The sequence below is a fragment of the Hyperoodon ampullatus genome, assembly GCF_949752795.1.
Source record: "Hyperoodon ampullatus genome assembly, chromosome: 1".
NCBI classification, from domain to species: domain Eukaryota; kingdom Metazoa; phylum Chordata; class Mammalia; order Artiodactyla; family Ziphiidae; genus Hyperoodon; species Hyperoodon ampullatus.
This window is the reverse complement of record NC_136914.1, coordinates 9,580,165-9,702,060: the sequence shown is the minus strand read 5'-3', so window position 1 is coordinate 9,702,060 and position 121,896 is coordinate 9,580,165. Positions and strand designations below refer to the sequence as shown.

At 38.9% G+C, this 121,896-nt stretch overlaps 2 protein-coding genes across 3 annotated transcripts; one reads left to right on the top strand and one right to left on the bottom strand.

The window, feature by feature from the left end:
- The first annotated feature begins 919 nt into the window (after positions 1-919).
- On the top strand, positions 920-24,243 carry ABCE1 (ATP binding cassette subfamily E member 1). Its single transcript, XM_079706544.1, has 17 exons — positions 920-1,040; positions 2,046-2,131; positions 5,606-5,703; positions 6,703-6,820; positions 7,183-7,320; positions 7,481-7,550; positions 7,769-7,865; positions 8,789-8,878; positions 13,791-13,912; positions 16,517-16,738; positions 17,752-17,811; positions 17,911-17,969; positions 19,224-19,334; positions 19,426-19,568; positions 19,684-19,806; positions 22,052-22,163; positions 23,749-24,243. The coding sequence occupies exons 1-17, from the start codon at positions 938-940 to the stop codon at positions 23,794-23,796; spliced, it is 1,800 nt and encodes a 599-aa protein (XP_079562670.1). The 5' UTR covers positions 920-937; the 3' UTR covers positions 23,797-24,243.
- Positions 24,244-32,024: 7,781 nt separating this feature from the next.
- On the bottom strand, positions 32,025-69,724 carry OTUD4 (OTU deubiquitinase 4; the record flags this gene model as incomplete). Of its 2 annotated transcripts, none has more annotated exons than XM_079709219.1 (21): positions 32,025-33,242; positions 34,683-34,723; positions 36,133-36,393; positions 36,905-37,043; positions 37,997-38,071; positions 38,577-38,632; positions 38,931-39,054; positions 41,521-41,683; positions 45,765-45,951; positions 46,050-46,150; positions 47,220-47,314; positions 49,804-49,868; positions 49,963-50,080; positions 50,331-50,388; positions 52,897-53,029; positions 54,896-54,977; positions 56,121-56,193; positions 56,892-56,938; positions 62,324-62,374; positions 65,205-65,315; positions 69,566-69,724. In XM_079709219.1, 21 exons carry the CDS (start codon positions 69,722-69,724, stop codon positions 32,025-32,027), a joined length of 3,357 nt encoding a protein of 1,118 aa, XP_079565345.1. The 2 variants fall into 2 exon arrangements, with proteins under 2 accessions (XP_079565345.1, XP_079565346.1); XM_079709220.1 differs by having other exon boundaries at positions 65,232-65,315.
- Positions 69,725-121,896: the final 52,172 nt, after the last annotated feature.

Genomic DNA, 121,896 nt, shown 5'->3' with positions numbered 1-121,896 from the left:
GTGAGTATATACATATAGTTACTTGGTCTCCTTTTCATTTCAGTGCTGTTAACATAAAATTCGTCATGGCCATATTGTAAATTCCCAGGTAAAGCAGTTTTTACTTCTTCCAGTTGACCAACATGATGGTTACACCCTTAATAATTGTTTGCCATTTCCATCAGTAGTGCATTGTAGTCAGATGGCTAAGCCATGAAGTGATGCTTAGTTTGAGGGAGGAAGTAAACACCTTTATCATATGTATGTTTTGATGTCAAGTTTTCCTATTCTGTGTCATTGGTCTGTGTTCATACACTGGTATCAGCATCAATTTCTGAGGCCTTATATCATTTTTTTCATATGTCAAGTGTAGGTTCCCTCTTCCCCCTTGCTCTTTTCCATTTTCCTGGCTATTACTACTTTTCTTTTTGTATAGGAGCTTTAGATTTGATTTGTCTGATTCAGTTTTTTTTTTTTTCTCCTTGAGATTGGATTAAATATATAAATTCAGGGAAGGTTGAAATCTCTGATATTGACTATTCTTTATTGTGAAAACTGAGACGGCATGTCATTCTACTTGTTCAGGTCTTTTGTGTCTTTCAGTGGTATTTTGAAAGTTTCCACACATGTGTATATATATCTTGTTAAGTTGATCCCTAGATCTTTTTTTTTTTCTGACTGTTGAAAGTGGTATTTTTTCCTTCTTTATATAAATCTGATGAATGGAATATATATAAAATTTTGTTTTTCCAACCTTACCAAATTATTTTATTGCTTTTACTAGTTTTTCTTTAACTAGTTCCAGGTATTAATATCTGAATATAGTGATAACTTATTTCCTCCTGTCTAACTTTTTATGCCTGTGACTTATTTCTCTTAACTAATTGCATTGACTATGACATAATTTTGTTAATTTTTCTTTAATAGAGGAACTGGATATTCTTACTTCCTTAGAATTATGGCGGATAAATTAACAAGAATTGCTATTGTCAACCATGACAAATGTAAACCTAAGAAGTGTCGGCAGGAGTGCAAAAAGAGTTGCCCTGTGGTTCGAATGGGTAAGCTGTTCTGTGGATCATTTAAGGATAAGAGAAGGTTTTAAAAGGAATACACTGTCTTCATGGTTCTCCAGGCTTTAGTATATACTTTTCTCCCCCGTTGGTTTCTTTAAAATGTAAAAATAAGACCAGATTTTGTTCTAAATTTCTTTTAATGCTTTGTGACTAAATGATCCTGTTTAAGTTCATTGAATGCAAAATCAAACCAGAGTTCAAATTACTGAGAGTCTTACTGTCCTACAAAATCCTATGGTTACTTTAAGTCATGAAGAAAGGACTGCCAAGATGTTTGTATTGGTATTTGATAGTATTCTCCTTAAAAAAAAAAAAAAAAGCTTAATATGAATGACTATTCATGAGGTTTTGCTATATTTTCAAGATTAAATAAATTTACGACCATTCAGAATTGATGAATTGTTGGTAGTCTTTAAGGGCTAAACTAAATAATGTTTACTTTAAATATACTAGTGATGTATAAGCTTACTAAATCTTAAAAGGAAATTTAGATGTCATGTGTTACAATCTACCGTGCTATTCAGAAATTCCATTATTAATATCCCTAATGCCAGGTTTAATTTTGTTTGTGTATTAGATGTCCACATACCTTTGGGGAGCTTCCCTGATTTAGCTAACGTATTTCATTCCCTTATCTGGTGTACATTACCATTTTCAAGGCATATTTTATGGATTATATATTCAGTCAGTCAGCTTAAAAGTAAAGCTGTTTTAGGATCTGCCGTATTTTTATTAGCATATTTTCTTCCCACAGTAGATTAAACAAATAAGCATATTAGAGTCATCTCTGCCTTGCCTGACAAGAGTATTCATATAAGTAATTAAGTTCAGTAATCTACCCAAAGCACTGATTTATATTTCTTTCTGTGGCCTTTGTTTTTGAAAACTTGATTCTATATGGAAATTTGGAACCAGAATTGCCGAAATAACAGTGTTCAGAAAATTAGAACATCAAGAGAAATGACTTAATTCTATCTTTTCCTTTGCCAGGAAAATTATGCATAGAGGTTGTCCCCCAGAGCAAAATAGCATGGATTTCTGAAACTCTTTGTATTGGTTGTGGTATTTGTATTAAAGTAAGTGATATTTTATTTATTGGATCAAATTTGTAACCTAAAAATGAAATCCAAAAATTCTAAATACATTATAACTATTTTTAAAGAGCCAAATATAAAACATTGAATAAAGAATACAAATTCAGAAAAATAGTGTTCTTATATCAATATTATTGTTGCTTTTTCAATTAATTAACCACCCCACTTAACAGTTACCCTTAAAAAATAATAATAAAATAAAAGTTATTTTTGCTGTATGCAACTTCGTAAAGCCATTTCCAACCAAAATTAATTTTTTTTCACCCTTTTATGAGAAGGACATTCTCCAAGTCTTTACCAGAACTTTTTTGAAATATAAATACAAAAAATGTGAGTTATATTACATACATTTTTTTCAAGTCTGTGTTTAATTTTATTTTTTTCATTTATTTATTTGGCTGTGCCGGGTCTTAGTTGCGGCTCGAGGGCTCCTCAGCTGTGGCTCGAGGGCTCCTTAGTTGTGGCATGCAAACTCTTAGTTGCGGCATGCATGTGGGGTCCGGTTCCCTGGCCAGGGAACAAACCTGGGCCTCCTGCCTTGGGAGCGCAGAGTCTTAACCACTGTACCACCAGGGAAGTCCCTGTGTTTAATTTTAAATTCAGACTTTTAAATAAAAATGGACACAGCCAAAAGTTTTTTTAATTTAAACTAATCCTTAAGTACTGCTTTTGCTGTGTTATACATTCTTCTATTGTTGGATTTATCCCAATAGTGTAATTTTTCAAAATACCTCAGTTTTTGTTATATTGAATGGTTTGAATAGGGCATTTTACTAAAGAATGGTGGATTTCCAACTTTAGTTCATAAAAGATACTTAGGAGCCAATGTATAAAGTTCTCAAATTAGTTATTTTTATTTACAGATAATATATTTTAGAAAGGAGATTTCCCAAAATATGGATACCACCTGTTATTTTTTCTAATAAGGTTTGTGTATTTTACATTGGTTTCTTTTTTTTCTTTCTTTTTTTTTTTTAAGAAAGAAATAGTTTTATTTGAGCCAGCCTGAGGGCTATAACCCAGGATACAGTCTTTCAGAAAGCTCTGAGGACTGGTCCACCTGTTAGAGGTCAAAGCACAGTCATATAAGTTTTTGAGTAATAGTGTAATTTTTATCCCAATAGTGTAATTTTTCAAAATACCTTAGTTTTTGTTATATTGAATGGTTTGAATAGGGCATTTTACTAAAGAATGGTGGATTTCCAACTTTAGTTCATAAAAGATACTTAGGAGCCAGTGTATAAAGTTCTTAAATTAGTTATTTTTATTTACAGATAATATATTTTAGAAAGGAGATTTCCCAAAATATGGATACCACCTGTTATTTTTTCTAATAAGGTTCGTGTATTTTACATTGGTTTCTTTCTTTCTTTCTTTTTTTTTTTTTTTAAGAAAGAAATAGTTTTATTTGAGCCAACCTGAGGACTATAACCCAGGATACAGTCTTTCAGAAAGCTCTGAGGACTGTTCCACCTGTTAGAGGTCAAAGCACAGTCATATAAGTTTTTGAGACAAATGATATACATCAAAGGGCTATACGTCAAAGTAATATATTGACAGTTTACATAGTCCAAAAAGGTGAGTAGTGATCATTGTGATCCCTTATAAGATTAAGGAAGGAATGTTATCACCTAAGGAGTTACTGTAACAGGGAAGAACAAAATCTGAGTCCATGTTGGATCTGTTTCTTTTTTTTTTTCTTTTTTTTTTTTTATTAGTCTCTGCTTTACAACAAAGTGAATCAGTCATACATATACATCTGTTCCCACATCCCCTCCCTCCTGCGTCTCCCTCCCTCCCTACATTGGTTTCTGAATCCTCCGTTAAGTATCCAAAAGTACCAAGCTTGGTACCTGAAAGCGTTTTTTCTTGTTTTGAAAATATAAACAGGAGATATTTCTTCCAGCAAATACTTACTAATCTTTTATTATTTGCCTGCCAGTGTTTTGGGTGGTGGAAATCTTATTTTGAACAATATATTCGATTTTATTTTCTTTCCTCACTGCTATAGAAAAATGAGATTCCAGAATTTGGGGTATGCACTTCAGTGGCTGGAAAGAAACTGATGTGATGAATTGTTTGGGGGAGGGGCGGGTTGTGTATACCCCCTGAACACAAGATACTTGTAATACACCACATATATGAGCAATGTGGCTATTTTTTTCTTTGTAGATTATGAGAAGTTTAAATTACTTGCAGCCTGTAAGCATTTTATGTACATTGATGGAGTAATAGAGGATTTTGTAAATGGAGGTAATTCCATTTGCAAAAAAAATCTCGTGTAAAGAATTAATAATTTTTGTTAAAGGTTGGTGATTATTTTGCTAGAAAACAAACGATGGGCCTCCCTGGTGGCGCAGTGGTTGAGAGTCCGCCTGCCGATGCAGGGGATACGGGTTCGTGCCCCGGTCTGGGAGGATCCCATATGCCGCGGAGCGGCTGGGCCCGTGAGCCATGGCTGCTGAGCCTGCGCATCCGGAGCCTGTGCTCCGCAACGGGAGAGGCCACAACAGTGAGAGGCCCGCGTACCACAAAAAATAAATAAATAAATAAATAAATAAATAAAAAAACAAACGAGTTTTGTTTTTTAAACCTCTATGTTCTTGTAACTTAGGAAATGGGAACTCCCTGAAATCTATATATACAGAGACTTGAATTAGTCCCCTGAGCTCATTGAACAGTTCTGCCAAACAGATTTCTAATCTGAGGTTATACTCTTTGGTTGTACCTCTATAGTTGTCTGTACTTCTGAGAAATTTTTCTAGCCATGTTACCACTCTTAAATCACCTTCCAATTCTTGCCATTCTTGTTCCTTGGGCATTTATCTGATTGATAGTCACTTATTATTTGAATAAGTTTTTCAATGAGGTTGTTTTTTTTTTTAATTGAATTTTCTGAATTGGAACATGAAGTATCTTTTTCGTATGGGATGGTTACAAATCACAATGGAAAGACGCTAGTCCTTGCTCTGTGCAAATACTATGCTAGCTGTTGTTGGGACATAAATAGACCAAGAAAGGTACAATCCATGACCTTAAAGGACTTCACAAGGTAGAAAATGAAGCATACGGAGACAGGAAGAAGGAGATAAAGGGAAGGCATTTCTCATTGACTGAATATGGAACTGTATGCTCAATAACTGTGTTTTATCTTGCTCTTAACCTTCTCATACAAAAGCCTCCAGTTCTATAAGGTTTTTCAGTAAGTATTAAACACATTAAATGTCCAGGATTATACCAGTCACTAGGGGGAATACAGAATTATTAGATATGATTCTTGCCTTCAAGGAACTTAACTTTTTTAAGCAAAGGATAGGAAATGAAACAATACTTTACGTCTGTGTGAAACTCCCACTTTTGGAAGATAAAGTATAAAAATTTCTTCATCTGTTCATTTTAGTCATGCCTATATTTCTAAAAATTAACAGAAAACTAATTCTTTACTTTAAATAACAGAAGTGCCCCTTTGGCGCCTTATCAATTGTCAATTTACCAAGCAACTTGGAAAAAGAAACAACACATCGATATTGTGCCAACGCCTTCAAGCTTCACAGGTATATTTCCAAGTCAACATTCTTCTTTACTTCAGTCAAGAGTAAATCCATTTGGAATTTTCAGAGAAATAACAAAACTGGAAAAAAAGTGGTATTAACTTTTACATCCACTAAAGCAAAATATAGTATTATAACATCATGCAGAATCATTGTATATGTCAGTGGTTCATTCTAGCTAACATTAAAATTACCTGAGGGTCTTTTTAAAACTACTAATGCCCAGGTAGTTTCAGCCCAGTTGAATTACATCTTATCTCTGGATGTACAGTCTGGACCTTAGTAAGTTGAAAAGGCTCCCAGTGATTCTAATATACAATTGGGGGTGAGAATCACTGTTGTTAATAATATCCTTATCCCCAAAATACTTTTAAGGGAACTCATCTTGATTTTATTTATCTATTAATCTCATAACCTACAGAGAATATTACTCTGGACTTTGACATATATTGTTAATGACGCGTTCTTTGAGGTTTTTAATCTGCTGAACACTAATATTTTGAATCTAGGAGTCTAGATTTAACTAATAAAAAGGTATTTCTCAACCTGCCAGCTTTAAGGGGCCTACTGCAGCAGGGAGAATGAAGTGGAATATTTCTGGTTGATGTGGCACTTCTCTCCGTGTAAGTAAATGGCAGGCCAAAAAAAAGAGACAGTGTGAGGTTGCACCTGCTGTGCAATTTTCTACCAAAGCATTTTATTATACATTAAAACTGAGCCTTATATGGAAAGAAAAGTTGTTACTTTAGAATAGACTTTGAGTGAAAGTTGAATAAATAAAATTTGGAGTAATATTAGTCATGGATTCATTTCTAACAACAGTTTAAGTTAATCTTGGCTGCTGTTTTTTCCTAATAGCCAATAATATCTGGCATATATCTCTTTTGTCTTATTAATGAATGTGTGTGGAGTGCAAGCGCATTAAAATACATCATTCTGGTATTACGTCGCTTTTTCTACATAAGTCTGAGTTGTCTTATTATTTTTGTACACTTACGACAGGTTGCCTATTCCTCGTCCGGGTGAAGTTTTAGGATTAGTTGGAACTAATGGTATTGGAAAGTCAACTGCTTTAAAAATTTTAGCAGGAAAGCAAAAGCCAAACCTTGGAAAATATGATGTATGTATTACCACCTTATAAAAATGAATATCTTAGTTCAGTTTTATAAGGCTATGAAGGAGAGAGTATGTGTGATTTTATTTTTTAATGTTCTTATTTTCAAGATTATTTGTGGAATTAATGCTGAGAAACTATAAATGAAACTCCTTTTTAGGTAAAATCTGTTAGTGCTGCTTAACTGATAATTCTCAGCTTTCATAAACTGTTATGAGTTGGTGTTTTCTTGATTTGAAATTAAATCCACCTCTAATATTATCTTAGAAGCAGAGGTATTCTGTTTGGATATGTGTTCTATTTTGTATAACATTCATCCTGTTTGCAATTGTATTATTAAATTCAGAAAATTATACATATATTTCTAGGACCCACCTGATTGGCAAGAAATTTTGACTTACTTCCGTGGATCTGAATTGCAAAATTACTTTACCAAGATTCTTGAAGATGACCTAAAAGCCATTATCAAACCTCAGTATGTGGACCAGATTCCCAAGGCTGCAAAGGTCAGTTGCTTTTTAGGAGAAATTTAGTGGGTATTACAAATATTGGTGGACATATAAAAGATAAATCAAAGTAAACTTGTTTTATTTTGTGACTCTTTTTAATAGTGAAGGAATTTTAGTATTGAAGGAAAATAATAGTATTTCTGATATATTATGGCAGGGGACAGTGGGTTGTATTTTGGACCGAAAAGATGAAACAAAGACACAAGCAATTGTATGTCAGCAGCTCGGTAAGTCTTTATTTTATGTATGTGTTTTAATAGGCCCTGAACTTAACTCATAAAGATAGGTATCTTTATATGGATTACTGAAATACATGGAAAAATCTCTAGTAGTTGTCGTATTTTCAACAGAAATATTCAAATGCAGAATGATTTGCAATATACATTTTACCTTGAAGAGGTAAAATAAAATAACATTGAACACAATGCCTCTATGTTCTTTGTAGATTTAACCCATCTAAAAGAACGCAATGTTGAAGATCTTTCAGGAGGAGAGTTGCAGAGATTTGCCTGTGCTGTCGTTTGTATACAGAAAGCTGATATGTAGGTTACTTTATACTTTTTGTAAATCTTATCCTTACTTTAGAGTTTTTATTTATAATGCTGCTAATAGAGCAGTGGTTTGAGAGAAATTAATAGAAAGAGTATCTAATGTTCTAACTTTGAGGTCAGATGTTGAAGCAGTTGTGCATCCATTGCCCATTTCCCTGTTATTCCATCAGGGGTAAAAAATTCGTTTAGGTAAGTACCTTACAACTTACGGGTTCTAGAGCTCTTTAATCTGAAGTCAGCTGTTTATTTTGTAAACTCTCTTTATACATTAAGAAGGACATTTTTTTAAGATGAAGCTCTCCTACCAGGCCAGCAAGGTTTTCCATAGCTCAAGTGGAAAATCAGGTCTTTTAGGTTATCCTAAATCAGGGTGGCTTGCCATGTGAGAGAGAAGAAAGAAGTGAAAAAGGCGGGTTTCCTTTCTACCTTGTAATGCCTCTCTTCTCCCAGATATTTTTTGCTCTCATCTTTTTCCATACTTCTACTCTGGCATCCAATGCAGGCTAGTTTTTCTCCATAAAGTATTCTGTCATTCTGGGCAGAGCCCTCTTTTCCAAAAACTCTGTTTGCTTTAGTGCAACCGACTTTAGCCAATTAAGAGAGCCCTCTGAATTACTTCGGAATATATCAGAATATTTTTCATGAGGAGATAACAGTTTGTAAGTTAGACTAATCTAGGAGTCTCTCCCCAGACTTGATATGCAGTCCTGCCTTTCGTACTTTATTTTCTTCCTTCTACTTAGGAACAGAATACAGAAATGTTTACCATTACGGGGTGGGCTCCTTATTATTATAAGGGGATTTTTGTTGTTGTTAGATCAGAAACCATATCTCAGTGCTTTAAAATAACATTCAAGATAGAATTTTATCTTACTTGCCTTTCAAATTATTATGTTTGCTTTTCTTTTTCATAGTTTCATGTTTGATGAACCTTCTAGTTACCTAGATGTCAAGCAGCGTTTAAAGGCTGCTATTACTATACGATCTCTCATAAATCCAGATAGGTAAGTACAGATTTGGTATATGCCTGTGCTGTTTTGTTTGAGGAGTTTCACAGATGTCTAAAGTTTAAACACTGGGACCATCCATGTCACATACATGTGCGTGTTTTCCATCTTGGTTTTTGGAGCTATCGCTTGAACTTACCTTCCTCTGTCTAGAAAAGAGATTCTTAATGCAAGATCCATTTACTACCATACCTGTTTCCAGGGAGCCTAAGAATACTCTGTAGTGATATGCAAATTTTGGCATATACGTGTGGATTTCTGGGAAGCAGATCCTTAACTTTTACCAGATCCTCAAATGGATATGTCATTCATACACACAGTTTTAGAACAGAGTAATTCGGGTTACCCAGGTCTTACTGAGCACAAGGGAGTTCTTAAAAACTTCTGTTAAGTAATCACAACATTCTGTATTTATAGGGTGCTTTTGTAGTTTGCAGAGTTTTTATATCCATTATCTCATTTGCGCCTCAGTAATCTTGTAAGTAAGAATCTTTAGGTGGTATTCCCATTTTGCAGATGAAGATGTTTTAAGGTCAGAAAAGCTAGTTATTTCTAGGTTTCAAGTTTATGATATGGCAAGAACCCAGGGCTTTTTTCTGTTCCTCTCTTTAGTAGCTGATTTAATTCATAGCTGATCTTACAAGAGAGCAAGAGAAATCCCTAGGGATCAAAAAACCAAAGAGAGAACTGTAAATTATAGGGGAAAAACAAGGATGGCTTTCTTGAGGGGACGTTGCTTGTCTCTGTAGTAAGTCTTGAGCTTTAACAGCCACTTGGGGGCAAGAAGCAAGGCCTTGTATTGAATTATCACACAAAATGCCGGGACTCTCAAACGACTGCTTTCTCAGCAAAAGAGCAAACACAGGAGGATGTCAAGGAAACATATACCTGTCACTCACTGAGATCCTTGGAAATGGAGGGCTGGCTCCCCTTCAGATCTCTTTAGGGACTGGCAGCTCACATGGATATGGAATTGAAATTTATGTGATCAGGGAAGTCTTAAGAACCATCCATGTTAAAGTAACATAACAAGAGGGCCCTAGAATCTTTAGTTCTATGGTACCTAGATGAAACATATAAAACCACTCTGGAAGCATATGCCCTCAACCCTGGTCACACAGGATTTCTACAGGTAAAGACTCAAGAGCTTTAAGCCCAGGGTTATAAATGATAGGAGGAAACTGTCTACAAATGAGTCAGTAGACACAACAAACAGCAGGATTTAGACTTTCAGGAACTTCGAGTGATATTCTCAAAGAGACTGTAAAATAATATTTAAAATAATTTAAAACATGAAGATTTAAAACTCTAAGAATATGCTACTACAAAAAAGCAACAAGTGAATGTTTAAAAAACCCAAACAAATCTAGAAATTAAAAGTATAGTCATGACATTGAAAACTCACTGGACACATTAGACAGGTTAGGTACAACAGAAAAGAGTGTGAGAAACTTGAAAAGTTGGTCTGAGCAAGCTACCAGAATACAGCAGAGAGAGAATGAGATTGAAATACAGAAGGGAGATTCAGAGACATGGAGAATGGGATAAGAGAGAATAGAATGAGAAGATGATTTACATATATCTTAATAGGAGTCTGAAAAATAAAGCTATGAAAAGGTCATGGCTGGGTATTTTCCAGAATTGGAAAACTTGACTCCATAGATTCAAGGAGCAAATGATCCATGTACGTACCTTGAAGTAAAACTTGGAATATCAGTGGTAAAGAGAGAGTCTTAGTTGAGCCAAACCGTAGCCATAATTTTCACTTCATATATAGACCAGGGCATTAATGATAGCCTCTTTGGGGGAAGTAAGAGTATAAAATGTCCCAATATTCGGGGACTTCAGGATAAGGTAAATTAAAGAATACACAAGCAGTCAAGTCAGTAGTTCTCAACCCTAATACCTTTTTTTTTTTTTTTTTTGCGGTACGCGGGCCTCCCACTGTTGTGGCCTCTCCCGTTGCGGAGCACGGGCTCCGGACGCGCAGGCTCAGCGGCCATGGCTCACGGGCCTAGCTGCTCCGCGGCATGTGGGATCCTCCCAGACCGGAGGCACGAACCCGTGTCCCCTGTATGGGCAGGCGGACTCTCAGCCACTGCGCCACCAGGGAAGCCCCTCAACCCTAATACCTTTTTATAAAACATTTTTATATTCCTTTGTTTTACTGAAATGAATATCATAGATATTATCTACATTTACACATATTTTTTTAATACTATATAATGCTTTAACCATAATAAAAAAGCTAAAAGGATAATAATTTACAACCAGGTGACATGTATTTCAATATTCAGCCAAATCACTACATTCTATATTATGAGAGGGCAGTAACCATAGTTGTAAAAGGGATAACATGCCAAAACAGGTTAGATTGACAAAGCGAAGAAAATGATTGTTAGACATTTTCTCAGATGTGCTGGGTCTCATTTTTATAGGTATAGGGTCAAAATAATCTCTTTGTAGTGATAGACTGATAATAAAAAGTTACAGGAAGTATATCTGCATCCTGAAATTCTACAACATATCAACGCATACATTCAGTCTTTAATGCTATAAAAAGATTTTGAAGATCATATCCTCCGATAAACAACAAGAAATAGAGGATGGATTAGAGAGGGGAACAGTAATGCGAGAGGAAGATTAAAAACCAACAGATAACCCAAAATTAAGTGTAGGGTGTAAATTTTCATAGCATAGATTTCTCATGCTGCAGATTATTGTTTCTTCCCAAACCCTCAGAAAATAGAGTGGCTCCCCTCAATCTTTTTTAACATTTTGGACTTCTGCATAAGCTCCATTTGAAAGTAGGGAAGGCAGGAGGTGTGACTTATTTTTTTCTTCTTTTCAAAGCACATTAAAAGCCACTAGATAATAACTATGCTGCCTTATACTGGGCCTTGAAGATTTTAATGGTAAAAAAGCAGAGAATTATTCCAAATAATGGAACGTTGCCAATAAAGATACCAAGGCAGGATAAGTATTGGCCCAGTTGGGTGATTTGCCATTTTTATTGATGCTCACCATGTTCAACAGTGGGCAAAAGTTTATCTGCATATTAAGAAGGGTGTTCCTACTGGAGGTAGAATTGGAGGTGAACCATGAAAGGGTTATGTGGCATTTCAGCAGGTGAGGATTTTAGGCAGGATTTTAGACCATTGAGATGATAGACCACCCTTAGACACACAGGGATAGAAGGGTAGATTATTCAGGAAACAAGGGAAGAGCCATTTTTCAGTGTGTCCTATATATAAATGAAATAAAAGAAATACAGATGCTGTGGTTCAGTTGACCAATTTTTTGACTTTACAATATTGTGAAAGCAATACACATTCAGTAATAACTGTACTTCAAATTTTGATATTTTCCTGGTCTGGCAATAGGCAGTATGATATTGTCTTCTAATGCACGCCATGCTGGGCAATGGCAGCAAGCCACAGCTTCAAGTCAGCCACGTGAGCACGAGGGTAAACAGCTGGTACCCTTACAACCATTCTGTTTTTCACTTTCAGTACAGTATTCAATACATTACATGAGACACTCAACACTTTATTATAAAATAGGCTTTATGTTACATGATTTTGCCCAACTGTAGGCTAATATAAGTGTTCTGAGCACATTTCAGGTAGGCTAGGCTAAGTATGATGTTTGTTAGATTAGGCATATTAAATGCATTTTCAAATTATGAAGGGTTTATCAGGGTGTAACCTTGTAAATTGAGGAAGATCTATAGTAGCTAAAGTTTTGGAAGGTCTTAAAAGAAAGTCTGAAGATGTCATGTGTTTCATTTGGAACTGAGAGCCACATCTGGGGACCTGAAGAAAATGAGGTTTGTTAAAAGCCTATAACAATATTGATAGAAATGACAGCCTGAATTAGAATCTAGATAAAGAAAAGAATGAATTAGACATGCTTGACAATTTAAACAATACATGGTTGCAAATAAAATTGAGTCTGTTTTTTAATGGGAGTAGTGATTCCATCACTAAAAGTATGGCTGGTTAGTTTTTATTTGTACAGGAAGCTGATAAATTAAATTAGAATTTTATATAAAGCAGAAATTAACACATCATTGTAAAGCAATTATACTCCAATAAAGATGTTTTAAAAAAAAAAGAATTTTAGGTGTCTGTAGGACATTGCTTTTTGAACATCTTGAGCTAAGTTGAATAGGAATAAGATGCTGCATAAAAGCTTTATGATTATTATTTGCCTAATAGTTTCTATACTAGCAATACTTTTTTCTTACCACTTGAAAAGTCATGTCATAGCCCATCCCATTTATAAAGTGCTCCAGTACACACACTAACCTATTTTCTTTCTTACCGATTTTTATTTTAGATTTTTATTACCTGTAAAAACATTTTGCTAACGTAGTGTTTTTTGGTATTGTTTCATATCTATTCCTTGTCTCCACAACTAAAGTGAAAATTCTTAGGTTGAGGATTCTGTTGAATTCTCTGTGCATTCCTTACTACAGCTAGCATGAGACAGGACAAGTAGAAGGGTGTAATGCATAAGTTGAAGAGCATAATAAACAGTTTAGAATAGGTATGATTTAAATCTATTATAATTGTTTCTGCTTTGTAAAGTTTATTTTAAAATATGTTTTTTATTAGCAAAACATTTATTTCATATATTCATACACTATTTCATGTTAAGTTTTTTCTTTTAGTTTAGGAAAACAATTTGAAATACGAACGTTGATAATGAGTCTTAAAGAAAATGTTTTATAACTTATGCTTAATATGGTCTTTACGGTTAATTTTTTTAAAATATATCTATCTTCCTGAAATTTACACTGTAGTTTTTTTTTAAAACTATGTAAAAGTTTTCATTATAATTAAATATAATTTTAATTATATATATTATATTACATTTTAAAATAAAAATCTATATTGATTTTCAGATATATCATTGTGGTGGAGCATGATCTAAGTGTATTAGACTATCTCTCTGACTTCATCTGCTGTTTATATGGCGTACCAAGTGCTTATGGTGTTGTCACTATGCCTTTTAGTGTAAGAGAAGGTAACTTGAAAAACTTTTCACAATGCTGTATTCTCTTTCACTCTAATGCTTAGAAAATGTATTGCTGTTGATGCTAAGTAGTTAAGTGTTGCTGTCATATTACTTATCCAAAACTCTGGCCTTAAGGAATTTAATCTCGCAATAGAATATACATATATAAGGTTATATACATCAGTTGTTAAACATAACCTGTGTCTTTTTTGTAGAAGTTTTTGTTGTGGGTAAAAATGCTCTTATCAATTTCACTATTTATTTGCTATATTAAAAGTTTCTTTTATATTTTGGGCTCTGCAGCATCACTGTACTACTTGTCATGTTCAGCTTTATCTTTGACGGGCCAATACCAGTAGGAAAACTCTTAAAATTCTTTTAGTGCTCATCTTGTTTTCATGTTTCAAATTTATCTGTAATCTGTATCCTAAGTTTGTGAAACTAAGACTATACAAAAGTCTAATAAGATAGTTAAGTATATTATAGTCTAGTAAGTGACTAAAATTCTAATAAAATAGCTTAGTAAGTGTATTTTCACTTATTCCTTCTACTTTGAGGAAAGAGGGACTCTGGTCTCTTTTCCATGTCTCTTCCCTAAGCAAGTTAGGCAAAAGTAAAAACTAGCCTACCACTAAGTGGCTCTTGAAACAGAATCAGTGCACTCTCTGCCTCATACACCTTCTTCCTTTTAATTTCCTTCCTGTTCCCCTTCACTGCTTCCTCATTCCTATTTTTACTTTTCTACATTTCTTCTCTCCAGCTATGCCTTAAGCTGGCAATCTAGAACACCTAAAAGGACTACTTAGTCCATATCTTGAAAAAAATACCATATTCTACAAGAATAGTTATTCATGTAGCCTTATAGCTCCCTAGGTTGAACAGGCTCTTTTTTTTTTTTAAAGTTGTCTCTTCAAAGAGATTGCTTTTGAGTTACCTAAGAAACTTTTGGAGAAAGAAATTATATTGCATCATACTCTGCATAGAAAGGTGGTGGTATCTTCTTTAATTTATAAAAAGTGTATAAATAGTTTAAGGTGTGGGGAAGGAATTGCTCTCACGTCCCTATCTATACATTTGAGATAGGTAGGTATTTTAAGGGAAAATTTGTGAGATTGCCCAGTTTTCTTTCCAGTAGTCTTAAGAGATGATATCAGAAGCAATTAATGTTTTATTCTCCTCAGTTAGCAAGTATTTATTGAATACCTACTCTGCCTAAAGTAGTTCTAGAATCGCATTGATGATAATGACATGGGTACCTGGCAATCACTTTTCATAATTCCATTTATAGATGCCATGTCTAAAGCCTAGGCCAAGAAGTAGTTCCTGGTGAGGTTTTTAATGTACCCTATCTGTTAAAACAATTCAAGTAACAAACTGCACTTAATCTTTCTGCTCTCCTTTAATATACTGAAATTAACACATTATATGTAAAAGCTCTTTATGAACTGTAAAGGAATTTTAGCTTGAACTCATTTTTAAATTGGCAAGAGAGATGTTGCAGTATTAATGTATAAAGCTGACTTGTTAGTGTTTTTTCCACAAAGTCACTTCTCTGAGCTTTCATTTTCTTATCTGATGAATTAGGCACTTGGACTAAATGGCCACTAAGGTTCCTTCAAGTTTATATTTTTATTTAATTTTTGGTTTTAATCTTTTTAACCCCACATTGTAATTTTTAAATAGTTTAAGATATAAAAATGCTAATTTGGGCAGAATAAACATCTATTTATTCTGTCAATAAATATTTGTTGAACACCTGTGATCTAGGCTGAAAAGGCCTAGATGTGGTTCTTAATTGCAGATGACATGAATAATATCCTTAGACTTTCTTTCAAGACCTTCTGAAACTTCACCTACTGTCCTTCTCTTATAAATAGTAAACACTTTAAAAACAGATCTTTTCACTGTTTCCCAAATAATCCACTTTTCCATTTCTGTGCACCTGCCATTGTGGTTCTTAACAACTTCAGTATGGAGGAATTTTCATGTACAGTATGTTAGTTTACTTTCAGTTATTAAAATCTGTTTAGATAATGGTGTTTGTACAGTGAAGCCAAAAAAAGGTTAATGAAATTAGTTTGTTATTATAAATTTCTTTCAAACCTGCGAAGTTAATCTGAAAACAAATTCAGTAAATCATAGGTTCAACATATGGTTATGTCTCCCATGAAAGTGAATATTCGTAACTGAAATCGTCTTTAAAAAATTATTGCTTGAACTTTTAATTTATTTTATGTCAATCTGAAAATATTCCATTTTACCTACTTGTCAATTTGTAGAGAAAAATTACAATTTTTTATTTTAAAATACAGAATAAATGGCATCATAGGCTTTCACATAAAATCTGATGGAAAAAATCTTATAAAAATCATGTAATAATGAAAAGTTATGCTTTGTGTATATAGGCATGCATGAATTATTTAAACTTGGCATTAGGTACATGAAACACTGTTGTCACACTGCATGCTGTAAATCCACAGAAATTTAAATCTATGCATAGATTGCTCACAAGAGAGCCTAGGGTTTTAGCTTTTATATGATCATTTATTTTTTGTGGAAAAAGTTTAGTCTTTAAGTGATCTTTACTAATTTATTTCAATGACTTTCCAACAGGCATAAACATTTTTTTGGATGGCTACGTTCCAACAGAAAACTTGAGATTCAGAGATGCATCACTTGTTTTTAAAGTAGCTGAGACAGCAAATGAAGAAGAAGTTAAAAAGATGTGTATGTATAAATATCCCGGAATGAAGAAAAAGATGGGAGAGTTTGAGCTAGCAATTGTAGCTGGAGAGTTTACAGATTCTGAAATCATGGTGATGTTGGGGGAAAATGGTAAGTTTTCCTTATTTTGTGATATTCGGAAGTTTGTTCTGTTTATCCAGTAACTGAGTGTTAATTACTCTGTGAAAAACTTTGACTCAGTTATAGGTCTGGGAGCTGGATTGAATTCCTACATTTCTCAGTGTAGTTCACATTTTGTGACAACGTATGATTTAATCTGTCATTTAATCGAGTTCATATTTCTTATTTTGTTTTCATAACCTTCAGTGAGAATAAGATTTTTTCTAAGTTGGTTTTTCTATGTATAAATTGATATGAATAGCACTTATTCATCTTAGAAACTGACTAGGAAGGAAAGGATAAATTGTTAGTTCTGAAACAGTCTAGTTTAAAATGTTTTCCTTGCATTCCTCCACTTGGAACCTTTCTTAATTTAAATTTAGGCTAATCTAACTTCGTAAATAGTTGTATTACCAACACTTTTTAGTGTAATAGATTATCATCATAAATATAGTTATGAGATGAATTTGAGTGCCAAATATCTGGTATTGCTTTCATGATTTTTAGAAAAAGGTTTGAATTGTGTACTTACAGCTTACAAAACGGTAGAAGAAAAAAATTTTATGAAGATTGTTGCAATGTATCAGTTTTTAGTTAACAGGAATTTTGAGCTTGGTTGCAGTTAAATATTTCATGTAACTGGCCTTTATGATGATGGTATCAATCATAACAATTATTGTCCTGTCTTAACAATAAATTGTGTGCGTTGATATTTTAGCTAAATAAGTCTTTCAAGAACTAACCCAAGACTTTATAGACCCACCGTTTGTTAAAATGGCCGTCATAAGCTTTAAATAGTCTATATTCCTCCTAATTAGTTTAGAATGATACTTGAGAGATGAATCATGACAGTTCAAGTATTTTTCTATATAACCTTCAGAATTCAGTAGTGTCAGTGTATTTGTTCAAAACTAATTTCTCAGTTAAAACCCAGTAGTACATTAGTGATTTACTGTAAATGTGAAGCATCTTTCAAGTCAATTTCTTGTATGTTGTGTTGCCAGGTACTGGTAAAACGACATTTATCAGAATGCTTGCTGGGAGACTTAAACCTGATGAAGGAGGTACTATTGTAATATTGAGTCTTTTTACTCTATTCCACATAGTAAACTTTAAAGATCTGGGCCATTTTCAGTGTCTTATTTATTTGCATTACTTTGCAGGGGAAGTACCAGTTTTAAATGTCAGTTATAAGCCACAGAAAATCAGTCCCAAATCAACCGTGAGTTATTCTGTTATTTTGTTATTGAAGAAGAGTTTATATGTATATATACCTAGAGCATTAATCTTACACTATATCAAAAATTTTCTCCAAATTAGTTTCTGTACAGGTGTAATAAGGTAGCTAAGGAAGATCTTAGGACTACTACAGTCCTTTATTCATTTCCACTACTAGGAAACTCTTTTAAAGTCTGTTTGGCATCTTTTTCCAAAATAAATCTTCAAAAACTTAATGTGTTTTGGTGCTGCAAATGACATCAAGAAAATGAAAGGCTACCCACAGGACTGGAGAAATTATTTGCAAATCATATATCTAATAAGGTACTAGTATCCAAAATATATAAAGAACTCTTACAGCTCAATTTTTAAATGGGCAAAGGATTTGAATAGACATTTTTCCAAAGAAAATATACAGATAGCCAATAAACACATGAAAAGATGCACAGCATCATTCGTCATTAGGGAAATGCAAATCAAAACCACATTGAGATACCACATCACACCCACTAGAATGACTTAAAGCAGAAAGACAATAACAAGTATTGCTGAGGATGCAGAGAAATTAGAACCTCATACATTGCTGGTGGGAATGAAAAATGGTAGAGCCACTGTTATTCTGCCATAAAAAGAAATAAAACACTGATACATGTTACAATATGGATGAGCCTTAAAACATTATGAAATTAACCTCCTTTGATTTCTGCAGGTGTTGTAATGAACTTATTAACTACAGTATCTATGCTCAGTACCTCAGTACTCACTCATGTTGGGAATATTTGAGATGGCGTGGCTTACAATGAAAACTTTATCATTGATGCTTTCTATAAGCTTAGCTTTTAAGTTCTCAAACTCAGCCCTCTTCTGAAATAACAAGTTAAAAGACATCTTAAATTCATCCCTGTCATTATCGTGCATTTTGTGTTAGCTCACAGATTGCCTAAGATTACTTGATACCCATATTAACCTTTAGAAGTATTCCTAGTCTCTAATGATTTCTTCCCTGAAACATTCATCATTTACTACTTTCAAATTTTAAGATTTTGGTTTTGTTTTGTTTTTTAACTTGGACATGGTGGGTTTTTAATTTTTAAAATCTCAAAACATGTCATAGCTGATGGATAAGCATCAAAATACTATCGATATCTGCTAGTGGCAAATTGATATACTTTTGCTGTGTAGCTTAACTTTCTCAAGATTCATAATTAGAGTAGTTCTGTACTGAAATAAAATTTCAATACTTTTCCATTAAAAACAGGGAAGTGTTCGCCAGCTACTACATGAAAAGATCAGAGATGCTTACACTCATCCACAATTTGTGACTGATGTAATGAAGCCTCTGCAAATTGAAAACATCATCGATCAAGAGGTACTCTAAAATAATTTTTGTTGTTTTATCATTTTATTATTTTAAACTTTGGATGTCTCTACATGGTTTACTGAACTTCTTTTGCAAATAGGTGCAGACATTATCTGGTGGTGAACTGCAGCGAGTAGCTTTAGCTCTTTGTTTGGGCAAACCTGCTGATGTCTATTTAATTGATGAACCATCTGCATATTTGGATTCTGAGCAAAGATTGATGGCTGCTCGAGTTGTCAAACGGTAAATGTCCCGCTCCTAAGAGTACTGCCTGTGATCATGTGTAGTGGCAGACAGAAATGCTTAGTATAGTGTTTGAATATGATGATATAAAGCTTTTCAAAATCCTGTGTTTTAGTTTCATACTCCATGCTAAGAAGACAGCCTTTGTTGTGGAACATGACTTCATCATGGCCACCTATCTAGCAGATCGAGTCATTGTTTTTGATGGTGTTCCATCTAAGAACACACTTGCAAACAGGTAAAACTATTTTCTAAACTAAGTTCCAACACTTAGAAACTTACTTTATTTATTTATTTATTTATTTCAAGTTGGCTGGCTCTTTTTTTTTTTTTAATCTCTGTTGGGGTATAGTTGCTTTACAATGTTGTGTTAGTTTCTGTTGTACAACAAACTGAATCAGCTATAAGTATACATATATCCACATATCCCCTCCCTCTTGAGCCTCTCTCCCGTTCTCCCTATCGCACCCCTCTAGGTCATTTCAAAGCATCGAACTGATCTCCGTGTGCTATGCAGCAGCTTCCCACTGGCCATCCATTTTACATTTGGTAGTGTATATATGTCAGTGCTACTCTCTCACTTCGTCCCAGCTTCCCTTTCCCCCCACTGTGTCCTCAAGTCCGTTCTCTACGTCTGTGTCTTTATTCCTGCCCTGCCACTAGGTTCATCAGTACCGTTTTTTTTTTAGATTCCATATATGTGCATTAGCATACGGTACGTGCTTTTCTCTTTGTGACTTACTTCACTGTATGATAGACTCTAGGTCCATCCACCTCATTACAAATAACTCAGTTTCATTCCTTTTTATGGCTGAGTAATATTCCGTCATATATATATGTGCCACATCTTCTTTATGCATTCATCTGTCTGTGGACATTTAGATTGCTTCCATATCCTGGCAGTTGTACCACAGTGTTCATTGCAGGAATATTTACATGCATCTTTTTGAATTATGGTTTTTTCAGGGTACATGCCCAGTAGTGGGATTGCTGGGTCATATGGTAGTACTATTTTTAGGTCTTTAAGGAACCTCTATACTGTTCTGTATAGTGGCTGCATCAATTCACAATCCCACCAACAGTGCAAGAGGGTTCCCTTTTCTCCACACCCTCTCCAGCATTTATTGTTTGCAGATTTTTTGATGATGGCCATTCTGACTGGTGTGAGGTGATACCTCATTGTGGTTTTGATTTGCATTTCTCTGATAATTAGTGATGTTGAGCATCTTTTCATGTGTTTCTTGGCCATCTGTATGTCTTCTTTGAAGAAACGTCTCTTTAGGTCTTCTGCCCATTTTTGGATTGGGTTGTTTTTTTGATACTGAGCTACATGAGCTGCTTGTATATTTTGGAGATTAATCCTTGTCAGTTGCTTCATTTGCAAATATTTTCTCCCATTCTGAGCGTTGTCTTTTCATCTTGTTTATGGTTTCCTTTGCTGTGCAAAAGCTTTGAAGTTTCATTAGGTCCCATTTGTTTATTTTTGTTTTTATTTCCATTCCTCTAGGAGGTGGGTCAAATGTACAGCAGAGTTAAAAATGAATGATTTTACCTCGTCCGTCCCCTTTTTTCTCTCATTTTTCCTTATTGGCTTGATTGAGAGTACTTGTAATATAAAGAAGTTTCACATTAGTTTATGAGAATTTTTTTATGAGAAATTTTTTACTTTTAGTGCTGAAACCTTATTAGGTTGAATGGTATGAAATTCCTGATATTCAGCCATTTGACCTGTAAAAAACAGCAAGTTCATGTGATTCCAACATAATGTTTCCTGGTTTAGGGAGGAATGGATTTGCTATTTGAATAATTCATCCAAGGAATAGAAGTACTAAACTTCTTAGAATTCCTTTTTTTTTTCTGTTTAAAATTTATGTATCAATTATTGAAAATAACATAACTTCTTTGAGAGTTAGGGAAATTTCTTAGACTATATAAAGCTATTCAAATAGTGATCCTCCCTTTGTATTTACAAAATGCTTAAAATGTTCCACATGTATGATATGACTTAACATGATTTAAGAACTAGTTTGGGTGAGAAAAGATGAATAAAGTATAGAAATTTTAAGAGGTGTTATTACTAAACACCATTATGTTGTACATAATTGCTTTGTGCCAAATTTCTAACATAAATATTACCTTTCCTGTTAAATTCTCTTCTCCCCTAAATATCTTAGATTTGAAATTCTTCAGTCAAATCATTTTTCTAAAGCAGTACCTTCTCGCTGACTTTCTTTCCAGATCAGAAGCACTTTAAACTGTGTTTGTTTTGCATAAAAATATAGCCAAACAAACTACATAGTCCAAGCAAAGACATTTCTGAATATAGACTTTATAATGTCCTGTGACTATACTATTATCCAGATGACTTATGATTGGGGAATTAAAGGGAACAGGGATTCGTAATACTCTTCATCCTAAAAAAGTAATTAAACTGTGGGGGGGTAAAATTCAATCACAACTGATAGACTTTATTTTTCCCCTAGTCCTCAAACCCTTTTGGCTGGCATGAATAAATTTTTGTCTCAGCTTGAAATTACATTCAGAAGAGATCCAAACAACTATAGGCCAAGAATAAACAAACTCAATTCAATTAAGGTATGTAGAAAAATTACCTTAAATCACGGATAACTTCTCAGTGTAAATAATTGAAAAGCATGTTTTAAATTGAAGGCTGTGTCATTAATATCTTATGTCATTTCATTAATTCTATGATTCATGTTTTTCACATTTTAGTATCTGATGGCATACTTCAGTCTGATAGGCAGCAATTGTGATGTAGCTGCCATTGCTGCATTGTCTGTTTGAGTTGCACCCACTGTTGTACTGCTTGTGTTGAGTTTGCCATTTAATGTCTTCAGAAGGATTACACTTGAAACAGAAGTTTTTACAAATACCTTAATATTTCTTACACATTTTTTTTTGTGCACGCAGAAGAGCAACACATGATTAAAATGCATATTTTAAGAGTCTAAACAGACTTCTTCAATGAGCATTAAATTCTAAACAATGAAAAAACATTTTGTCAGTTAAATTGGCAGGTTTTTTTTTCTTTGTAGTATGTAAAATAATTTTGCACCCTACACTTGATATAGTCTGTGAAATATGTGGTTTTTAGAAGGCAGTCATTTCTTCATCTCTCAAAAAAAGAAAAATGAATGCTAAAACAGCATTTCCGTGTTTCTGGTGTCCCTGCAGTGCCCCTTTAAACGCTGCTTCCATTGCATGGCCCTCTAGCCACCATCCTTAATACTCAGAAGCTTTAGATAAAGTATGTTACACATACCTGTCCTTTCATACTTGTACTCCTCTAGCTTCGCTACTAAAATGTGACCTCTTAGAAATCAGAGACATGGTGCACATCATGTATTCTTAAGCATCTAACATAATATCTGGATGCCTTTAGCCTTCACTGTATATTTTGTTTATAAATGTTTACTCTCTGGCCAGGATAATGAAATGGCAAGTTTTAAATTAAATTTGAAGAGTTTTCTCAGTTCTGAAAAGCATATTAAGCAGAAGAGAGGAACTAAATGTTAGAACACTTATTATGCACAGCTTAATTTTCATAAGAATTTCTTCTGAAGCATTACAAACACTGTGTGTTGTAGTTTTCTTGGGTAGAGACTTAGTTCAGTCCCCAGGTACACTTATCATTTTCTCTATATCCACTCATACTAGACTGTCATACCTCAATCTTAATAAGGGAGCAAGCAGCTAGGCAAGTAGGTAGATGGATCATTACTGGCCAGTCTGTAAACAGTGCTGGGAAAAATTATTTTTATACTTTTTGTGTACTAGTTCTCAAACTGACAGAAACTAACTAACTAAAAACTAACCTTTTTACCAGAAGCTTAAAGTTAAAATGATGAAAATGGAATTTAGTAGTTTTTCTGGAAACAATATTTTATATAACAAGATTTTATATGTTTAAGTATTTTGTGTAATGGAATTGTGTGTGAGGTGTGCAGCAGGAAGGTGTCCAGACAGTAGGGACGGGTAGCAGAGGTAGTAATCTTGCCTTTAAGCAGTGGAACCGGGCATATCCAGAAGCAGCCAGTGAGTGCAGAGGAGGGTGTATAGACACTTACAAACACTGCTAAGTAATCCTGCAGGTGAAAGTCTACCCTACCCTTACATATAGGAGAATGGTATTGATTTTTGTTGCTTCTCTATTTTTTAGGATGTAGAACAAAAGAAGAGTGGAAACTACTTTTTCTTGGATGATTAGAGTGAATCTGAGAATATCGATAAGCCATTTATTAAAAGAAACATTTACTGGGATTTTTGTCATATAAAACTTAGATCAGATTTTATGCCCCACATGCTCTGGAGATTGAAGTATAATTTACTTACTGTAACATAAAGCCAGTTGTGTTTTAAATTGTAGTCTGAGTACGGCAAATGCCACTTTTCTGTTCTTGATGATAAGGCCCTTTTTGTGCATAACATTCTAAAATGAAGACATTTCAGGCTATACAAATTACCTCCAAGTTTTCATGATGTATGGGAAGATATTCAGTAGGTGTATTATATATTCAGGTACCAAATGCTGAGCAGTGTTGCCCCCTTTTAAAAATCTTGGAAAAGGTTTCTATACTTATATGGTTTGCCAGGTATGCCACTATAATGAAACTGCCCTTATTTTAAAAGCTGGTCGATGACGCCACTGATGAAATTTGATAAATAAACATCAGGATTATATATATTTGTTTTCAGTCTTTGCATTAAAAATTGTCACTGTGTTTAGACTTTCAAAGGAAGATTATCTGCTGCACAACACCACTGCTGGGAAAAGACTATTACCAACTTAAGCATTGTTGACAATGTTTTTGGTGCTTTTGAATATCTTTAGCAAAAAAATCATTTCAACACCCCCCCCAAAAAAAAAATCCTAACTTTACTCTGAATTAGATGTAGCATTTCATAAGATTCTATATTCTGTAATTATTCTCAAGGTAATGTCATTCTATAAACATATCTTTATGTAATCACTGATCAAGATTTTGGAAAAAGCATTTTAAAGAATATCCGTTTCCTTTAAAAATACAGTACAGGTTCAAAATCTTTAGAGTTGGTCCCTAAGCATCTGTGTATTTTTAAACTTCCAGAGATTTCTGATGGGCAGCCAAGGACTGTGAGCCACTTACCTAAAGGCAACATTAACGCAAAGTGGTCCCCAGATAGCAATACAGAGTGTCCCTTGGTACCAAATATATTCATTTCCAGGTTTGGATATAAAGGATATTATCTATTTGACTTTTTTTTCTTAGTTTTGGATAGTGTGTAGCTGGAGTTCTAAAGACATCCAAATTTCTTCAACGGTGGGATACCTGTAGTGTAAAACCACTTTCAATTATACTTCTGCCTAATGCGCTGAGCTGGAACTAACTTATACTACAAGTGAGGTAAAGAGTTTAGGAAAATTAGAAATTATTGAACAAACTTTTAGAGCTTCTTGCAACAATAGAAGCTTTAATTAATATGCAAACAGTGGATAGAACGTATGGTTTAACTAAGCCCCATTAGGCCTTTTAAAAATATTGCTTTTATCTGAGTAATCCATAAATACATGTCTATTGTGAAATTTTCAAATATTATAGAAATATATGGAATAGAGTTATGATTTCCCTTTATTTTACCCTCCCAAATGTTACCAGTGTTTATGTTTAATAATATATATCCTTTCATGCTTTTTTCTGTGCACTTAACTGTGAATATGTAAAGGGTTTGTTTTGTACATAAATGGGATTATACTAAAATAAGTATTGCCTATTTTTAAAGATAGGTTAAATTTGTGAATCATTATTTCAAATGAATTGAATAAAATAAGACAAAAGCTGTTTTTATTTACTGATTCTGTATTATGCCCTTAAAATATTTGTATTATAAGAGCACAGTTCTTTCTACTTATTGCTGATGATAAAATATGTATCAATTGTATTATTTTTCATGTAAATGAAAATTTTAAAACAGATTTACATGTTACTTAAAGTTTTGTATAGCAGTAGAAAAGGACTTAGAATTGTTAACACAAGGAAAAGGGTTTTTTTTTTTATAAAATCTGTTACCAACTCAAATACATGAATGCAGATGTTAGCTATTGAAAATAATGAGACTGCTCAGTATATCCTGATTAGAAAAAATCTCTAAGCAAAAAAGCATGGTGCATAATTTATTATAATACACCACTGTTTATATGAAAATATACAAAATACTAAAATACACAAAAGGATACTCAAGAAAGTTAATGCTTTTGGGAAGGATAACTTGATGGTTAAGAACAGGGAATAAAGGAGACATATATTATACACCCATTACCTTTTGAATTTAAATTTTGTACATATGAATTGTTTATAGTCAACCTAGTGTGCAGCAGTCTTTACAAAAAGTGTATCTATGTAATTTAAGTTTAACCTAATTTTACACCATAGCAACTTGAAGTCCAATGCTTTCTCTCTTGCTTACAGATTCAATGTGCAGTTTGGTGTCTGGCATGTAGTTTGCCTACTGTATTGAAGGAATAAATCTACTTGCCATAGAGGTTCTCTGTTTCTGTAGAAAGAATGGATAACTACTTAGTTGATTCTATAATTTCACTCATTCATTTAGATACACACGTCAAGCCCTCAACCCCAGTGCCTGGTGTATTATGAGCACCACGTGGTTCAGAAGAGACATAGTCCTGGGTGGGAGAGTCAGAAGGGGCTACAGGAAGGAGGCAGCTCCCAGGGAAAGGAGCACCTATAATGATAAAAATGGTAAGAAAATGCATGTGAACCAGAACACAGGTCAGAGACAAGTGAGCATGCGCACTGAAGAGCTTAGTGAGAGGAAAGCATCATACAGGCAGATTGTAGTGGATAGTTCCAGCTCCCATCCCTGCATGTGCCCAGGTCTGTCTGTCTCCCGTATCTACAAGTTTTCAGCTGATGAAACTGGCAACCATGACCATCCGTCCCTTCTCGTGGAGCAAAGCATTAATGTCCCTTCATGTCTGCCTTCTGGTTTCTGGTCTCCATTTTTGGCCCCTGATTTCTGAACATTATCTTAGAACATTGCAAAGAACTAAGTTACACAGTAACAGGCACAGCCCTAGATAGGCATAGCATTACTTTGTTTCTTACTCTACCTGAAGGCGTTTAATCCAAAACCAAGGTTTTCATTTAAAAGAAACTAGTGGACTTCGCTGGTGGTGCGGTAAAGAATCCACCTGCCAATGCACGGGACACGGATTGGAGCCCTAGTCCAGGAAGATCCCACATGCTGCGGAGCAACTAATAAGCCCATGTGCCACAACTACTGAGCCTGCAGTCCTAGAGCCCGTGCTCCACAAGGGAATCCACCGCAATGAGAAGCCCGTGCACCGCAACGAAGAGTAGACCCTGCTCACCGCAACTAGAGAAAGCCTGCCTGCAGCAACGAAGACCCAACACAGCCAAAGATAAATAAATTTATTTTTTAAAAATGAAACTAGCTTACTGCACAATCTTTTGAACTTGGAGGATCTAGAAAACTCTTGATGTTCATACCAACAACTGTAGCTTCACTATTCTGAGGAGTGCATGATTCTGGAAAAGCTTATAAATTATGGTCTGTGAAGGGAAGTTGTGTTTACTTTCTCTTTTGCAGTTTATTTACATCCTCATATCATTGCATCCACAAGTGAAAGTAAAACAAATATACTCAAAATGAAAGTGGACCGTTCCGCTTTTCTCTGAAAACTTTTAGAGAAACCTGGCATGGGACACTTCTTGTGACCCACTGGTCAGCCGGTCTCACCTTCTTATCCATCCACATCGAGTGGCCAGTTCTGCAAGGGCTTCAACCAGCATCAACAGACATCTTGCTTGCTTTCTTCCCTATCAACTCCGTGGGAAGAGGTGCTGGCACTCAACACGGCCAACAGAAATGCTTCCCCCTTTTCCTCCTTCCTTTCTCCCTCTGATCCCTCCAAGGTTCTCTGATAGTTCCCTCACCTTCTCAGGCAGCCCCAAACTGGCCTATAGGACTTGGGGTTCCCCCTTCACAGCTTGCTGCCCTTGCACCTACATCACCTCTCTCTCTTAAACCCTGTGCTGAATGAAGCTTTTGTTTCAGGCTCTGCTTCCTGAGAAAGCCACTCTAAGATGAGAAAGCCCAGAGTAGGTTAAATGAGTATTGACTAGCAATATTCTTAGGCGACTTGATTTAATGAAGAAATACAGCCTTAAGAAACTTGGGTTTTCAAAGTATTTAAGTATACTTGCTACCTCAGTTTTCAAATAAAACTTTCAGTGTTTTAACTTTAAAAAGCTGAGTCATTTAATCTATAAATTATTCTTAGATATTCTACACATCCCCATTTCATTCACTGACTGCTGAGAAAAATGACAGGACTAGCTCTCGAACCACTCAGAGCTAGGTTCAAATTCAAATTCTACCACTTAACTAGTTGCGTGACCCCCGTTTTTATTATATATGTAACGTAGGTTAAAGAACAGCACTTAGCCAAAGATGATAAACCCCGGGTGGTGTTTAATTGCACACACACTAGATTTTCTGACTGGGTAAAAACCATGGCAAACAACTCTTAATTTTAGGAGTTTACTTAAACTCCTCTTAAGGTTTATATGCTATATTTTACTTGGTTAAGGCCCTAGAACCAAAGAATCACAAGCAGAATCAAGAGACAAAATTTAATATATGCACACAGTTTTATATATAATGCAGCATCACACCATGTAGGGCATTTACTCTTATTTTATACATTCAGATATGTTTGAAACACTTCTTAAGGCTACAAAACAGAACATAGAAAAATAAACAGGAATATATTCAACACTTACAAAAAGTGATATGATAAAGAATATAAAGTACTATTTTCCTTTCAACACTTCAAAAGATGTATATATACTTTTTTTTTTACAAGTAACATCACAAATGATCACATCTTCACATGCTTTAAGTATTATTTGTACTCAGTGTAAGGCTATTATCATTTTTCATACATAAAGTTTTTTCTAGCTCTGTAACAATGCAATTTTTAATCCATTCAAGTAAATTCAACCCCAAAGTTGCTATTTCCCAGCATTAAGACATGCACCCACCCCTCTTGTAGGATTTTTCTAAAATTTGTATTTCAGGGGAGAAAAAAACCTAAATTAGTGGGAAATCCCAATTAGTGGGAGAGTTAAGTGGCTGCCACTAGTAGCAAAACCTTAGTTCTTTGAAACTGATATACTGGAACTGAGCCATTAAGATTGGAAACAACACAATAGCATTTAGACATTAAATAGGAAGCAAAATACAGTAAACAGAAATAGTGTAGCCAAATATGCAAATATGTAGTCTCTTCAGCTACACTAAAATGGACCTTGCTTAGTACCCATAAGTGAAAGACTAAGGTAAAATAAATGAGGCATAAATAAATATTGCTAGTTTCTAGGATGGCTGAATGTTTTCTAAACCAGAAATGGTTAGAAAGGAACTTTATTGCACCAAGTCAATCATAAGCAAGTTTGCAGTTCACAGGCATTATTCAACCTTGAGTCACAAAGGAAACACACTGCAAGAATATATACAGTCTGCATCAAATACGATAATGTATCCGTAGGGAAAACCTACTCCTGCCAGGCCAAGGCAGGGTCTGAGCTTAGGTCAGCCATGAAAATGAACATACAGGTTACCAGGAAACAGGACGAGGACTACACAGATGCTAGCATCCTGCCACCAACAGGTCCGTGGAGCAAGAACTGAAGATTTATCTGAGAGGAAATGAAAAAGAGAAATATACACAATGCTAAAAGGAAAGGGGCTGGAATCAAGTTGAGCAGAAGCAACTAAAACGAAAAGAACAGGTGAGCTTTGGTCATTCTAAACATTTGTTCTTCAACATGTGTATCATAATAGAGTAAGTTCCATAATTTCCAACTCAAAATACAAATGATTCTCACTTCTAAGCTTCTCCTTTTCTCTGAAACATTTTATCTCACGTCAACATACCATACGACTCAGTTAAAACGGAGGAGGACAAAAGCTTGCTTGGCCCTAGTGTGAGCTCAGCATAAGGCAAAACCCCTGGACTGATATATTGATAACCAACCTAAAGGAAAAAAACAGAACTGACCCTCACGTGAAGACAGATCATTTTAAAACTAATGATCAAAAGTCAGTTCTTTTATTCTTATTCCAGAGGTCACTGAGTAAAGTACCAACTGCTCAAGTTCTCTTTCAGCACTGTTTCCATCACGTCCTGGAGGTAAGTATGGGAAACAGGAAGCAAATCGGCATTTCCTTCAGGAACTACAGAGTATTCTGTTACTCAACTGAGGTAAGACAGAGCGACAATGAAGAAATATTCTTTCCTATCCAATTTTTCAACATTTCGAGAAGAAACTGGGACGATCAAATCCCAGTTAATAAAACGAAGGACACAGGAAACGGCGATTTCTTTTGGACTCCTGAGATCAAACTTACATTGAACTTTTAAATCTGGTCATTATATCTAATGTAATTTTCATTAAAATTATCAGGTAAGCTAATCCTACATACACAAGCATGAGCTGAAAGTGGAGGACCCTCTCATCATCTCATTCCGTAACAACTGTTGATGTTAAGAAAAAAATTGCTTAAGCAGCACCTTCCCCAGTTGTTCCAGCTTAGAAGGTGGCAACAGAAACTCCTTTCAACAGGTTCGCTCAAGAATTTTTTTCTTTTCCACACAACCGTCCCAGTCTTTACAAATTTTTACCTAGCACCGTCATAATAAAATGTTATCTTTCAAAGTGCTCTCTAAAATCCTATGTTATATCTACACACTAATCACTACTCAAATCAGCAGTTACAAAGACATTAGGTAATTAAAACAACACAGAGGTAAATAACCATTATTACAGTACAGTGGAGATTCACTGAGCCTAGCTGGCATCCAAACATTCCCGTAGGTTATCAGAGAACCCAGAAAACTCGTCTGCTTCAGTTTGTCAAATTCAAGTGAATTGTATTTGCTTTTAAAGTAATTGCTTTAAAAAAAAAATCTACTTTTGGCTAGGTATATGACACGTGGCATGCAAAGAGAAATTCCTACATTATTTGCATAGCACTCAAAACTTCCTGATCAAAGCAGAACATAAAAACGGGTAGAACTTCACATTGGTATGTACAAATAAGAAATATAAGCTACAGTTATTTTTACATAGTAACACAGATGAATGATTACTGTGTTAATTCAGAGAATCAAATCTCCAAATGGGAACAGAGTGCAACATGCAAAGGGAAAGTCTAGTGAATACTGCAAGAGACTGGAAGGAAGCAGAATCAGAGACATGTTACCGAAGGGGTGACAAGCTATTAAATGCAAACAAATCCACTGTCTAGCAGCATCCTCTAGAAAAGAATTCGAAGTCACAATCACCCTTTTTTGTACAATAGTTCCAGCCGTGACAAATTGAACATGCAAATGTCAAGTGGTACACATAACTGAGTGTGGTGCAAAGGGAGAAATGAAACACAGTAACTCTATAGAAACCTGTCAAGCTAAAAATTTTTAACATTTCTTCTCACAAAATATTTAAATCTGTCAGTGCATTAGTGTTAAAGTGGCATTAAAAAACTTCTGCAGTTTTAACAGATGCAGATTATTTTCAAAATGCATAGCATCTACATTTCTTTCGAGTAGGCACCATGATATTTACACCAGTGCTAAGAATTCTTGGTGGGAACAGCCATTTCATTAGATTTCCTATTATTTCTTAAACATCTATTCTTGTATGCAATCTCAAGTTCAACAAATACTCACCAAAATTCAAAAATATACCCTATGAATATTAAAAGAACTATATACAACATTTCTAAGACACAGGTTAATAGGCTGCCTTATGTGTAATATTAAAGAGAAGACATTATTCAAGTTTGACAGATATTGAGATGAAAGGCCTTTGGGTTGGAAGCATTTCAAAAGACAACAGTGTTTTAGGCTAAGAATTGTTTGAGCCCAGTTTATGACTAAGGCATTGCATAATAAAATATACATTTCTATTTGGTGCAATGTTATGTTTTGGAATCTATAGTGTGTCAAATGATGTATTTTGTCACTTTAGTAAACACTATAAAGCACACATTTCCAACATTTGAAAATTAAACTTATATAAGGAAAAAAAATCAAACACTAAATCTATAATGTTTTATATTAAGCTGTTTATAAAAAATACTTTAACAAACTTATTTCTTACTTTTTATGGGGGCAGTCACCCGATAAATAGACAGATTTTGAACGAAGAAAAATGGCAACACCAGGAATTCACCTGCCCCCTTAAACGCATATCCAAAATCTCTTGTCCAGAATGAGAGTGAGGGTCAAGGGGGAGGGGAGGAGAGAGTTCCAATTGGGGTTTTTATGTTAACGTATTTCTTTTTAAAGACTTCAGAAACATTCCACCTAAGAAAGGGCTTCTGCTCTAAAATGCCGCAGCAACACCATCAAGTGTGCTGTCCCCGGTGGCCGTCTCCCATCCCTGACCTCCTCCTATCCCCCCTGTAGGGCCGTCCTCTGGCACTCCGATGGTACTGGTAACCTTCCTCTCGGCTCCTGCCTGGCTGCCCTTTCCAGGACTCCTCCCCTCTGGCGTGAGGGTAGCCCCCGCCCCTACCAGAATAGCCCCAATCACTTTTGTACTTCCTGCCCCCGTAAGTCTGATTATAGAACTGCTTGGACCGACCACTTCTCAGGATGTCAGACACCTCGCTTTCATCCTCTGAGCTCTCTTCTTTTGGTCTCGGCACCCTGTTGTCCACAGAGCTGGCCCCACTGACCGCGTCGGCAGCAGCAGTCTTAGGATCTTTCACTTTTTCTGGTTTTTCTTTCAGACTCGGAATGGTCCTTTTAGGCTCAAGTTCAACAGGCACAGTTTCTGTCTCTCTGTTTAGAAGCTGAGTGGGAAGATGAGCCTTTCCCTCTGCGCCAGGAGGGGTGGGAGCCAGTGCCAGATCTGCCTTAGGTGTCTGGGATGACTGCTCCGCCTGGCCTTCGTGCTCGCTCACGCTGGCTTCGGGGAGAGGATGGGTGTCTTCGCCTCCAGCCTCGGGAAACTCGTCTGCTGCTGAAACTGAAGCACATTCTTTAGAAAGATCCAGGTTTCCCAGGGGCAGATCCAATTCTCCTTTCTCATCAGAGGGCAGAACAATATTCTGCCTCATTACTGGATTTTCTATGAATCCCTGAAAAGGGTACCCATACCACACGTGAGGAAAGAAAGGAGGTGCGATGGGAACCGGGCCTAAGAACGGGTTCGGTCCAAACGACGGCTGCGGGAACATGTTCTTGCCGCTCAGCGTCTCTTCATACTCAGCGTGAAGAAGCTGCCCAGAGTTTTCAGATTCCAGGTCGGCCTGGTAAGACAACTGTCCGTGACTTTCAGACACCTGAGACGGAGGGATCACCAGGGTTGAAGAAAACGTCGGCGGTCCCATCTCTGCCTGGGGCATCTGACCGTTAACACTGGCCTCAGGCTGCACGGGGAAGTGAGCGTCCGGACAGGCACAGTCACTTTCATTCTGAGCAGACGGAGCTTCTTGGAACCAAGGGTTCTGAGGGTACACGGGGACAGGGACCTTTGGGTACATCCTGCAGGCTGCCAGGTACGCCTGGTGCAGAGGGTACAGGTAAGAATGCGGGGCCCACATAGGGCAACTATATGCCTACAAAAGACAAAGAAAACCACTAAGATAAACAATACGGGGGGCGGGGATAAGTTCAGAGTGGGCTCAAGACAAGTTTCTCATGCCTGCAAAGACCATAAACTGCAGTCCAAATACTAGGATCACCCTGATACACAACATGCAAAGGAATTACAAAATTAAGTCACGGCTATGAGACTCCATTCCTTGTTCCTATCCTGAAACCAACTCCAAGTCCCGCTACAGAGGTTTGAAAGGAGACAGAGTCATGACCCCACCTACAGGTTATCATGATCATTGATTCCGTCCTTTAGATCTAACTGCACAGAAGTAATCTGGGGTGATACAGACCTCCAAAACCACCACCATCCATCAAGCACTTGAGCCTCCAACTTCGGGTCTCTCGATCACTGGCTGTTTAGCTTGACCTGCATTCATTCATGTTCTGGCTCTACCACTAGCTCAGTGTGTGACCCCATGCCAACTAGTTATCTAGTCTAGACGTGTTCTACCATGAAAACGCTAGTACAGAAGTAGGTGACCCCCAACATTTGGACTCCACAGTCAGAGGAGGTCCCAGAGCAATCCAACTGCGAGGATTAAAGGCAGACCTCTAGTCAGATAAGGATAAATACCGAAAATGAAATACTCCAAATCCTTCCCCTGCAGAAGGTTCAGCTAAACACCAAAACACGAAGAAAAATTTACCAGACAGCTGGCTAATTAACCAATCAGCTACAGCCAACATTAACTAGATAAATATAAACTACGCGTGAATGCAGCAGATGGAGAAATTAATCAGGTCTCCTTTTATGAACTGGTCCATAGGCCACACACGGTAGGGCACTTCATTTCATGTATTAACAGTCTAGAACCCGCAGAAACGAATCCAAGACAGCAGACAACACCGCACTGACGAGAACAGAGTTCTCCAGCTCCTTCTAAGACAAGCCATCTCCAGGCTGATCACCTCCCACAGGGAGCTCTGCTCTGCTAGTGAGCTCCACCTTCCACGGGTGGCCTCCTCTCAGCCTTTCAAGCAACTGAGGCAGACAGAAGAAGAGCATCACCCCCATTCCATAAGTGAAAACAGCCAGGCTCAGACACCCTCAATGACTTGCCCAGGGCCATATAGATAAGAAGTGCAGGGAGAGAATTTCAAACCCAGACCTTTCACCTAATTCCCCACAGGGGCACTTCCACTAGGCTGTTTCCCGAATACACTCACAGGGTTAAACCACTGCCAATTAAAAGGAAAAGCAAGCAAATACTGGAGCCTCAATCACCACCAAAACCAAACTGTATGGTACTGAAAATGTTACTTCTTAAAATAATGAGATTTAGTAAACCTTAGGGTATTGACCAACAGGATAAGAGTTAAGATTATTTAAATGGTAATAATGTAAAACCGTATTAACTTAAATAACTTAAAATAACTTCAAAATGATAAAATGTAAATACCTTTACACCAAGATTGAAGAAGAATCGAAGAATGTTCTTATCTGAAAATAAGTAACATCGTCACTCACTAAAAGTATACATTCACAAAAAGCTTTTGTTCATTATCCTCAAGTGATAGACAGTTCTAAGGACCATTTTGCCTACTGGAATTGTTTTTCTCTGGCCTGTGATATAAAACATATATTAATAATTGTAATATAACCAAAACCAGACTCTGTTACTGCAGGGTAATTCCAGATTCGACATGCTTTATCTAGTCTAACATCCATGCCCCAAAATGGCTTAAATTGAGATTTTTATGACTAAACTTAAATCTGTGCAAAGAAAACTCAGGTGCTCAGTGCATTTCTTTTTCAACTTCTCTGTGGGGTTTAAATTATTATGAAATAAAAAAGTTGGGGGTAAGAGTAAAAATCAACATAAACCTAGATCATTAACAAGATTAGTAGGATAATACTAGCTCAGGTATTCATTGGACATTAGCCGGTTACCCACAGACACAAACATCAAACCACTGACTAATAAAAGAAAATTATCCACAAAAATCCAAGTAAAGAGCACAGAGAGTCACTACATTACTCCTTCAGTTTTTCAAACAGGAAATCTTGCAAACCAAACTTTCTTTAAAAAAAAAAAAAAAGACGAATTTAAAAAGAATTCCTTAAAAAATATACCCTATTGCATGCAGTACTAGAATGACAGCTACTATGTTTTCTATTCATTCTCCTCTACAGTTTTTTCATGGATGAAGTAATATGAGGAGTTTCAAACACCAAACCACTGATGTGAAAACTCAGTACTGTTTAGTTATCTGGTTAGTAACACTATTAAGATTTAATTCAAAATGGTTTCACGGGGGCTCCCCTGGTGGCGCAGTGGTTGAGAATCCGCCTGCCAATGCAGGGGACACGGGTTCGAGCCCTGGTCTGGGAGGATCCCACATGCCGCGGAGCAACTAGACCCGTGAGCCACAACTACTGAGCCTGCGCGTCTGGAGCCTGTGCTCCGCAACAAGAGAGGCCGCGACAGTGAGAGGCCCACGCACGGCGATGAAGAGCGGCCCCCGCTCGCCACAACTAGAGAAAGCCCTCGCACAGAAACGAAGACCCAACACAGCCAAAAAATAAAAATAAATTTAAAAATTAAACTTAAAAAAAAAATGGTTTCAGACTGTTTTTGAAAAAATGACGCGCAGGGGAGTAAGGGGAGAGGCTGCTGCTATAAATAATAGTTTATATAGTGCTAAACATATAAAAGCACACCCCCATCAACCAGAAGCTGAAACAGGAGCGATGAGTGACCAGCAGCTGAGCCTCCGCTGTCCTCCCCAGCACGTCCTCTGGCTTTTACTCAGCAACGTGACCTCTCCTGTCCTCTACTTACATTTCTCACTGAACCTGTATCAGTACTTGATCAATAAAATCAACTTGGACTCGGAGAAGGCGCTCACCTTTAGGCAGGTCCTCCCCAGTGTGACACAGTGAATAAGGTGGTGCAATGGCTCGATCTCCCTTTTCGTTACAAGGAAACCCAGGATAGAGTGGGTCTTGGTAAAGGCTCAGTGTCTGAGGCAAAGGCATCAAGGGCTGGTTAACGGCCTGTATCGACACAGGAACTGGAGAGGGTGTTAAATGAGCTTGGGACACAGCAGAATCAGGTCCAGTGGTCAGAGTCTGTGTCACTGACAAAACAGGAATTTGAGCAGGGACACCTACAAAAGAAAGGGAAAGGAATCAAAAGCTATAAAGGGGTAAAAATAATTCTCTACAAAAATGTAAGTTTACATTCAGCTAAAAGGTGAAGAATGCTATAAAACTGTATAGCTAGTAAAACGGTGTGTGTTTAAGCAATCTAAAGAAGTACTGATGTCAAGCAAACACGCTCCTGGACACAAAGGAGGAAATAAGCACCCAGAAAACAAGCCTTGAGTCAGTATCTTCTAATAACAGCTCTCATGAACAAGACACGGAGCCTGGCAGAGAGCTGGCTCACGGGTGTGAAAACTGTGCTGCCAGCACTGGGCAACCAGAGCTCACACACCTGCTCCCGAGACTGTGAGGGCGCACCTCAAATGAGCACCACAGGAAGCTGGAAGCAGAGCCGTGCTCTGGGAGGCTCCACACACCTAATCCTGCTCGGAGGTCAAGCTCACACTCAAGAATGTCAAGACTTGGGAGGCTTTTGCTGGTTGATTCACTGAACTTTTTAAATTTTTATCTAACCTGTTGGTCCAAAAGTTGTAGGTTCACTTGGCCAGGCTGGCACAGTGGCTGGTAAAGAAGGCACGGCAGGAGTTAGATGTACCTCTGGAGACACGAGAAGGGGAGGTGGATTGGACAGACACACGTGTTCTGCTGGCTTCTTCAAGAAGAGGGCGTGGAAAAAGACAAGAGTTCATTTTGCTTAACGCTAATTCAACCACCACAGGTCCCTTGAGTTGCCCGCCTTTTACACACCTGTGGTTTCTACATAAATGGTCTTTCTCTGGTCTTAGAAATGAAAGAAAAAAACACAGTAGCTAAAAATCCCATACTAACAAATGTGATCCTAACCAGTGATTGCCCACCAAAAAGTCACAGAAGTCACTGGCAGGGTGAGAAACAAACTACAAAGCAACTTGAACACAAGGCGTTTAAGGCAAGAAAGCAAAATCACCGAAATCACCCTGAAATTCATGAGTTTAGAAGCGCCTCACACAAAGACTTAGCATAAAACGGTACGCTTCCTACCTCACATGAAGGATGTTAACTGAAAGGCAAAGGATAAGAACCTTCTCTCCTCCTGTATTAGATCAAGAACCAAAATAATCTGCTAGAACTCAGGTTCCTTCATCATTAAATCTGTAAATTGGTGGTACTGCACTTTAGATGTATACTTTTCTAATCTCTTCAATCATTACATTGCCTCCCTTCTATGAAATAACTGTGAAGCATGCAGAGTTGTCTAACTCTCCTTTAAAGTTTTGAAATAAAACAGAAATTCATAATTTCCCTTCAAAAATCTCATGTTCAAGCCAACTCACCACAAAGGCAACACAAGGTGCCAGATACAAACTTATTCAAAATCAATTCAGAAGAATGGCTTCTAGGTCCAGACAATGGTGATTATAAAAATAACATTCCATTAAAACTTGAGAACATTCTAGACTAACCAAGAACAGAATGAGAGAAAAATCATAATTGTATTCCAAATTATGATACTAGATAAGAGTAAATTCTCCCATTTCCTGTATCTTCTGTTTTTTAATGATGACAGTAAGAGTTAAGAAACCCAGGGAACGGAGCAGTCAATGTCAAACGCTACAATGTACTTACTTGTTCTGTAGGAGGTGGGCACTCTAATTTCTTTGACGGTGATGTAATTCTTGAACATTTATCATTGCTAATATTCTTTGGAAGAACAACAAAAAAAAAAAAAACAGACTTTTGCATTTCAAAGACCCACATTCTGGGGTAACCATGGCTGCCCCTACCCGCACCTGCCTGAGCCCTCTGACGACCAACTACTCTTTTCCATTGTACCTGGGCTCCAACAGGTAGGGCGTTGTGCCTCCACATCTTCATCACATCAGACTACTGGGCAGTTTTTATCGGGAGCATGGTTTCAAAACAGCACTTTTCCCATAAAAATCTCAATCTACTATAGAGTAATGGAAAATAAAAGCTAAGCTATGTTCCACCAATTCAGATAGGTCATCATAAGGTACCCTTGAAGAAACGGTTATAATTTGTGAGTGAATTCTTCTCAAGCACTGTAATGTTTTCTCAATTTTCTTCTGCTTTTCTAATTCCCTAACACTTCGTTATAAAATGATGAAATCATCTCCATCTCCTTCTACACTATCACAATGTTAAGGAAAAAGAAAGAGACGCAATTAGTATTTAAAACGTTTACCTCCAATGTGCCTGGCTCGGGCTTTTTATCCAAGGGAATATGTCCATGGACAGAGTCTATAACAGATCAGGATAAAAAAGACGGCATCATTCACTAGTTAGGTGCGAAGACACAACAATAAAACGTGAAGACAGAGAAAGCCAAAAGTACCATGTGAACCATGTTTAGTCAGTGGATAATAGAGTTTTCAGAATAACACAATGTGCTTTATTTAGCTTGAGTCAACGCTTCTCTACAACAGTGAGACGTGACAGTACATTGCTTGATCATTTAAAAAGTTAAGTTCTTTTCCCCATGTCTGACTTTAAGCCAGAAACAGATCTCTCGCATCTGTCAAATGATGAAATAACATACCTTTATCTTTTCTTTCTTCGGTGTCCATTCTCCGCCTGCTTCCTTTTCTATCGCTTCCATGTGATGATTTTCTCTGGACGCCTGGGTTGCTACTCTGAGAAGCTGACTGGCTGACTGATGAGCTCTTAAAATAAACAAAACCCAACACTTTGGGTTAAAGATTTACTCACAAATATATGAACAAAATCTTCTAATTAACCTTACTTCATACATCTAACTAAAACTCTCAAAATTCATAGCCCTATCTTTATACTTCCCAAACTACAAAAAAATAGGACCCAGGGTTCATATTATATACTCCATAGTAATCGGCTTACTAATAAGGCAATCAGACGCTTGGCCTAAATTAGTATGAAGGCTTCTTCATATGCCCATATTTCAGGAAACCACCCTGACCAAACCTTCACTTTGCAACTTACACTTCCATTCTCTGCACAAAGCCTTCAAAAGCAGCCATAGCTGAGCCACAGCCCTTGGTGGGGGAAAAACACCCAAGTGCAAACGGGCAGGTACAGTGCACTAGGACGCTTACCACTGACATGCTACTGACTGTCAACAAATCACCCAAGCTCCAAGTGAGCTCCAACTTCTAACTGGTGAAACACAGGGATTGGAATAAGTCTGGCTTCTCAGCTAAATCACCACTGAAGGTCTCTCCTCTTCTAGCATCTGTGAGTAAATGCTGCCCACGGCTGAGAAGACGACCTCAGCCCCCTGTGGCAGGCGTTTTCTACAAGACAAACCTGAGTCGCTATCAAGTCCAAGACAGGATCAAATGCCTATTTAAAGACAATGAGTACGAAGACTCCATTTTTAATAATCAAAAAATTTCACCATCTATTCCCACATTACAGTAGTTGTTTCTCCCCACTCACTAACTGAAAAAAGGACAAAGAGCTGAGTAGAAGCTTAAATGATTTGTAGTTTTTTATTTTCTAAATATTATGGAAAAATAATATATCACAGAGATAAATATACTGAGACTAAAGACCATGCCTAATTCACATATGAATTTGGGCACTTCTTCCAGTAATTCCTGAACTCCAATCCCTGTGCCAGACTGAACTATATATATACTGTTCCAGGTCAGCTGTTTTCAACTGAGCATCACCTCTGAAGGATCCCACAGAGGCCAGAGTACAAAAAATTGAGTGTGTGGGGCTTTAATGTTTTATACTGGTATAAACATATATACCTATATACATATTATACATATTGAGATATATATATACGCCAATATATGTATCATATATATGATATATATATTGGGTAGCATCCTGTAACATTCCATTTTGTTTGTTTAATCCACTGTTAAGAAAGTGTTCCAACCACCACTCTCCGTCACAGGTCATTTGGTGTCACTTACCGATATTTCAGACCATAGGCACAGGGCGCCCAGTGCCCCCAGACTCAAGTAGCTAACCCTTGCCCGGTGCTGCCAATGACCCCTCCTCACACAGCATTTACTTCACTCTACACAAGAACTGTTTTCCCTTCTGACTCCCCCAAAAGAAGTAAGAAACTTAAAGGTAGGGAACACTTGTCTCATCAGAGAAGCATCCATCACAGCCCAGCGTCTGACACAGGGAGCAAGGGCAAAGCCCCAGGGCTGCACGTACTACCACCTCCAACAGTGACCGCTCTGAACAACAGCTCTTATTTACATGTACCAGGTTAATCTTCTCCTGGTATGTTTAATAAGGGACACTGAAAAGAGTTGCCTGGTTTTACAGATGTATCTCGTTAACCGAATCATGAACCTCTACTGCTTAGGGAAAGTTACTGGTTTTGGCTAGCAAAAACAAATGAGTTTTGGTTCAAAAGAAAATACTAGGGCTTCCCTGGTGGCGCAGTGGTTAAGAATCCGCCTGCCAACGCAGGGGACACAGGTTCAAGCCCTGGGCCAGGAAGATTCCCACATGCCACAGAGCAACTAAGCTCGCGAGCCACAACTACTGAAGCCTGCGTGCCTAGAGCCCGTGCTCCGCAACAAGAGAAGCCACGCAATGAGAAGCCCGCGCACCACAACGAAGAGTAGCCCCTGCTCACCACAACTAGAGAAAGCCTGCGCCCAGCAACAAAGACCCAACGCAGCCAAAAATAAAATAAATTTTTTAAAAAAAAGAAAATACTAAAGTGAGATAACCCATTTATTGCTTGCCTCAACTCTGCCACCAACTAGAAATATCTTTAGACCTCACCTTACTCACAAAGATGAAAAAGAGGGGGAGCTGCATAATCACCACGTTATCTTTCAGTTTAAAAACTACTAGTCTAGGGCTTCCCTGGTGGCGCAGTGGTTGCGAGTCCGCCTGCCGATGCAGGGGACGCGGGTTCATGCCCCGGTCTGGGAAGATCCCGCATGCCGCGGAGCGGCTGGGCCCGTGAGCCATGGCCGCTGAGCCTGCGCGTCCGGAGCCTGTGCTCCGCAACGGGAGAGGCCACAGCAGTGAGAAGCCCGCGAACCGCAAAAAACAAAAACAAAAACAAAAACTACTAGTCTAGCATTTAAAACTATGGCTTAATACAAAAACTGTATTAAGGAAGACTTCTGAAGGATAACTTTTAAAATCCCTTTTTATATACATACGGAAAGGGCTGGGAAAGCCTGTTCATCCCTGTTCTGAATCTCATAGAGTAAACGAGATTCTTCTATAGCTTGCTTCTCTCTGCGCTCTTCTGGAGAGAGGCCGAAATAGTTAGATTCTCGAGTCGTGGCATCAAAATCCTCAGCTCTCTCACGATCAGGTTTCCTGTCAAACAAAACATTCTTGTCATGAAAAAAAAAAAAAAAAAAAAAGACAAAATGTACTGAGTACCTAAAATAATATAAAACAACGCTTTGAGCAATTCAAATATTTGACCAGTTTAGCTACACTGTGAGATTACAGAACTTTTAGCTGCCTGATTAATAAATGTTTAGGAAACAGAAGCCCCTGGAGCATTAGGCTACATTTCAGAGTCAAGAAGACAAACTTAAAATAGGGTGGAAAGAAAAGAAAAATATAACTCACTTCCAAGTGATACAGGAAGGCATAAATGTAAGCACTGTATATTTTCTTTACGCCATATTCCAATACTTTCATAAGAATTCTCTTTCAAAGGAAAGGGAAGGTTACTAGTTTAGGCCTCAAAAGCACTCTAATTTTCTGTTCTAAGTAAAGGACAACGTTCAAAGAGACACCACGACCATCCTCCTGCTTTTTAATGACACTCCCAAGGGAGGATGAAAGGTGAAAAGAAGAAAAAAATGCACCAGGCTAGATACTAACTGCAGATAAGACTGCTGTCAAGAGGGGTGGGATAGGGAGGGTGGGAGGGAGACGCAAGAGGGAGGGGATATGGGAACAGATGTATATGTATAACTGATTCACTCTCTTATAAAGCAGAAACTAACACACACACAAAAAAAAAGAAAAAGAAAAATTCTGAAAAATGCATCATTAAGATTGTGTGGAAATGGTGAGGTGTAATTAAAAATTTGAGAATGTTTTTCACTCTCAAAAAAAAAAAACAGACTGCTGTCATTTCAGTAACTTTGGTCAAAGGAGACAAAAAATTCATGAATAGAGTCTAGTAGCCTATAACATAACCCTAACATTTTTATATGAATTAAAATTATTATAGGCAATATGAATACTATTTCTATACTTTGTCTAATAGTTCCACCACAGTGGGAAATGAAAACCCAAAGCCAACAGAGAAAATATACTGAAAAGATGCAGCTCCCTAAAAAGAGTGGGAAGGACACAACTGATTCCACCTGATTCTCCTACCTCTGAAATAAAGAACAGCCATTTCATGTCCTCAGTCCCACTTAAAATCACACCCTAATTCCAATGGGGCACATGTCAACCCCAGAGTTATTAGGGAAAAAGACGGGGAGCAAACCTGGACCCTCAATCTTAGACCAGTCCTTCTCAAACCCCAGTGGGCAAAGATTTCAGAGATGACTCAGCTAGTGCCAGGAGTCTCCAGAAAGTCCACACTCCCTAACCTCCGCGCTCTATCACCCGAAGCCCACATCTCACCCTCACACACCACAGAGAACCTTCCTATCTGAGCCTAGCGGGAGGGGAAATATTCAGCACGGACACGTCTATCATTTTCGGCACCTGCATAATGAAAGCATACATGGCAATCCTGCTTGGCTTTTGTTACACTTTGTTTTGTTTTCTCCAAAGGAAGAGACAATATCAATGAGAAAGAAATTTAAAAAGCGAGAGGTCATGAAGGTCTCACGCCCAACATCACTGCTCTTTTTATTCTATAATGAGAATTCCAAACTAATGTGTTAAATATTAGAAATGAAGTCAAGATAAATTCTAATGGACTTAAATCAACTGGAGTGTTAGCTATAAAATTCTAAATTTTGACTAGAATTTTTTAGAATCTTACTTTTAATATTCAACCATCAGCAGTCTCTAAATTTAACACACTAGTAAAATTCATTCTCACGCCCACAGGCTAGAAGGCTTACTAACTGCAAGTACAACTACGCTCGTACATAATCACAGTGTCAAAATTCTCCAAAGCTACATTTATGTCTATGTTCTCTCCACTGCCTTCTGCCATCAAGTGTTTTATACACCAAGTAATAGGTAGCTAACACATAAACAAGAAAAGGACCACGTCCGTCTGATCATTCTAATTCCTAACAGACTGGACAAAACCCTAGAAACACACTGGATAAAAATTCAGTTTGTGGTAAACAAAAGTGTATTTAAATTAGTCATTTGGTAGTCTGTGTATGTTCTTTTTTTTAAATTTTAAGACATTAAAGAGTATCCTCTGTTCAAGAGAAAAAAAGGCTCTTCTAGTCTATTAAAATATGAGAACTTTATTTTTTAAAGAAATCTCATTTCTGTCCATGACCTTCCTATATTGACTTCACATTTTTAGGTTTCCAAAGCTAATATTCAAAGTAAGTTAGTCCTCTTAGGTACTTTGCCTGTACTGGGTAAGATACCACCAGATGCTAGTGGAGTCTGGTCAATGTCCACACATCAGATTTCAGCCACAACTAGGTGATTTAGTGACATAAGTGCTATCTGTTGGGGGAGGCTAACCCACCATGGGCCCCGAATGCCCCTGCACACTGTTGCTGGGTGTGCCAAGAACACACGGCCCTGATTACTCTGTACCCAGGCCATTTCTCAGGGTTGTGTGTCTAGTGACCACCCTTGAGGGATGGGGGAATTCTTTCTTATGATTGATTTTTAATCATCTGTTCTCATTAGAACTTTTGGATAACTGGATTATGAATACATATGTACTTTTTACGCACATATAAGCATCCTTTCAAGGATACACAAGAATCTGTTAACACTGGATGCCTCTGCAGAGGAAGCTAGACAACTGGGACAACAGGGATAGGAAGGAGAATTATCAGAACAAACTTTTCAGTGTTTTGGATTTTGAACAATATCAATTAATTTGCTATCCTGAACAGCTGGCTCAATTAAAAAGAAAACTGTAATGGATGGGAAATACTGGTATTTGTTATGAATTGAATTGCATCTCCCAAAAAAGATATGTTCAAGTCCTGACCCCTCGTATCTGTGCATGTGACTTTATAAATAGGGTCTCTGCAGAAGTAATCCCATTAAGATGGGATCATAGCGGAGTAGGGTGGGCCCTAAACCCACTGTAACCGGTTCCTTACTAGAAGAGACACAGACACCCAGGGAGAACACCACGTGATGATGCAGGCAGAGACTAGAGAGATACATCTACAAGCCAAGGAACACGAAGGACTGTGGACAACACCAGAAGTAGGAGAGGCCTGGAACAGACCCTCCCCTAGAACCTTCAGAGAGGGCACGGCGCTACTGACACCTGGATTTCAGACTTGCAACCTTCAGGACTGTAAGAGAGTACACTGCTGTTGCTTTAAGCCAGTCCGTGGTACTATGCTACCACAGCCCCAGGAAACTACACAGTATTGGTACCATGTCAGCCTAAGAACCTGCAACTCTGTCTTAAAGATGTTCCATAAACTGTCTTTAATGACAAAATGTTAAGTACGTTCCCAAGAAAGGGGAATGCCCAAATGCCAAAAAGAAAGAAACTAAAGACCAGAGCTTAGCAAGCACATAAGCAGATGCTGGAGCTGTTCAGATGATCGGGGAGATCAAGCTTGGATGGGGAAGATGAGCCACAAGCACCCACAGGAGACGTGGCCAAGTTCACAGGAAGAGGACAGCCTCCACTTAAGACACACCTTCTCCAATAAAGCTCCTCCAAAGAATATAAACTACTCTGTAACTACTACTCCAAGGAAGGGCAGATTAGGGAGAAATTTAAATCCACGGCACAGGAAACTACGACCCTGAAGTTCATCTGCCTCTGAATATTCAGTCAGAATGCTGGTAATTCGTGATCACAGCAACCTGTTCAGTATTAGACACATTACAACAAACAATCCAAACTTGTCGGAACAAAGTAAGCTGACCGTTTGGGTTGATTTAAGTTCCTATGTAAAGGGGAATATCCTCACCCTGCAAGGAATTCGGGCTGCAGTTTGGAATTCAGTATTTAACACATTTACAAGCTACCGGAAAACTCTTTGAGGGTGCCAGGTTACGATCTAAATCATTTGAAAAAAGTTATTCAGAAACAAAGATGTCTGACCCTACCAAATTACTCTGATTTGTTTCAAGAGAGCTATAAAGAACTGAAATCCTCACGTTATTCTATCAACGATACTTTTAATGTCACGCTGTAGACAAGTGTACGAACAAAAACTGTAACTTTTTAAAAGCATGTGACACAGAAAAGTAAAAGAGATGCTTCTCACTTAGTTTCTAGCTCTCCTGCCTTCGGGACGGTTACCTTGTGGCCTGTGTGGGTGTCCTGCTCAGACTTCTGTGCTCACTGGAGGGCTTCTGAGACTGCGGCGCTGCAGAGTGGCCGGGGGGTGCGCGCTGCCTCAGCCCCGGAGGGTGCTGCAGGCGAGGTGGCAGCACGGGCGGGGCTTTTCCTGGCTTCGCCGGGGCCTTGGGTCCTCTGTAGTCCGCGTCTGTGGCAAGAGCCAAACTGCCTCGTAATCTTCCCATTATAGACACCCCCCAAGCACCGTCCCCTCCCCAGAGAAAGGGTAACCTGGCGTGCTCCTACCACAATGGAAGTTCTGTCCGGAAGGAGGTTTTTTCATCTTCTTCCCTGCCACCGTGTTCCAGCTTTCCGAGGAAGGCGGTCTGAGGTTCTTCGGGGAGACTCTTTAAAAGGAAGGAAAAGACTTGCAGTAATTTATCGTGCTCCTCCCCCCAAGACCATCCACTTAAGTATTCTGCATAAATATTTTACTTTCCATTTACCTAAGAATTCCCAGGTTTAGTTCTTATATTGAAAACACATTAAAGTACAAAGCATTCAGCAACCCAGATGTAACTCTAATCAAATAAGACAACGTAAATCAAAAGCACATTTTCTAACCTACAAGGACAGAAGACTAAAAGGCCGTAATCATAACCTAAACAAAAGATTAGATAAAGAAGGGAAGACTATTACTCTGTGGGATGTGATGAAAGTACTGTAGCTAAGGACGGGGAAGCGAGGAGTCTTTCCTGTGTTAGAGACACACAGAGGCATCTATGTGTCTGTGAGCAATGGTGTGATGTCTGGGATTTGCTTTCAAATATTCTAATTCCACCCGCATCTTTTTTAAAGGGGTTAGGGAGAAGAGATTAGAAAAGACTGCCAAGCCTGCTGTTAGTTGTTAAAATAGGGTGATAGTTACATTGGGGTTCACTGGACTATCCTCCTCACATATGTGTATGTTTGATATTTTCCACAGTAAAGTTTAGGTGTGATTTACTACCTTTTCCTCTAATGAAGGCAGCAGCAACTGAAACAAAAGTTGCTCTAAGTAACACTGTATAATAGCAAGTATTTCACTCCTCCATCAGATAACCATTTACTGAAGACTGCACGCAAGGCGGCAATGAATGAAATTAGAAATGAATGTGGTCCCTGTCCTCCAAAGTCCCCACTTCACAGCTACAATACGGTTGATTTTCCAAATGGCCTTAGTGAAGAATGGCACATTTTAAACAGTAAGCAACAAAACAAATATTTTTTATTTAAAATACCTTAACACGGATAACACTAAATTTGAACTCAAACTATTTTTCTACAAGATCTACACAAATATATTTCTCTACACACAGGCAATACATTTAAATGAATTTGCAAATACACAGGGACATTTAGAAATGCTCATGATTATACATTAGGCTAAGTGGAAGAGACGGTGAATGAACACCTTAGCTGAAGAGCAGTACATACTTCTTTCCAAGTTCTTCGACCAAAACTGGCCCGTTCTCAGAGTGAACCCCTTGAAAGTCTGCATTAGAAAATTTTCCATTGTGATCCAACCTAACCTGTTGAACGATTCCGCAAAGAAAAATCAGTCACCTGATTCTTTCGCATCAACCATCAGTTTTTAAACTGTTATTTCATTTTCAACTAAAGAGAAAATGAACATACACAGTTAAAAACAAAACAAAGTTCAAAAGGTACACAATAATATTGCCTCTGACCTCCCAGACCTATGTACCTCCATCCAAAATACTTTTCTTTGTTTATCCTTCCAAGTTTTTTCTAAATTGTCTTGGTTCTGAAGGCAGGGCTGTGGCACCACACACACCAGGATTCCGGGCCCCGCTTTTCTACTTACCAGCAATATGACCTTGGGCAAGTGACTTATCTCATGCTCCAGTGTCCTCATATGTAAGATGGGGCTATTTATAGTACCTACATCATAGGACCCATGGAGGTGGAATGAGGTACACATGATATATATATAAAGGACACCAGCCTGCACACAGCAACCACTCAACAAAGGAGAACAACTATTATTAAAATCACTATTGTCTTCTCACTTTTCCAATATTTACAATATTGTCACATGTAAATGTGACCTTTTTCTCCCTAAAAACAGGTCCGTCACCTCTTCTCTGACATACAATTGGTTATTACACAACAGCAAATCTTAACAGGACGATAAGCCTTCAGGTCTCCTCCTGCAGTCAAACGGCACACGCAGCACAGGGCGCCGCTAACCACTGCACTGGGAGCCTGAGGGACACAGCCCTGCATGAAGCCACCTCCGCCTTTTTCATCAGTACAGTTGGCCCCCGGCATCCGCGGGGGACTGGTTCCAGAACCCCTGGATGCTCGACTCCCTTATGTAAAATGGCACAGTACAGTCAGCCCTCCACACCCAGACGCAGAGGAACGGCCAACTGTGGATCAAAGTCCTCAAGCCGAGGTTTCGTCCTTCAGTCACAGCAGGACACTGCTTTTCCTCTCTTCCAGAGTTTAAGAATAAAAAATATTTTTCTGAAGTTAGTTTTTATTAGAAGTTTAAACTACATTTACAAGCTTGCTTGAGTAAATAAAAGTCACCTTTGAGTCACAGCAGTTTCCATAATAAAATTTCAATTTAATTTTATCCAAGTGAAATAGTCAAGGGGTAGAAATAGAAAGTACTCTAAAAAGGAAAAAATTAAAACAAGTACCTGCTTTACCATCTACCTTATCAACAGCATCTGCTTTACAAAAGCAACCGAAATCTCAAAGCAAATACGCTTGACTTAAAATTTAACAAGTAACATAATTTTAGCGATGCAGCATAAAACAAGCAATCTTCTCTTCTCTACTGAGTGGGGTTAGGGAGGGAGGGAGTGCCCTAAGCCCTGGCTTTACTCTTCTCTTTTGTTCTGTTCCAAGTTCCCCAAATCTCTATAGTAAAAGATCTCCCAATTCTGTTGTGACTAGGGCACATTTCTGACAATCGTGTAAGGAAGAACCTAAATGAATCATATCCTCTTCTTCCTCTCCTTTAAAAATACCCCCAAATCAGAACACTATTAAAAGTTCTTAAGGTAAAGTCTGTCACTGACCTCCAGAAATAATCCTGGTCCCCCAGACACTTTTCACAAACCACTTTATCACCAAGGAACAAGTGTTTCCTCCACAAGTCAAGAAGAAATGTTTGTCAATGGCTATTTTAAAACAGTTTTAAAAAGGCAACACTTTTTGATGAAGACCATTTTTGATGAAAATTATCTTCCAAATAGCAATTATTATTTTTGTGTGTGTGTTGTTTTTGTTTTAGAAAGAGTAATATTTTTTCATAAAGGTTTCTCCAGTCTTGGCATTATTAACACTTGGGACTAGATGATTCTTTGCTGGGGTGCCGTCCTGTGCGTTCTAGGACGTCTGGCACCATGCCTGGCCCCCACCCACTAGATACCAGTCACACCTTCCCTGCTATAACAATAAGAATGTCTGCAGACATTGCTAAATGGGAGGTAGGGCTGCAAAGTCACTCCACGTAAGAAATACTGATCTAAGTGTTTCTTAGTGAAACACAGCTTTCCCCCTTAACAATCAACAGTTTTAAGCCCAAAGCAGCAGCTTATTCAAAGTAAATGGCAAAAACTTCTCTTACTGTTCACTTTCTTATCTCAATCCAACAAAAAACTGTATTATCAGAATCTTCCAGGATGCCTTCCATAAACCAAATTGACCTATAATGTCAAGTTTGAATCAATTTCAATAAATTATTTGTCAACTGTAATGAAAATATCTAAAAACCTAAAATGTTACTGTTACTTCTTTGAAGCAAGTAATATCAAAGACTGAATTATTTTAAAGATCATGTGATGGGACGCCATGGTTTTAGATATATTTGACTTTGGTAATGTATTCAAAAGCTAAATATTTATAACTATTAAAATGTACACACAATATATTCTGAAATCCCAAATTAACAACACATCCAAACTTGAGCTGTTTTCTTGATTCCTATTACAATAAATAAGATTTCAAGTAAAATCTTCTCTTCCTCTGCATAATCACTTACTTGGCATTTGTCTCCAACTTCATACTGTAAGCCAGCAGCAATGGAATAATCATGTTTTTGTTGAGCTGTAAAGAATATCAGCATTATAGTAAGTTGACATAATCATTTTCAAGGGCCTCAAAGCAAATTTATGGAAAATACACAGATTTTTTAACTCACCTTGTTTAGACTTCAGCCAAATTTCATATTCCACATTTCTATAGACTGCTGGACTGAGTGACTTAAGAACCTTTCTAGACAAAGGAAGGCTAGGAGAGTTCCCATTGCTTTTCGGGTGCTAAATAAACAAAGTCAGGAAGTCCAATCAACAGAGAAATGCTTTTAAAACATGTTTGAGATATGTATCAGAGTAAAATCAAATGAAGAAGAAAACTTTAAAAATTTAAAAGGTCACCAAAAAATGTCTTACTAGTAGATGATCCTGACTCTATTGAAAATGTACCAGAAAAGAGAAAAAAAATTAAGGCTATAAATTCATATACTTTCTTATATTGAAGAGGTAGCTAAAAACCATTAAATAAAAATACCTGATCACTTGGCAAAGCTTTAAATCCATTCACATCATTAACAGTGGTAGTTTTACTCCTACAAAGGAAGAAATACAGCCATCATTAGGAGCACAAAAATGTTTGCATGCAGTTAACTTGTTCTAATGTCATATAAAATCCCAGTTATATTTCAAAAAGTCAAACCTATATATATTCCAAGGAGCTCAAACAAGTTTTAGTATAACTGTGCATATATACATATATATGTATATGCATATATGTACATGTGTGTATGTGTGTATGTATACAGGTCAAAGATTTTTATCAGTAATTCTTACTGACTCGATCATCAAGAAGAGAGAAACAGAAATAAACTACGAAATTTGGGTTGGTAGAATAACTGAGTTCATAAAAACATTTAATGTAAAAATTTCCTTTCAAAATATAGATGAGGCTCCATTAAACAAAATATTACCGCTACAGTCGGGTAAGAGTAGACGCCAACTAAATAAGCAACCAGTATGTTAAATGCTGCTAAGTGCTTTTGGGGGAAAAAAGGTAGGAAAAAATTAGTTTTGAGACCTAGGATCAAATAATAAAAAATGGGATGAAGGAAGATGTCTTTTTGAGTAAAGAATTAAATGTGATGAGACAGCAAACCATACGGCTATTTAGTATTGCAAGCAGAAGGGATAGCAAGTGCAAAGACCCAGGGGTAGGCAAGAGGCTGGACAAGTTGATGGCAAGTTGAGTGGGGGATGAGGTGAGAGGCTACCTGTACTCTTCTGTCGTATAATTCCTCCTCCTTAATAAACCAATCTCTAGTCTTTAGGACAATCTCCAAATCTATAACCCTTAAATGCAGCATCATTTAAGAGACCCCAAGTATTTAGAGTCTGGACTAAAAAAGCACCCTAATTTCTAATACTTCAGGATTGAGCGATATGAATGTGAAAAGATCCAGGCACAGGAGCATAGTGCCTGGATATTACACACTATGCCTATCTATCTTGCCATGATTATGTAGCATTCTTCCCTAAATGAAGCTTGGTCCTCCCTAAGCCAGACATGACACAAGTAAAAGGAAATCCTAATAATGCAAGAAAAAATTAATTACGAAGGCTTCCACGTTCCAAGGGCTTCAATACTATAGTATAAAAAGGAAAACTGATCATTACGATGAGCACACCATCCCTGGTAAACTTCTCCAACTTACTAGCCTCTACACTACACTTTGCCTGCTTCACCTTCCAGCTGCCATCCCAGACCCAGCTGTTGCTAAAACTGCAGCAGCAACCAAAGGGCATCTGCTGGAAGTCCCCACACACCAAGTAAAGTTAATAAGCTACAACAAGCTAGTTATTCATTCTCCCTCAAAACTCCCCTATGCTCAATGACATGCCTTAATCATACTAGGCACCTGGAGAAAACCATGCAGCAGAATTTCCATCTGTGCAAAGTTAGTTAGTCTATTCTAGGATTAAATTTACAATGGGAGACCCAGATTTTAATCTGACATTTCTTTCTTATGTAAAAATGGTAGTCAACCAAATTTTCAATCAGGATCTCCAATTTAATTCAAGAAATGCTGGGAATTACAAATAGAGATATATTTAAGTGTTTAATAAAGAATTAGATATCCTGAGGCTTAATTTCATTTTTCTCTAGTTTCACAGTATGTGACGCCAAGAAGGGTACTTTCATACTCTCATACAAAAGGAATGATATACTTTTAGCTTCACCAAGAATGAAATAGGTCGGTTCTTATAAAATACAGAGTAAGCTTCTTAACGTCACTGATAAAAACTAACTTACGTTGGATACTATACCTAGGAACTAGGCTGTGCATTCTACATGTTGTCTCATTTAATTCTTATAAATTCTCCACTTTAAAAAATACTAATATATCCTCATTTTATACCTATAGAATTGACGCTTCTTAGTGAATTTAAGTAACTTGCCCCAAGTTCAGTTAGTTGGCAGGAAGCCAGGAATGAAACCAGGTTAGGATGTCCACAGCCCAAGCTCTCAACCACTACCCTATATGTCTTAAGTGGAAAAGAAAAATAAGCTGCAGACTCTAAGTTAAAAGGTGTTTATTCGCAACATAAACAAAGGCATTATCCAAAGCTGTTCACATACTTATACCCCAACTTGGGATTTTTATTATATAAAAAGAAAAGGAGGCGGCATTATCTAAGAAAGAAAACAATAAAAGAAAGAAGGAAATCAAAATGGCCGTTTTCATCACTGGATATGTAAGCAATTGACAGGTTAACCTTAAAATTTTAGAATATACACACGTATCGGCAGGACCAAATCTATTTCAGAGATATGTGCATCACGATTACACAGAAATAGATGCTTAGCAAAAATAAACAAAGAAACAAACAAAATCAACTTTCAAAAGAAACAGTCCTACAATAGAAATGAGATAAAATTAGTGGCAGGAAAAAAGAAACTTACTGCATAAGTTTCTGTATTGCTGTATTTTAGGAATACAATAATACCTCAATATGTGAGGCTACTCCACGCAGAAACATTTACTGAACTGTTTCTTTGTATGGCACTACAAAGATATTTCAGGACTGAAATTCACTCTTACTTGCAACTGTCATCCTCTGAATCTGATATTTCACTGCTGTTTTCATCAGCTACTTCAGAGGTGTCTAGTCCCATCAAGATTTTACTAACATCAGTTTTAAATACCTTCTCATACAACAATTCATAAAGCAGAGCTGCAATTAACAAGAGAGAGATGTTACACAATATTAACTCACTTTACGTTTTAACATTAACATTGAGATTGCCCGGGCTTCCAAATCCTAACTAAATACCTGTAACGCCTTATGAGCAATAACACAACCTAGATAGAGAGGAACTAGATTTCTGTCTTTGCAGTTAATTAGTTCAAAAACCATTATATAATATACTGACATTTTTAAAACTAACAATAACACAAAAAGGTATCACAACTTTGAACCAAGTATGATAAAATTAAACGTGCACAGTGAGCAATGACTACATCCCACACTCTGTGCTAAGCCTTTACATACCACCTTCATATTTAATGCCAGCACAGTGAAGTGTTCTTATTCTAACTGTACACATGAAGAAACTGAGAACTAGAGATGTCGCACAACCTGCCCAACCTAAGGAGGCTTGGATGGAAAACATAAGGAACATTAAGATTGCTCGAAAGAAGATAATTTTTCATGATGGACTAAAAAGAAACCATTGTAAAATGTATTCTCAGCAGCCACTGAAGCGTATTTAGACAACTTCTTTGCTTTAAAAAAAGAAGAAAAAAAAAAACTCCAGAAAACATAGAAATATATACTACCAAACATTCAAAACCTACACATGGGAGTTCAGGACTCTCCCAGTGAACCTTACCCAAACAAGTCCACAAAGAATTCATCGACAATGGTGCCCACCCCCTAAATGAGTCCCCAAGAGACCCCCTTTCTCACAGACCACCTTGTATCCATCCCAATATCATCCAAACCACAGGTTCTGAGAAGTACAGGAAAGGTAGGTGCCATGAGCTGTCCTTCCCAAAGCTGAAATGTCCAGATTTTGACTAGCTGGGACAGGCGGAGGACACAGCCCAGGATACAGACAGCTAGACTCCCATATCTCAAATAGATCAACTTAAAATTTTACATTACACATGTCTTTACTGGTCACCCCCAGCTAAAGAACAGAGGAAAAATGTCCATCACATGCCCAGCACCACTGCTTTGTATGAGTCATGTGCACTTTGTCATAAGAGATGATAAAGGAGATAAAGTAAGAAGGCAGGAAGGAGCTACCACAGCAGTAATGCTCAACTGGGGAAGGAAGGGGTATTTTATCCTCCCAGGAAATACTTGGCAAAATCCGGAGACATTTTTGGTTGTCACATGGGAGAGAGAGCGCTACTGGCATCTACAGAGTAGATACTACTAAACATCCTACAATGCACAAAACAACCCCCAAAACAAAGAATTATCCGGCCCAAAATATTAAGAGTGCCAAGGTCGGGCTTCCCTGGTGGTGCAGTGGTTGAGAGTCCGCCTGCCGATGCAGGGGACACGGGTTCGTGCCCCGGTCCGGGAAGATCCCACATGCCGCGGAGCGGCTGGGCCCGTGAGCCATGGCTGCTGAGTCTGCGCATTCGGAGCCTGTGCTCCGCAACGGGAGAGGCCACAACAGTGAGAGGCCCGCGTACCGCAAAAAAAAAAAAAAAAAAAAAAAAGAGTGCCAAGGTCAAGAAACCCAGGTCTAGAGCCAAATACGATCAAATACCTGATTTCCTCTGTCATTTAGATTTTCAAGCTATACACTAACAGCTCTAAAAACACATACAAATCCTTATTACTGAAATTAATTACTGCAAGAAAAAATAACTTTGTATTTATAAGCCAAACTCTAATCTATACTAGTGCCTTTTTTTTCCTACTGAAATAAGTTTTTATTAAAGTATTAACATTTTTGGTAACCTAAGGATCTCAGAAATATATTTTTACAATAAAACAGTGTATTTGCCCTGACTTGTTTGCATTAAGACTATAATGCTTAGGAAGAAAATTTCCTATATAAGCACAAGGGTGATTACTTACACTGACACATAGCAGAGCTCTCTTTATACTTTATCGGATAGACAATATCATAATGATTGCCATTTGAAAAACACAGTAATACCTGAAAGGGAAAAATAAAATACACTTTTTAGCCCTTCATATATGACATTTACATAATAACTTACATCTCTAATATCTCTGAATTACTAGTAAGTAAATTTCCTAGTAGGAAGTGAATATTTTAGAAGTAACCTAAAGCTCCAATGTGGTCAACTATGATGCATCCATATGCTGAAATGTTACACAGCCAATGAATCAAAAGTTCGTAATAACTTGGGGAAATGCTTATGGGATCAAAAAATCACACACAATATATGAAAACAACGTGATTTCAACTACCTAAAGATGAGGGTTAAAAGACTGTAAGAAAATATTCTAAAACCTTACTTTAATGATGCTTACCTCTAAGAAGCAGAATCAAAGGTAAATTTTTTCTGCTTTACAGTTTTAAGTACCTTCTAAATAGTCAATCACTTATGTGCATTGTATGTGTATATGTAAGTCTTATGTGTATTAGCTATGTGTATTAGCATAAGTCAATCACTTATGCTAAGAGAAATACACACTGATTTTGCTTAGATTACGTCATATTCCAAAAATTATACTGGAGAGGCCAGATCCAGAGCCAAGCACCTTGGAAACGTGCAAGTCCTTATAAAGGTCTATTTCACTCAGTTCCCTGCCCCCTTACCACCATTTGCATGGTGATAAGACACTTCAACTTGGCCTGGATGATACCAAAACAAAGTTCTCTAATAATGAATCATGTTTTTGTCCCCTTTCTAGGTTTCACATCATTTTTCAGTTGTTACTGCTTTGTGACTAAATAATAGCACCTTAGCCAGTAAATTATCTTTACAATGGGAAATACATCACAATTACCAAAGTATTTGTGGATGCAATCGCAGAACCCATTTTCACAAGTTATTTTTCTATTTAATGTTTATATTGATGTAAAACAGTAATAGTCTAATTAATCACATACACTAGTATCTCAATTTTTTTCTCTAGTAAAATGTTATGATAGAGTTCAACATAGTGATTTGTGGGAAAAAACAAATACAAAATAATGTAACTCATAGATGATTAATAGGAACTTAAAAAAACTCAAAAAGTCACTTAAAAATTACAGCTTAGGCAGTCAAGATGGCAACTGAGTGGTTCTCTACTTAAATCCTTTAGAAACACTTAGAAAAATTCTTACCTTTTCAGGAAAATTATTTTCAGTTACTTGTGAAGGAGAAACATTTGGTTCCCGGTAAATTATAAAATCTTTCCTGAAAATAACATGTAGAAATTACTTCTGATGGAATATATTTCATGAATTGAGATTTAATCACTCATTCATTCATTCACTCAAGAGCCCAGTACACACCAAGCAATATTCTAGGCACTGGAAATAGAGCAGCGAACAAAAGATAGTAATGGAATAACTAAGCTGTAACATACTTATATAAAAGTATCCTCGTAAAAAAATAAAATTTTAAATGTAATTTGCATATATGTAACTTCAGATATAATTCTAAAAGTAGACCTCAAAACCAGAGAAATCGTGAAGGTGATATTTATAAGGACATTTCAAAAAGAAAAAAGAGAGCATTCACCTGCTCCGCTAATGGGCAAAAGTTGTAAAATTGACAATAGTGTTTTGCCTTTGTTCTAGTGGCCATTCAACGCTACCAGCCTTCAGAGTAGGAAATCATTTCTCTAGAAGGCTGATGATAAGTGATATAGTTTATAGGCCTGGAAAAATTTTTATATTCCATTCCAAAAATATCTGGAAAATTAAAATCTCTATACATTGATACCTAAATGTCAAAATCTAACTGATGCAATTAAAAAAGCAAAACATTAGAAAAGATGCTTTTACAACCAAGGCATAAAACTGCTTTGCTATTTTAACAACTTGACTACAATGGAACGTTAATTTCCCACTGACTTTATTTTTGTTTACCTACATTATTACAGTGCTCACCTGTACATAAGAGAAAGGGCACTTATTTCCACTTGTCCAACCCATTCCTGTATTGAACAAAAAAAGTTGGCACATAAATGTCTCCTACTTTTTACAATACCTTAATACATATCTTTATACGATATACCTAATTAGCTAGAAAAGCTCATTAATACTGTTAGTATTGTGAATACTATAAAAACATTTCTATAAGACAGGCTATAATAACATATACTAAAAAGCAGCCCAAGTTTCTGTCGCAAAAATCCTTAGTAACAGAGCTAGAATAAGAGTTCCTATTGAGGCGGCAAGATGACGGAGTAGTATCTCTAAGTTGAGACCTTGTTAAGGCAAAGACTCTGCCCTCCAACCTAGCACCCAGAACAGAGCCTAGCACAGGATACGTGCCCCGAAAACGGGATGTAGACCCGAAGCAGAACTCAAGAATCAGGAAGGATGAAAAAGGGCAGGCTCCTTCCCTTCAGGAGGATGGAAGGTACCAAGAAAGCAGTGTCCCAGCCATCACTTTAACATGTGGTAGAAGTTCTAGTACTAAAGGAGTCGCTTTTAAGTCCTTAAGCTTTTCAGAAGGAAAGGGCCAGTATATATCAAAAATTCAAATATCCATATACTCTTTGATCCAGCAATTCAACTTGTATAAATCTATCCTAGGGAGTTCCCTGGCGGTCCAGTGGTTAAGACTCCGCGCTTCCACTGCTGGGGGCCACAGGTTCGATCCCTGGCCGAGGAACTAAGATCCTGCATGCTGTACTGTGCAGCCAAAAAGAAAAAAAAAAAAAAATCTATCCTAAAGAAATATTTCATATGTCCACAAAAGTGTATATAAACAAAGATGTCCACTATAGCTATTTGTAATAGTTTAAAAAAATTTTTAAAGATAGCCCCAAGATTCCACTAATAGATAAGGAATAATTAAATAATTTTGTGGTTCATCCAAACTATGTATGGAAACATCATGCAATCATCAAAAGAATGATGAACTGACTTGGAAAGATCACTCAGACTATCATGTGTAAAAAGTAAGTTGGTGAAATAATCCTATTGTGCAAAACAAGAAATACATATATTCATAGAAAGAGATCTGGAAGGATATACCTAAGTTGACAGTGGAGACAGGAAATTCAAGATGAGGGAAATGTAAAGATTTTCACTCTTCATTCTGTATTAAATCTTTCACCATGAGAATGTATTCCTAAACTACTTGTGAAATTAGTAAAGACTTAATACCAAGAGTTACTAAAAATAATGAGCTATGGTAAATGAATGCTGCTACTTTCTCCTTCAAAGAAAACAAATTTGAGATATGGAAAGATTTTAAGAGGATGGTTTGATCTCTCAGAAAAGAATCATCTTTCCCCCAAAGACTCTGCACTTCAATAGTTCTCAAAAGTTGGCTCTGTTTTTCAAAATGAAATGGGTGCCATATATTATAATAGACTTCTTAAAATAGGCCTCTGCCTAACAATCCCAGCTTCTCATAAACTGCTACAAAAGACACCCTCTGGTAGAGAGGAAATCCTTCCCTGAAACCAGTCTGCTTAGATCATAAACACAGGCTATATCCACTTTATGCAGAATCCATATATCCACTTTAGAAAATGGAAAATTATTCTACTAGTGTCAACAAAATACCACCTCTCAAATAATGTATCATTTTATAAATATTTAATCTTCAGAATAAATTCTGTTGTAGTCTGGTTAAGTACACATATCTATCATATGCGATATATGATGTATCTTCTTGTCTATCGTATCTTCTTCTCTAACCAGGGTCAATTTTTAATTATTAAAAAAAAAATCTATGTTCTATCAGTATCTTCTACCTTAAGGCCATAATTTTATTTACTCAGCGCTCTGTATGATGTTTAATCTACTTCCTCATTGTGGGTAAGAGCACAGTGTGTCTACAAAATCTACTTTAACTAAAGAACTATACTATATCAAAAAAACGAATCTAAATGTTCTTAAATAGTCATCAAAGCAAACTTTTGTTCCTCAAAAGACACTATTAAGAACACTAAAAGACAAGATACAAACTGGAAGAAAATACTGAAGAATAGATATCCAGTACAGAATTTACACTCAATATAAAGTACTCTTATAATTCAATAAAACCAACGTAATAAAAAAAAAGACAAAACCTATGAATAGACATTTCACCAACAAAGATATATGGATGGCAAATAAACACATGAAAAGATTCTCAATATTACTAGAGAAATGCAAGTTAAGATCACAATGAGACACCACTATACAACCACCAACACAGCTACAATTTAAAAGGCTGAGCATACTGAGTATTGAGGGAGATGCAGAACAATTGGAATTCTCATATATTGCTAATGAGAAAGCAAAATGGCATAGCCACTTTGGAAAACAGATTGGCAATTTCTCATTAAGCTAAACATAAATTTACCATATGATCCAGCAATTCCACTCCCAGTAGTATTAATCCAAGAGAAGAGAAAACATATGCCCACAGAAAGACTGGCAAGCAAATATTCTTAGCAGCTTTAATCATAACAGCCGCAAACTGGAAAGAACTCAAATATCCATCAACTGGTAAACTGCTAAACAAACTGCAGTACATCCATACAGAGAATGACCACTCGGCAATAAAAAGGAACTACCGATACACACAACACGGATGAATCTCAAAATGTTTCCATTATGCTAAGTGAAAGAAGCCAGCCATATAAGACTATAAAGTATATCATTCCATTTTTTTTCGTCTAGAAAAGGCAAAACTTAATACATCAGTGGATATGGGGGAGGGGGGATTAAGTGCAGAGGGCATGAGAAACTTTGTGGAGTGATGCAAACGTCCTATACGATGTCTGTGGGCGGTCACACAACTGTATACATCTGTCAAATTTCATCAAATTATAAGCTTAAAAATGTATCGTATGTCAATTTCACCTACGTAAAGCTGACAAAAATATATTCTTGCAAAAAGTCTGAGGCATTTTTCAAAAAGTTCCACCGGTACTTTTAAGTAAAAGGAGAAAGATGCTTTCTCTGAGAACTGGATGAAGCAATGGAGTTTATCCATCAACTATATTTCTCTTTTCATTTCATACATTCCATAGATCAGGGAGAAAGAGAAACAAAGGAAGACATAAATATTTATTGCTAATAATGAAGAACAAACGACTGTCCTGTTTGGCAGGTACCCGAAACACCTGGAGGAGGTTTGACCGGATTGGGGAGGGGTGCCCTAAGGGTAACAAATCTGGCTGGCCAGCACCCTGGCAAGGAGACACCTGTCCCAAGTGCTCAAAACCGCAGCAACCTGCCCTCCCCGCTCCTGCAGACCCCCCCATCAGTCTCAGTTCGGTTCACACCGCCTCATTTCCTCCCTTTGTCCCCTTCTCTCCACTCCCACTATGTCTCTGCTATCCTTTCTCGGACCCTCATAGCCCAAGAGCCTGAACTGCTGCACAAAGATTACTATAAAATGACACTGTGGGTTTTTTCTGATGAAAAATTAATAAACGGTCTTTGTTGTTTCCTTCATATTCTACAAAGGAAACAAAACTCACCAGTAGTACTGCTACCTAGAGAGAACGGTTAACATTCTGGTGTTTAATCTTTCCTACCTGTTACATATAATGCGATACGGCTTTAACATGCACTCAACACACACAAACTAATCAATTAGGCACCCCAAACTGACAGGTAACCACGGGAAGTCCAAAAGCAACAAAATATGTAATTCTTGCCTTCAAAGAAGCTTATAAACTAAGAGGAAAAAAACTACAAACTTCAGGAAAATGAATTTGTGTCCATTTTTGTGGGCAAAACTCAGTTTCAAAATCACGGAAAAAAAAATGTAGTCTTGAGCAGATTTAGAGAAAAGATCTTCAGAGGATATTTGTCACCAAAACTGGAATAATACCATACTTACTTTCCTTTTTTTACACTTACTATAGTGTGCCCACTTCTCCGTGTATTAAACAATTTTTTCAAAACCACTGGAACTAGTCTTCCTGCCTCTGGTCTAATCCACCTCCGAACGACCTTTACACGAGATTCTTTCATCCATCCATCCATCCAGTTAACAAAAACACCAGGCACTATTCTCACTTCAAAGCAGTGAACAAAACATAGCTCACTTCCTGCCTCAAAAAACTTGAAAAACTTCCCAATGCCAGATTCCCAGGCCCCAGGCGCAGAGACTTTGATTTGGGTCTGGAATAGAGGCCAGGGATCTGCATTTTTCCTGATGCAATGGCCTGTAGGCAATGCTTTGAGAAATGCTGGCCTCAAGTATCAGCTCCAAGCTAATGAGGCTGGCAGTGATGCTCTCCCGTGAGCACACCACAGCCTGCCCTCGGACATTTCTCACCACCTCCCACCTTCGTGTGCTCCGTGCTCCACACAAACCCAACTGCTTTCTTTATCTGTCTTGCGCACAATTTTCACTACTTGGAAATGCCCTGCACCCTAGGCATTTCTCATCCAGAAGCTCTTCAGAGTTCAAATGCCCTCTTACTCTCAAACTCCTGCTTTGCCTACCCAGCCAGGAATAAAACGGAATGCCTATAGCATCATACCTATACTTCTTTCGACACATGTACCTTCTCACTGGTATTAGATGTTCTTCCCTACTGTAGGGAAACTCCTGAGAACAGCATCCAAATCCCAGTTACCTCTGCCTCCCGGGTGCCTGGCCATTCTTGGCCCACAACAAGCACTCAAATTAGAGTTAGGGAATTGAAGGGAGACACCAAACATTGATCAAACACCTTATTCCTATGTTATTATTCCCTTTCCTCCCTATCTGACTCCTTCTCTTACCTTTTTCCTTTGCTAATGTCATTTTAAACTTAACAGTGATGACCTCTGGGGATGAGGGAACATTCTACATGGCGTGCCATTAACATTTGGATTTTTACACAAAGAACATTAGTTTTGACAGCAGAAAAAAAAAAAAAAAAGAAAAATTCTTTTAACTTCAAAATGACTGAGGAAGTGCTGGCAATGGGACCTGGTGGGGAAGTGCTGTCCGTTTACTCCCAACGGTCTCTTCCTACTTCTCACACTGACCATTTTATGGGGAATGGAGCCTCCATAAAAGAAGCTGTCTTCTCAGTTGCCTAAGGAAGCAACCAAATATTGCCCTTGCTCTATCCACCAAGCCCCATACACATACCAACACAGCACCCTGGAAATCATCAGCACTGTTATGTTAGGTCTTCTATGCCATTATGACAGAGAAAGAGAGCACGACTGTCTTTCGTGAGGCAACAGTGCACAGTACACAGCTCCAACTGTCTTCCGCTTAAATGCTGCATAAAACGTGCACCTAAGATAGTAAATGTTTACAAGGAAACCCCTCCATACACTGTAATATTAATCTCTCGTAATGAATTTTGAATACATTATTTAACATATAAAAAACAGAAATACGTCAGAAGATTACGGCATACCTGTGGATTTTCCAAACGTTTTAAATATTCTTCAAATGACCCTTCTATAAACTGCAAAAAGAGAAAAAAGTCTATTACAAATACATCGAAGCAAAAGTTAATCTCTTCGCTGTGAATTACTGAATTTTTACACAAACCTTGGATACATCAGTAATACTAAAATATATATATTATATATACACACATGCACAGATAAAATCTAATTATGAAAATACATACATCATTAAGAAAACATCATAAACACACAAAAGAATTTAAAGAAGGAAACACTGTCCGGAAACATTTCCTGGACAGGATCCGGATGGGCACAGGGACAGCAGCATAAGGAAGCGGTGGACAGCAAGCACCGTGTTGGGAAGACAGGAGCCACCTGGCCAGCAGGAGCGGGGCCACTCGGTGGGGTGAGTGCAGTGAGAGAGGAACTCAACTGCACACCTATTCACAGAGGGCCTGGGGCCCAGGCAGGACTATCAGACTTAGGGAGAAGACAGTTCAAGGTCCCAGCAGGTGACACTGTGAACAGAGAAATTACATGATAAAAGCAGCACTTAAAGACTAACCTGGTAATGGCCAATGCTTAGAAGATAATTAAACATAGATGCACTAGCTAAGAAATATTAGTTTACTAATAGATATGAATATTCATTCTCTCTTAGGTCAGTTATACTAAAAACAAGGACGAGAACTAATAATGCTAAAGATCTTTTGAAGAATCAACAAGATTTTTCTAATATGGCCTGCTTCATTGCTACTTTACATGTAAAAAAAAATTGAGTTTATTCAAGCTATATAATAATGTTTTTTGCTTTTCTCATAGCAATTCCACTAATGTAACTGAAAGATCTAAAAAGACATTTGTCTGAAACACCAAATTCAATTTTATTTAAATTAGTCTCAGTTAATGTAACAAAGTGATACACTTAAAACCATTAAAATACACTCCCCGGTCTATAAAAATCTTTTAAAAGCCCATGGATTTTTTTAAGACAGAGATTAATTCCTTTATAGATTGTATACTGTCAGATTTCCAAAAGTATGCTAAGTTTCAACACAGACTCATAATAAAATAGCCACATATTTCAAATATCCCACCAATCAGAGGCTACTGTTCTGTATTAGTTGATTATCTATAGACTTAAAAAAAATAAAACCACCCCACAGAACCATTTAAAGTTGCAAAAGACCTAAGCCGTGTTCCGACACAAGCCTGCATCCAATGTGAGATTCTACTTTCTAATCAGGAAGTATTCATCTAGGCCCCAACTAACCATGGTCAGTAAAAAGGCACACCCTTCTTCCCATGAGAGTCTTTTCCAATTCTGGCCAATAGAAGCCGTTAGAGGTATTCATTATAAGGAAAGCAAAACTTCCCCCCTTGGAACTTTCAACCTCGGATCACACCTCCTGAGACCGTACAGCTAAATAAATACATGCAAAGCACTTAAAACAATGCCTGCTGGCAGAGAGTAAATGCTCAACCAATGTTAGCAATTTCCACTGTTGTCAACAGTAGCCAGTAACAGTAATAACTAATTCACCTGTAATTTCTTCAAATAGTCCAGGACCACTCCACTCCCCTGCCCTCTTCTCTGCTATAATACTCTCTTATCTAGCCTCCACACTACCAGCTTTTTATTAATAAAACAAGTTTTCAAATCTCCTGATCAAGCAGGTATCTCTCCTTCCTGGAATATATTACTGTCCATCTTATAACATGGCACCCAGAAAAATGTCACCAGTAATAAAATTTTGCTTGAAAATAGGAACTCCAACCCAAGAACACATCTAAACACTATTTACCTATTAAGTCTTGGAACTGAGTTATATGCAAAGTGTCAATGTTCTTCTGGCAGTCAACGGCGGGGGGAGGGAGGGAAATACCACTGAAAGTTGTCAGATGATAATTCTAGTCATAAAACCAATAACTAGTAAATCCTATAAGGCTTTCAATGTAAAATGAAAATAGGTCACTGTGGCATTATTTCACAGCCTACTACACACTACTGAGAAAATTACAGTAAGTTGATATTCTGTTAACTACTAATTAACTATACTACATTCTATTAACTACTAATCATTATTTACATAATTACAATGTTCTGATAGGTAGTTCACAATGATGAACCCTGAAAATTAAAAAGTTATAAATGCCTCCTGATAAAATCAAAGGCTCAACGCTAGCTATGCTCAGCATATTTCTTATACCCTAAGTGTGCAATTTTTACAACTCACATGGGGTCACCGATCACGGAAAACCGTTAACCACAACACCTTACTCCCCGATCACATCAGCAAAGCTCGCTCCTAATACGCCTAAGTCAGCCTTCCAGCCTCCACAGCTCAGTGACCCATCGGTCACAGAAGCTTTCTAAATGTCTGAATAAATGAATACCACAAAATGGCCTTAAAAAAAAAAAATCACAGCTGTAACTGGATTTGAATTCAAAAAAGCAGGTTTTTTTAAATTTTCATTTATTTTTTATTTTTGGCTGCATTGGGTCTTTGTTGCTGTGCACGGGCTTTCTCTAGTTGCGGCGAGCGGGGGCTACTCTTCGTTGCGGTTTGCGGGCTTCTCATTGCGGTGGCTTTTCTTGTTGTGGAGCACGGGCTCTAGGCACGCGGGCTTCAGTAGTTGTGGCACGAGGGCTCGGTAGTTGTGGTGCACGGGCTTAGTTGCTCCGCGGCATGTGGGATCTTCCCGGACCAGGGCTTGAACCCGTGTCCCCTGCCTTGGCAGGCGGATTCTTAACTACTGTGTCACCAAGGAAGCCCAGCAGTTCTTTTTTATAAGGGTTATTTTCAAAACCTGCATTAAGATCCAACCCGTGAAATTCCCATTAGACCATTCTAAAGGCTAAGATGTAAATGTAAGTCAACACACCATTACATGTTTAAAATTACAAATTACCGCTTCAAATTTCTCTCGGTTCTCTCGAAGATAATGAATACAGGCCATTCTGACTTCAACATGGCGAGACTGAGAGTGCAGCACCTGCAAAGCAAAGAGCAGCACACTATCAAGCACTGTTAGAAGATTCAAGCTACGACCTAGTGCCTTCTTTCACACCCAGCGTAACCTCACGGCCAGCAGACATCAGTCTCCCTTTCCCTTTCTATCATTTCTAGCTCTTTATTCATTCCCACCTCTTCCACTAACCAGAGAGATGACACGACACATACAAACAGCAGTACTTAAGCCAGATGTCACTCTATAAAGAGCTTATTACCATTTCTCCTTTAAGTCACTGAAATTACTCCTTTGGGGAAATCTTTGCAAACTTAAGACACTTTCCTCTCCTGGCCAGCCCTCTACTGTAACTTTGCTCTTCACAAAGCAAGGCTAACAGAATTCCTGAAATGCAGTGCTTAGCCTCATCCTATGCTTGCTGCAAAAGAGAACAAACAGGAAACTTCAACAAAAATCGTCTTTGAGGCTTTATGCCCATAAGAGATAAATTTCTTTTTCCCGGTAATTTTGAACTATTTGCCTTATGTATAAATTTAAGTCCACCGTGGTTTCAGAAAAATTAAGGTACTCATTCTTCGATCCTTTAGCTGTCAGGCTTACATGATTCTTGAAAGAACATCCAGGGAGCAACACACAGGATGCAAACGTGCCCCTGTGTGCTGTCATCCCAACAGCCTTGAAACTTGCTCTTTTGCCCCAAATCTTAAAGCACCACCTGAAATAAGTCATACTACAAAGATGATCCAAATCCTCCCACTTTGTAGCCTCTGTTTTCTTCTGTTAAACAACTAGTTCAACAAAAGAATAACTTACTGGCATTTTGTCTCTTACTGAAAGTCTAAAGCTCTGGTTTGAAACCCTTTGGCTAGTTCCAATACTTTAACTACCATGCTAAAAAGAGTAGATTATTTTTTTTCTATAACTAGGTGTCTCAAACGAAGGTGTTCCTGGTACTCTACAAGGTCAAGGTAGGAGAAAAAAAGCTGACATATAAAATAATCACATCTCAAACTACTGTCAAGGCCTCTTGAGAATTTCTATTATTATAAAGTAACTTTAAGAGTTATAGTTCCAATTGAGTGATTCTCCCTTATGTTCAGGCTGAGCAGAGAATTCAGGAAAAGGGAAGCTCCAGCTGCACATTCTACAGGTCACTGTGGGCAACAGCCAGGGCTCATTTATACCCATAGAACCAAAGGCACAACTGTTTAGACAGCTACCAGGTCCCTGCACACTGAGACACACTGAAGATGCACTAGCTGAGGTGAGCAATGAATTTGTCTTCAGCATACTAGCTGGTTTTCAGCTTAACAGAGTATGCCAACATTGTTGTCTTGGGTACTACAAAAAAGCATCCTTACGTATTCTAAGCTTCCAGCACTGGAAGGACTACCCAAATAGTAGTAGATTTGAGTAGCAGAAAAAATAACCACCACACAATTTTTTTGCCAACTCAACAAATGACATTTAGCAACACTTCCTTCACAGAAGCTATGCTAGACACTATTATGAATCAACGTATTAGTCTGAGTAAACCACAGTGTCATCCGATAAGGCTTTCCTGCCACCAGTAAAGTGGAGCTAGTCTTAAAGCCATTTACCTAGCAACAGGTGGCAGACATAAGTGAATAAAGCTTATTTTCCACCAAAAACAATGACAGGCATATCTCTTGTGTTTTCTCCTCTTTTAACAAAGATTTTATTAGCACATGAAATCTGAACCTGTTACTCAGAAGCAAAACTCTCAGCAACTTCTGATCAAGTGCAGGGGCTGCCGGGGCTTTACAAAGCCAAGCACTGTTAAGAGAAGCAAGGTTAAATGACAACTGTTTAAAAAGCATAATATTGTGCCAGTTCAAGGACACTCAGGAAGAATTCAAATGGTATGACAAATATCTCTGCAAATCATTATATACATGAAAATAAGCTAGAAATAGGAGGCTTTCCAATCTTTACTTAGGGCAGACGGTGATAAACACTGAGAAAGGCCGAGACACACTGCTTCTCCAAGTCCTCTAAGAGCGCCCTATTTTTAGCTCTAGGGCCACAGAGCTGATTCAGGTCAGGCCTCCTGTAGGCCCACGTCCAGAACTGTAAAAAGGGAAGGGCCTATCTAAATCAGGTAATTTGGAGGGAAAGACCCCTGCTAATTCAAGTCTCTCCCTCTCCATTCCCCCCACCAAAGGCCGCCATTTAGATTACTTACTGTGACTCCTTGTTAGAAATGATAATTATTTTGATATTATTGGAGAAATCGTTGGCAAAAAAGTAAATCCTCTGTACACATTTTTAAAGGGCAGCCTGAGGCTGCTGTTGCTGTCCTCCGCCTCCCCCTGCAACGCACACACACTGCCTTTGGCCATGAAGGCTATTACCTTTGGTCCTTGTCTACTGAAGAACTGAGCTGCCCCCAAGAGTCACAGTATTAAGCTTTCTAAAAGCTCAGTATACTAAAAGTCAGAATCAGCTAATTGGAAGGGATAGTCCCTTATGCCTAACTTAAATCCCATCACAATAAGATACAATAAAAATGTGTTAGCTGATGTTAGCAATGAGTTCTTAGCGTAACCAGCTAGCTCTTGCTCCTTTCCACTTAAAAATAGAGATTCTGTATAATCAAGTTTGCCAGTTATCTACAGCGTGTAGTACCGAAACCAGACACACCTTTCTGCTTCAACATAAACTAGGATGTAGATAATCCAACTCCAAATAAGCACCGTACTTCCCCTATTTCTATTTGTTTCCACCTCCTTCCTTACCAAATTCTTGCTAGAGCTAACAATATGCATCAATAGGGACTGAATTCACTTCCACCTCTTCCTTCTGCTTCTGGAGGTGCTAAGGAGTCCAGGGAGGCTGAGGCAGAGGAAGCAGGATAGATGGAGATCCAGGAAACTCACGAATGGGACACACTGTTCACCTACTGATAGTAAAGCCTGGGATGTGTTTGTGTGAACATATCCCAAAGCAACATTAGAACATCCTAAACATCTAAAAATAAGAGACATCTATTGAACTAAAAAAGAGCTCGATTTGGGAAGCTTTGAGAAGAATGTTTCAATGACAATGCCTGCAACAAACTGCAAAGGTTTGGACCTTTGCTAAATCCATTTCTTGTTTAAAAAAAAAAAAAATGATGTTATGCTACTATTGTGAAAACGAGGGCCTTTGGAAAATAAATGGCTGGCCTTTGGATATTGAAAAAAATAAGAATAGACTGGTCTATAGATGTTAGGTAAAGCATTTACTCACAAATAGAAATTGCGAAAGCTACTTAGCATTCAAAAAAGGTGAGAGAAAGAGAAACAGAAAAACTCCAACGGCGGGGAGGAGACGGGAGGGGTGGACCTTAGGCCAAAGGAAAGCAAACTGTGAACGGAGGAAATACACACCAGGGCAGTAATGTGAAACTTTTGTCCAACTCTTTCAACGGCTATTTTTCAATACAGGATGGGTTTTGCTGACTGCATACCTACCAACTACAGTATTATATAACAGGGAATAAGCTCTCTTACCAAAAAAAAAAAAAAAAAAAATCAGAAACATCCTCCCAAGAACTGTGTTAGGAAGTGATTTTGACCATTAAGGGGGAAAAATTCGGCCAAGGGCCTACAGAACTCCAGATATACCCTGCCTTCCTACTACCAACTCCAAAACAGACTTTTTTTTAAGTCAATTATTTTTAGTACACCTACACTGCCTTGCAGAGCATTAAAAAAAAAAAGAGTGGAATCTGCTCAAAGACAATTCTTTGCAAACATTCTACCTTTTCCAAAGTCTGGCTTTCCCAAACTGTTCATTTTCCCCCTTCTGATTCAGGCGGACAGGGGCGGGCTTGGCTATCCCGCGTTCCAAAGTCCAGCAACAGGAAAAAAAAAATCATGTTCCGCGAGTCAAGTCTGGTGCACCACCTCCTCTAGGAAACATTCGGTTTACTGGTGGGAACTCTGTGCTTATAAAACCAAGAGGAGGGGAAAAGAACATTTCTCCCTGTCGCCAGCCATCAAGCAAGGGTACAAGGCTCTCCGCAGGCCTCACGGGTTGGCCTCAACTCATTACCTCTTCGCCAGGAGGGACGACACCCAGATAATTTACAGGTTTTTAAGTTTCGATTTAGAGCTTCCAGACCCGGAGCAGCGTCCGGTTCCGGCGCGACAATGGGCCGCTGTGGCGGCGCCGGGGCCACGCGCAGCCCGGGAGGTAGGCGGCCCGGCCCGCCCGCCGCTTCCCACCCGGCCCCGCCGCTTTCCCCCGCCCGGCCCCCGCCCCATTACCTGCTCCGCCACGGCCCGGAACAGGCACGACCCGTCCTTGGCGACCAGTTTCCGATACAAGCCCAGTTTCCGCAGATAGGCGTCCATGGGCGTCGCGTCCTCCCGGGGCGCCGCACCGCCCTGGTCGCCGCCGTCTGGGGCGCCGACGGCCGCCTCCATGTTGCCGGTCGCGCTGCAGGCCCGGCGCGGCGCGGGCTAGCCCCACATGGCCGCGCCGCCGGCTCCTCGACGCCCCGGCCTGGGGCGGGCGGCGGCTCGGGCTCGGGCTGGGCACGCGACGGCGGCAGCAGGCGGCGGCCCGAGGCAGCAGTCCGCGCGCATAGGGGAGCCCTGCCTAATGCATGGCCAGGCGCACGCGGCCACCTCCCGAGGGCCCACGCGCCCAGGGGCAACGGGGGGGAAATTCACGAAAACCCGAGAGCGAGGAGTCACTTCCCGGCGGCCTCGCCGCCCGGCTCAGAAACTGCGCCCGGGGGTCGCCGCCCCCACAAGTTTCCTTGTCCCGACCCGGCGGAGGCGAGGAAAGCCCCGCACCTGAGCGCGCGCAGAGCCAGCTCAGGTAAAGCGAGGCCTGCGGCCCAAACACCGGGAGCCGAGGAAGCCGAAAGAGAAAGACGCGGCCTTTCGTCTCCCCACCTCGCAGGAGGGCGCCGGAGGGGCGGGGAGCGGGCGGGGAGCGGGCGGGGAGCGGGCGGGGGCGCCCAGCGGAGGGCAGCACGCTCGCAGCCCAGATTTTGTTTTCGCTTTCAGCCAGACAGCGGAGAGGACGGCGGGAAGTGTAGTTTGGCCAGCGGCAGGAAGTCGGCCTGCGGCGGGCGGGGACGCGCGGCCGGCCTACCCGGGGGAGGCACTCGGGAGGCACGGGGACTACAAGTCCCTACAGCGCGGGCGCCGGCGCCGGCGCCGCCGCCGCCCGGAGCCGGCTTCGCGCTTCCCGGGCACAGTGTCCGCGAGCAGGCCGAGGGTCTCAGCCAGCCGACGCGCAGCAACCTGCGCGCGCCGCCCCGCCCGGCCGGCCGCCCACTGCGCCGCGGGGCCGCGGGAAGTGCGCGCGCGCTGCGTGCGTGGAGTCGCCAGGGACAGTGAGGCTGCTGGGTCGGCCCTTTGTGTATTTCCAAACAGAGGGCGCACCTGTCTGCTCCCCTCCCCGGCCTCTTCTCCTGGCGTTTCCATGGAGGTGGCTTTAACGGCTTAAACAGAAAATAGAGCTAATTGGCGAAGGCTCCTGGAACTGGCACCGTGCGGGGCTACACAGGCTGTCCATAAATCATCCGTGGCCTGCTGATTCCTATTAGAGATTAGATGTACAGCTCGTGCACTATAGCAAGATGATGCCTTTGCCACAGACATTTTGGTTCACCGTGCCACTGTAGCTGCCCACCCCGGCACAAAGAGATGGTCGCCGGTCGGAAAAACTTAGATATTTTTTCTTGAAAAATTCATCTCGTAATTGCTTGATAACGTGCTGGACTTGCCCTGGGTTCCAGCAGTGCTTGCTGGAGGATTCCCGTTCAACTTCCCACCCTACGAAGTTGAATGACAATATATGCTTTAGAACCTAGAATTTATCTAGCATGTGTTTGTGACACCAGAATTTTATTTATACTAAAGTACAATAGCATCTGGTGTCCTAATCATTTAAAGACATGGTTAACCATAAAATCTACTCCAGCCTTGAGGCCATGGTGCGCCAGGATGGGGCTGGGGGGACTGGAGAGTTTCTGTGGGTTTAGACATGTGGTCAGACAGACTCTTTGGAATGGGGGCAAGGCAGGCCAGATGGTGAGAGCCCAGTGCAAATTACCGAAAGTTCTATTTTAGAAATTTGTTTTCGGTACTTGATGCAAACAATGACTCCCATATTCACTTTCCTTTGAACTTCTAAATTTGATTTCTTAAGTTTAAAGATTCAATATCCAATTTTTTGCATTAGAGAATACAAAAAAAGTATTCTAACCTAAATGAATTTTCTTGTCCCATTATTAAATTTTGTACATTTTGTAGAGAAATAAACACTTCAGAATCACTTTTAGAAAAATCTAGTTTCAAGTCAAACCTGTTGCTTTTCTTTCTTTAAAAATATATACATTGCATATACTTCTCATTCCACTCAAAAAGAATTATGCAATATTGCTACTACCTACAACATGGCTTTTCTTTTTTTTTTAAATATGGCTTGCCTTATAAACCCACAGAAGAATTGAAAGTAAAGTAATATCTAAACTATAGAGCTTAAATATTGAATTCTTAAAATGAGTAGATTCTGTAGTATTAATAAGCAACAGACTTTCTGATATGCCAAAAGAAAACTATGCCTTTCCTAATATTTATGTTACTATTCCTTCAATAAGAATTCTGAAGCTTATCTCATATTCAATATGTATTTATGGGAAATCTGTGCCTAGCATGCTAAGATTGCACTGCTAATTATCTTGAGGATATATTAGAAACATATTTCCAGGGGCTTCACGTTTGAACATTTATCAAACCTTACTTTGTAATTGAAATGCTCATGATTACATTTGCTCTAATATTTTTAGAAGTCATGCAAAAAGCTTTGCTCATTTTTTATATGCACAATAATTTCATTTTGAGTGGCTAACAGTGTTTCAAGCATATTTTCCATTTTAAGCCTTATCCATATTTTAATCTTATTTAAATGTGCTTACATACACCCATATATATATATATATATTTTTTTTTTTTTTTTTTTTTTTTTTTTTTCCGGTACGTGGGCCTCTCACCGCTGCGTCCCCTCCCGCTGCGGAGCACAGGCTCCGGACGCGCAGGCTCATCGGCCATGGCTCACGGGCCTGGGCGCTCCTCGGCATGTGGGATCCTCCCGGACCGGGGCACGAACCTGCGTCCCCTGAATCGGCAGGCGGACTCCCAACCACTGCGCCACCAGGGAAGCCCCATATATTTTTAATAACGTATATAACATCACCATTTTCTAAAGCCCCCAAATTCCTTTGAAATACTCTGAAAAGGAAACCAAATACATCATTAACACTACAATGTCTCTATTTTCCATTGCAAAAATGTAATTCACTGATAATAGTATAATCAAATGGATACGATCATTTGAGTATTCTGGCTGGGGTTTCCCTGGTGGCACAGTGGTTGAGAGTCCGCCTGCCAATGCAGGGAACACGGGTTCGAGCCCTGGTCCAGGAAGACCCCACATGCTTCGGAGCAACTAAGCCCATGCACCACAACTACTGAGCCTGCATGCCACAACTACTGTAGCCTGCGCACCTAGAGCCCGTGCTCCGCAACAAGAGAAGCCACTGCAATGAGAAGTCCGAGCACAACAACGAAGAGTAGCCCCCGCTCCCCATAACTAGAGAAAGCCCGTGTGCAGCAACGAAGACCCAAGGCATCCAAAGATAAATAAATAAATAAAATAAATTTTTTTTAAAAAAGTATTCTGGCTGGCACTAAAGTTGATTTTTGATATTTTTAAAAATGAATTATTAAGTACTAAGAAAACAGAGGCCTTTATCAGAATTCATCGCAATTCTTTGTTATCTTGTAAAAATGTGGTTTGTTATCAGAAGTGTTAGAAGAATAACACATTTCCAGTCTTTTCTACACATGAGGTCTTGGCAAAATTACTTATTATCCTCATTCTTACTGAATGAGTGCAGAACAGCCTCACTCTAAACTGGCTGCTTTGGGTTCCAAAATTAGAAGTAAAACACCTGTTGTATCTGACCCTGGGCCTGTTTAAGGAAATCCTTTAGGTATTTTGAGACCTGATCCAAGACAGACCCTCTGTATGCCAAATCCCCAAATATAGCTCGCTGTTTAGGCAATGTTAAAGGATCCCATGACTTTAAACTGGACCAATACTTACAGAAATTCACTTGCTTTCAAATTCACTTGTTGACATTAACCTCTGAAACTTTTCAAGAAACCACATCTGATTGACGATGTTCGCTCTGAGGAAGCCATTTCTGATTAGCAAAAGTGAAGAACAGACATTTTAATCAAATATAACCTGAAGGATTCAACGCTCCTTAGAACCTAACGGAATTAAAGTCATCTTATGCAAGTGTGTCGACTTTTTTTCTTGTACACAGTTAAACACCTCAAGTCCGTTTGTTTGCTCTGACACACTTTGGAGATAATTGTATCCAGTGGAATTTTTTTGTTCTAAAAAACGGTAGATTTTCTGCAGATTTTTTTCCAATAACAGGTTAGGTGTTATGGTAGCCACCCTCAGAGATGGCCCCCAATGATCCCTGCCTCCTGGTATTCACACTCCTGTATAATTGCCTCCACCTTATAGCAAGATTGGTCTGCTTGATCAATAGAATAGAGCAAAAGTGATGGTACATCATGGCTGAAATTAGGTGATAAGAGACCCTTTTGGCATTTTGGTGTTCTCTTACACTCCCTGTCTTGTGGGGGACTCTGGTGGAAGCTGGTTGCTATGGGTCCTGGACAAACTTACAAAGAAGTTCTCTTGGTGGGGAACTGGAGCCTCAGTCAACTGCCATGTGAGTCACCTTTGAAGTGAGTCCTCCAACCCAGTCAAGCTTTCAGACGACTGCAACCTCATGAGAAACCCTGAGCTGGAACCATCCAGCCAAAGTCTGAGATTCTTTTTTTTCCCCTGACCGGGGATTGAACCCAGGCCCCGCCAGTGAAAGCATGGAATCCTAACCACTGGACCACCAGGGAATTCCCCAGGTCTGAGATTCTTAATTCTGAGATTCTGAGATTCTTGACCTCAGAAACTATGTGAGATAATAAATGTTTGTTGTGTTAAGCTCCTAAATTTTGGAATAATTGGTTATACAGCAATTAGTAAGTAATACAGATATAACACTCCATTGTTTCTCTTTACTAGGTAGACATATGACGTATGTCAATAATTCATTAAAATAACCACTAATTTAATATCCTTATGGTTTTACTATTTCTCTAAGTTGCCAGTAAGTGGAATTTTTTTTAATTTATAAAATCCTTTACAAAAATAGAAAAACCTAAAATGTCTGGGCTTCATTGTCCCATAGCATTTTGGTTTGTTTTCTATAAAAATTAAAGTAATTAAATCCTACAAGAAACCTATTTTATGAAGAAAGACCTATTTCTTTCAGATTCTATGTGCTAGACCGCTAACTGTCCTCACCTTTGCATTTCATTTCTCCTGAATATTAGCTGGATGGCCATGCACACATTTCCCAGCCTACCTTTGAACTAAATGTGACCATGTGACTATTGTAGGCCAATGAGATGTGAGCAGAATTGATGAGTTTGGGACTTCCCTGGTGGTGCAGTGATTAAGAATCTGCCTGCCAATGCAGGGGACACAGGTTTGATCCCTGGTCTGGGAAGATCCCATGTGCCATGGAGCAACTAAGCCCGTGCGCCACAACTACTGAGCCTGAGCTCTATAGCCTGCGATACAGAACTACTGAGCCCGTGTGCCACAACTACTGAAGCCGGCATGCCTGGACTAGGGCACATGCTCCACAACAAGAGAAGCCCCCGCAATGAGAAGCCTGTGCACCGCAGCAATGAATAACAGCCCCCACTCGCAGCAACTAGAGAAAGCCCGTGCACAGCAACAAAGACCCAAAGCAGCCAAAAATTAATTAATTAATTAATTTAAAAAAATAAAAATTAAAAAAAAATGATGAGTTTAACTTCCAGGTCATCTCCTTAAAGACGAAGGCTCCTGCCCTCAATAGTCTTTCCTGCTTCCTTTGGGCTCATTTGAAAACATGGTTGAAACAAAGCCAGCATTGATTACAAAGACAACACCCTAAGAGAACAGAGCAAGTAGATGAAGGAAACAGGGCCCCTGAATGCTTCAAGGCAATGAAGGCTTGGGCTATTTTGTGAGAGAAAAATAAATTTATTTAACCAACCATTTTTTGTTGTTGTTCTTGTTATAATTACTTAATCTATGTATTCTAGCATATTTTTCTTTCAATATTAAATAGGTAGTGGTATTTGGGGCCAAATAGAATTTATGTACAAGAGTTACTTCCTTAGTTGCACAGAACATTTTTTTTTCTGGAAAGTTCAGAAAAATTGTTTTTTCCTGAAAATTTGGGAATCCCAAATGTTGAAGGACTTCCGTAAAGGTTTTCTGATGTTATTTCAACCAATGACTTTTTCATCACCAATCTGCATTTCTCCTTCAGCTGCTACGTTGGCACTGTTGGCTACCTCCTCATTTTGAAACTCTCCTGGGCTTCAGGGGATGAACTAAGTAAATGGAATCAAACTATAGTTTAGTTTCTCTTAGCAGCCGTCACTTCCTTGTGAGGTCAGCACATTGCCATGCCCAAACTTGAAAGACTAAAAATCTCACAGTAGACTAAGGCTCTTATACAAACAGCTAGTCAGAGTCCACCATCTCTGCAAATAAACCCCACATATTTCCAGGCTTTACCTCTCTTTCCACTACCATCTCTCGATTCCCACCCTGAGAAAACTCACAAAGTTGCCTTATAAGGAATTGACTTTAGCTCCCCAGTGTGGGATTGTAAACTCTTTGTAGGTTTATAGAATTTAAGATTATCTTGTATTTCCCAAGTGACTAAGAATGTATTTGCTTTTGTGTATTCAGATTAGCAATTCGATAAATATTCATTTAATATTTTCATGTATTTCCAATAAATCTCTCAATGAGAAAAATATTTAGAATGAAGATGTATAATTATGGAACCTGTAGTTGTGGCATAAGTATTTGGCCAAGACTGTGTGTCAGGTTATACATCATATTTTTCTTTATAAACAAATAATTGAAGATAATGTAAATGTTCAACAGTAGCAAATTGATTAACTACATTTTAATATGAACAAACAGGGGGCTTCCCTGGTGGCGCAGTGGTTAAGAATCCATTTGCTAATGCAGGGGACACGGGTTCAATCCCTGGTCCGGGAAGATCCCACATGCCACGGAGCAACTAAGCCTGTGCGTCACAACTACTGAGCCTGTGCTCTAGAGCCCACGAGCCACAACTACCGAGCCTGTGCACCACAACTACTGAGCCCACGTGCTGCAACTACTGAAGCCCACGCACCTAGAGCCCGTGCTCCGCAACAAGAGAAGCCACCGAAATGAGAAGCCCGCGCACCGCAACGAAGTGTAGCCCCCGCTCACCGCAACTAGAGAAAGCCCGCGGGCAGCAACGAAGACCCAATGCAGCCAATAAAAAAGCACAATTAGAATACTACTGATCCTTTTAATGATGTGTGTGTGTGTCTGTGTGTACGTTGATCACAATCACGCAGATAACTTCTGAAAACTACAGATCACTGGTATTGAAGGGAGAGGATGGGGATAGATGAATCAAAGATTGGGCCATGAGATAATTATTGTTGACATTACGTGAGGTATATATGGGTGCTCATTATACTATTCCTTCCACTTTGCACGTTTGAAATGTTCTATAATAAAAAACGTTAGTTTTCTGAATCCCACTCCAGTTTTCTTGAATCAGAATAACAAGGGATAGGGCAGAGGAATCTGTGTTTTATGAGTCTCCCCAGGGAATTCTGAAGATCACCCAGCATACCTGGGAACATCTGAAAATTCGGACGGCAGCAGAGGGGCAGTGCATACCACCCAAGAAAAGGAAATTATGGATTTTTAAATTAATGTGAGAGGAGGAAATAGACAGTTGACCTGTATTCCAAGTCCATAATCCCTGTTCTAGATCATCACAAAAAATTCTTAAAGATTGCAGTCTTTACGTTGTACTCATGGTTTTATATATATAAGCATACTTCGGAGATATTGTGGGTTCAGTTCCAGACCATTGCCATAAAGCAAGTCACATGAAATTTTTGGTTTCCCACTGCATATAAAAGTTATGTTTATACTACACAGTAGTTTATCAAGTGTGCAATAGCATTATGTCTAAAAAAAAAAGTATGTACCTTGTTTTAAAAATACTTTATTGCTAAAAACTGCTAACCATCATCTGAGCCTTCAGTCAGTTGTAATCTTTTTGCTGAAGGGTCATGCCTCAAAAATATTTGAAATATTGTGAGAATTATGAAAATGTGTCACAGAGACATGAAGTGAGCAAATATTGTTGGAAAAATGACGCCAAAAAACTTACTCGATGTTGGGTTGCCACAAATTTTTTTTTATAAATTTATTTATTTATTTTTGGTTACTTTGGTTCTTTGTTGCTGTACACGGCTTTCTCCAGTTGCGGAGAGCAGGGACTACTCTTTGTTGTGGTACGTGGGCTTCTCATTGCGGTGGCTTCTCTTGTTGTGGAGCACGGGCTCTAGGCGCACAGGCTCAGTAGTTGTGACTCACGGGCTCTAGAGCACAGGCCCAGTAGTTGTGGCGCACAGGCTTAATTGCCCTGCGGCATGTGGGATCTTCCCGGACCAGGGCTCGAACCCATGTCCCCTGCACTGGCAGGCGGATTCTTAACCACTGTGCCACCAGGGAAGCCCTGCCATAAATTTTTGATTTGTGAAAAACACAATATCTGTAAAGCGCAATAAAGAAAAGCACAATAAAATGAGGTATGCCTGTAATACCATTAGACAAAGACATATAAAGACAGAATTATATTGCTTAAGATGACTGCAATATAAAATACCAATACTTTAAAATTAAAGTAAGAACATATAATAAGGCATTGTTAACTAAAATACAAAAGTGTACCATCATAATTAAAACTAACACAGACGTGGAACATACTACTGTTCCATAGATAGGGAACATAAAACTAACATAGATTTGAAAGAGCACTGTAAAAATTAAGTGAAATAATTTTAATAGCTTTATTGAGAATGTAAATGATACACAATAAAATGTACATATTTAAAGTGTACAATTTGATAAGTCTTGACGTATGTCTATATGTATGAAACCATCACCACAATCAAGATAATGAACATATCCATTACCCTCACTGTTTCCTATTCCCTTTTATTATATAATCTCTTTACCCCATCCCCCCCCAACCCTCAATTCTTCATGTAACTACTGCTGTTTTCTGTCACTGTATTAGTTTGCTAGGGCTGCTATAATAAAATACCACAGACTGCGTGGCTTAAACAACAGAAATTCATTTTATCACAATTCTGAAGGGTAGAAGTTCAAGGTCAAGGTGTCCTCAAAATTGATTTCTTTGAGTAATCTCTCCTCAGCTTGTAGATGGACATCTTTTTCATGTGACTTCACATGGTTTTCTCTCTGTATCCATCTGAGTAGAAATGTCTTCTTAAAAGGACGCCAGTTAGATTGGATTAGAGCTCACCCTCATGACCTCATTTTAAATTAATTACCCCCTTAAAACACTATTTTCAAAAACAGTTACATTCTGAGGTACTGAAGGTTAGGACTTTAACAGATAATTTTGAGGGGATCCAATTCAGTTCATAACAGAAACTGGAGATTAGTTTGCATTTTCTAGTGTTTTATATGAATGGAACTCTTTCTAAATGAACTCTTTTTTGTTTGACTTTGTTCACTCAGCATATTTATCTTAGATTGATCCATTCATGTATCAATAGTTCATTTCTTTTCATTCCTGAGTGGCATTTCATTGTCTGGACACACACATTGTTTATGCATTCACCTGTTGATGGACATTTGGGTTATTTCCAAGTTGAAGCTATTAAAAATAAAGCTGCTGTGAACTCTTTATCTCTCTTGGGCAAATTACCTAATGGCTGGGTCATTTGATAGGCGTGTGTACAACCTCATAAGAAACTGCCTGTGATATTGGGACTTATAATAAGAAATATACATATATAGTCTTTGTTCCTCTCAGTTCCTGGCACAGAGCTCCTAAACTCTTGGAATTTCCTAAATGAAGAGAGTGATAAAGGCCCCTTTGTTCACAGGCGGCTTTTTTGGAAAACCCCTCAGTAACCTAAGGATGGGCTGGTTGACTGGAGAACCAATTATGAATAAAGGGTTGGAACTTTTAGTGCTACCCCAGCTTCCTGAGAGGAGAGAGGGGCTGAAGGTGGAGCTCAATCACGGATGGGCAGTGATTTAATCAATCGTGCCTATGCAATGAAGCCTCCATAAAATCCCACAAGGACAAGATTTGGAGAGCTTCTGGATTGGTTAACACAGGGAGATTCGGGGGGAGTGGAGCCCTCAGAGGGGGTGGAAGCTCCATGCCCCTCTCCCCATACCTTGCCCTTTGTAAGGCTTTGCCTGGGTTCTCTCTCTGTACCATGGCCTAAAACCTCTCTCCAGACATTAAGCTGGGGTAATAGACTCACAACATCTGTTTCCCATCTTTCAGTGATCACTGTCCTTTGTTTTCTAACATCCATTGTCTTGAAAACCATTGCTTCATATATTTTGCCTGCATTTTTGGTTATTTCAGGAGGGACGGTAAATAAACTCCCTGTTATTCCATCTTGAGTGGAATAACAGAAGTCTGAAGTAATAATCTTAAAACAAATACAAAACAACATAATGAAAAAACAACACCAACAACATAATGAGTGTTTTTATAGATTTTTTTTCAGTGAGGATCACGAAATAAGTCTAGGTTGCCCTGATTTTGATGCCGCCTGCAGCACTATCTTGACTCCTACTGGAGATTCTCTGATCCTAGTCATCTCTGTATCTTCATCTCTCATGTCTTGTTGAGCTAGTCAATCTAACCTTTAGAAAGGTTAGTGCCTTCTTCCCACCATGTGGCAATGGACAATCACAAACTGATATATACAAAGATCATTCTTCATAAACATTCTAATTTTGAGAAACTGTTTGTCTCATTACTTTTATATGCTGATCTAGGTTTGTTAATCTGCTTGTGTGAATATACTTTTATTTGAAGGTTTGTTCAGCAAATCTTTGCAGTGACTAAATTTACAAGTTACAGAAATAGAGGGGTACTATCAGAGGAGCAAGAGTTTAAACAAAAGCTGACAATAGAATTATACATGAAGAGAAAAGTTTTTCTAAAAGTAAAGGAAGTACACATATGAAACCCATACCAAAGATACATTTTCACTGAAAAAATAAAATGGAATCCACCAGAAAACTTTAAGAATTAATGAACAAGTTCAGCAAGGTTGTGGGATACAAGATCAATAAAAAAATTGTTTCTACACAATAGCAATGGACAATCTAAAAATGACATTAAGAAAACAACTCTATGGGCTTCCCTGGTGGCGCAGTGGTTGTGAGTCCACCTGCCGATGCGGGGGACACGGGTTCGTGCCCCGGTCTGGGAGGATCCCACATGCCACGGAGCGGCTAGGCCCGTGGGCCATGGACGCTGGGCCTGTGCGTCCGGAGCCTGTGCTCCGCAACGGGAGAGGTCACAACAGTGAGAGGCCCGCGTACCACAAAAAAAAAAAAAGAAAAGAAAACAACTCTATATACAATGGCATCACAAAGAGTAAGATCTCAGTAATAAATTTACAAAAGAAGTTCAAGAACTTGGGCAAAACTGCATTGCTTGTTGAAAGACGTTAAAGAAGACAAAAATACATGGACAGACATTACATATTCATGGATCAGAAGACTTAATAATGTTAAGATGGCAATTCTACACAAATCTACAGATTGAACATAATCCCTATTTGTTTCTCCAAAAAATATACAAATGATCAATAAGCACATGAAAAAAATGCTCTTTATTAATTATGGTTATATAAATCAAAAGCACAATGAGATACGCCTTGCACATCCACTAGGATGGTTACAATCAAAAAAGACAGACAACAAATTTTGGTGAGGATGTGAAGAAATTGGGACCCTCACACATTGCTGAAGGGATTGTAAAATGGTGCAGCCACTTTGGAAAAACAGTTTGCCAGTTTCTCACAATGTTAAACATAGAGTTACCATATGATCTAGCAATTCTACTCTAAGGTACATGTTCAAAAAATTAAAACGGGGAGGGGAAGGGAAAGCTGGGATGAAGTGAGAGAGTGGTGTGGACATATACACACTACCAAATGTAAAATAGACAGCTAGTGGGAAGCAGCCGCACAGCACAGGGAGATCAGCTCGGTGCTTTGCGACCACCTAGAGGGGTGGGATAGGGAGGGTGGGAGGGAGACACAAGAGGGAGGGGATATGGGGATATACATATGCATATAGCTGACTCACTTTGTTATAAAGCAGAAACTCACACAACACTGTAAAGCAATTATACTCCAATAAAGATGTTAAAAAAAACCCCACAAAAATACATATCCACACAAAAACTTGTATTCTAACGTTCACAGCAACATTACTCATAATAACCAAAAAGTAGAAACAACCCAAATGCTCATCAAATGATGGACGGGTAAATAAAATATGCTATAGCCCTTTAATGGAATAGCATTCAGAAATAAAAATGAAGGAAGTACTGATATACACTACAAAATGAATGAACCTTGAAAACATTATGCTAAATGAAGAAAGCCTGTCACAAAAGTCCACATGTATAATTCCATTTATACGAAATGTCCAGTATAAGCATATTTATAGAGACAGAAATCAGATTTATGGTTGACCCAGCCTGCGGGGTGGAAAAAATGGGGAGTAACTGCTAATACATACAATTTTTGAGGGGGGATGTAGATGTACTAAAATTAGATCGTGGTAATGGTTGCACAACTCTCTGACTATACTAAAAACCATGAAATTGTGCAATTTAAAAGAGTGAATTTTATGGGCTTCCCTGGTGGCGCAGTGGTTGAGAGTCTGCCTGCCGATGCAGGGGACACGGGTTCGTGCCCGGGTCCGGGAAGATCCCACATGCCGTGGAGCGGCTAGGCCTATGAGCCATGGCCACTGAGCCTGCACGTCCGGAGCCTGTGCTCCGCAACGGGAGAGGCCACAACAGTGAGAGGCCCGCATACCGCAAAAAAAAAAAAAAAAAAAAAAAAAAAAGAGTGAATTTTATGGCATGTGAATTATACTTCAGTAGAGCTGTTATAAAAAATAAATAAAATGGAGTGCAAGTATTTGAAATAAACTTAAAAAGTCAAAACTGAAGGCATTTTACTATTTGCCTTCAAGTCCACTACAAGGTTCAGTTTTATAAAGCGAGTACATTTTCTTGTGCCAAAATCTACTATGTTTTCAATCAATTCAATTAGTGTTGTTTTCCTTTTCCTCAATTAGCAAAAACAGTTAAAATATTTAGTCTGATTAGTTTCATAATATAATAAGCATATCGGTTATTCTTCTTCTAGGAAAAACATCTGTAACTTTACTAATAACACTTTCAGTCTTTTAATTATCTGTTTTTATGAAAATCTTATCCATAGTTAATCTCAGATGTAAAAGAGGAAAATAGAGTGGCAAGAAAAATTAAAACTTAATGCCAGTAGAATGAGAAAAATGTAACAGGTATGAACTTTCTACTTCTTTTAATATGTTTTCTTTCTTTGCAATAAACACATTCTAGGGAAGAAGGCACTTCCACTGCCACTCCTGAGAACAAATAAAGTATTTCCCTAATCTGTGTAAAGACTCGTCACTAGCCCATAGACTATTGAGCTAAGCATGGGTTTTAACAGGCTATCAAGGTCTGTTGTGAAGGAAATTTAAGAATAGGACGTTTGAGGGCTTCCCTGGTGGCGCAGTGGTTGAGAGTCCGCTTGCCGATGCAGGGGACACAGGTTCGTGCCCCGGTCCGGGAAGATCCCACATGCCGCGGAGTGGCTGGGCCCGTGAGCCATGGCCGCTGAGCCTGCGCGTCCGGAGACTGTGCTCCACAATGGGAGAGGCCACAACAGTGAGAGGCCCGTGTATCGCAAAAACAAACAAACAAACAACAACAACAAAAAAGAATAGGACATTTGATTTGTGTGCCACTATATAAAAAGAAAATATATGTATAGGGCTGAAAGCATGTGGATAGAGGTGAAATAAGGGATGATTCTTGGGATATAAACGTAGGAAAAAATGTCAGAGAAAGTATGAGCCTCATGCCCAAAAAATGACAGATGAATGGGCTAAGGATTACTGGGAGGCCTTACTGGCTGGCCAGCTCCCCCAGCCTTCACAAAGGTTAACTCCAGGCCCCTACACACACCAACTCCCTTGGCAGGCATGCTGGCAGACCCCCAGCTTGACAGCTGACTACCAGCTGAGTACAGAGGTTTCACTCAATGGCTTAAGTTTTGTTAAGGTCCCAGTAGGGCCTTCAGACACCTACCAGAGTAATGAGGGTGCTGAACTAAGAAAAAGCCACATTCCCCACTCTACTGTGACATGTAGTGATGGCCACTCTTTCCCTCACTAAAATATGAAAAGACAAAACAAAAAAGAAGAAAAAAATTCTAAATGATGCCCTTTAGCTAGCTCACGGGACTCATTATTTAGCTATAGGCCCTCAATCCCAAACTGACCCTGTTATTATTATAGCTTCTGTATTGACGCCAGGACTGGAACTTTGTGAATTACATTTCCCAGACTCCTTTGCCGGCTGGCTGTTAAATTCTGCCAATAGGAGGCGCTAGAGGGAGACTAGAAGTTCAGAGGAAGAGGGAGGGACTTCTTTCCTGTTTTTTTTTCCTGTTCCTGCCTGTGTTGACCCAGCTTCTTTCAGCACCCTCAGCTTCTCCCTCCCTCCCCCTGCCCACCCCCCACCCCCCGCCTCCAGGTAGCCAGGCAGCGTTCACTTCTCAGATGCGGATGGATACCCCATTCTAGAAGAGCCCTTCCTCCCAGGAGGTGAATGATAATCCCAGTAGCCTTCCTTCCGTTCCCCCAGATCTAGAGGCAGCTGTTGCTTCTGCTGTCAGCTCTGAGTATCTCCCCTGTTAAAATACCTAGTGTTTTTCTTTTTTCTTTTATCTTTCTTTTCCTGACTGATAAAATACTAAGCTCTGCTAGCTGTAACATGTAAGGGCATCCAACACTTCCTTTACAAAGATATGGAAAGGCTGAACCAAAAAAGAAAAGAAAAACTGGTACGTTTTGCCCCTTAGTTAGTTCAACCCATATCATCTTCCTAATTAAATTTTGAAGTCTCTAAGTACGAACATGCCATATTTGTTTTTCAACATGCCTAAACACCACCTGTATAGTCTCTTCTACCAGTGAATGAATTCCCATATAAAATAAATATTTGAGTTTCTTTTTCTTAGCGTATGTCACATATTTTTATAAAAGTAAAACTAACTTTAGCTGTACGTAGTTTCCATTGCATCTGTAGAGCTAAAGGTCACTTAGTAATATATTTCCATGCCATTCCCCAGATCAAAGTAAGAGACTACCAAATTCCCATCATCAGTCATCTATTCTGAACCAAAAATCTCTTCTTGTGATTGTTACATTGTTACAGGATTTGCAGAGCTTCCTGAGACTCTATATGCTCTCCTCCTTCTGTGGCTAAGGTGTATTTGAGTACAGCAGAATAAGGTTGATGGTATTTCTTCAAGATGGGTATTTAGGAAAATCCCACAAATACTCTGTGCCAGTTACTGATTCATTGTCTCTCAGTTCCAAGTTCACCTTTCATTGCCTGCTCTATGATAATGAAGCTGGACTTCCTCCTTTGTCAGTTGGCATGATGCTAAGCTTTGTCAGTAGAGGGGGTTGGGAGAACGCTGGAGGAGAAAGGAGTTTCTCTTGCTGGTTGAAGTCCAGTCTTCTCCTCAGGCTCTTGCACTGGTTAGCAGCACCCAGGACCCTTAGCATATGGCACCTCCCTATGAGCAGCTTCTCATGACACCTCTTGGGTGACTTCACAGCAGAGTGCTGGAGCCAAGGTGTTTCCCCATGAACAAGTTCTCCCAGCAATTCTGGGAGTAGGTTTCCAGCAAGTTTCACCAGTATGGCACCACTGGAAAGTTTGCCATCTGGTGAGCGAAGGCCATGCTATTTCCAATGAGCTCTGGATGTCCACACTAAGGGGTCCCTTCCTTGGTGCTGTAGCTCAGCCTTGTGGGGAGTAACCACTCCCTAAATCTGCTATTTGCATATCCTTTACAGTTCTCTTTACTTCTTACCAGTCAATCTCTTTTTACTCCAATGCCATTATAGTTAATAATTCTTTATGTTGAGCTTTCCCTGTTCAGATTACTATGTGGTTTCTCTCTCCTGATTGGACTCTGATGATGCATACTCATTTGCTATGCTTTGCCTCATTCCATCTGTTACCAATACAAAATTAAGCAAATGGGCTTCCCTGGTGGCACAGTGGTTAAGAATCGCCTGCCAATGCAGGGGACACGGGATCAAGCCCTGGTCTGGGAAGATCCCACATGTTGTGGAGCAACTAAGCCTGTGTGCCACAACTACTGAGCCCACATGCTGCAACTACTGAAGCCCACATGCCTAGAGCCTGTGCTCTGCAACGAGAAGCCACCACAATGAGAAGCCCATGCACCGCAACAAAGAGTAGTCCCCGCTCGCCGCAACTAGAGAAAGCTCACGCGCACCAATGAAGACCCAGCGCAGCCCAAAATAAATAAATTAAATAAATAAGTTAAAAAAAAAAACCTAAGCAAATATCAAGCATCTTCTATGACTAGTGAAACTCAGGAATCACAGCATAAATATATATTAGAGGGGGAAGTGAAGTTTTTAAAAGGCTTGATTCATGTTAGTGTAGATTTTTAGCCCTTGTCCTATCCCATTCCTGCTTTGATTAGACAATTATAGACTTAGCTAGCTTTTTTTTAACATTCCATTTAAGATTCTTTTATATACATATTTAAATAATACTTAAATGCTCATTAAATGGTAGCTGTTAATTCTATTATAAAATTAGTTTCTAGTATCTTTGAAAAGCCATCACATTTTACTGTTGTTTTATTTTTTATTGGAGTATGGTTGCTTCACACTGCTGTGTCAGTTTCTGCTGTACAGCAAAGTGAATCAGCCGTACGTATACATATATTCTGTCTTTTTTTATTTTCTTCCCATTTAGGTCACCAGAGAGCACCAAGTAGAGTTCCCTGTGCTGTACAGTAGGTTCTCATTAGTTATGTGTTTTATACACAGTGGTGTATATATGTCAATCCCAATCTCCCAATGCATCCCACCCTCCCCTCTTTCCCCCTTGGTATCCATACGTTTTTTCTCTACATCTGTGTATCTATTTCTGCTTTGCAAATAAGATCATCTATACCATTTTTCTAGATTCCACATTAGCTAGCTTTTAAACCTCAGGTTTAGTGTTGCACAGCTGTTGTCCTGTCTGTCCTGCACTGCCGCCCTCTCATTTTGGAAGATGCAGTCATTTCTTTGATGGGTCTGCTCCCTTCCATTCCCACTGACTCTTCTAAATGTGTGATTCTATTGGAGGCTGCAAGTACCCACCCTGTTATAGGATTGGGCACAGGACATGAGTCAGAGACTTTGCTTAGGATTTTTCTGGATTGGAAGTTAAAGAAGTCATTTCCTCTCTGGCCAAGCTAGGAAGCTGTAAACTGGGACCTAGTGGTAACGATGGGTCCAGCTTTGTGGAAAAAGTCAATCTAAGAAAATGAAGTTGATATACAGAAAAAAAAAAAAAAAAGCAACAATAGGAGGAAAGAGAAAAAAAAGTGTTGGAGTTAGAGTGCTTGGGTTTTGTATTATCGGAGGCACAAGTGTGCCTGTGCCCTTCCCACAAGTTAGTTAGTTGAACCAACCAGCTCATTTTTTCACTAAGCTACTTTGAGTTAGGCTTCCATCACGTTTCATTAAGAATTCTAAAGTGTTATCTTTCCTGAAGCCCCCTGACTACATTCTTACTTCCATTCTTTAATTCCGTCAGCGTACTTTATCTGTACTATTTACTGTGCTAACTACTTTATACTGTGCTTTTCCCCTAAGTGCCCATATGGTACAACTTAACATTTAGCTAATAGTACATAAGGCCATATTTGTGTATATACATTCTGTTCTTACCAGTTAGATGGTGATCTTCACATCTTTTACAGCGCCATGCACATGGTTTGCTGATTAGCTGATGGATGGGAATTCCCTGGGGCTATAAATGTTGTTATCTGTTTCCCTTTTGGGGTCTTGTTTAACTATATATTATGGTAAACAGTGCGTAGGAAATATTTAAATAGCATACTGGGATAACAATAGTCTCTATTTATTTTAAAAATTTACATGTTTTATTTATAGATATATATTATTGAGATATAGTTGATTTATAATATTATATTGGTTTCAGGTGTACAACATAGTGATTCAATATTTTTATAGATTATACTTCATTTACAGTTATTATAAAATGTTGGCTATATTCCCTGTGTTGTATAATATATCCTTTTAACTTATTTATCTTATACCTAGTAGTTTGTACCTCTTAATCCCTTACCCCTATCTTGGTCCTCCTCCCACCCCTCTCCCCACTGGTAACCACTAGTTTTTTCTCTATATCTGTGAGTTTGTTTCTTTTTTGTTATATTCACTAATTTGCTTTATTTTTTACATTCCACATATATGTGATAACGTACAATATTTGTTATCAAATGAAGTTTTGCCATTTGCAAGGACATGGATGGACCTGGAGGGTATCATGCTTAGTGAAATAAAGTCAGACAGAGTAAGACACGTGCATTATGTTAGATTCTATTAAGGCTCTGTTATACTTAAGAAACTATGTTTTGTTACATGATCTTATTTACCTGAAACACTAGGAAGTATTTTTTCCATTTTAACTCTGAGAATACTGAAGGTAAATTAATTTGACAGAGTTAAGGTTCACCAAGTCTTAACTGACTCCAAGTCTCATCCACTGTGCTGTGTTGCTTCACCTGTAATGTATATTCTCTATATTTTAAAAGAAAGACCTCTAAATGTATATTGCATATACTTTTACCTTTAGCTATAGGAAATGGTTTAGGAAGAATAATGGTTTATGGATTCTCAGGGTACCAAATAGTCATTACTAAACGTTGGACATCATAAAGACAACTCTTTTTTTCCTTTAAAAGTTCTGAACTACTCAAGATTTACCTGCCAGTTTAATGGTGTACACACAATAGGATGGGGCAGTGTTAGGAATGTGGTCTCATCAGCCTGATTTACCTTGGATGTTACTCTATTTTGCAGTAAAGAGAAACCTTGACCACAGTCTTGAAATAAAACTAGTGGCCATTTAAAGCTAGTTTTATTCTTCTGAGAACATTATAAAACAGATACATACAAATAGGCCTGTAGTTGGCCTAGCCTTAATATCCCCTGATCAAATTGCCTTCTCTTATTTTTGTTTAAATTGTTCTTGATATATAGGAGACCATTTCGATTTTTATATCAGATTAAGTTTACACATTGATTAAGATACACAGGGCAGGGGGGCAGGGCTTCCCTGGTGGCGCAGTGGTTGAGAGTCCGCCTGCCGATGCAGGGGACGCAGGTTCGTGCCCCGGTCCGGGAAGATCCCACATGCCGCGGAGCGGCTGGGCCCGTGAGCCATGGCCGCTGAGCCTGCGCGTCTGGAGCCTGTGCTCCGCAACGGGACAGGGCACAACAGTGAGAGGCACGCGTACAGCAAAAAAAAAAAAAAAAAGATACACAGAGCAGCATTTTCTCAATAATTAGCACATCTTGGGGTGTGGGTTTATTAAACTCAAAGTCAAAATTACTTTTAAAGAGTTTTTTTGGTAAATCGACCCAACTAATTCCCTTTTTTCCTAAGCTACTTTGAGCAATTACCCGTAAAAATGTACTTGCTGGAGTTTTTATTGCTAGTGTTTTAAAAAGGACTATTGTTGATGTAAGTAAAGTAATTGCAATTCATTTGCTGTAGTTCACATTTCAGTTCTACATCTGCTCCTGGAGAGAAGCGTGAAAAGATTGGTGGAGCTGTATTGACTACTTGCAGTCAGAAAATGTTTCGGTAGCTCTATCTATAATGTCAAAACAGATAGAAGAAAAGCAAAACATTTGTTATTATCAGTCAAGTTTTTGTTCTCAAGTGTGGCAAATAACTGATCTGTATTATTATCACACAATAGACTAAGTTTTGCTTTTATTTTTCTCTATCTTTTAACTGAAGTTACAAGTCATCTAGAATTCAAAGGCTAATTTTGTACCAATTAAGAAGGAGCATTCCGGGTAAGATGGCGGAAGACTAAGACACGGAGACCACCTTCCTCCCCACGGATACACCAGAAATACAGCTACACGTGGAACAACTCCTACAGAACACCTACTGAACGCTGGCAGAAGACCCCAGACCTCCCAAAAGGCAAGAAACTCCCCACATACCTGGGTAGGGCAAAGCGGAGAGATTCCCGCACAGAGGAGCGGTGCCGACCGGCACTCACCAGCCCGAGAGGCTTGTCTGCTCACACGCCGGGGCGGGCGGCGCTGGAAGCTGAGGCTCGGGCTTCGGTCAGAGCGCAGGGAGAGGACTGGGGCTGGCGGCGAGAACTCAGCCTGAAGGGGGCTAATGTGCCACAGCTAGCCGGGAGGGAGTCCGGGAAAACTCTGGAGCTGCCGAAGAGGCAAGAGACTTTTCTTCCCTCTTGGTTTCCTGGTGCGCGAGGAGAGGGGATTAAGAGCGCTGCTTAAAGGGGCTCCACAGACGGGCGCGAGTCGCGACTGAAAGCGCGGAGCCCAGTGACGGGCGTGGGACGCTGGGGCTGCTGCTGCCGCCGCCAAGAAGCCTGTGTGCGAGCGCAGGTCACTGTCCACACCGCCCTTCCGGGAGCCTGTGCAGGCCGTCACTGCCGGGGTCCCGGGATCCAGGGGCGGCTTCCCTGGGAGAACGCACGGCGCGCCTCGGGCTGGTGCAACGTCACGCCGGCCTCTGCTGCTGCAGGCTCGCCCCGCACTCCGTGCCCCTCCCTCCCGCCCGGCCTGAGTGAGCCAGTGTCCCCGAAGAGGCTGCTCCTTTAACCATGTCCTGTCTGAGCGAAGAACAGACGCCCTCCAGCGACCTACACGCAGAGGCGGGGCCAAATCCAAAGCTGAGACCCAGGAGCTGTGAGAACAAAGAAGAGAAAGGGAAACCTCTCCTAGCAGCCTCCGAAGCAGCGGATTAAAGCTCCAAAATCAACTTGATGTACCCTGCATCTGTGGAATACATGAATAGACAACAAATCATCCCAAATTGAGGAGCCAGGAGTCAGTGCTGTGCCTCTGAGGTGGGAGAGCCAACTTCAGGACACTGGTCCACAAGAGACCTCCCAGCTCCACATAATATCAAACGGCGAAAATCTTCCAGAGATCTCCATCTCAACACCAGCACCCAGCTTCACTCAACGACCAGCAAGCTACAGTGCTGGACACCCTATGCCAAACAACTAGCAAGACAGGAACACAATACCACCCATTAGCAGAGAGGTGGCCTAAAATCATAAAACGTCCGCAGACACCCCAAATCACACCACCAGACGTGGACCTGCCCACCAGAAAGACAAGATCCAGCCTCATCCACCAGGACACAGGCACTAGTTCCCTCCACCAGGAAGCCTACACAACCCACTAAACCAACCTTAGCCACTGGGGACAGACACCAAAAACAACGGGAACTACGAACCTGCAGCCTGCAAAAAGGAGACCCCAAACACAGTAAGATAAGCAAAATGAGAAGACAGAAAAACACACAACAGGAGAAGGAGCAAGATAAAAACCCACCAGACCTAACAAATGAAGAGGTAATAGGCAGTCTACCTGAAAAAGAATTCAGAATAATGATGGTAAAGATGATCCAAGATTCTATTTCCAAGATCCAAAATCTTGGAAGTAGAATAGACAAAATGCAAGAAACAGTTAACAAGGACCTAGAAGAACTAAAGATGAATCAAGCATCGATTAAAAACACAATAAATGAAATAAAAAATACTCTAGATGGGATCAATAGCAGAATAACTGAGGCAGAAGAACGGATAAGTGAGGTGGAAGATAAAATAGTGGAAATAACTGCTGCAGAGCAAAATAAAGAAAGAAGAATGAAAAGAACAGAGGACAGTCTCAGAGACCTCTGGGACAACATTAAACGCACCAACATTCAAATTATAGGGGTTCCAGAAGAAGAAGAGAAAAAGAAAGGGACTGAGAAAATATTTGAAGAGATTATAGTTGAAAACTTCCCTAATATGGGAAAGGAAATAGTTAATCAAGTCCAGGAGGCACAGAGAGTCCCATACAGAATAAATCCAAGGAGAAATACGCCAAGACACATATTAATCAAACTGTCAAAAATTAAACACAAAGAAATCATATTAAAAGCAGCACGGCAAAAACAACAAGTAACACACAAGGGAATCCCCATCAGGATAACAGCTGATCTCTCAGCAGAAACTCTACAAGCCAGAAGGGAGTGGCAGGACATAATTAAAGTGATGAAGGAGAAAAACCTGCAACCAAGATTACTCTACCCAGCAAGGATCTCATTCAGATTTGATGGAGAAATTAAAACATTTACAGACAAGCAAAAGCTGAGAGAGTTCAGCACCACCAAACCAGCTTTACAACAAATGCTAAAGGAACTTCTCTAGGCAAGAAACACAACAGAAGGAAAAGACCTACAATAACGAACCCAAAACAATTAAGAAAATGGGAATAGGAACATACATATCGCTAATTACCTTAAATGTAAATGGACTAAATGCTCCCACCAAAAGACACAGATTGGCTGAATGGATACAAAAACAAGACCCATATATATGCTGTCTACAAGAGACCCACTTCAGACCTAGAGACACATACAGAATGAAAGTAAGGGGATGGAAAAAGATATTTCATGCAAATGGAAACCAAAAGAAAGCTGGAGTAGCAATTCTCATATCAGACAAAATAGACTTTAAAATAAAGACCACTAGAAGAGACAAAGAAGGACACTACATAATGATCAAGGGATCGATCCAAGAAGAAGATATAACAATTGTAAATATTTATGCACCCAACATAGGAGCACCTCAATACATAAGGCAAATACTAACAGCCATAAAAGGAGAAATCAACAGTAACACAATCATAGTAGGGGACTTTAACACCCCACTTTCACCAATGGACAGATCATCCAAAATGAAAATAAATAAGGAAACACAAGCTTTAAATGATACATTAAACAAGATGGACTTAATTGATATTTATAGGACATTCCATCCAAAAACAACAGAATACACATTTTTCTCAAGTGCTCATGGAACATTCTCCAGGATAGATCCTATCTTGGGTCACAAATCAAGCCTTGGTAAATTTAAGAAAATTGAAATTGTATCAAGTATCTTTTCCGACCACAATGCTATGAGACTAGATATCAATTACAGGAAAAGAGCTGCAAAAAATACAAACACATGGAGGCTAAACAATACACTACTTAATAACGAAGTGATCACTGAAGAAATCAAAGAGGAAATTAAAAAATACCTAGAAACAAATGACAATGGAGACACGACGACCCAAAACCTATGGGATGCAGCAAAAGCAGTTCTAAGAGTGAAGTTTATAGCAATACATCCTACCTTAAGAAACAGGAAACATCTCGAATAAACAACCTAACCTTGCACCTAAAGCAATTAGAGAAAGAAGAACAAAAACATCCCAAAGTTAGCAGAAGGAAAGAAATCATAAAAATCAGATCGGAAATAAATGAAAAAGAAATGAAGGAAACGATAGCAAAGATCAATAAAACTAAAAGCTGGTTCTTTGAGAAGATAAACAAAATTGACAAACCATTAGCCAGACTCATCAAGAAAAAAAGGGAGAAGACTCAAATCAATAGAATTAGAAATGAAAAAGGAGAAGTAACAACTGACACTGCAGAAATACAAAAGATCATGAGAGATTACTACAAGCAACTCTATGCCAATAAAATGGACAACCTGGAAGAAATGGACAAATTCTTAGAAATGCACAACCTGCCAAGACTGAATCAGGAAGAAATAGAAAATATGAACAGACCAATCACAAGCACTGAAATTGAAACTGTGATTAAAAAATCTTCCAACAAACAAAAGCCCAGGACCAGATGGCTTCACAGGCGAATTCTATCAAGCATTTAGAGAAGAGCTAACACCTATCCTTCTCAAACTCTTCCAAAAGATAGCAGAGGGAGGAACACTCCCAAACTCATTCTACGAGGCCACCATCACCTTGATACCAAAACCAGACAAGGATGTCACAAAGAAAGAAAGCTACAGGCCAATATCACTGATGAACATAGATGCAAAAATCCTCAACAAAATACTAGCAAACAGAATCCAACAGCACATTAAAAGGATCATACACCATGATCAAGTGGGGTTTATTCCAGGAATGCAAGGATTCTTCAATATATGCAAATCAATCAACGTGATACACCATATTAACAAATTGAAGGAGAAAAACCATATGATCATCTCAATAGATGCAGAGAAAGCTTTCGACAAAATTCAACACCCATTTGTGATAAAAACCCTGCAGAAAGTAGGCATAGAGGGAACTTTCCTCAACATAATAAAGGCCATATATGACAAGCCCACAGCCTCGTCCTCAATGGTGAAAAACTGAAACCATTCCCACTAAGATCAGGAACAAGACAAGGTTGCCCACTCTCACCACTCTTATTCAACTTAGTTTTGGAAGTTTTAGCCACAGCAATCAGAGAAGAAAAGGAAATAAAAGGAATCCAAATCGGAAAAGAAGAAGTAAAGCTGTCACTGTTTGCAGATGACATGATACTATACATAGAGAATCCTAAAGATGCTACCAGAAAACTACTAGAGCTAATCAATGAATTTGGTAAAGTTGCAGGATACAAAATTAATGCACAGAAATCTCTGGCATTCCTATATACTAATGATGAAAAATCTGAAAGTGAAATCAAGGAAACACTCCCATCTACCATTGCAACAGAAAGAATAAAATATCTAGGAATAAACCTACCTAAGGAGACAAAAGACCTGTATGCAGAAAATTATAAGACACTGATGAAAGAAATTAAAGATGATACAAATAGATGGAGAGATGTACCATGTTCTTGGATTGGAAGAATCAACATTGTGAAAATGACTCTACTACCCAAAGCAATCTACAGATTCAATGCAATCCCTATCAAACTACCAGTGGCATTTTTCACAGAACTAGAACAAAAAATTTCACCATTTGTATGGAAACACAAAAGACCCCGAATAGCCAAAGCAATCTTGAGAACGAAAAATGGAGCTGGAGGAATCAGGCTCCCTGACTTCAGACTATACTACAAAGCTACAGTAATCAAGACAGTATGGTACTGGCACAAAAACAGAAAGATAGATCAATGGAACAGGATCGAAAGCCCAGAGATAAACCCACGGACATATGGTCACCTTATCTTTGATAAAGGAGGCAGGAATGTACAGTGGAGAAAGGACAGTCTCTTCAATAAGTGGTGCTGGGAAAACTGGATAGGGACATGTAAAAGTATGAGATTAGATCACTCCCTAACACCATACACAAAAATAAGCTCAAAATGGATTAAAGACCTAAATGTAAGGCCAGACACTCTCAAACTCTTAGAGGAAAACATAGGCAGAACACTCTATGACATAAATCACAGCAAGATCCTTTTTGACCCACCTCCTAGAGAAATGGAAGTAAAGACAAAAATAAACACATGGGGGCTTCCCTGGTGGCACAGTGGTTGAGAGTCCGCCTGCCGATGCGGGGGAGGCGGGTTCGTGCCCCGGTCTGGGAGGATCCCACATGCCGCGGAGCGGCTGGGCCCGTGAGCCATGGCCACTGGGCCTGTGCGTCCGGAGCCTGTGCTCCGCAACGGGAGAGGCCACGACAGTGAGAGGCCCACATACCCCAAAAAAAAAAAAAAAAAAAAAAAAAAAAAAAAAAAAAAAACACATGGGACCTAATGAAACTTAAAAGCTTTTGCACAGCAAAGGAAACCATAAACAAGACCAAAAGACATCCCTCAGAATGGGAGAAAATATTTGCAAATGAAGCAACTGACAAAGGATTAATCTCCAAAATTTATAAGCAGCTCATGCAGCTCAATAACAAAAAAACAAACAACCCAATCCAAAAATGGGCAGAAGACCTAAATAGACATTTCTCCACAGAAGATATACAGACTGCCAACAAACACATGAAAGGATGCTCAACATCTTTACTCATTAGAGAAATGCAAATCAAAACTACAATGAGATATCATCTCAGACCAGTCAGAATGGCCATCATCAAGAAATCTAGAAACAATAAATGCTGGAGAGAGTGTGGAGAAAAGGGAACACTCTTGCACTGCTGGTGGGACTGTGAATTGGTACAGCCACTATGGAGAACGGTATGGAGGTTCCTTAAAAAACTACAAATAGAACTACCATATGACCCAGCAATCCCACTACTGGGCATATACCCTGAGAAAACCATAATTCAAAAAGAGACATGTACCAAAATGTTCATAGCAGCCCTATTTACAATAGCCCGGAGATGGAAACAACCTAAGTGTCCATCATCGGATGAATGGGTAAAGAAGATGTGGCACATATATACAATGGAATATTACTCAGCCATAAAAAGAAATGAAATTGAGCTATTTGTAATGAGGTGGATGGACCTAGAGTCTGTCATACAGAGTGAAGTAAGTCAGAAAGAGAAAGACAAATACTGTATGCTGACACATATATATGGAATTTAAGGAAAAAAATGTCATGAAGTACATAGGGGTAAGACAGGAATAAAGACACAGACCTACTAGAGAATGGACTTGAGGATATGGGGAAGGGTAAGCTGTGACAAAGTGAAAGAGCGGCATGGACATATATACACTACCAAACGTAAGGTAGATAGCTAGTGGGAAGCAGCCGCATAGCACAGGGATATCAGCTCGGTGCTTTGTGACCGCCTGGAGGGGTGGGATAGGGAGGGCGGAGGGAGACACAAAAGGGAGGGGATATGGGAACATATGTATATGTATAACTGATTAAATTTGTTATAAAGCAAAAAATAATAAAAATAAATTTTAAAAAAAGAAGGAGCAAGGATAAAAATTTCCCTCTGAAAAGCATCATAAAGCTGGACCAATTAAATCAGGCCTCACTGAATGCTGAATCTGACTTTAGAATCAACACTGTTAAAGGAGATTCTAGTGAAAGCTCAAACCCTTAGAAGCCTTTTGTTTTAGATACATTCCTATGATTTGGCCCACATGCAGAAGATAGTTAATCTACAGATGGGCACACATTCATGGGTGGACTGCTCGGTGCTGCAAACACGCACATTCAATCAAAACCTTTCTGCAACTGGGCAGATTTTCACATATGGACCCCAAGTGACAGGAACACACACTTACATACCTCTCTGATGTTTCTGAAGGACATCTCAGAGGGACTTTTTCCCTGTGACTGATAACACTAAGGGATTGTATGTGTGTTTACATCTGACCTGTGAGATTTTCCAATAGCTCAGTTGAATTCTTTTTTTCTGATTGCTGCTGAAATGAAAAAGAAATTCAGACTAGCAGACACATTTTTGTCCTTGGAAAACACTCTTTATTACAATCTTAACTCTTAATAGCAAGAAAGAAATTCAAATGCATTTAAGTCATCAAGGGCCACCCCAGAAAGTAGAAAACTTTTCTGCTCGGAGGGGCTGAAATTTAAAGGCAAATTATAACTTCCCCCCTCCCACCCTACCCTGTCTCCATGTTCTGCCAATAAAGAAAACGAATCAGTCTCTGTCTGAAAAGCTGGAGGGGAACATTGAAGAGAGCCTCAGAGAGCAGAAAAATATACCCCCAATAGGCACTAAGAAAATGTCTAAATCGAGCAGTCCCCAGACCCATGAAGCAGTATGTGTACCACTGTTTCCCTACGTGGATTTTTCTTATCTCTTTCCTATTTAAAACATAGAGTGGGCAGGATGTTTTAATCCAGAGTCTCAACTGTTGTAACCTAGGAACAATAATTTGAGGTTTCTAAGTATGTAAGTGTCACCATGGAAACAAAAAGAAATCTCTCGGAGATATGCTTCTGCCTGGAGCTTATCACTAAAAAAAAAAATAAAATAAATATCAAACTCAAAGTGTATGTAGATTCATAGACTGTTGAGCTAGGTGAATCTTTGGTCTGTTACTAGCTCTGAAAATGGAGTTTTAAATTTTTATTTTTTAGTTTTTATTTATTGAAGTGACATTGGTTTATAATGAAAATAGATTTTTAAATGTCCAGATACATTGTTAGTTGGTTATAAAATGGTGTAACGTCTATGGGAACAATTTGCAAATCATCATCTAAATTACAATTATACATACTCTTTGACCCAGCAGGTCTTCTTCTGGAAATTTATTCTACAGTTATATGTATAGTGTATACATCTATGCTAAATAATGCATACATGAGGTTATTTATAGTAACATTATTTGTGATAGCAAAAGCCTGAAAACAGATGGCATTTCTATGAATAGGGCACTGGTTAAAATAAAGTATGGAATACTATGCAGCCATACTGATATGGAATGATATACAAACTATACTGTGAAGGAAAAATAACAAGTGCAGTGTAGAGTACGCCACTGTTTGTGTGTGAGGGAAGGGTAACATTCATATTTATTTGTTTGTATATGTATAACATATCTTTGGATGGATTCACCAGAAAGTGCTAACATTGGTTTCCTCACAAGGAGTGGAACTCGGTAACTGGGGCTACAGGGGTGGGAGGGAGTCCTTTCACTGGATACCTTTTAGTACCTTTTGAAATTTGACATTTGAACCATGCAAATGTGTTATTTGAAAAATAAGTAAATTTAAATAAAACAAACATGTATGTATACATATATACACATATACATATATACATATATATACACAGGTGAACAAAACTGTTCACTGACCTACAAAAGTTTCATTGGTTCCACCCACATTCAGAAATGCCTTAACATCTCTGCCTTTCATCTTGTATAAAAAGATTTTCTAACATGGAAAAAGTATGTTCTGGAAAATGTATTAAAATAGTAATAGCTAATTGAACATATATGTGCCAGGCAGGGTACTCAGCCCTTCACATATGTGTTCTCATTTAATTTTCACAACTCCATGAGATGGCTACCCTTCTTATCTTCCTGTTACAGAGGAGGAGATTGATGTAGCACAGCTACAATCCACACCCAAGTCTTACTGACTCAAAAGCTTGGGTTTAATCACTCTGCCATGCTGTTGGTCTTAATTTCTTTCAGTATACTAAAACTCATCAAACACCTTTGGCTGTACATCAACTCACTAAAAGTTGGTAAGTAGAAAAAAATGTATAGGCATTATGTGGCAACTGGTTGTGTCATTTGATCAGTGAAAAAAACATTGTTCCAGAATAAAGGCCAAATATATTGGCCGCATTCTTGCAAGCCAATGTAGTGTAATCTTGAAGACATCTGGTCAAAATCGTAAGTCATTAAATATAATTTGTGATTAAATAAGAACTTTCAACAAGGGTAGAATTAACCATTTAGAAAACACCACTCTTCTTTGGTGGCTTGGTATCAAGAGCCAGATGTGAAAACATCAGTTAGCTTTGGGTTTGTACAAATTTAAAATTTCTTAGGTTCATTGGACTTGAGTCTTGTGTGGTTCAAGTTTCACTTAGCATTGGACGTATTCAACTTTGGTTTTCAAAGGATAAAGATATTTGAAAAGTATCATAGGACTTCAAATGTTTTATACCAAACAATGCTGATTACTTATATATAAATGAATCAGTACCATCTGGATTATTGGCAACTTCACATACAATTTTAAAGGGAAAAAATTAAATGCCTGGAAAAATATATTGAGGGCTTGGTCAAATGTAAAATTTGGGAAATAGACTTCTTTGGGTAGGTTTGTAGACTTTCCTCCAACAAAAGATTATCTACATTCATTGCGTAAATCAAAAGACTGAAATTTAAAGGGTCATTTCTTTGCCGTATTACAAGAAAAATACTCAACAATATTCAAATATTCATGTAAAACATAACACCATCTACATTAAAGAGCTTTGTTATTTACAAAAGGACAAAGTTTTTTTCTTTTACATTTTATAAAATGAATAACTGTGACTTTTGAAAGACATCACTGTGATAAATTTTCAAGTATTTAGATGATATTAATATCTTTTTTTAAACTCCTCTTTACATCCCAAAGAGCTTGAGGTAGTTTATAATGAAATATACATATTGTTTCTATCCGAGTCCAGGCAAGAAAACAGACACCACTCAAAGTCTTTCACAGAGGGAATTTTAATTCAGAGAATGATATGGTCACAGACACGTGATGGAAAAGCTGAAAAGGCAAGCATAGGACACTGAGGCGACCCAGGCATTAACAACACAGGATGCTACCACCAGCCTAGATCAGGAATACAACCAGAGGAGGCAGACTTACTAAAGTCTAGAAAATGGGATAAAGTGGGGGGCCAGTCCCCACTGAGCTGGGACAGGATGATCTGCCTGGCAGAAACTGACACCAAGAATGTGAAGCAACCACCCCTGCAGGTGCTGCCTGAGACAGAGTTATAAATAATTTGCCTTTTCCCCTCCTCTATTCCAGTCTTTTGCCAGGGCCTCTTATCAGCTGAACCTACCTGGAAGCTAAGGAAAAAGGGACTGGGAGAGGTAATTCCCTCTGAGGTAGAGGAGAGCACAGGAAGGGCAGAGAATGGATTCCAGAGTTTAGCTTTTTGGCTATTCAGCATCCATTCTTACCCTTAGACCAACTCAAGAGCAACTTCCTGATTCTGCCTAACATGAGGCCACTATCCATCCAGAAAGGATACTGACATCTTCAGAAGACACAAAGGCCTATCAGTCATTGTGTCCATCTCAAGGTTCTCCAGGTGATATGCAATCCTCCCTGGGTGTGGCTCCTTGTCGCCCTGGTGTCCTATGAACTCAACTGCAAAACTAAGCTCTACGGACTCTCATTCAATGTAGTGGGGAAGAGAAAGGGGAGAAATCTGAAAGATAAAGAAAAAATCTGGTGTATGTATATACATACAGATTATATATATATATATATATGTATCTTATGCATGTGTGTGTGTGTGTGTGTGTGTGTGTGTGTGTGTTTTAAAAAGGCATAGCTGTTACAATCGCTATTTCTGTAACTATCACAAGGTCAAGGGTGATATTTATTACTTCCTTCACCATCCATTTTATAATCCTCTTGTTCTCATCCCTCACCTTGACTGGTTGGGATTCTTTACCTGATTGGGGGACTAAAACCTTTATTCCATAATAGTCTAGACTTTATTGGGTTGTTTTATATTAGCTCTATCTCCTCCTGGATCAGACAGACCTTGCTATTTCCTCCCTTGGGCATGATGGCATCTGCCTCTAGTTATGGGCTAGGAAGGAATATAGATGAAAGGCAGGAAAAAATCGGTAATTCAGCCATGCAGGATGGCTGTTTCTCTCTGCAGCTCACATGGGATGCTCTCTCGCTGGAAGTCTTGACAGCAAGGCCCTAGGTCCTGTTTAGCTTCTTCTCCACTCCTGAACTGCAGCCACAAAGGCTGGCCTTATTTTATATTCCACACTGGACCGTGTATACCTCTCAGGCTGTTCTCACAAATGACCTCCTCTTTCTACTTTGAGTACACCTCATCTGTACTCTGGGGTTCACACTAGGTCATTCTAGTTACCTCTAGTGTCTCCTACAAAGTCAATGACCAGCCTCTCTACCCCAATGGTTGAAACAGAGTGCTGGCAGAATGAAGCACAGAGGTCAAACTTGGGGATCATAATTATTCGGGGAGGCACAAAGAGGCAAGGATTAACCTGTACAAGACAGATTCCCTTGCAGAATGGTCTTCCAGAAAAAGAGTTGGCTTTCTGCAAAGTTGCACTGAAACTGATTACAGCTTAGTGAATAAAAGCCCTGGCTACTGACAAGTGTTGGACCCAGGCCCCCTCATCCTGATCACACCAAGGAGTGGAATGTTGCTCCCCCAACTGTGAATGTTAAGGGGCTGAGTCATGCAACCAACTCACCACATCATAGAACTTCAAGGCTTGGACTTTACCCCCCATTTCACGTCAGGAGCTAAGGGAACTATGCTGAACTAGCCGGATAGAGCTAGAACCAAGTTTCATATTTCTGTATTGTCCCAGGCTCTGATCATGCCCAGTGGCTGGGTGAAAGGCTGATGTTTCCCTAATAATGCAGCTTGAAAGTCTCATAACCCAAGGATGGGGGTCCCTCTCCCACAGGTTGATTCAACCAGAAGTCTCTGCACTGCCCTAGAATGGATGGGCTATCCATGGATCTGTACTCCTGAGACTTCTGGTTCCATGATTCTTCCCTTATGAATGCAACTATCTGTGTGTACTGCGTGGTCCTTTTTCCTTGTTTGCTCAACACCCATCTTGAGGCCCTCTGTTCTGATTTGCATACTGTTTTGTTAGAGTTATTTCTCAAGTATTTTTCTTAGATTGAATACAGGAGTGATATATTCTCGGAATCTTTGATTATAACTTTCTTTCCCAGTTAGCCAATTTGTTTTGATCTATGTAAAGTACTGAAGAGTTTCAGTTCTTTATATAATAATGTTTAGATGGTATTCTACTAATTTCTAGCCTCTGATGTTACAGATTTGAAGTCAGATCGTGCTTTGTCTTTCTTTGTAAGTAAAATATTTTTTCTGACTGGAAGCGCTTATGATTTTCTTAAATTTTTGGAGTTTCAGGTTTAACAGAATATGCCTAGGAATGTATCTCTTCTTATTAAAACCATCTGGAATTCAGTGAGCCCTTTCAGTCTGCATATCTTTCTTTGGCTCAAGGAAATTTTCCTCATTAGATTTAATTATTCCCTTTTTTCTATTTATTCTATTACTTCTTTTTATTCCCCTATGGAATGCCTATTATTCATATGTTGGGTCTTCTGGACCTATCTTTCAAATCTCATCATTTCCCTAATGACTTCCATCTCTTTTATTTTTGTTCTATGCTTTGATATCTTTTACTTGACCTTCAGACCAGTAATTTGGGTCTTAACTTTAAACATTTTCCTTTGTATTAGTATGCTCAATTCCCAGTCCATTTGTGCTGCTCATGAAACTCTTTTAAAGAGTTTCCATTATACTTTTAATTCTCTTCCAGTAGTTCTCTTTGAATAAGGAATTATTCTAGTATCCTGTTTATTCATCCCCTCCCTGGCTTCTGGACCTAGTTATATTGACTTTCTTCCCAGGAGTCTATCTATCTTTGAGAACTACATTTTCCACAGGAACAATAGATTTCAGATGCTAGCATCAGTATTCTCTAGTGCCGGTCCTTAGGCTCTCATCTGGGTCAGAAAGGAGAGGGACCTGCAGCCACTCCCTCCCAACCAGGGGATATGTTCATTATTGGCCTCACTTCTTCATTCCTCCCTATGTGCCCTTGTGGCATGCAGGTACCTTCCCATACTGGATGGGATTTTCTGCCTCAGTCATATGACTTGATTTGACCAATGGGATGTTTTCAAGCAGAGGCTTGAAAAAGTGCATGCACCCTGCCACTTGCTGTGTGGTTCCTTTGCCTTCACCCCAGGAATGTCTCTGGGCTAACCTATGGAAGGATGAGACACATAGAACAGAGATATGTCATCCAGCTGACCCTCCAAATGACTCCCTAATCTCATTGCAGGGTGTTCATAAAGACTGAAAACATAGGCTAATATATATAATGTTATCAAGGACATCTTTAATTTGTAAAAAGTAAAATAACATAAATATTTATGTTTTCAGGATTCATGGGCATTTTTAAAAATTATTTATTTTATTTATTTATTTATTTTTAGCTGTGTTGGGTCTTCGTTTCTGTGCAAGGGCTTTCTCTAGTTGCAGCAAGCGGGGGCCACTCTTCATCACGGTGCACGGGCCTCTCACTATCGTGGCCTCTCTTGTTGCGGAGCACAAGCTCCAGACGCGCAGGCTCAGTAGTTGTGGCTCACGGGCCTAGTTGCTCTGTGGCATGTGGGATCTTCTCAGACCAGGGCTAGAACCCGTGTCCCCTGCATCGGCAGGCATATTCTCAACCACTGCGCCACCAGGGAAGCCCCCCATGGGCATTTTTGTCCATTATAACTCAAAGTCCTTATAATGATCTACAAGGGGGCCCTCTATGAGCTTCTACTTTCTCCACCTCTCTGATCTCTGAGAATCTCTGGTTTTCCTTCTTGCTTATTCTGCTCCAGGCACACTGGCCTCCTTGCTATTCTTTCATAAAGGGGGGCACTCTCTTGCCTCAGAGCCTCTGCATGTATCTGGAATGCCCTTCAGCTTTTACCCAAATATCCAAATGCATGCCTTACCCCGCCTATTCCTTCCCATCTCCTCAGAGGTCACCTTCCCTCATTGTCCTACTGATTTTCCTCCCACGCTCTCTATTCTTTTTCTGTCTATTTTTCTCCATAGCACTTGTCATAATCTCACGTACACTATTTTTCTTACTTTGTTGGTTTGCTCCCTTCCTCACTAGATTGTAAATTCTCTGAGGGCAGGGATTTTTGTTCTGCTTTGTTCTCTGCTGTATTTAATACCTAGACAGTACTTAGTCAATACTCATTGAATTGAATAAAGCAGTCAATATTTTAAAAAATTATTTTTGGCCTAGAGCTAAATGTTTATTTTTATTGGTAACAGAACAAGCATTCTGTTAATCAAAAAGTTGCATCATGTCATTTAAGTTCAAGCAAAATCTAATGGTGGCTGAAGAGAGGTGGTCATTTTAGATACAATTTATTTAATCTATTAAGGGCCTATCACTGTTCTCATAGTGGTAGATATGATGTGAATGTTTAATAAATTTGAATGTCCAAATAATTGTTTTCTGTGAAATAAAGGGCTGATTATGCCTCCACAAAAGCTTTAAAAATTCTTAAACATTCTCAACAGATTTCTCATCAAGTTAAAACAGAATATAGTTTTGGTCATTAGTGTAATGTGACATGAATTATTCTGAGGCTTGGCTTAGGTAAAATAACCTCATAATGTATTTCAAATAGAGAATTAATTCAGCTTTTTCATCTTCACAAATTGTTTACACACATGTTTTTTTCCCAATTAACCGTGATAAATGTTTATAATAGAATATTTATAAAATATACAAACAAAAATAAATCAAACAAGAATTCCCTTTTTATTTTTACTTAATTCACTTAATGTTATTAAGTATTCTTCATAAATGTGGTTATAATTGTAACACTCCAATCTATATGGGTCTTCTATAATTTATTTATCTATTCCTCTGTTATAGGACTTATAAGCTGTTTTCTACTTTTCTCTATTATAAATAAGGCTTTGATGGTCATCCCTGTACATAATTCTTTGAATGTATCTCTGTTTTACACATTTTGGATAAAGTCCCAGATATAGAACTAATAAATCAACATTTAAGAATTTCTTGAGGGACTTCCCTGGTGATGCAGTGGTTAAGAATCCACCTGCCAGTGTAGAGGAACATCCGGGAAGATCACACATGTTGCAGATCAACTAAGCCCGGGTGCCACAACTACTGAGCCTGCATGCTGCAACTACTGAAGCCCGTGTGCCTAGAGCCCGTGCTCCACAACAAGAGAAGCCACCGCAGTGAGAAGCCCATGCACCGCAACGAAGAGTAGCCCCAGCTCGCCACAACTAGAGAAAGCCCGTGCACAGCAACAAAGAACCAACGCAGCCAAAAACAAAATTAAAAAAAAAAAATTTCTTGCTACATACTGTCCTATTATTTTCCAGAAATATCACATCACTTTTTACTTCCATCAGCAGTGTGTTAATGCATCTCATCCCTCTCCCCCAAGCACTGAATTTTTTTCTATTGTGGTAATAAATATATAACATAAAATTGACCTTTTTAACCATTTCAAAGTGTACAGTTCTGTGACAATCAGTAGATTCACACTGCTGTGCAACCATCACCACCATCCATTTCCAAAACTTCCATCTTCCCCAACTGAAACTCTGTACCCATTAAACAATAACTCTCTCTTTCCCTTCTCCTCAGCCCCTGGCAACCACCATTCTACTTTCTATTTCTATGAATTTAACTACTTTAGGTACATCATATAAGTATTAGAATCATACAATATTTGTCCTTTTGTGACTGGCTTATTTCACTTAGCATAACGTCCTCAGAGTTCATCCATGTGGTAGCACGTGTCAGAATTTCCTTCCTTTTTAAAACTGCATAACATCCCATTGCTGGTATATGCCATATTTTTTTCATGCATTCATCTATCAATGGACACTTGTGTTGCTTCCACCTTTTGGCTATCCACCATTAAATTTTAAAAACCCTTCCCTATGTAGTTTTATTTATATTTATTTGATTTATTGTGATGCTGAACACACACAGACATTTTTTCCCTCTCGATTAGTTATTTGGATTTTAATTTTGCTTATGCTGGATTTTGGGGAAAGAGCTTCATTGACTTTAATAGATATTATATAAAATCAATACAGGAATGTATTAAGCTAAGAACATCTCATTTATGTTTGTATCCAGAGTGAAAAGTTTTAATATTTACATTTTTTTTTTTGCAATTTGCCACAGCTGCCTTTAGATGGCATTAGATCCTTGGGGATGAGTTGTGGAGATTTTTGGATATTGTATGGAAATTGTGCATGTTTTGACAGTGTGACAGATTTAAAATCTGGTCCAAATGTTATTTGGGGTCTAGAATGCAAGAGAAATCAATATAGCATCTGGACATCCTGAGGCCGTATTCTAACTAAATTCTGGCCTCTTGCTTTTTCCTAACAGCAAATTTTTCCAGGTCTTTGCCTTAGATTAGATAGTTTTAAAACAAAAATCTTAAAAATGTTTTGAAGTTCAGTGTGAGGTCCTAAGCAAAATAGAGACTATCCTCTCTCCCACACATGGTGAAAGTTTGGGTTGAAAGGGGGTTCTTTCATATATGTAAGGAATCCCTTACATTAATTTCTCTGAACCAACACTTCAGATGTCAAAAGTTCTGTTTGGCAGAATGGAAGCTTAAACGAAATATCTAGCAATGAAGGCTGAAGGGAGTTGCCACCTCCATGATTCTGATGTTTGAATTTTGACGTGAAGCAAGGATGTTCGTAGTCCTATTTTCTGCTACTACTTTTCAGAGTTCATTTTGCTGAAAGATACTTTTTGTCTTAATTCTCAAGTTGCTTTAGTTCCCTGAGAAGATGCTTTATTCTCAGCAAAAGGGAACCTGACTCTAACACATTTCACTTTGTTGGCGTGGATTTGAAGGGGGCCTAGAAGGTCAAGGGATTTGTCCAGAGTCTCAGGTTAGTGGCTCTGAGGCTAGCCTCCCCTCCACTGTGTTGGAATCAGCTGGCTCCAGGATCCCGGTTCTCCAGGATCCAGTCTAGCCACTAGACCACATGGTCTTCCAAATGAAACCGAAGTGCTGCTGCAAGCCGGAAGGAAGCTCTTCAAACTCAGTAGAGTGTTTGCACAAAGACTTCTTTTAAGGCAAGGGGGTGGGTGGAGGCATTAAGAAAAACCTTTTCATAAGCAAGTGCCTTGGATCATCTTTACCTTTTGAACCATTAGCTCTTTCTTTAGTAAATGATTGCTAAAAACACTGTTCCTGTTTGTAACAAGCAACGACCTACATCATATATGTGATGGTACTTTGCACTCTTTTTAAAAAAAAGGGTATTTCTATCATATCTAGGGTGGAGAGCTAACAAATTTTGAAAACCTGTTATGTATTAGGTGCCTCATGTTCGTTATCTCAAATAACATTCACAATAACCCACAATAACTTCACAATAGGTATGATTATCTCCATTTTACTGGTACAGAACTGGAAGTTAAGGGAGATTAAAAAAAAAAAAAGAACTTGCTCTCTGCCACTATGGAAAACAGTATGGAGGTTCCTCAAAAAACTAAAAATAGAGTTACCATATGATCCAGCAACCCCACTCCTGAGCATACATACAGACAAAACTATAATTCAAAAAGACATGCACCCCTCTGTTCATAGCAGTACTATTCACAATAGCCAGGACATGGAAGCAACCTAAATGTCCATTGACAGATGAATGGATAAAGAAGATGTGGTGTATACATATGATGGAATATTACTCAGCCATTGAAAAGAATGAAATAATGCCATTTGCAACAACATGGATGGACCAGGAGATTATCATACTAAGTGAAGTAAGTCAGACAGAAAAAGACAAATACAAATTACAGCACTTATATGTGGAATCTAAAATATGACACAAATGAACATATCTACAAAACAGAAACAGACTCACAGACATTGAGAACAGACTTGTGGTTGCCAAGGAAAGGGGTGGGGGAGGGAAGGATCAGGAGTTTGGGATTAGCAGATGCAAAGTATTATATATAGGATGGATAAACAACAAGGTCCTATTGTATAGCATAGGGAAGTATATTCAGTATCCTGTATATATATATATATATATATATATATATATATATATATATATATATATATATATATATATATATATATCTGTAAAGGGAACCGACAACCACCTATGGATGGCCAGGCACCATAGTAACCACTTGCATGAGTTATCTTACAACAGGAGCTCCTGGTAAGGAATGTGGAACTAACAAGCTACCACCAACTGGAAGAATTCGGGCAAGGTCAAAAGGATAGAGGAGACTTCAGTCCATATATCCTACCAACGTCCCAGAATCCTTCTAGCTGGAATCCATCTTGGCTGAGTGATGCACGCACCACCAGGAAGGACCCTGAGTCAGAGTGATTGGCCAGAGACAACCCGGAAACTAATCCTATCACCATAAAACACGAGGCTGCGAGCCACATGACAGAGCAGTTCTCCTGGCTTCCCTTACCCCACTGCTCTCCGCCCGGGTGCCCCTTCCCAATAAAGTCTCTTGTTTTGTCAGCATGTGTGTCTCCTCAGATGATTCATTTCCGAGTGTTAGACTAGAGCCCACTCTTGGGCCTTGGAAGGGGTCCCTTCCCCCTTCCTGCAACATAACTGTATCACTTTGCTGTTCAGCAGAAATTAATACAACATTGTAAATCAACTATACTTCAATAAAATTTTTTTTTAAAGGCTTGCTCAAGTTCTCATAATCTGTAAATGACAGAACCAAGATTATGGTCCATTCCCATTGAATATATGGTGGATATAGAAACAACTTATTTAAGTTTGAAATGTAATTTGTTGTGTCAACTGAAGTATAATGCACAACATAAAAGTTGAGAACTACGTTTTATTCAGCAGACTCACTGCGGACTGTAGCCCGGAATGGCAGCCTCTCAGATCACTCTGAGGACTGTCCCAAAGAGGTAAGGGAGGAGCCCGGATACATAGGAGTTTTTGCTGGAAAAATAAATGTACTCAAACATCAAAAGGTGACTGCTAATCACAAAAACAGATGTCTCCATTAATGAGTTTAGTGCTTTTCTATCTATGGGCAGGTGCAAGAGTCTGGGCTCATTGAAGTTTTTCCTTTGATATACATCTTAACTATGTAGGGCCAGTATCCTGTTTTTCTCAGTTCTGAATCCCCTCAGGGTGTACCATCAGGTGCGGCTGCAGTGACCGATGGCTTTATGGCCACAACATCCTTTGTTTACTGAAATGGCAGGTGACATTCTTTGTCCACAACTGCTCAGCCCAAATTGGCATCTTTTGAATCTGTAGAATTCCCATAACTTTTCTCTCCTTAATCGTCTCCAATTACAATAAATAAATTTTAGATGTATTTCACAGTATTTCTTTCTTACTTATGTTTTAACTATAATTGGCATCATTGTGCAATTTTTCCACTGAATTTGTAATTAGTCTTATAGGACTCTGAGAGATGTGGGTCTGATCAAGGGAAAGGATGACCAAGAAAGATAGTAACACACACGCTTTATTGGATGGCACTTGAATAAGGATGCAAGAGAGGGGAATTCTGGGACTTCCCTGGTGGTCCAGTGGGTAAGACTCCACGCTCTCAATGCAGGGGGCCCGGGTTTAATCCCTGGCTGGGGAACTAGAGCCCACGTGCATGCCGCAACTAAAGATCCCGCATGCCGCAACTGAGACCCGGCACAGCCAAAAATAAATAAAATAAAATAAATAATAAATAAATACATACAAAAAAGAGAGAGGGGGAACATCTATCACAGCACATGACCATGCAGAGGCTTACCACAAGGGGCCATCATCTAAAAGGGGAGTTAGGCAGGAGTACTCCCAGGGGAAGGGGGGATGAGAGAAGGGGCTTACGTGGAGTCTCTGGGTGAGAGAGCTCCGAGGGCGGCATCAGCTTTGGGCCTTTTTATTGCAAGCCTCTGTCTTACCAATAGGTAACAACTGTTGGGTGATGTTTTAGAGCAGGGGTCCCCAGCCCCCAGGCCGTGGACCGCTAGCAGTGCGTGGCCTGTTAGGAACCGGGCTGCACAGCAGGAGGTGAGCAGTGGGTGAGTGAGTGAAGCTTCATCTGCCGCTCCCCGTCACTGCGTTACCGTCTGAACCACACCCATCGTGGAAGCATTGTCTTCCACGAAACCAGTTCCTGGCGCCAAAAGGGTTCGGCACCTCTGTTTTAGAGGTATGCAAAGTAAGCAGGCAATAAGTGGCTAAAATTTGGATTGTTTAGGCTATTTTAAAAATAATTGGACGTGTAAAAAGTTGAGTTTGGCACCAGTGGGCTTTTGTGCTAACGGAGCTCAACCTTCAGTGAAGAAAATAAGAACCAAGGGGCCAGCACACAGCGGCCGTCTTTGACTCGTGTATAGAACAATCTATCTCAAGGCACCGGAAGCACTTAATTGTTCTGGGAGCAGAGAATAGCTTCCTTCCATCATAGAAAGTATCTGATTCAACTAAACTAATAGTTTATGAGTTCAATGATATTACCCTCTATGGTTTTATTTACCTACACTTGTATAAAGAAAAAAAAATTGTTTGTGCTAAGTGGAAGTAGGTGACCCTACCTTCAAATATAATTGTATTTCAAAGAATCATATTATTTGAATTTCTTTTTTTATTTGAACTTCTTATGATTACAAATTTTTGTGTCAAAAAATTTTTGTAACATATTCAAATATTTCTGCTTCCAGCTAGAACCACCTAAGGATTTATGTTTAATTCTTCTTATCCATGTATGTATGAAATGCGTAAACATTGATGAGAAGTCCAATGAAACCCTAAACTCCCCTTGCATCTTGTAGATGCATATGCATTTATCTTGAGTTTGTGAGGGCAATTCTCATTCTGATATAAGCTACTAGCTTTATTGCAACTCAGTAACATTTACAACTGGCATACACGTTGACTGCAGGCCTTCTCCTGTCTTGCCTCCTGGCCCTAGCATTGCTGGCAGCTCCAGCCAGCCTCCTCTGCTGAGGCTCATCCAGGTACCAGCCTCTGTGCCCTCAAACTCCAGGGGACATATGACAAGCCTTCCTAAGAATTCTTAGTCACTATACATTGTATTGCAGCCCTGGGTGTAGGCAACTGCAGTGCTCTCTGCTCTCAAGTTTTCCATGAAGGAAATCTCTTTTCATCTGAATCTCTAGGTTCTTGGTGGATGCTGGATATTGGACCAGCTTGGCCATCTCCAAGGTGACGTGTCTAGTTTCTCTCTTTGAATGTACGGGAACTTTTCCCACTGGCCTCAACTTTAAGGCCTCATCTAGCACTCCAAGATTACCTGAAACATCCTATTTGCCTTCCTATTACCTGCAATAGCAGATTATTTACGGATATTGAAGAACCAGCTTAGAAAGAACAAGGGGAAGGGAACTAACATTTTTTGAGTCCTTACTATACGATAAATACATTATATGAATTATCACATTCACTCTTCATGACAATTCTAACAAGTAGGCACCATTTTATCCCTTTTTATTATTGAGTGAACTAAAATGAGGCAACTTTACCTACGATCAAAGCAATGATTCAAATTCAGATTTGTTTGATTTGAAATATGGGCATCAAAATTACTAGCATTTAGAATTATATATCAATAAGCATTTCCTATCCAAGTAATTCTAAGATAGAATTAAACCAATTAGAGATTGAGAAATATCTGAGAAGGGCAACAAAACTTACAGAATAACTCACTTTTCCATTTGTAATATCGATTTCTACCAGTCTTAAGTCAGTGGTTATCTTGCAGGAACTTTATAGATCTATCACACAAGGGTAATATGCAAAAAAAAAAAAAGATGATTTGGTGGCACATTATTTGTTGAACTAGGTAGTTTCTTATTAGTGGTGAGCATCTTGTTTAGTACAACAGGCCTTATTTTTCCCCTCACTTCCTTTACCTAAAATAATCATACACATATATTCACTGAAAACCATAAATTGCAAAGTTGTATGTCTTGTGTTGTCTACATTTTAAACTGCTTTATTCAGATATAATTGACCTATGATAAACTGCATATTTTAGGGTGTACACTTGGATAAGTTTTTTTTAATTTTTATTTTATATTAGGGTACAGCTGATTTACAATGTTGTGTTAGTTTCAGGTGTACAGCAAAGTGATTCAGTTATACATATATCTATTCTTTTTCAAATTCTTTTCCCATTTATTATAGAATACTGAGCAGAGTTCCCTGTGTTATACAGTAGGTCCTTGTTGGTTATACACTTTGATAAGTTTTATACCTGTGAACTTATCACCACAATCAAGACAATGAAAATATCCATCACCCTCAAAAGTTTCCTTATACACCTTGACAATCTTTCTCTTGCCTCTCTCTCCCACCCAAACAATCACTGATCCGCTTTCTGTCACTAAAGATTAGTTTACATTTTCTAGAGTTTTAAGAAAATCAAAACATTTAATATATTCTCTTTTTGTTATAGATATCTATATCTATATAGATATAGATATAGTACAATTTGTTTATCCATTCACCTGTTGATGGACATTTGGATTGCTTCCAGTTTTAAGTTATTTCAAAGAAAACCTTCTATGAACATTTGTCTTTGTATGAACATATGCTTTCTTTCTTTTGGGTAAATACTAAAGTGTGGAATGCTTGGATCACAGGGCAGATGTATGTTTAACTTTTTAAGAAACTGTCAAACAATTTTCCAAAGTGAGTGTAGCATTTTATACACCACCAGAAGTCTATGAGAGTTCTAGTCTTCAAATTTTGGCCCACACTTGGCATGGCCAGTCTTTTTAATTTTAATCATTCTAATAGGTTCATGGTGGTATCTCATTGTAGTTTTAATTTCCTTTTCCCTAGTGACTAATGCTGTTGAGCACCTTTTCATATGCTTATTCGCCATCCATATTTGTTCAAATCTTTTGCTCATTTAAAAAAAATGTAGTCTTTGTTTTTCAAAAATAAAAAGAAATAAAATAATATTGGTTAGTGTATGTCAAAAAAATGTTTAGAGGACCACTCCCCAAACCAAAAAAAAGTAGATATTCGTGGATATTAGAATTAAAGGAAAATTTAAACTTATAAGTTATGCATTTCTGAAATGTTTAAATATTTTTGCAATGAGCATGTGTTAGTTATTAGGAAAAACAATTTATCTTTCTTTCTTTTGCAAATGTACATTTAAGACAATCTTTATGCACTTGATGCTTTGGTGAAGAAGGTCCAGAGAATGATTTTGGAATAATGAGAATTGAGCTTTACACAGCTGCTGCTACCTCTTCTCACACAGCATTATAAGGAGGCTTCCTGAGAACAGAACATCTGGGAACAACGGGTGGAAGAAGGGTATTGCTAGACAGAGCGCTAGAAGGGTAGTGCTTTGACTAGTTTTTATTGTGCTCTGCAAACATGGCGGGTCGGGGAAGAGGCTGCGCCAAGCATCTGGAAAGACAGGTGAGTTCTGGAAAAAGATGAGCAGATGAGAAGGCTGCTTGGGGAGGAACTGTGGGAAGTCCAAGAAGGTGAATTTAGGGGAAATGTTTTGTGAAAGGGTGATATAACCCTCTTCTCCATCTGCCCAAGAAAATCTCTTTAAAATCGACATTATTCATTAGTTCTTTTTGGAGGTCAACTTATGTTTTCTGGGTATCTCCAGGTTGATACAGAGAGAGAGCGGGGATGGACCTTAGGACCTCAGCTCACAAAACTCTTAAACTGGTGAAAGAAAAGAGAAATGATGAGCAAGTACAAATTTAGTCTTAGATCACTTAAAATAATTTTTAAAAATTGTAAAGATAATTTTTAAGTGCCATTTTAGGTTTCCAATAAAATTGAGAGGGAGGTACAGAGATTTTCCGTATATCCTCTCCCTTCACACATGCATAACTTCCCGCTTTATCAACATCCCCCTTTATCAACATCAGTCACCAGAATGGTATATATTTTTACCAAAGATAAAATATATAGTCACCCAAAGTTCATTGTTTACTTTAGGGTTCACTCTTGGTGTTGTCCATTCTATTTCACTTCCTTAAAAATCTTCTTTGCTCTGCCTATCCACCTCTTCCCTCCCCACAATCCTGGGAACCACTAATAATTTTAATTGTCTCCATAACTTTGCTTTTTCCAGAATATCCTATAATTGGAATCATGCAGTATGTAGTCTTTTCAGATTGGCTTCTTTCCCTTAGGAATATGCATTTAAGGTCCTCATGTTGTTTCATGGCTTGAAAGCTCATTTCTTTTTAGCACTGAATAATATTCCATTGTCTGGATGTACCACACTTTATTTACCCATTCACCTACTGAAGGACATCTTAGTTGTTTTCAAGTTTTAGCAGTTATGAATATAGCTGCTATAAACACCCATGTGCAGGTTTTGTGTAGACATAAATTTTCAGCTCCTTTAGGTAAATAGCAAGGAACATGATCGCTGGATCCTATGATAAGAATATGTTAAGTTTTTTATGAAACTCCCAAACTGTGTTCCAAAATGACTCTGGCATTTTACATTCCCACCAGCATTGTATGAGTGTTTCTACTGTTCCACATTCTTACCAGCATTTGGTGTTTTCAGTGTTCTGAATTTTGGCCATTCTAATATGTGTGTAGTGGTATCTCATTGTTGTTTTGAATTGCATTTCCCTGGTGACATATAATGTAGAGCATCTTTTCATATAATTATTTACCACCTGTTTATCTTCTTTGGTGGAGTGTCTATGAAGATCTTTGGTTATTTTTAAATTGGGTTCTTTGTTTTCTTACTATTGAGTTTTAAGAGTTCTTTGTATATTTTGGATAACAGTCCTTTCAGGACTTCCGGGTAAGATGGCGGAAGAGTAAGACGCGGAGATCACCTTCCTCCTCACGGATACACCAGAAATACAGCTACACGTGGAACAACTCCTACAGAACACCTACTGAACGCTGGCAGAAGACCCCAGACCTCCCAAAAGGCAAGAAACTCCCCACATACCTGGGTAGGGCAAAGCGGAGAGATTCCCGCACAGAGGATCGGTGCCGAGCGGCACTCACCAGCCCGAGAGGCTTGTCTGCTCGCCCGCCGGGGCGGGCGGCGCTGGAAGCTGAGGCTCGGGCTTCGGTCAGAGCGCAGGGAGAGGACTGGGGCTGGCGGCGAGAACTCAGCCTGAAGGGGGCTAATGTGCCACAGCTGGCCGGGAGGGAGTCCGGGAGAACTCTGGAGCAGCCGAAGAGGCAAGAGACTTGTTCTTCCCTCTTGGTTTCCTGCTGCGCGAGGAGAGGGGATTAAGAGCGCTGCTTAAAGGGGCTCCACAGACGGGCGCGAGTCGCGACTGAAAGCGCGGAGCCCAGTGACGGGCGTGGGACGCTGGGGCTGCTGCTGCCGCCGCCAAGAAGCCCGTGTGCGAGCGCAGGTCACTGTCCACACCGCCCTTCCGGGAGCCTGAGCAGCCCGCCACTGCCGGGGTCCCGGGATCCAGGGGCGGCTTCCCTGGGAGAACGCACGGCGCGCCTCGGGCTGGTGCAACGTCACGCCGACCTCTGCCGCTGCAGGCTCGCCCCGCACTCCGTGCCCCTCCCTCCCGCCCGGCCTGAGTGAGCCAGAGTTCCCGAAGAGGCTGCTCCTTTAACCCTTTCCTGTCTGAGCGAAGAACAGACGCCCTCCGGCGACCTACACGCAGAGGCGGGGCCAAATCCAAAGCTGAGACCCGGGAGCTGTGAGAACAAAGAAGAGAAAGGGAAACCTCTCCCAGCAGCCTCAGAAGCAGCGGATTAAAGCTCCACAATCAACTTGATGTACCCTGCATCTGTGGAATACATGAATAGACAACAAATCATCCCAAATTGAGGAGCCAGGAGTCAGTACTGTGCCTCTGAGGTGGGAGAGCCAACTTCAGGACACTGGTCCACAAGAGACCTCCCAGCTCCACATAATATCAAACGGCGAAAATCTTCCAGAGATCTCCATCTCAACACCAGCACCCAGCTTCACTCAACGACCAGCAAGCTACAGTGCTGGACACCCTATGCCAAACAACTAGCAAGACAGGAACACAACGCCACCCATTAGCAGAGAGGTGGCCTAAAATCATAAAAAGTCTGCAGACACCCCAAAACACACCACCAGACGTGGACCTGCCCACCAGAAAGACAAGATCCAGCCTCATCCACCAGAACACAGGCACTAGTCCCCTCGACCAGGAAACCTACACAACCCACTAAACCAACCTTAGCCACTGGGGACAGACACCAAAAACAACAGGAACTACGAACCTGCAGCCGGCAAAAAGGAGACCCCAAACACAGTAACATAAGCAAAATGAGAAGACAGAAAAACACACAGCAGGAGAAGGAGCAAGATAAAAACCCACCAGACCTAACAAATGAAGAGGTAATAGGCAGTCTATCTGAAAAAGAATTCAGAATAATGATAGTAAAGATGATCCAAAATCTTGGAAATAGAATAGACAAAATGCAAGAAACAGTTAACAAGGACCTAGTAGAACTAAAGATGAATCAAGCATCGATTAAAAACACAATAAATGAAATGAAAAATACTCTAGATGGGATCAATAGCAGAATAACTGAGGCAGAAGAACGGATAAGTGAGGTGGAAGATAAAATAGTGGAAATAACTAATGCAGAGCAAAATAAAGAGAAAAGAATGAAAAGAACAGAGGACAATATCAGAGACCTCTGGGACAACATTAAACGCACCAACATTCGAATTATAGGGGTTCCAGAAGAAGAAGAGAAAAAGAAAGGGACTGAGAAAATATTTGAAGAGATTATAGTTGAAAACTTCCCTAATATGGGAAAGGAAATAGTTAATCAAGTCCAAGAAGCACAGAGAGTCCCATACAGAATAAATCCAAGGAGAAATACGCCAAGACACATATTAATCAAACTGTCAAAAATTAAACACAAAGAAATCATATTAAAAGCAGCAAGGCAAAAACAACAAATAACACACAAGGGAATCCCCATCAGGATAACAGCTGATCTCTCAGCAGAAACTCTACAAGCCAGAAGGGAGTGGCAGGACATAATTAAAGTGATGAAGGAGAGAAACCTGCAACCAAGATTACTCTACCCAGCAAGGATCTCATTCAGATTTGATGGAGAAATTAAAACCTTTACAGACAAGCAAAAGCTGAGAGAGTTCAGCACCACCAAACCAGCTTTACAACAAATGCTAAAGGAACTTCTCTAGGCAAGAAACACAACAGAAGGAAAAGACCTACAATAACGAACCCAAAACAATTAAGAAAATGGGAATAGGAACATACATATCGATAATTACCTTAAATGTAAATGGACTAAACGCTCCCACCAAAAGACACAGATTGGCTGAATGGATACAAAAACAAGACCCATATATATGCTGTCTACAAGAGACCCACTTCAGACCTAGAGACACATACAGACTGAAAGTAAGGGGATGGAAAAAGATATTCCATGCAAATGGAAACCAAAAGAAAGCTGGAGTAGCAATTCTCATATCAGACAAAATAGACTTTAAAATAAAGACTACTAGAAGAGACAAAGAAGGACACTACATAATGATCAAGGGATCGATCCAAGAAGAAGATATAACAATTGTAAATATTTATGCACCCAACATAGGAGCACCTCAATACATAAGGCAAACACTAACAGCCATAAAAGGAGAAATCGACAGTAACACAATCATAGTAGGGGACTTTAACACCCCACTTTCACCAATGGACAGATCATCCAAAATGAAAATAAATAAGGAAACACAAGCTTTAAATGATACATTAAACAAGATGGACTTAATTGATATTTATAGGACATTCCATCCAAAAACAACAGAATACACATTTTTCTCAAGTGCTCATGGAACATTCTCCAGGATAGATCATATCTTGGGTCACAAATCAAGCCTTGGTAAATTTAAGAAAATTGAAATTGTATCAAGTATCTTTTCCGACCACAATGCTATGAGACTAGATATCAATTACAGGAAAAGAGCTATAAAAAATACAAACACATGGAGGCTAAACAATACATTACTTAATAACGAAGTGATCACTGAAGAAATCAAAGAGGAAATAAAAAAATACCTAGAAACAAATGACAATGGAGACACGACTACCCAAAACCTATGGGATGCAGCAAAAGCAGTTCTAAGAGGGAAGTTTATAGCAATACAATCCCACCTTAAGAAACAGGAAATATCTCGACTAAACAACCTAACCTTGCACCTAAAGCAATTAGAGAAAGAAGAACAAAAACATCCCAAAGTTAGCAGAAGGAAAGAAATCATAAAAATCAGATCAGAAATAAATGAAAAAGAAATGAAGGAAACAATAGCAAAGATCAATAAAACTAAAAGCTGGTTCTTTGAGAAGATAAACAAAATTGATAAACCATTAGCCAGACTCATCAAGAAAAAAAGGGAGAAGACTCAAATCAATAGAATTAGAAATGAAAAAGGAGAAGTAACAACTGACACTGCAGAAATACAAAAGATCGTGAGAGATTACTATAAGCAACTCTATGCCAATAAAATGGACAACCTGGAAGAAATGGACAAATTCTTAGAAATGCACAACCTGCCAAGACTGAATCAGGAAGAAATAGAACATATGAACAGACCAATCACAAGCACTGAAATTGAAACTGTGATAAAAAATCTTCCAACAAACAAAAGCCCAGGACCAGATGGCTTCACAGGCGAATTCTATCAAGCATTTAGAGAAGAGCTAACGCCTATCCTTCTCAAACTCTTCCAAAATATAGCAGAGGGAGGAACACTCCCAAACTCATTCTATGAGGCCACCATCACCTTGATACCAAAACCAGACAAGGATGTCACAAAGAAAGAAAACTACAGGCCAATATCACTGATGAACATAGATGCAAAAATCCTCAACAAAATACTAGCAAACAGAATCCAACAGCACATTAAAAGGATCATACACCATGATCAAGTGGGGTTTATCCCAGGAATGCAAGGATTCTTCAATATACGCAAATCAATCAACGTGATACACCATATTAACAAATTGAAGGAGAAAAACCATATGATCATCTCAATAGATGCAGAGAAAGCTTTCGACAAAATTCAACACCCATTCATGATAAAAACCCTGCAGAAAGTAGGCATAGAGGGAACTTTCCTCAACATAATAAAGGCCATATATGACAAACCCACAGCCAGCATCGTCCTCAATGGTGAAAAACTGAAACCATTTCCACTAAGATCAGGAACAAGACAAGGTTGCCCACTCTCACCACTCTTATTCAACATAGTTTTGGAAGTTTTAGCCACAGCAATCAGAGAAGAAAAGCAAATAAAAGGAATCCAAATTGGAAAAGAAGAAGTAAAGCTGTCACTGTTTGCAGATGACATGATACTATACATAGAGAATCCTAAAGATGCTACCAGAAAACTACTAGAGCTAATCAATGAATTTGGTAAAGTTGCAGGATACAAAATTAATGCACAGAAATCTCTGGCATTCCTATATACTAATGATGAAAAATCTGAAAGTGAAATCAAGGAAACACTCCCATTTACCATTGCAACAAAAAGAATAAAATATCTAGGAATAAACCTACCTAAGGAGACAAAAGACCTGTATGCAGAAAATTATAAGACACTGATGAAAGAAATTAAAGATGATACAAATAGATGGAGAGATGTACCATGTTCTTGGATTGGAAGAATCAACATTGTGAAAATGACTCTACTACCCAAAGCAATCTACAGATTCAATGCAATCCCTATCAAACTACCAGTGGCATTTTTCACAGAACTAGAACAAAAAATTTCACCATTTGTATGGAAACACAAAAGACCCCGAATAGCCAAAGCAATCTTGAGAACGAAAAATGGAGCTGGAGGAATCAGGCTCCCTGACTTCAGACTATACTACAAAGCTACAGTAATCAAGACAGTATGGTACTGGCACAAAAACAGAAAGATAGATCAATGGAACAGGATCGAAAGCCCAGAGATAAACCCACGGACATATGGTCACCTTATCTTTGATAAAGGAGGCAGGAATGTACAGTGGAGAAAGGACAGTCTCTTCAATAAGTGGTGCTGGGAAAACTGGATAGGGACATGTAAAAGTATGAGATTAGATCACTCCCTAACACCATACACAAAAATAAGCTCAAAATGGATTAAAGACCTAAATGTAAGGCCAGACACTCTCAAACTCTTAGAGGAAAACATAGGCAGAACACTCTATGACATAAATCACAGCAAGATCCTTTTTGACCCACCTCCTAGAGAAATGGAAATAAAGACAAAAATAAACACATGGGACCTAATGAAACTTAAAAGCTTTTGCACAGCAAAGGAAACCATAAACAAGACCAAAAGACAACCCTCAGAATGGGAGAAAATATTTGCAAATGAAGCAACTGACAAAGGATTAATCTCCAAAATTTATAAGCAGCTCATGCAGCTCAATAACAAAAAAACAAACAACCCAATCCAAAAATGGGCAGAAGACCTAAATAGACATTTCTCCACAGAAGATATACAGACTGCCAACAAACACATGAAAGGATGCTCAACATCTTTACTAATTAGAGAAATGCAAATCAAAACTACAATGAGATATCATCTCACACCAGTCAGAATGGCCATCATCAAAAAATCTAGAAACAATAAATGCTGGAGAGGGTGTGGAAAAAAGGGAACACTCTTGCACTGCTGGTGGGAATGTGAATTGGTACAGCCACTATGGAGAACGGTATGGAGGTTCCTTAAAAAACTACAAATAGAACTACCATATGACCCTGCAATCCCACTACTGGGCATATACCCTGAGAAAACCATAATTCAAAAAGAGACATGTACCAAAATGTTCATAGCAGCCCTATTTACAATAGCCCGGAGATGGAAACAACCTAAGTGTCCATCATTGGATGAATGGGTAAAGAAGATGTGGCACATACATACAATGGAATATTACTCAGCCATAAAAAGAAATGAAATTGAACTATTTGTAATGAGGTGGATGGACCTAGAGTCTGTCATACAGAGTGAAGTAAGTCAGAAAGAGAAAGACAAATACTGTATGCTGACACATATATATGGAATTTAAGAAAAAAAAAGGTCATGAAGAACATAGGGGTAAGACAGGAATAAAGACACAGACCTACTAGAGAATGGACTTGAGGATATGGGGAGGGGGAAGGGTAAGCTGTGACAAAGTGAAAGAGCGGCATGGACATATATACACTACCAAACGTAAGGTAGATAGCTAGTGGGAAGCAGCCGCATAGCACAGGGAGATCAGCTCGGTGCTTTGTGACCGCCTGGAGGGGTGGGATAGGGAGGGTGGGAGGGAGACGCAAAAGGGAGGGGATATGGGAACATATGTATACATATAACTGATTAAATTTGTGATAAAGCAAAAAATAAAAAAAAAAAAAAAAAAAAAAAAAAAAAAAAAAAAAAAAAAACAGTCCTTTCAGATGTCTTTGCAAATATTTTCTCCCATTCTGTGGCTTGCCTTCTCATTTTCTTGACATTGTCTTTTGCAGAGCAGAAGTTTTAAATTTTAATGAAGTTCAGCTTACTACTTATTTCTTTCACGGATCAGGGCTTTGGTGGTGAACCTCGCTTTTTTTTTTTTTAACCCATTTTTAAAAAGTCCTCTTGACTAGGTAAAGTGAAAGAAGAGAGGCAGCCTCTATCCATCAGAGTCCTCATAGAAAAGACAGTCAAAAGGTCATTGAAAAGATTATAATGAAGAGACTACTTCCTGAGATGAGGTCAAGGTTAAGGGAAATAAAAGATGTTGACCTAGCAGGAAACTGTTGTCAGCCCTAAGCCTAAAGGGACAATGGGAAGGGGCAGCTACTGGATGCTGAAAGAGAGGAGCTGCTGGAGAGGAATGTGGCCTTAAGTAAAGGAACCAAATGGGAGCCAGAAGGCAGTGAACCATGATGTGTTCCACACAGGTCAGTGGCCAGAGGCTCAAAGAAGAGCTGGGACAGAGTGAATCTAGATGGGCCTATGAAGGACATCCTCGCACAGACTCCCAGCAAAATCCTACTCTTCCCATCCATTCACCCCTTAAACGACCCACGTCCATCTAGAAAGTCATAAAGAACAGTTTCAACCTAGAGGCTGGTGATTCCTAATTCCTTTAGGCTCACAGACTCCAAAAAGCACTTATAAGCACCTTCATAAATTTACATACAATATTTTTCCTCCTTACAG

Excerpts from the sequence above, each read along its gene's own strand:
- ABCE1 (XM_079706544.1), top strand. The coding sequence starts at position 938 with ATGGCGGATAAATTAACAAGAATTGCTATTGTCAACCATGACAAATGT. Across the intron at positions 7,866-8,788 it reads TGTATACAGAAAGCTGATAT|TTTCATGTTTGATGAACCTT; the intron begins GTAGGTTACTTT and ends TCTTTTTCATAG. Across the intron at positions 19,335-19,425 it reads AAAACATCATCGATCAAGAG|GTGCAGACATTATCTGGTGG; the intron begins GTACTCTAAAAT and ends TTTTGCAAATAG.